Source organism: Bufo gargarizans, chromosome 9 (assembly GCF_014858855.1).
Source record: "Bufo gargarizans isolate SCDJY-AF-19 chromosome 9, ASM1485885v1, whole genome shotgun sequence".
NCBI classification, from domain to species: Eukaryota; Metazoa; Chordata; class Amphibia; order Anura; family Bufonidae; genus Bufo; species Bufo gargarizans.
The window spans coordinates 60,351,792-60,495,970 of NC_058088.1; the positions used below are offsets into that span (position 1 = coordinate 60,351,792).

At 45.2% G+C, this 144,179-nt stretch overlaps 1 protein-coding gene across 1 annotated transcript; it reads right to left on the reverse strand.

Moving 5' to 3' along the window:
• Nucleotides 1-7,165: 7,165 nt before the first annotated feature.
• On the reverse strand, nucleotides 7,166-106,360 carry LOC122946238 (cytochrome P450 2F2-like). Its single transcript, XM_044305701.1, has 10 exons — nucleotides 106,240-106,360; nucleotides 56,111-56,288; nucleotides 36,722-36,884; nucleotides 35,758-35,907; nucleotides 34,823-34,983; nucleotides 31,590-31,766; nucleotides 31,358-31,499; nucleotides 31,084-31,268; nucleotides 30,858-30,999; nucleotides 7,166-8,066 (listed from the first exon to the last, which is right to left on the reverse strand). Exons 2-10 carry the CDS (start codon nucleotides 56,285-56,287, stop codon nucleotides 7,870-7,872), a joined length of 1,494 nt encoding a protein of 497 aa, XP_044161636.1. The 5' UTR covers nucleotide 56,288; nucleotides 106,240-106,360; the 3' UTR covers nucleotides 7,166-7,869.
• Between the last annotated feature and the right edge of the window lie 37,819 nt (nucleotides 106,361-144,179).

A 144,179-nucleotide genomic window follows, 5' to 3' on the forward strand; every position in this document is an offset into this window, starting at 1 on the left:
GAAGCCTCATTCTCTGCTATGACATGCAGACTGATTCTCTGCTGACATGAAGCCATATTGTCTGTTACGGGACCTCTCTCCTCTGCCTGTGTGCTGGGCCTAAATATATGCCAATGGACTGTTGCAGTGGTGGCTGACGTGAAGCCTCATTCTCTGCTATGACATGCAGACTAATTCTCTGCTGACATGAAGCCAGATTGTCTGTTACGGGACCTCTCTCCTCTGCCTGTGTGTGTGCTGGGCCTAAATATATGCCAATGGACTTTTGCAGTGGTGGCTGACGTGAAGCCTCATTCTCTGCTATGACATGCAGACTGATTCTCTGCTGACATGAAGACAGATTCTCTGTTACGGGACCTCTCTCCTCTGCCTGGGTGCTGGGCCTAAATATATGCCAATGGACTGTTGCAGTGGTGGCTGACGTGAAGCCTGATTCTCTGCTATGACATGCAGACTGATTCTCTACTGACATGAAGCCAGATTGTCTGTTACGGGACCTCTCTCCTCTGCCTGTGTGCTGGGCCTAAATATATGCCAATGGACTGTTGCAGTGGTGGCTGACGTGAAGCCTCATTCTCTGCTATGACATGCAGACTAATTCTCTGCTGACATGAAGCCAGATTCTCTGTTACGGGACCTCTCTCCTCTGCCTGGGTTCCGGGTCCTAAATATCTGAGAATGGACTGTTCCAGTGGTGGGTGACGGGAAGCCAGATTCTCTGCTATGGGACCTCTCTCCAATTGATTTTGGTTAATTTTTATTTATTTAATTTTTATTTTAATTCATTTCCCTATCCACATTTGTTTGCAGGGGATTTACCTACATGTTGCTGCCTTTTGCAGCCCTCTAGCCCTTTCCTGGGCTGTTTTACAGCCGTTTTAGTGCCGAAAAGTTTGGGTCCCCATTGACTTCAATGGGGTTCGGGTTCGGGACGAAGTTCGGATCGGTTTCGGATCCCGAACCCGAACATTTCCGGGAAGTTCGGCCGAACTTCTCGAACCCGAACATCCAGGTGTTCGCTCAACTCTAGTCTCCATATTCTGAAAGCCATATTTATTTTTTATTTTTTGGAAGACTGTCTTATTTAGGGGCCAATTTTGGGGGGCATGAGATGATGGTCTGATTGGTACTATTTTAGGGTGCATATGACTTTTTGATCGTTTGGTATTACACTTTTTGTGATGTAAGGTGACTAAAAATTGCTTTTTTTACACCGTTTTTGTTTTATCTTTTTTATGGTGTTCACTTCAAGGGTGAGGTCATGTAATATTTTTATAGAGCCGGTTGTTACGGATGCGACAATTCATAATATGTCAATTTTATTTTCTTGGACGATTGTCTTAGGTAGGGTATCATTTTTGCGGGATGAAATGATGGTTTGATTGGCACTATTTTGGGGTGCATATGACTTTATGATCGCTTGCTATTACACTTTTTGTGATGTAAGGTGACAAAAAATGGCTTTTTTTACACCGTTTTTGTTTTATCTTTTTTATGGTGTTCACTTCAAGGGTTAGGTCATGTAATATTTTTATAGAGCCGGTTGTTACGGATGCGACAATTCATAATATGTCAACTTTTTTTTTCATTTAACACAAAAAAAGCATTTTTGAAACACAAAAAATCATGTTTTAGTGTCTCCATAGTCTGAGTGCCATATTTATTTTTATTTTTTGGGCGATTGTCTTAGGTAGGGGCTCATTTTTTGCGGGATGAGGTGATGGTTAGATTGGTACTATTCGGGGGGGCATATGCTTTTTTAATTGCTTGGTGTTCCACTTTTAGAGGTGCAAAGTGACAAAAAATGTTTTTTAGCACAATTTTTTTTAATTTTGTTGACGTTTTTAAACTGAGGAGTTATGTCATGTGATATTTTTATAGATCTGGTTGAAACGGATGCGGCAATACCTAATATGTCATTTTTTTTTCACATTTAACACAATAAAAGCATTTTTTAAACAAAATAAATCATGTTGTAGTGTCTCCATAGTCTGAGAGCCATAGTTTTTATTTTATCTTTTTTTTATGGTGTTCACCTCAGGGGTTAGGTCATGTAATAATTTTCTTGAGCCGGTTGTTACGGACGCGACGATACATAATATGTCTACTTTTTAATTTTTTTTATTTAACACAAAGCATTTTAAAAAAAAATAAATAAATCATGTTTTAGTGTCTCCATAGTCGGAGTGCCCAATTTTTTATTTTTTTTTGGGTGATTGTCTTAGGTTGTGGCTTATTTTTTTGCGGGATGAGGTGACGGTTAGATTGGTACTATTCTGCGGGGCATACACCTTTTTGAAAATGTTTTTTAGCACAGTTTTTATTTAATTTTTTTGACGGTGTTCATCTGAGGAGTTAGGTCTTGTGAAATTTTTATAGAGACGGTCGATACAGACGCGGTGACAGGTTCCCTTTTTTTTACTTTTTATATGTGTCCCACTGTGGGACTTCACCTTTTCAGGGTTTCATCCTTGTTTCAATTCAGTACAATACATTACACGGTAAGACGCTGACAGTTGCCTAGGAGACCCAGCCCTCAGGTTGGATCTCCTGGGCTTCCGTAACTCGCAGGCTCCGATGCCTGTGGAAGTGCAATGAGCCGGACCGTGGTACAGTTACATGGATGCCAAATTATGCAGTGGGTCAGGATATGGGTATAATAGTCTATAGTTTGTTTGTGACGCCAATTGAAGCATGCACAGGGTACTGTCGCAGGGCCCTTTATGGATGTTGTAATGCACGTACCAGGTTAGGAATGCCAGAGTGGTGTAATGTCTCTGTATGGTAGTGGTAATGGTGTCAAAGGTGTCTCCTACCTGAGTACGGCTGGACTCCTGGATCCTGGCTCACTTACAATAAAATGAGTGTGGTGCTAGTAGGAGTAATAGAGGAATTTTGCAGCAGAAATTGAGATCCAGACCTTGGGTAAAGTTCAAACTTGTCTTTACTAATGGTAACTTTCATCCAAGCAAGATACAGCTTTAGTCTTTGGTCCCAGCAGGTATTGGCAATGGTTGGCAGGAATGTATCTTCTGCTCTATCATGTACCTGGAGCCTTGCAGTAAAGGATGTCTACTTTGTAGCTCTGTAATGTGGCAGGAGTTTGGCTTCTGCACTTTCTATCTTCTGCTGTATGGGGACTGTCTAGCTGAGGAGGAATATGGCTTCTACTCGGTCTCTGGACGGTACTCACAGCTGTTGTCTCAGGGTATGCTTCTTCCTGGAACTGGAGTTTTCTGCTTGCTTGTTCCAGCTGAGGCTGCAAGGCTCAGGCTGGGGATGATGATCAATGTCTCAGCCGAGACAAGATCCTGGCTTAGATCTCTATATCTGGGAGCTCCTAGCATGCACACCCTACCCCTAGAAGGGGGTGGGTTACACTTACCTAACTTCCTTCCCTCCCCGAAAGGCAGGGAAGTTAGGGGGGAGCTAAACTGGAATGAACTATTCCAGTTCAGAAACACTAAACTGACTCTAACTCCTTGCTAACACATTGCTGCCACCTGCTGGTGAACATAGAAATTACAGCAATATACATTTAACAAGGCTTACAATGCACATTTGTGAGGATGTTTTGTGAAATTACATTAGATGACAATGTAAGAGATTGTAGCGGGGTAAAAGAGTTTCGTTACACAACTCTGGGGCGTTACAGAAGGCATCAGGGCTGCCATGGCAACTATCGGCCCCCTGTCAGCGCAGCGCAGGAGGACAATGGAATCAGAGGGAGCCCCCTTCCCTCTGTAAACCCCGCTTGTGTCACGGTCAGTGCTGACTGCGGCATGTGAAAGTGTTAATCCGCCGGCATTACTGCATACAGCAATGCCGGTGGATGAAGCAGGGGCCGGGCTATCAGTACCCACTCGATCACGTACATGCATGTGGGAATGCGGTAAGGCACCACATTTCCCCACGTACATGTACCTGATATTGCAGGAAGGGGCTAAGAGGCATTCCATTTTGATCTGTCATAATAGAAGTCTATGGGCAGCATAACGGATCCGTCTGGTTTCCGTTATGCAGGACAGGACAGGACTTTTTTTTCCATCCTGCATAAAGGAAACCAGACGAATCCGTTATGCTGCCCATATACTTCTATTCTGACAGATCAAAACCGAATGCATCTTAAAGGATTCCGTTTTGATTTGCGTCTTATTGATTTCGTTATTTTCCATTATAACCATGTTATAACAGAAAACAATAACGAAATGCATAACGGTGATGTGTACCCGGCCTAACATAATTATAGTTTTCCATAAACTTTTAAGCAAACTATCATGCATAGTATGTCATTGCTGTAAATGATTATTTTATATAGATAATAATGACAGCCAAAATACACTGCAAAACGGAAATATTGCACCGTATTATAATAGAGATGAAACTATTGGATGGTCTTATAGTAGGAGTAATGAAAAGTTGAGAAAAAAAATGATTTTAAAGGGTTCATTTAACCTTACAAAAAAGTCTATATTATGGAAATACGTTCAGAAAAAATATATATATATATTTTTTAAGAAAATTTTGCTGTCCATACAACCTCTTTAATGAATAATAGAAAGACCTGCTCTATTTTAACACAATATCGTACTTCAGAATGACACTCTTAATCCAGTGACCTTCTCATTATTGAGTTCAATAGTATGTGTATAAATTCTTATGTACCAAGCTCCACCTAGTGGTGGCAGCAGGCAGACAACTTTATTATGTGCTAAAGGGAAGCACAGGCTTTAAAGCTGTATGGGGGGAATTATTAATGTATGCCAGTTATCTGGTGTAAATATGTTAAGAAATGTATTGTTCAGATAAAGGTAAAGTGAAGCAGAGTGCTACTTTTTATTATTAAAGTTTTGTCAATTTAATTTGTAAATTCTTCAGAAATATCACTTGGAGGGGGGCATACTAGGTTTTGCAAGGGTGTACTTTGAGGTCTGCATACATCTCTGTCTTAATCTGTAAAAATAATTAAAAAAAAACTCACATACTATATTTAAAATGTTGCCCAACTCTTCTCTCCATGTTCTTCGCCTATACCATGTCTTTTATCGGCTGCAATCTATGTGATGGAGTGGGCAGGCCAAGCTTCTCTTTAGCAATGGCTGGCACTGTTCAGATCTTCCTTAAAGGGGTTGTCCCACAAATAACATTCTAAAGTTTTCTAACCAGCACCCGGATCTGAATACTTTTGTAATTGCATGTAATTAAAAATTTAGTATAGCTACTGAGTTATTCAATAAAATCTGCCTTTATAGCGCCACCTGTTTGCTATTTTTCTAATTTCTTTGTCCTGCTCACGTAGGTGGACGCACATGCTCAGTTCCATCCATCAACTGCTCCCAGCTGCAGCAGACATAACAAGCCCTTTGAGAAAAGATAAGGCCCCTGAGCTGCCAGCTTGAAATAAATCAAGCAGAACAAGTGGAGTAATGATTGGGGACATCTCTGGATCCATGTGAAGTACAGGGCTGGTTCTAGCTTTCTTAGAATGAGATTGTCATGTACTGTCTGATTTTCATTTTTTCCATAATCCCTTTAATGGGACACTTTTATCAGAAAGTGCCCACCCTCCAGTTTCATTGAAAATGCAACTGCATCAGCGAATATGGAGTAAAATATGTATGGCCATATCTGCTGAACGGACATTCACCAGATGACTGTTTGTTCAACTGCTGTTCAACCATCAACCAACTTCTATCTAATGTGTATGGCCAGCTTTAGAAGTTGCACAATTGCTATAAAAGCAATGATATCCTCTCTAGCTGGTTACAACTTTAATTTATAAAGATTTGTATAGTCATTGCCAAGGAAATCTACTCTCTCTCACCCTTCTAATTGATCAAATATTTTATAATACCTTTTACCTTCCCTTATTTAGCCCCTTATTTAAACCTGTCAATGACAACATGTACAATAACAGCATAAACAGTGGATGTCATCTCTTTGCAGGTGGGGTGAGCAGAGAGAGTCCCATAGCCACCAGGTACCTGCTGTTTTACGTCTGCGATTGGTGATAATGCCGATTGTAGACATTTAACCCCTCAGATGTCCACAGCATCTGAGGCAGCTCTCCCAGCAGGGGCGTAACTAACATAGCGACAGACCATGTGACTGCTATGGGGCCCAGGACAAGACGGGGCACAGTGTTAGTTGGGGTTATCTCCTCTTCTACTGGAGGTGAAAACTCGGTCAGGACTCTACCCTCTAAATGAACAACTTTTAACAAATGAAGCAGTGGAAAAATGGCCCAAGGGTCATTGAAAACAGTTTAGGCAGAAACTCTTCTAACCTGTGTGGGGGCCTGGTTTGATTCTTGCTATGGGGCCCTTACTTCTCTATGTACGCCACTGTTTCCCAGGGAGTGTTACTGTGTGAAATAGTAGGCACCCGGGACTAATGTCTGACATTGGAGATAATGTAAATTGCAGACATTTGACCCATCAGATGCTCACAGCATCTGAGGCAGCTTTCCCAGGGAGTGCTCACTCCTGAGGCCAGAACGGCTTCCCCATGCTGAGATCAGAGAAGCCTTTCATTGCCTGCAATAGCCTGGGTCTCTCTGAAGAAAGTAAACAGCAAACTAAACTATAGAAACCAGTGCCAGGCAGCTGCTGCCAAGGCCAATAAGATAATGGTTTACATCGAAAGAGGAATAGATGCCCGTGATGAGAACACAGTCCTGCTACTTTACAAATCACTAGTCAGACTACACGTGGAATAATGTGTGTAGTTTGGGGCTCAGGTGGACAACGCAGACATAGCAGAGCTGGAGAGGGTTCAGAGGAGGGCAACTAAAGTAATAATTGGAATGGGTGAACTACAGTACCCAGGAAGATTATCAAATTTAGGGTTATTCACTTAATAAGAAAAGATGACTAAGGGAGAAGTTCTAACTATTTATAAATATTAAGGGTCAGTACAGAGATCTATCCCATCATCTATTCATCCCCAGGACTGTGACTGTGACGAGGGGACATCCTCTGCGTCTGGAGGAAAGAAGGTTTGTACACAAACATAGAAGAGGATTCTTTACGGTAAGAGCAGTGAGACTATGGAACTCTCTGCCTGAGGAGGTGGTGATGGTGAGTGCAATAAAGGAATTCAAGAGGGGCCTGGATGTATTTCTGGAGTGTAATAATTTTACAGGCTATAGTTACTAGAGAGGGGTCGTTGATCCAGGGAGTTATTCTGATTGCCTGATTGAATCAGAATTGATTGGCTGAACTGGATGGACAGTAACTGCCCAGGCCACTCTGCCTTCTCCGTGCATAACTCCTCCCTAACCCATCATCTGGCCCGCCCTGTAATCCCTGTAGATGCCGTTCTTGAGCAGTTAACCACCGGGCCTGGGCATGTGCACTGTTCTGACCACTGTGGGAATCAGCCTGGCTCCCAGCAGTGCGCATGTGCCAGCTAACGGCATTCCGCTAGGGATAGCTGGCGCTGGGCCCAGCTGCGAACTGCACACAAGCGGGATCTCTGCCACTCAACAGCATGACGTAGAGATTACAGGGCGGGCCAGACGAGGGGTTAGGGAGAAGTTATGCACGGAGAAGGCAGAGCGGCCTGGGCACTTACTGGCCGAACGCTACCCCTGGGCACTTGCGAGCCCTCATTTGCATATCAATAAAACCACATTTTTGCTGTTTATGAACAATGGAAGAAAATAAAAAAGGTACCATTTACATCAAGTTTATTTGTGCTATAGCACTATGTAAGCAGCGCACAAGATGACATTTTGGTGACAGACTGCTTTTAAGTGAGAATTTGAATATTTTGACTCTTCCCTGTCACCAAGTTGATTCCTGCACTCATGAACGTCTTCCAAATCACATGATCGCACATATCCGTACTAATTATGACATTATTATATTACGCTTGAGAACCTGTACGGGGTATGAATATTATCTCAAAGCTGGGAGGGATATTTCCAAGTCCAATTGCAACTGGAGCAACTGAGATCTCTTCAGGTGGCAAGGGTGACTTGAAGGTGAAGTTCTGCAATAGTGTTGTGATATAAATGAAGAGCTCCATGAGTGCCAAGTTCTTGCCCGGGCAAATTCTCTTACCTAAAAAGACATGTTAGTGAATACATAAAGGAGTATTTTCAATAGGTGATATATATGCTGTATATATTGTGACACCAATGCAGGATTGTGGTGGAAGGGTGAGAGACTTCCTCCTGCTACTTCACATAGGAGAGGAATCTTGGGGAAATATACCTCCCTTTCACCACCAATTCTGCATTGGTGTCACAATATGTATATATGATCTTATACAGTGCATTTGGAAAGTTTTCAGACACTCGCTTTTTTCACATTTTATGTTGGGGTCTTGTGCTAAAATAACAACTAAATCAAGTTTTCCTCCCATCAATCTGAATTCAATACCCCATTATAACAACGTGAAAACAGAGCAGAATGTTTGACATCTCATTTATTGAAAATGAAAAACTTAAATATTGCATTGACACAAGTATTCAGACCCTTTACTCAGGACTTAGTTGAAGCCCTTTTGGCAGCGATTACAGCATCCAGTCTTCTTGGGTATGATGCCACAAGATTTGCACACCTGAATTTGGGGATTTTATGCCATTTTTCTCTGCAGATACTCTTAAGTAGGGATGAGCGAACTCGAACTGTATAGTTCGGGTTCGTACCGAATTTTGGGGTGTCCGTGACACGGACCCGAACCCGGACATTTTCGTAAAAGTCCGGGTTCGGGTTCGGTGTTCGTCGCTTTCTTGGCGCTTTTTGAAAGGCTGCAAAGCAGCCAATCAACAAGCGTCATACTACTTGCCCCAAGAGGCCGTCACAGCCATGCCTACTATTGGCATGGCTGTGATTGGCCAGAGCACCATGTGACCCAGCCTCTATTTAAGCTGGAGTCACATAGCGCCGCCCGTCACTCTGCTCTGATTAGCGTAGGGAGAGGTTGCGGCTGCGACAGTAGGGCGAGATTAGGCAGATTAACTCCTCCAAAGGACTTGATTATTGATCGATCTGCAGCTGTGGATCATTGAGCTGCTGATCCTCAATTGCTCACTGTTTTTAGGCTGCCCAGACCGTTTGTCAGTCACATTTTTCTGGGGTGATCGGCGGCCATTTTGTGTCTTGTGGTGCGCCAGCACAAGCTGCGACCAAGTGCATTTAACCCTCAATGGTGTGGTTGTTTTTTGGCTAAAGCCTACATCAGGGTGAAGCTGTCACACCAAGTGCATTTAACCAGCAATAGTCTGTTTATTTTTTGGCCATATACTACATCAGGGGCAAGCTGCGCCCGTCACCAAGTGCATTTAACCCTCAGTAGTGTGGTTGGTCAAGCTGTGACACCAAGTGCATTTAACCAGCAATAGTCTGTTCATTTTTTGGCCATATACTACATCAGGGGCAAGCTGCGCCCGTCACCAAGTGCATTTAACCCTCAGTAGTGTGGTTGGTCAAGCTGTCACACCAAGTGCATTTAACCAGCAATAGTCTGTTCATTTTTTGGCCATATACTACATCAGGGGCAAGCTGCGTCTGTCACCAAGTGCATTTAACCCTCAATGGTGTGGTTGTTTTTTGGCTAAAGCCTACATCAGGGTGAAGCTGTCACACCAAGTGCATTTAACCAGCAATAGTCTGTTCATTTTTTGGCCATATACTAAATCAGGGGCAAGCTGCGCCCGTCACCAAGTGCATTTAACCAGCAATAGTCTGTTCATTTTTTGGCCATATACTACATCAGGGGCAAGCTGCGCCCGTCACCAAGTGCATTTAACCCTCAGTAGTGTGGTTGGTCAAGCTGTCACACCAAGTGCATTTAACCAGCAATAGTCTGTTCATTTTTTGGCCATATACTACATCAGGGGCAAGCTGCGCCTGTCACCAAGTGCATTTAACCCTCAATGGTGTGGTTGTTTTTTGGCTAAAGCCTACATCAGGGTGAAGCTGTCACACCAAGTGCATTTAACCAGCAATAGTCTGTTCATTTTTTGGCCATATACTACATCAGGGGCAAGCTGCGCCCGTCACCAAGTGCATTTAACCCTCAGTAGTGTGGTTGGTCAAGCTGTCACACCAAGTGCATTTAACCAGCAATAGTCTGTTCATTTTTTGGCCATATACTAAATCAGGGGCAAGCTGCGCCCGTCACCAAGTGCATTTAACCCTCAGTAGTGTGGTTGGTCAAGCTATCACACCAAGTGCATTTAACCAGCAATAGTCTGTTCATTTTTTGGCCATATACTAAATCAGGGGCAAGCTGCGCCCGTCACCAAGTGCATTTAACCAGCAATAGTCTGTTCATTTTTTGGCCATATACTACATCAGGGGCAAGCTGCGCCCGTCACCAAGTGCATTTAACCCTCAGTAGTGTGGTTGGTCAAGCTATCACACCAAGTGCATTTAACCAGCAATAGTCTGTTCATTTTTTGGCCATATACTACATCAGGGGCAAGCTGCGCCCGTCACCAAGTGCATTTAACCAGCAATAGTCTGTTCATTTTTTGGCCATATACTACATCAGGGGCAAGCTGCGCCCGTCACCAAGTGCATTTAACCCTCAGTAGTGTGGTTGGTCAAGCTGTGACACCAAGTGCATTTAACCAGCAATAGTCTGTTCATTTTTTGGCCATATACTACATCAGGGGCAAGCTGCGCCCGTCACCAAGTGCATTTAACCCTCAATAGTGTGGTTATTTTTTGGCCATATCCCAGTCTAATTCTGTCACCAAATCCATACCGGTCACCCAGCGCCTAAATACTAGGCCTCAAATTTATATCCCGCTAAATCTCTCGTTACCGCTGTCCTGTTGTGGCTGGGAAAGTTATTTAGTGTCCGTCAAAGCACATTTTTTGTTCTGGGTTGAAATACAATTCCCAATTTAGCAATTTCATAATTTAGTGGTTTCTGCTATATCAGAGCTATTTGAAATCTATCCCTAAAAGGGTATATAATATTCAAGGTGCACATAGGGTCATTCAGAATAACTTCACACACACGCTACTGTGCATTTCCAAGTCCAATTCTGTTAGTAAATCCATACCGGTCAGCCAGCGCCTAAATACTTGGCCTCAAATTTATATCCCGCTAAATCTCTCGTTACCGCTGTCCTGTTGTGGCTAAGAAAGTTATTTAGTGTCCGTCAAAGCACATTTTTTGTTCTGGGTTGAAATACAATTCCCAATTTAGCAATTTCATAATTTAGTGGTTCCTGTTATATCAGAGCTATTTGAAATCTATCCCTAAAAGGGTATATAATATTCAAGGTGCACATAGGGTCATTCAGAATAACTTCACACACACGCTACTGTGCATTTCCAAGTCTAATTCTGTCACTAAATCCATACCGGTCACCCAGCGCCTAAATACTAGGCCTCAAATTTATATCCCGCTAAATCTCTCGTTACCGCTGTCCTGTTGTGGCTGGGAAAGTTATTTAGTGTCCGTCAAAGCACATTTTTTGTTCTGGGTTGAAATACAATTCCCAATTTAGCAATTTCATAATGTAGTGGTTTCTGCTATATCAGAGCTATTTGAAATCTATCCCTAAAAGGGTATATAATATTCAAGGTGCACATAGGGTCATTCAGAATAACTTCACACACACGCTACTGTGCATTTCCAAGTCCAATTCTGTTAGTAAATCCATACCGGTCACCCAGCGCCTAAATACTAGGCCTCAAATTTATATCCAGCTGAATTTGAATACAATACATTGGGCCAAATAATATTTTTGTTGTTGTGGTGAACCATAACAATGAGGAAAACATCTAGTAAGGGACACGGACGTGGACATGGTCGTGGTGATGTTAGTGGACCCTCTGGTGCTGGGAGAGGACGTGGCCGTTCTGCCACATCCACACGTCCTAGTGTACCAACTACCTCAGGTCCCAGTAGCCGCCAGAATTTACAGCGATATATGGTGGGGCCCAATGCCGTTCTAAGGATGGTAAGGCCTGAGCAGGTACAGGCATTAGTCAATTGGGTGGCCGACAGTGGATCCAGCACGTTCACATTATCTCCCACCCAGTCTTCTGCAGAAAGCGCACAGATGGCGCCTGAAAACCAACCCCATCAGTCTGTCACATCACCCCCATGCATACCAGGGAAACTGTCTCAGCCTCAAGTTATGCAGCAGTCTCTTATGCTGTTTGAAGACTCCGCTGGCAGGGTTTCCCAAGGGCATCCACCTAGCCCTTCCCCAGCGGTGAAAGACATAGAATGCACTGACGCACAACCACTTATGTTTCCTGATGATGAGGACATGGGAATACCACCTCAGCATGTCTCTGATGATGACGAAACACAGGTGCCAACTGCTGCGTCTTTCTGCAGTGTGCAGACTGAACAGGAGGTCAGGGATCAAGACTGGGTGGAAGACGATGCAGGGGACGATGAGGTCCTAGACCCCACATGGAATGAAGGTCGTGCCACTGACTTTCACAGTTCGGAGGAAGAGGCAGTGGTGAGACCGAGCCAACAGCGTAGCAAAAGAGGGAGCAGTGGGCAAAAGCAGAACACCCGCCGCCAAGAGACTCCGCCTGCTACTGACCGCCGCCATCTGGGACCGAGCACCCCAAAGGCAGCTTCAAGGAGTTCCCTGGCATGGCACTTCTTCAAACAATGTGCTGACGACAAGACCCGAGTGGTTTGCACGCTGTGCCATCAGAGCCTGAAGCGAGGCATTAACGTTCTGAACCTGAGCACAACCTGCATGACCAGGCACCTGCATGCAAAGCATGAACTGCAGTGGAGTAAACACCTTAAAACCAAGGAAGTCACTCAGGCTCCCCCTGCTACCTCTTCTGCTGCTGCCGCCTCGGCCTCTTCTGCTGCTGCCGCCTCGGCCTCTTCCTCCGCCTCTGGAGGAACGTTGGCACCTGCCGCCCAGCAAACAGGGGATGTACCACCAACACCACCACCACCACCTCCGTCACCAAGCGTCTCAACCATGTCACACGGCAGCGTTCAGCTCTCCATCTCACAAACATTTGAGAGAAAGCGTAAATTTCCACCTAGCCACCCTCGATCCCTGGCCCTGAATGCCAGCATTTCTAAACTACTGGCCTATGAAATGCTGTCATTTAGGCTGGTGGACACAGACAGCTTCAAACAGCTCATGTCGCTTGCTGTCCCACAGTATGTTGTTCCCAGCCGCCACTACTTCTCCAAGAGAGCCGTGCCTTCCCTGCACAACCAAGTATCCGATAAAATCAAGTGTGCACTGCGCAACGCCATCTGTAGCAAGGTCCACCTAACCACAGATACGTGGACCAGTAAGCACGGCCAGGGACGCTATATCTCCCTAACTGCACACTGGGTAAATGTAGTGGCAGCTGGGCCCCAGGCGGAGAGCTGTTTGGCGCACGTCCTTCCGCCGCCAAGGATCGCAGGGCAACATTCTTTGCCTCCTGTTGCCACCTCCTCCTTCTCGGCTTCCTCCTCCTCTTCTTCCACCTGCTCATCCAGTCAGCCACACACCTTCACCACCAACTTCAGCACAGCCCGGGGTAAACGTCAGCAGGCCATTCTGAAACTCATATGTTTGGGGGACAGGCCCCACACCGCACAGGAGTTGTGGCGGGGTATAGAACAACAGACCGACGAGTGGTTGCTGCCGGTGAGCCTCAAGCCCGGCCTGGTGGTGTGTGATAATGGGCGAAATCTCGTTGCAGCTCTGAGACTAGCCAATTTGACGCACATCCCTTGCTTGGCGCATGTGCTGAATTTGGTGGTGCAGAAGTTCATACACAACTACCCCGACATGTCAGAGCTGCTGCATAAAGTGCGGGCCGTCTGTTCGCGCTTCCGGCGTTCACATCCTGCTGCTGCTCGCCTGTCTGCGCTACAGCGTAACTTCGGCCTTCCCGCTCACCGCCTCATATGCGACGTGCCCACCAGGTGGAACTCCACCTTGCACATGCTGGACAGACTGTGCGAGCAGAAGCAGGCCATAGTGGAGTTTCAGCTGCAGCACGCACGGGTCAGTCGCACTACAGAACAGCACCACTTCACCACCAATGACTGGGCCTCCATGCGAGACCTGTGTGCCCTGTTGCGCTGTTTCGAGTACTCCACCAACATGGCCAGTGGCGATGACGCCGTTATCAGCGTTACAATACCACTTCTATGTCTCCTTGAGAAAACACTTAGGGCGATGATGCAAGAGGAGGTGGCCCAGGAGGAGGAGGAAGAGGGGTCATTTTTAGCACTTTCAGGCCAGTCTCTTCGAAGTGACTCAGAGGGAGGTTTTTGGCAACAGCAGAGGCCAGGTACAAATGTGGCCAGCCAGGGCCCACTACTAGAGGACGAGGAGGACGAGGATGAGGAGGAGGTGGAGGAGGATGAGGATGAAGCATGGTCACAGCGGGGTGGCACCCAACGCAGCTCGGGTCCATCACTGGTGCGTGGCTGGGGGGAAAGGCAGGACGATGACGATACGCCTCCCACAGAGGACAGATTGTCCTTACCCCTGGGCAGCCTGGCACACATGAGCGACTACATGCTGCAGTGCCTGCGCAATGACAGCAGAGTTGCCCACATTTTAACCTGTGCGGACTACTGGGTTGCCACCCTGCTGGATCCACGCTACAAAGACAATGTGCCCACCTTACTTCCTGCACTGGAGCGTGATAGGAAGATGCGCGAGTACAAGCGCACGTTGGTAGACGCGCTACTGAGAGCATTCCCAAATGTCACAGGGGAACAAGTGGAAGCCCAAGGCCAAGGCAGAGGAGGAGCAAGAGGTCGCCAAGGCAGCTGTGTCAATGCCAGCTCCTTTGAGGGCAGGGTTAGCATGGCAGAGATGTGGAAAACTTTTGTCAACACGCCACAGCTAACTGCACCACCACCTGATACGCAACGTATTAGCAGGAGGCAACATTTCACTAACATGGTGGAACAGTACATGTGCACACCCCTCCACGTACTGACTGATGGTTCGGCCCCATTCAACTTCTGGGTCTCTAAATTGTCCACGTGGCCAGAGCTAGCCTTTTATGCCTTGGAGGTGCTGGCCTGCCCGGCGGCCAGCGTTTTGTCTGAACGTGTATTCAGCACGGCAGGGGGCGTCATTACAGACAAACGCAGCCGCCTGTCTACAGCCAATGTGGACAAGCTGACGTTCATAAAAATGAACCAGGCATGGATCCCACAGGATCTGTGCGTCCCTTGTCCAGATTAGACATTAACTACCTCCCCTTAACCATATATTATTGGACTCCAGGGCACTTCCTCATTCAATCCTATTTTTATTTTCATTTTACCATTATATTGCGAGGCTACCCAAAGTTGAATGAACCTCTCCTCTGTCTGGGTGCCGGGGCCTAAATATATGCCAATGGACTGTTCCAATGTTGGGTGACGTGAAGCCTGATTTTATTACATGACACGGAGGCTCCTATTGCTATCTCTTTCTTTACTAAAATCGTATAGCAGCAAAAAATGAACAAATCAATCAAAGTGGAAACCATGGCAACTGACTCCTCCCCACTGTGCCAGTATAACAGTCCTAGTCACTGTCGACTCCTCCTCTTTCTTTGCTGCTCTCCTCACAGATAAGTACAGTGGTCTTATTGTCTGTGGGCTGAGCGTTATTAGTATTAGTATTATTATTATTATTGGTATTATTATTTTTATTATTAGTATTAAGCATATGTCATATATATATTTATGCCTTGTAGTCCTCATTCTGGTGAGGTGTGTTTTCCCTCCCCACCCTTTTTCCTTTTGCCTTATTGCTCTTTCCCTTTTAGGCTTCATTTCCCACCTGTAGCGCTGCTGGGTTCGTCCCCACTCCCTGTGCGGCCATTTCGCCGCTCCATAACTCTCCCGTCACCCACCGCCACCTCTGCACCGCTCCGCTTCTGCTCCGGCTGGGCGGCCGAGATCTCGCGAGATTTCGGCCGCCATTTTACCTCAGACGTCTTTTTCGCGCGCATCCCGCCTCAGACGTCTTTTCGCGCGCATCCCGCTCTCTGCTCTGAATCGAGCGTGATCTCGCGGGATTTCGCGAGATTTGCGCCGATTCTCCTCAGAGGAGCTGCCGGAGCATTACAGTTCACCTCAGCATATCTGCTGCCTCTTAGAGATATTGAAATTAGAGCTTTTTGCTTAAATATTGAGCTATATTTTACTGCTTATAACCCTATTAATATCAGCCTATTATTATTAGCCCTCTGTTAATAAGCCACATTAGGCCCTATTAATATTAGACCGTTTTTGTTAAGCCACATTAGGCTCTATTGATAATACACGGTTTTGGATACAATGTCCAAAGTGAATATGGGTGGGTGTGAATCTAACCCTGAAATGGTAGAGGTGCCCTCGGATGCACAAGAACAAGCTGCCATGTCTGTAGAGGCACAAACTTCAGCTATTCAGCGTTCAGTGACTGCAGCTATCCAGGCTGCCATGGGGTCTATGTCCACGGCCATATCCACTTCAATTTCTGAAGCCCTTATGGCCGGCCCCTCCTCCTCCAAAACTTCTAGGTCCCATCCATCCGAGACCTTACTACCCGCCTCCAGAACCATTAAGACTGGTGGAACTGAAGCCACCCAAGATGGCGTGCCCCGTTCACGCAAAAGAGCCTATGCCCGCCAGGCAGAAAAGGCGAGGCTGTGGAAAAGCGCTAGAGCGCTACAAGATTATGTTTCGGGCTCTGAACCCGACTCAGATGAGGAGGCCCAGTATAATTCTATTGATTTTGAGGACTTGGAGGAGGACGATCTTTTGGATTCGGACCTTCCAGGTCCATCCTCCAGATCTATCACGCCACGGTCTGCTTCCACGGAGATTCCTATAGAATCTTCAGCCATTTTAGATCCTGAGGGTGAACCCCTATTTGATCCCGATACATTGCACCACCCAAGGTCTGCAGAGTGGCTCCCGTCCTCACATGTGGCAAAGTACCTAGAAGCCCGAGTGCGCCAGCCTCTTTCTAAGGAGGCGCGCAATAAAATGAAAGCGGAGTGCCCCAGACCCATAATTCAAAATAAAGTATGCGAGACACCTATCGTTGACCCGAAAATGTGTCAATTCCTCGCAAAATCGGGCTGGAACCCAAAGAAGGGTTTAGAGTCGGCATTAAAGTCCGTTCAGGACAAACTATTAGACCTTTTGGGCCCACTAACAAAAATTTTTGAAATGGCTGAGTCAGCCAAATCCCAGAATTCACTGGTGGATCCGGAGGAACTCCGGGGATGGGTTCAGCGGGCTGTGTGCATAACAGGCAACGTTAATACGTCGCTATCCATTGAGAGAAGGAAGGCGATTCTTTTCAAAATAGAACCAAAACTCTCCAATTTAGCTCTCACAGAGGCTGGTAAAGAGGCCCAGGGATTACTGTTTGGGGACTCCTTTATAAAGGACCTGTCCCGGTTCGTAGGAGCCTTCACTGCCCTTGACAAGGCCCAGACCTCGATGAAACGAGTATTCCAGAGTAGGGTCTCTCACAGGGCCGGCAGCTTCAGGGGCCGCCTGTCCGGCCGTCCTTCCTTCCAGACCCGTGGTTCGGGTCGAGGCTCCTTCCCCTATCGTCACTACACTCAAGAGTTCCGACAGCCACCCGCCTTCTTCCCCACCCGAGGATCAACTTGGCGTTCCCGTGGACCAAGGGGTTCATCTAACCGACGCCCTTTCGGTAAGTCGACTTCCAACATCTTCTTTGACCCCTTGGGTAGGGGGCAGACTCCGTATTTTTTCCCATGTCTGGTCAACCATCACGACCGACCCATGGGTTCTTTCTACTGTACGGGGATTCCACATAGAACTGATTTGCTCGCAGATCCTAATTCCCCCCCCACATCCTATAGTCCTCCCATCCTCAACGCGCAGGCTGTTACATCAGGAACTGACGGCGCTACGTCAGAAGGGTGCCATAGAGCGAGCTCCCGTATCCACGGAGGGAATCCTAAGCAGTATGTTCCTGGTGGCCAAAAAAGGAGGTCAAATGCGCCCAGTGATCAACCTTCGGGCCCTAAACGCTTTCGTGCGATATCGGCACTTCAAGATGGAGGGCATTCACCTTCTCAGGGACTTGCTACTCCATGGCGACTGGATGGTCAAACTAGACCTGAAAGATGCCTACCTGACAGTGCCGGTAGCCGAGTCGTCCAGGGATCTTCTTCGTTTTCTCTGGGGCTCAGAGATATGGAGATTCACATGTCTACCTTTCGGTCTTTCTTCGGCCCCCTGGTGTTTCACCAAACTTCTACGGCCGGTCATCTCCTGTCTCCGCAGTCAAGGGATTCGTCTGATTATTTATCTAGACGATATCCTCATCATGGCCCAGTGCCCTTCCGTCCTGCTTACACATCTGCAATGTTCCATGGACCTATTATCTCGACTGGGTTTTCTTCTCAACCTGGAGAAATCGATTTTGACTCCGGCTCAATCCATAGAGTTTCTAGGCTTCACCATCAATTCGTCCACGGAGACCCTCAGTCTCCCTCCTTCCAAAGTGCGAGCCATCCGCAAGGAGCTCCTTCATACACTCTCTCTTCCACAAGTCTCTCTACGCCATCTGGCCCGTATAATAGGCCTCCTCTCTTCGTCCATCCAAGCAGTGTTCCCAGCTCCTCTACATTACCGGGCCTTGCAGAGGCTCAAGATTGCCCACCTTCAATCGGGAGCATCCTACGCGGATTTGATCACCTTGGACGAAGACACCAGAGACGAGTTGTCTTGGTGGATCCACAACCTGGAAGTGTGGAATGGGAAGGCGATTTTTCGTCCCCGTCCGGACATCACGATAGACTCAGATGCCAGCCTTCTAGGCTGGGGAGCTTACAGCAACGGTGTGTCTACTGGAGGTCGTTGGTCAGTAGAGGAGTCGACCCTTCACATAAACGCCTTAGAACTATTGGCGGGCTCTTTTGCAGTTCGCAGTTTCGCGAGCAACCTGACCAAGGCTTGCATCAGATTACGGATGGACAACATCTCTGCAGTCAGGTATGTCAATGCCATGGGAGGCACACATTCTACAACCCTATCCCACCTAGCGCGGGATTTCTGGACTTTCTGCCTTACCAGGGAGATCACGGTGTCGGCAGAATATATACCGGGCCTACACAATACCCATGCGGACTGGAGCTCTCGTTTTCTGTCGGACTCCAGCGATTGGAGATTAGACACCACAGTCTTCTCATCCATTTCATCCCGTTGGGGTCCGTTCTATCTAGACCTTTTTGCGTCTCGCCTGAACTCCCAACTTCCACGATTTTACAGCTGGCGTCCGGATCCAGACGCAGAGGCGGTAGATGCTTTCCTTCAAGATTGGACAGGTCACATTTCCTACGCCTTCCCTCCGTTCGCTCTGATCCCACGGGTCTTAACCCTAACCCGTCTTCAGGGAGCGGATCTTGTTCTTATAGTCCCGTTTTGGACCACCCAGTCGTGGTTTCCCCAACTTCTGGAGTGCTTAATTCAGTGTCCCCTACTTCTTCCGATCTTCCCGGACCTCTTGTTAGATCCTTCGGGTCTCGGACATCCTCTTATCCTCGAAGGCTCCCTCCAACTTCTGGCGTGCAGAATTTCAGGGAACCCTGGAACATCGCTGGAATTTCGGACTCAGCTAGACGCCTATTGGACGAGGCATGGGCTCCGGGGACCAGACGGTCTTATCGGTCAGCCTGGAGATCGTGGTCTGATTGGTGCCTGGCTAGGCACCTGGATCCCGTTTCAGCCCCTGTAACAGACGTTCTTCAATTTCTTACTTCGCTTTTTGAGGACGGTAAAGCTTACCGTACCATCAACTTATACCGCTCGGCTATTTCCGCTTTTCACCACGGGTTTGGGGGCTGCCCGGCGGGTCAGCATCCCCTGATTTGCCGTCTTCTTAGAGGTGCCCGTCTTTCCCGTCCGCCCAGACCTCGTTTTTCCTCTACGTGGGATGTCTCTTCTGTTCTGTCCCTTTTTTCCTCCTGGCCTTCTAATACGGACCTTACCCTTCGCCAGCTTTCGGCTAAGCTGGTTTCCTTGTTTTGTTTGATCTCCTGCAAGAGGGTATCCGACGTCCGCGCTTTAGATTACGACGCTAGATCCTTCACTCCAAATGGGGTTGTATTCAACATCACACGACGCACCAAGACTAGTATCAGGTCCGTTTCTTATCCATGTTTTCCAGACTCCCCTGCCCTCTGCCCAGTGACCTGCCTTCGGGAATATGAGGTACGTACTCTCCCTTTTCGCTCACCTAATTGTCCTCAGCTTTTTCTATCATACCGTCGCCCTTTTGGACCGGTATCAACAATCACTCTAGCCCGCTGGGTGAAGTGGGTTATGTCCTTGGCAGGTGTGAATACGGAAATTTTCACCGCACATTCCTCTAGAGGGGCTTCAGCAACCTCAATGACTATGGCAGGCGCCCGTTTGGAGGACATTATGAAATTAGCGGATTGGTCACGAGTTTCTACCTTTCGTGAATTCTATTTCCGGCCTCCGGTTCATGTTTTTTCTTCTGTGGTAAGTCAGCTTTGAACTCGCAATAGGAGCCTCCGTGTCATGTAATAAAATTGCATGATTTTCCTATCTTATGACGTAAAGTCATGATTTTATTAAAGACACGGAGGCGAGTATTGCCCGCCCTATTTCCCCCCCTGAGGTTTTGGGATTTGAATAACTGTGGTTTTTTATATTATATCTACATCTGACAGTTACAGTACTATATGTATACTGCAATGCGTAACTGATGATTGTTACCTTCATTTAGAAGTTTTTCTACCTTTTGTCTCTTTTTCTTTTCATAGGATGAATTTACTGCTTTCCAGCTGCTGCTATCGTTTCAGTTCCCAGTTTCTATTCTTCGGTTAAAGAGTTGATTGATCTTCAGTTTCTATGGACTTTAATCATCAGGTTCAGTTTTTCCAGTGGACTATCACCATCAAAGAAAGAGGAGGAGTCGACAGTGACTAGGACTGTTATACTGGCACAGTGGGGAGGAGTCAGTTGCCATGGTTTCCACTTTGATTGATTTGTTCATTTTTTGCTGCTATACGATTTTAGTAAAGAAAGAGATAGCAATACTCGCCTCCGTGTCTTTAATAAAATCATGACTTTACGTCATAAGATAGGAAAATCATGCAATTCTCTGCTATGACATGCAGAATGATTCTCTGCTGACATGAAGCCAGATCCTCTGTTACGGGACCTCTCTCCTCTGCCTGGGTGCTGGGCCTAAATTTATGAAAATGGACTCTTACAGTGGTGGGTGACGTGAAGCCTGATTCTCTGCTATGTTATGAAGACTGATTCTCTGCTGACATGAAGCCAGATTGTCTGTTACGGGACCTCTCTCCTCTGCCTGGGTGCTGGGCCTAAATATATGCCAATGGACTGTTGCAGTGGTGGCCGACGTGAAGCCTCATTCTCTGCTATGACATGCAGACTAATTCTCTGCTGACATGAAGTCAGATCCTCTGTTACGGGACCTCTCTCCTCTGCCTGGGTGCTGGGCCTAAATTTATGACAATGGACTGTTGCAGTGGTGGGTGACGTGAAGCCTGATTCTCTGCTATGACATGCAGACTGATTCTCTACTGACATGAAGCCAGATTGTCTGTTACGGGACCTCTCTCCTCTGCCTGTGTGCTGGGCCTAAATATATGCCAATGGACTGTTGCAGTGGTGGCTGACGTGAAGCCTGATTCTCTGCTATGACATGCAGACTAATTCTCTGCTGACATGAAGCCAGATTGTCTGTTACGGGACCTCTCTCCTCTGCCTGTGTGCTGGGCCTAAATATATGCCAATGGACTGTTGCAGTGGTGGCTGACGTGAAGCCTCATTCTCTGCTATGACATGCAGACTGATTCTCTGCTGACATGAAGCCAGATTGTCTGTTACGGGACCTCTCTCCTCTGCCTGGGTGCTGGGCCTAAATATATGCCAATGGACTGTTGCAGTGGTGGGTGACGTGAAGCCTCATTCTCTGCTATGACATGCAGACTAATTCTCTGCTGACATGAAGCCAGATTGTCTGTTACGGGACCTCTCTCCTCTGCCTGGGTGCTGGGCCTAAACTTATGAAAATGGACTCTTACAGTGGTGGCTGACGTGAAGCCTGATTCTCTGCTATGACATGAAGACTGATTCTCTGCTGACATGAAGCCAGATCCTCTGTTACGGGACCTCTCTCCTCTGCCTGGGTGCTGGGCCTAAACTTATGAAAATGGACTCTTACAGTGGTGGGTGACATGAAGCCTCATTCTCTGCTATGACATGCAGACTAATTCTCTGCTGACATGAAGCCAGATTGTCTGTTACGGGACCTCTCTCCTCTGCCTGGGTGCTGGGCCTAAATTTATGACAATGGACTGTTGCAGTGGTGGGTGACGTGAAGCCTGATTCTCTGCTATGACATGCAGACTGATTCTCTACTGACATGAAGCCAGACTGTCTGTTACGGGACCTCTCTCCTCTGCCTGTGTGCTGGGCCTAAATATATGCCAATGGACTGTTGCAGTGGTGGCTGACGTGAAGCCTCATTCTCTGCTATGATATGCAGACTAATTCTCTGCTGACATGAAGCCAGATTGTCTGTTACGGGACCTCTCTCCTCTGCCTGTGTGCTGGGCCTAAATATATGCCAATGGACTGTTGCAGTGGTGGCTGACGTGAAGCCTCATTCTCTGCTATGACATGCAGACTGATTCTCTGCTGACATGAAGCCAGATTGTCTGTTACGGGACCTCTCTCCTCTGCCTGGGTGCTGGGCCTAAATATATGCCAATGGACTGTTGCAGTGGTGGGTGACGTGAAGCCTCATTCTCTGCTATGACATGCAGACTAATTCTCTGCTGACATGAAGCCAGATTGTCTGTTACGGGACCTCTCTCCTCTGCCTGGGTGCTGGGCCTAAACTTATGAAAATGGACTCTTACAGTGGTGGCTGACGTTAAGCCTGATTCTCTGCTATGACATGAAGACTGATTCTCTGCTGACATGAAGCCAGATCCTCTGTTACGGGACCTCTCTCCTCTGCCTGGGTGCTGGGCCTAAACTTATGAAAATGGACTCTTACAGTGGTGGGTGACGTGAAGCCTCATTCTCTGCTAAGACATGCAGACTAATTCTCTGCTGACATGAAGCCAGATTGTCTGTTACGGGACCTCTCTCCTCTGCCTGGGTGCTGGGCCTAAATTTATGACAATGGACTGTTGCAGTGGTGGGTGACGTGAAGCCTGATTCTCTGCTATGACATGCAGACTGATTCTCTGCTGACATGAAGCCAGATTGTCTGTTACGGGACCTCTCTCCTCTGCCTGTGTGCTGGGCCTAAATATATGCCAATGGACTGTTGCAGTGGTGGCTGACGTGAAGCCTCATTCTCTGCTATGACATGCAGACTAATTCTCTGCTGACATGAAGCCAGATCCTCTGTTACGGGACCTCTCTCCTCTGCCTGGGTGCTGGGCCTAAATTTATGACAATGGACTGTTGCAGTGGTGGGTGACGTGAAGCCTCATTCTCTGCTATGACATGCAGACTAATTCTCTGCTGACATGAAGCCAGATTGTCTGTTACGGGACCTCTCTCCTCTGCCTGGGTGCTGGGCCTAAACTTATGAAAATGGACTCTTACAGTGGTGGCTGACGTGAAGCCTGATTCTCTGCTATGACATGAAGACTGATTCTCTGCTGACATGAAGCCAGATCCTCTGTTACGGGACCTCTCTCCTCTGCCTGGGTGCTGGGCCTAAACTTATGAAAATGGACTCTTACAGTGGTGGGTGACGTGAAGCCTCATTCTCTGCTATGACATGCAGACTAATTCTCTGCTGACATGAAGCCAGATTGTCTGTTACGGGACCTCTCTCCTCTGCCTGGGTGCTGGGCCTAAATTTATGACAATGGACTGTTGCAGTGGTGGGTGACGTGAAGCCTGATTCTCTGCTATGACATGCAGACTGATTCTCTACTGACATGAAGCCAGATTGTCTGTTACGGGACCTCTCTCCTCTGCCTGTGTGCTGGGCCTAAATATATGCCAATGGACTGTTGCAGTGGTGGCTGACGTGAAGCCTGATTCTCTGCTATGACATGCAGACTAATTCTCTGCTGACATGAAGCCAGATTCTCTGTTACGGGACCTCTCTCCTCTGCCTGAGTGCTTGGCCTAAATATATGCCAATGGACTGTTGCAGTGGTGGCTGACGTGAAGCCTCATTCTCTGCTATGACATGCAGACTGATTCTCTGCTGACATGAAGCCAGATTGTCTGTTACGGGACCTCTCTCCTCTGCCTGGGTGCTGGGCCTAAATATATGCCAATGGACTGTTGCAGTGGTGGGTGACGTGAAGCCTCATTCTCTGCTATGACATGCAGACTAATTCTCTGCTGACATGAAGCCAGATTGTCTGTTACGGGACCTCTCTCCTCTGCCTGGGTGCTGGGCCTAAACTTATGAAAATGGACTCTTACAGTGGTGGCTGACGTGAAGCCTGATTCTCTGCTATGACATGAAGACTGATTCTCTGCTGACATGAAGCCAGATCCTCTGTTACGGGACCTCTCTCCTCTGCCTGGGTGCTGGGCCTAAACTTATGAAAATGGACTCTTACAGTGGTGGGTGACATGAAGCCTCATTCTCTGCTATGACATGCAGACTAATTCTCTGCTGACATGAAGCCAGATTGTCTGTTACGGGACCTCTCTCCTCTGCCTGGGTGCTGGGCCTAAATTTATGACAATGGACTGTTGCAGTGGTGGGTGACGTGAAGCCTGATTCTCTGCTATGACATGCAGACTGATTCTCTACTGACATGAAGCCAGATTGTCTGTTACGGGACCTCTCTCCTCTGCCTGTGTGCTGGGCCTAAATATATGCCAATGGACTGTTGCAGTGGTGGCTGACGTGAAGCCTCATTCTCTGCTATGATATGCAGACTAATTCTCTGCTGACATGAAGCCAGATTGTCTGTTACGGGACCTCTCTCCTCTGCCTGTGTGCTGGGCCTAAATATATGCCAATGGACTGTTGCAGTGGTGGGTGACGTGAAGCCTCATTCTCTGCTATGACATGCAGACTAATTCTCTGCTGACATGAAGCCAGATCCTCTGTTACGGGACCTCTCTCCTCTGCCTGGGTGCTGGGCCTAAATTTATGAAAATGGACTCTTACAGTGGTGGGTGACGTGAAGCCTGATTCTCTGCTATGACATGAAGACTGATTCTCTGCTGACATGAAGCCAGATTGTCTGTTACGGGACCTCTCTCCTCTGCCTGGGTGCTGGGCCTAAATATATGCCAATGGACTGTTCCAATGTTGGGTGACGTGAAGCCTGATTCTCTGCTATGACATGCAGACTAATTCTCTGCTGACATGAAGCCAGATTCTCTGTTACGGGACCTCTCTCCTCTGCCTGGGTTCCGGGGCCTAAATATCTGAGAATGGACTGTTCCAGTGGTGGGTGACGGGAAGCCAGATTCTCTGCTATGGGACCTCTCTCCAATCTATTTTGGTTAATTTTTATTTATTTAATTTTTATTTTAATTCATTTCCCTATCCACATTTGTTTGCAGGGGATTTGCCTACATGTTGCTGCCTTTTGCAGCCCTCTAGCCCTTTCCTGGGCTGTTTTACAGCCTTTTTAGTGCCGAAAAGTTCGGGTCCCCATTGACTTCAATGGGGTTCGGGTTCGGGACGAAGTTCGGATCGGGTTCGGATCCCGAACCCGAACATTTTCGGGAAGTTCGGCCGAACTTCTCGAACCCGAACATCCAGGTGTTCGCTCAACTCTACTCTTAAGCTCTGTCAGGCTGGATGTGTACTGCCTGTGTTCAATTGGGATATTCAGGATATTCCGTTGGGTTCAAGTCAAGTCTCTGGCTGGGCCACTCAAGGACATTGACAGGGTATTCCCCAAGTCACCACTATGTTGTGTTGGCTTTGTGCATAGCATCATTGAATTGTTAGAAGGTGAACCTTTGACCCAGTCTGAGGTCCAGAGCACCCTGGATCAGGTTTTCATTATAAATATCTCTGTACTTTCCTCTAATCAGCTTTCCCTCAAACCTGACCAGTCTATCTGTCCCAGTTGCTCAAAAACAACCCACAGCAAGATGGTTCCACTACCATGCTGTGTTGTATGGATGGTTTTAGGCAGGTAATGAGTAGTGCATCTTTTTTTCGAAATATACCATGTAGAATTTAGGCCAGAGCATTTTGTTTTTCACAAAAAAGTCCTTTAGGTGCATTTCTCCAGATGGGCTTTCATGGGCCTTTTACTGAGGAGAGGCTTCTTTATGGCCACTCTCCCATAAAGCCCATGATGGTTGACCTTCTGGAAGTTTTTTCAGGATCTTTGGAGCTCATCCAGAGCGACCATTGGTTTCTTAGTTACCTCTCTTACCAAGACCCATCTCTGCTGATTACTTGGTTTGGTAGGGTTGGCCAGCTTTAGGAAGAGTCATGGTTGTATCAAACTTCTTCAATTTAAAAATTATGGAGGTCACTAGAGATGGCCTTGCGGTTGGCCCGCAGGTTGTTTTGCTGCGAACTTTGCTCGTTCGCGGTTCGCCGAACATGCAAACATTTGGCGATGTCCGCCGGTGCCATATTATTTTGCATTGTGCCGAACTTTGACCCATGACACATCCATCAGGTGGGACAGGACAGCGAGAGAGGTTGCTGTGTGGAGCAGGGACAGACTGTGTGCGGTTCTGCTGAGATACCACAGCTAGATAGAGGGACAAACCCTATTGGAATAACAAATTGCAACTGGTGTGATATACCTGTTGCCCCCCCCCCAAAAAAAAAAAAATGATTGAGGGGTGTAATATACCTATAATATAACTTCTAACATAAAACATATATTATAGTGCATTTGTATTGTGCAGCAGTTGTGTGCGGTTCTGCTGAGATACCGCAGCTGGATAGAGGGACAAACGCTATTGGAATAGCTAATTGCAACTGGTGTGATATACCTGTTGCCCAACAAAAACTGAATAAGGGGTGCGATATACCAGCTTCCACAAAATACTGATTGAGGAGTGTGATACACCAGCTTCCACAAAATATTGATTAAGGACTGCCATACACCGGCTTCAACCAAATATTGATTAAGGGGTTTGCTATACCATCTTCCAGCAAATACTCATTAAGGGGTTCTATATACCTGTTTTCACAAAATACTGATAGAGGGGATCGATATACCAGCTTCCACCTAATATAGATTGAGGCCTGCGATACACCATCTTCCACCAAATATTGATTAAGTGGTTTGATATACCTGCTTCCGGCAAATACTCATTAAGGGGTTCTATATACCTGTTTCCACAAAATACTGATAGAGGGGATTGACATACCAGCTTCCACCAAATATAGCTTGAGGCCTGCGATACACCGGCTTCCACCAACTATTGATTAAGGGGTTTGATATACCAGCTTCCACAAAATACTTATTAAGGGGTTCTATATCTGCACCCTCCTCACTCTCTGCTGTGTGCACACCCAAATACACCACTACCACCACCACCACCATAGCCCCTCCACTCGAGTCAGAGGAATTATTTTCCTATCCATTCCCAGACCTTACCGATGCGCAGCCATTCTTGGCATCGTATCAGGAAGAGGTGGTAGCAATGGCCGCCACCTTGCGGTATGACGACAGTACCCAGATCAGCCCAAGGAGGGTGGTCCCCACTGTTGCTGCCTACTCTGAGATCTCTAATGTCAGTGGTGGTGAAGGTGACGATGATGACGTGTCGATAGATGTCACGTGGGTGCCCACAAGATAGGAAGAGGAGGGGAGTTCAGAGGGAGAGACAGAGCAGCAGACAGGGGGTAGAAGGAGGAGAAGTAGGCAGAACTCATAGTGCACAGCAGGCAAAAAGCTGACTGCAAGTGTATCTGGAGCGAGCCATCCACCATACAAGGTCACATCTGGTGCATGGCTCCGCAGTGTGTTTTTTTTTTACCGTGTCAGCTGCTGACAATAGTGTTGCCATCTGCAGCTTGTGCTGTCAACGCATAAGTCGCAGTAAGCCCAACACTTAACTAGGCACCTGGCCTCCTATCACCAAGCTCAGTGGGAGCAACACTGTCAGAACCCACAAAGCCACACTTCCGGCGCTCCACGTCCTGCCTCTTCTCCTTCTCCTCTCTCCTCCCATTTGTCCTACACTCCACCTTCCACTGTGCCGTCATCGCGTTCATCTGGCAAAAGACAAGCTTCCGTGGCTCAAATGTTCGAGCGTAAAAAGATGATGACCAGGATAACCCTCTTGCACAACGGCTGACCGCTGGCTTGGCGGAACTGCTAGCCCGCCAACTACTGCCATATAAACTGGCGGACTTGGAGGCCTTTAGAAAATTTTTGGCCATTGGCACACCGCAATGGAAGGTACCCGGAAGGAAATATTTCTCCCAGAAGGGCATCCGGAGCTATATGGCAATGTTCAGCGGCAAGTGAGTGTATCTCTGGCACACAGTGTCGGTGCCAAGATAAATCTGACCACAGACACGTGGTCTAGCAAACACGGGCAGGTCAGGTACATAACTTTTACTGTCCACTGATGAACCTTTTTATGCAGTGAATGCCTAATGTTTGGGGCCTGTATTCCAATGGCCTGCAGTAAAATTGTTATCCAATGACCGTCTAATATACCTCCAGCCACATAATCACTTGATCTTTTCTGTACGGTGAATGCATAATTTTTGGGACCTGTAATCTAACTGGCCAACAGTAAAATTGTTATACGGTGACCGCCTAATGTAACTCTAGCCAAATAATCACTTGTTCTTTTCTGTATGGTGATTGCCTAATGTTTGAGGCCTGTATTCCACTGGCTTGCAGTAAAATTTATATGCAATGACCATTTAATATACATCCAGCCACATAATCACTTGATCTTTTTTGTACGGTGAATGCCTAATTTTTGGGGCCTCTGAGAAATTCAAGAGGGTGATTTTGTTAGCCATGTTTTTAATCCAATTTTATATTTTTAGTTCTTTTAAACATATGTATTTTACATGTATTTGTACTGGCCTACAGTAAAATTGTTATCCAAGGGCCAACTAATATATTTCCATCCACATAATCACTTGATCTTTTCTGTATGGTGAATGCATAATGTTTGGGGCCTGTACTCCACTGGCCTGCAGTAAAATTGGTATCCAATGACCGTCTAATCTGCCTAATGTAAATCCAGCCACATAATCACTTGTTCTTTTCTTTACGGTGAATGCCTAATGTTTGGGGCCTGTACTCCACTGGCCTGCAGCAAAATTGTTATCCAATGACCGTCTAATATACCTCCAGCCACATAATCACTTGATCTTTTCTGTACGGTGAATGCCTAATGTTTGGGGCCTGTACTCCAGTGGGCTACAGTAAAATTTTTATCTATTGACTGCATAAGGTACCTCGAGCCACATAATCATAATTTCTTTTATGTCAGGTGAATGCTTCATTTTTAGGGCCCGTACTCCTGTGGCCTAAAATAAAAAAATTCTAGGCTCCAGCAGGGCATTTTTGAGAATTCCCCTTTAAGACGCATAAAATAGCCCCTGATTAAAATAAATATTTTTTGTGAGAATTTTTGTCATTGATCTCCCTCTAGTATGTCACTGTCCATGTTGTGGGACTATTTGTGCACTTCTAGTAAGTATTTGGTGGCTGCAAATATGACCTGAAGGTTTTCCAGGTTCGCCTGCCATTAAAATGAATTGGGCCCGCCGAGAACTTGCGGTTCGCGAACATTTGATCGCGTTCACTCGATTGCATTCGCGAATCGTCCTGGCCGATGTTCGTCCATCACTAGAGGTCATTGTGCTTTTGGGAACTTTCAGTGCAGAATAATTTTTTGGGTACTCTTCTCCAGATCTGTGTCTCCACACAATCCTGTGTCTGAGCTCTATGGGCAGTTCTTTCCTCCTCATGGCTTGATTTTTGCTCTGATATGCATTGTCAGCTGTGAGACCTTATACAGACAGGTCTGTGTCTTTTCAAATTACGTCCAATCATCTGAATTTAGCACAGGTGACTCCTATAAAGGTGTAAAAACATCTTAAAGATGATCAAGAGAAATAGGAGGTCCCCAAGAGCAAAATTTCAACTGTCATAGCAAAGAGTGTGAATACTTATGTCCATGCAAAATTTTAGTTTTTCCTTTTAACAACTTTCAAAAAAAAGGGAACTGTGTGCACATCGATGGAGAGAAACTTGGGGGGGGGGGTCATGAATTAAGCTGAAATATGCCTGTTTCAGGCGTAGAAAAAGGTCTTAATGCAAGACAGCTTGGAAACTGTCTTACATTTAGAACTGGGGGTGGATACACCAAAGTTATGAAGAGGCCGGTTTAGGGGTTTATTAGGACGAGCGTCTAAAACAATGGGTAGAGAGGAATCCACAACTTACTCCCAGTCCCTATCACTCAGCCTGGGTAGATCCTCTATCCGTTTAGCTAGGACTGTATCAAATTGCTTAGTTACACTAAAGTATAATAACTCATAAATGTGTGGCTTCACCAAGTCAGGAGACCAAAGTGTGGTATAAACCAATGACTCCAAGGGGAGAACTAAAAGGTGGATTAAAAAGCATGTTGAAGTAGAAGGTACTGAAAGAATGCAGTATTAAGTAGTCCCTATGAGGACTGCAAAGAAGAAAGGGAAAATCATAGAGAACATTTCCCTTGGTTAATGCGCCATGTATTCTGACACAATAACACTTGTCCAATCTGTGCTGAGAATGTCTGTGTGAGACACTTAATATTGACAAGCAAAATTACAGAGGAAGGCACAACAAAGTACTTCAAAATTTATAATTTACAGGGGAATTCAAGTGTTCACTAAAAAAGTTCAGCAGAGTGGGCAGGTCCTCAATAATCGTATAATCCACCCAATTTTGCATCTGGTTCAATTTCATACTCACCTGCGGAAAATGGCATAAGGGAATCTTTCTTTAGAACTTTACCATTTTCATCCAAAAAGTTTTTGGGGTCAAAATTCTCAGCATTATTGAACTTTGCTTTGTCAAAGTGTACACTCGTCAGCACGGGAGTGAAAACTGTTCCCTATGGGTGAGAATATATTGAAAATAAATTGATCAGTAAACTTTTTGCATTGTCATTTTTCCTTAGCCCAAAGTAAATGTTTACCTTTTTCAATTTATAATTGCGAATCTCAGCATCCACGGTCAATTCATGGGGAAGACTCAAGGGTACTACATCGCCATATCTCTGGACCTCATTTATGAAAGCTTCTGTGTAAGGCATATTAAGTCTGTCCTCAAAATTTGGCAGACGTTGGCCAATTACATTGTCTATCTCCCTGTAAAGCTTCTCTGGGGGAAAAATAAAGAAATAAAAAAACATTTTTTTATATATGTTTTTTTAAGGTTCTCAGATGTTGAACATTAAGCAGTCTACATACCTGCTATTTCAGGGTGTTTCATGAGGTTTAACAATACATATCTCAGAGTAAGGCTGACTGATTCTGTCCCACCAAAGAACAAGACCATAGAGCACATCACCAATGTATTGGGATTGAAGAATGCTTCTTTATTCTTCCCTTCCTGTGTTTAAAGAAAAGATGTGGAGAAAAAGATGCAATGATAGATAGCAGTGCTTGAGAAAATCTATCAGTCATTTGACTTTGTTTGTACCTTCTCCATTTTGATCAAGAAACAGTCTATAAAATCCCTTGGGTTATTACTGTCCAAAGTCTTCATGTTTTCCTCCATCCTCTTGTTGATATAGTCTGTGATGAATTTAAAGTTTTCCATGATTTTATGGTGAGGTCCAGGTAAGTATTTCATGACATTCGGGAATATGTTATAAAGCTAAAATAAGAACAATAACCAAAAAAGTATAAATAAACTATGACGTGTCTCACAATACTATGTACATACATGTGAAGAAGCAGGGGTCATCAATATTAACTGCAGTAGCGGAGAACAGTAGCTCACAATACAGGATTCCTGACATTTCCATAGTGTTAAAGTGGCAATCCCAGGCACAACCCTTGAACAGGTGTGGGTGATGTGTTGGGGAGAAAGCAGCCATCTTTTTGTAGTCCTTGAGAACCCCTTGTAAACTCTGGTAAACTTCACTTCGTTTTGGAGGAGGAGGAATCATACTGTGCCCCCTTTGGCCCACCAGTCTACTTACACCATATGCTTAGGAGAAAAGGCCTTTTAGTTGGTTCCAGGACAGCTAGTCACTCTGTTCACCACTCAGTCCACCTCTTGACAGATCTTTTTTTCTGCCCACACTGATCAGTTAAGAGTCTTATGGGAAGATTTATTAAGACCTGCTTTGTGTACTGACATTCTGCTGGCTTGAGACTTATGTCAGGCAACCCATGCTTCAGAACTGAAATTGACTTTCCCCAGGAGCTGGAGTGGATTTATGTTGCAATGTACACCAGTTTTCTAGAGCAAATGCTCTTAATTATCCCTTCACACAGTGGCGTACACACAATCCATGGGGCCCCGGTGCGAAACTGATCCATGGGGCCCCCTCCCCGTCACCCCCCCTCCACAACCTGCCTCCACCCCCCCCTCCACTACCTCTCCTACCAGTGGCGCAACTATAGTGTTATGGGCCACAGTGCAAACTTTGGATTGCCCCCCCCCCCCCCCCATTTTTACAAAGAAGCGGCAGATTTTGTTACTAAGGGCTCTTTCTGTGCGGCTAATCCGCTGCGTGAATGAGTGCCAAGCCCCATTCTGGACAGCAGAGACACGGAGCAGTAACATGATTGACTCTGATCTTTTTACTAAAAAATTGCGGTGACAACTTTATCTCACTGTGGTTTTGTAGTAAAAAGGTCACAGAGAGGCACGGAGCATTATCAATCATGTTAATGCTCCGTGTCTCTGCTGTCCGGAACGGGGCTTGGCTCTCTTTCACGCAGTGGATTACCCGCACAGGATCCGCTCGTGTTAAAGAGCCCTAAGCCCAATGCATGGCTACACTCACCCAGTCCTAATAAAATCTGGTCCTACCACATCCAGGGTGTCACTGGCCTCGGCGTGATGTCCGCTGGATCCAGAACAAGGTCCCTGTGATGAGAAAAAAAGAATAATCACATAAGGAAGGGCTGACTGCCCCTGTGAAATCACCAGCAGGGGCCGCTGTGCTGGCCTGTAAGACTGAGCCATGCCAATGTATAGCAGGGTAATCTAGGACATTTCCCCTAAGTGCTACCACACAGTACTAATGCCCACATTGTCACAGTAGTTATGCCCAGATATGTGCCCCCTCACAGTAGTTATGCCAAATATGTGTCCTCTTACAGTAGTTATGCCCAGATATGTGCCTCCCTCACAGTAGTAATGCCAGATTATGTGTCCCCTCACAGTAGTAATGCCAAATATGTGCCCCCTCACAGTAGTAATGCCCAGATATGTGCCCCCTCACAGTAGTAATGCCAGATTATGTGTCCCCTTACAGTAATTATGCCCAGATTATGTGTCCCCTCACAGTAGTAATGTCAGATTATGTGCCCCCTTCACAGTAGTAATGGCAAATTATGTGCCCCTCACAGTAGTAATGCCAAATTATGTGCCCCTTCACAGTATGTATGCCCAGTTATGTGCCCCCTCAAAGTAGATATGCCCAGATATGTGCCCCTCAGAGTGGTTATGCCAGATATGTGCCCCTCACATTAGATATGCCCACATATGTGCCCCTCACAGTGGTTATGCCAAATTATGTGCCCCCTCACAGTAGTTATGCCTTCATATGTGCCCCCTCATAGTTATGACTTCATATGTGCCCCCCTCACAGTAGAGATGCCCACTTTTGTGCCCCCTCACTCTAATTGTGCCCATCAAACACCCCCCCCCCCCCCCCTTTGCAGCGTTAGAAAAAAAAACCACGTACTTACCTTCTTCCCTGATGACAGGCTCCCACACTCATCACTCTGCTGGCAGTGCTGAAGGCAGGTTCCCAGGCTTTCAGCTCTCCTCCCACAGCCAGCAGCGCGATGTAGGGCCAGCAGGGGGAGCTCCTGAGCTCTGAAGATCAGTGAAGCAGGTAGCAGAGAGGTTTCCCTGCTTCATGCCTGGCCGGGTGTGTGTGAGTTAGTGTGCGCTCCCTCCCTCTTCTCCCCCCCCCCCCCATATTATACATGTAATGGAGGCATAGAGCGCTCTTATGGGGACCAAATTGCCACTGTACTTCATGCCGGGCCCCATCAGAGTTCTCTATTACATGTGAGTACAGTGAGGCCCCTGCTAGCGGCCTAGGGGGCGTCCCCTGGAAAGCCGGGCCCGGTCGCAACTGCAACCCCTGCGACCCCTGTATGTATGCCAGTGCCTTCACATAATATGTCCTCCTACTGGTCCATTCTTGCACAGAAAAACCATCATCAGTGTTGAGCCGTGCATGGACTATGGCTGATGCCAGGTATCTTCAAACTGGCATCCATGAACCACTGTTTCCCAGTGACCAGTGATGCTGGCAGGGCTTGGAGACAGCAGCAACAATGGGGCAGCGCTGGCGCTTCCCAAGAAAATAGGGAATGATATACTGGGACAAAAAAGTGGGGTACACAATTGGGGACAATGATAAACAGAAAGAGGAGAACATCAAATTGTAAGGTGGTCATAAGTGTTATACCCATTAAGACTTAGTTGTTTGCAGACTTTGAATGTTATGTAAATTTTGACCCAAAATTGTTCCTTTTCCTTTACTGTTTTGTACATGTAAATTCAGTCTTCTATTGCAATGTAGTAATGAAACAAGAAAGTAAAGAACCAAGGAAACTTTGTTATAGAAGCACCATACGGCAAAACCATAGGCCTGGTGCCCAAGTCTATGCTAAGTGCATGAGAACTAAATCTAAAATGTCAAGTATTTGAGATTTCCTGAAATCTAAAATGTTACTTACTAGTCCCGAGCGTGTGCTCATGAGAGCAAAGTTGTCTTGAACACATTTCACCAGATTTTGGAAATGCTCATTTTGATAATCAAACCGGCTACCAAACACCACGGAGCAAATCACATTGGACATAGAACGTAGTATATGATAATTGGGATTTATTGAAGCTCCTAAAATAATTTAAAAAAAAGGCAATCAATAGGTAAAACTCAATATACACAAGAGCAATGTGTTGGCGGGGCTTTCCAAATAGTTGTGTGGAGTAACAAGGCCTTTTCTTGATAATAGCTGATCCTCAAACATAAGATTTATAGTGTGGAGTTTATGGTGGTCAAAAAATCAGTCAATGTTATGCGACGGCATAGTGTATATCAGCTGCTTCTGCTGAATCGGGTGCCTCATATAGCTGTAATACATAGACCTTACATTGCTATTATAGTACATTATGTATAAAACATTTCTTTGCTCACTGTATGTTGGTACTGTTTTACCACTGTGTGGCGGTACTTACTTGTAAGGCACAACAATATATTTTTTGTTGTGTGGTGATAGTGGCTTAGTATAGTATGATTATTGAAGCAGCTGTATGAAAGTGTAATTTGACCACTGTATAGAACAACGATAGTCTGTTTCAGCAGGCAGAGGCTCTTGCAGAAGCACCGGGGTCTTCTCTGCTCGCGCTCAGCCCCTTTCACTTCTATGAGGCTGAGCTACACCTAGGCCACGTGACCAATGAACATGACATCACGTGGCCTAGGAAAATCTGGAGAAGGCCATGATGCTACTGCAAGCAATGCTGCCTTCTCAAACAGCTGATCAGCGGGGGTCCTGAGTATCAGACTCCCACCAATCAGATACTCATGACCAATCTAGAGGATTAAAAGTAAAAATTATAGGAAAAACATTCTAATAATAATCATTAAAAAAAAATGAATAAACTTTACCATTTGTTTTCCTCAGCACATCACACAGAAACCCGGCCTCCTCATGTATCCTCTCCTCGAAGCTGCGTTTTCCAACTCCAAAATTATTCAGTGTTAGCACGGAAAAACGTCTCAGCGCCTTCCATTTTTCCCCACTACTGAATGCAAAATCTGTGCAATGCAATAGAAAAAAATTACACTACCATCAGATTCTTTTCTGTAACAGAAAATTCCTGGATGGTTTTATGGATAATTATTTTAAGTCACTCCATATCTTCTATTTCCTGTCTTGTCTCCTTAACGTCCTCCTTGTTTGGACTTTTAGCAAAGCAAACAGTCTCACTTGACTACTACTTAAGTCACTACTTAAGTAGTGACTCACATATCACACTAATTAGTGAAATGCACTTCTGTGAGCATCTGTATCTAGGCCTATCACTGCCATACTTTTATCCTAATTCTACCTGCTATTACCATGAAGACAACTCTTCAAATATCATCTTCCCCTCTCCGCAGCAGTAAACGGTCAGTGTGTTCCCTATCCATATGAAGGAGCTTTATCTGTCTGTGCTGACTGCTACAGAAGGACATCTTGTAGTTAATTTTTTAATAGCACAGTATTGCCAATAATATTACAGGTTATAGCTACTAGAGATGGGTTGTTGATCTAGGGAGTTTTTCTGATTGTCTGATTGGAGTCAGGAAGGAGTTTTTTCCCCTTAAATGAGGAAAATTGGCTTCTACCTACAGTTTTCTTTTTGCCTTCCTCTGGATCTACTTGCAGAAAAACAGGCTGAACTGGATGGACAACTGTCTTTTTTCAGCCTTATAAACTATGTTACTATATATTGACTAGGACCATCACTATCCCAATTTTCTCCTGGAACCTCGATAAGAAAGGAAGTGGCAAAATAATCATCTACTGAGATGAAAGAAAGCCAATATCTAACACAGCGGGAACAGGCCTACCCGATGCAATACTCACCATCTCCTTTGGTAAAGTCAAAGAACGAAGGAAAATAACCTCGTCCACTGAACTCATCTGGTTTGTCAATAAAAGTCTCTTTGATGGCATCATAACTACATAGCACAATAACCGGCTGGCTCCCTTCATACACAGTAAAGAAGTCACCATATGTTTTCGACAACTAGGAGAAAGAAGAATTAATATTTTAAATGACATATTATTGTCTGATTGTCCAATGACATGTTCTATGATGTGTACTATAACAGCCCTTGGTATACAAGTAGTTCTGTAGCCATGCACATATAACTGTAAGCCGTGTACCGGAGTGGGCTCCCCAGGATACAGCAAAGTCACAAACGAAGAAAGCAACCCCAACACTCGCTTTTGCCAAAACATTATTTTACTTAAACGTGGCAATGAGCACGACCACAAATGCTGGGAACACACAATACATTTACATACACCTAGGCCGAATGCTGAGACCCTTGTGCTGTACAGTGCAGCGCCCTCCGATGGATGCCTCCAAAAAAAAAAAGTCGGCACCAAAAAAAAAAAAGGTCACACACTCGTTGGACTGCCTTTAGCTTTGATTGCGACACGCATTCGCTGTGGCATTGTTTCGATAAGCTTCTGCAATGTCACAAGATTTATTTCCATCCAGTGTTGCATTATTTTTTCACCAAGATCTTGTATTGATGATGGTAGAGTCTGACCGCTGCACAAAGCCTTCTCCAGCACATCCCAAAGATTCTCAATGGGGTTAAGGTCTGGACTCTGTGGTGGCCAATCCATGTGTGAAAATGATGTCTCCTGCTCCCTGAACCACTCTTTCACTATTTGAGCCCGATGAATACTGGCATTGTCATCTTGGAATATGCCGTGCCATCAGGGAAGAAAAAATCCATTGATGGAATAACCTGGTCATTCAGTATGTTCAGGTAGTCGCTGACCTCATTCTTGGAGCACATACTGTTGCTGAACCTAGACCTGACCAACTGCAGCAACCCTAGATCATAGCACTGCCCCCACAGGCTTGTACAGTAGGCACTAGGCATGATGGGTGCATCACTTCATCTGCCTCTCTTCTTACCCTGATGTGCCTATCACTCTGGAATAGGTTAAATCTTGACTCAGCAGACCATATGATCTTCTTCAATTGCTCCAGAGTCCAATCTTTATGCTCCCTAGCAAATTGAAGCCTTTTTTTTTCTGGTTTGCCTCACTGATTAGTGGTTTTCTTACGGCTACACAGCTGTTCAGTCCCAACCCCTTGAGTTCCCTTCGCATTGTGCATGTGGAAATGCTCTTACTTTCACTATTAAACATAGCCCTGAGTTCTACTGTTGTTTATCTTTACTTTGATTTCACCAAACATTTAAGTGATCGCCGATCACGATCATTCAGGATTTTTTTCCCGACACATTTTTTCCTCGAATGCGATGGGTCCCCACTATCCTTCCAGTTTTTAATAATGCGTTGGACAGTTCTTAACCCAATTTTAGTAGTTTCTGCAATCTCTTTAGATGTTTTCTCTGCTTGATGCATGCAAATGATTTGACCCTTCTCAAACAGACTAACACCTTTTCCACGACCACGAGATGTGTCTTTCGACATGGTTGTTTAAGAAATGAGAAGCAACTCATTGCACCAGTTGTGGTTAAATAACTTGTTGCCAGCTGAAAGATAACATCCCATGCAGTACTTATCCAATAGAAGGCTAATAACTATTTGCTTAGTTAAATCCAGTTGGCGATTTTTTTTTTGGACAGTGTACTTTCTAACATAGAAAGTATATTATAGTGCGTTTGTACTGTGTGCGGTTCTGCTGTGATACCGCAGCTATATAGAGGCTCAAACGGTATCGGAACAACAAATTGCAAAGGGTGTGATATACCAGTTGCCCCCCCCCCAAAAAAATGATTGAGGCAAGGGTGTGATATACCTATAATATACTTCCTATACAGTGTATTTAAACTGTGCAGCAGTTGTGAGCGGTTCTGCTGCGATACCGCAGCTAGATAGAGGGACAAACGCTATTGAAACAACTAATTGCAACGGGTGTGATATACCAGTTGCCCCCCCCCAAAAAAAAAATTTGAGGCAGGGGTGTGATATACCTATAATATACTTTCTATATAGTGCATTTGAACTGTGCAGCAGTTGTGTGCGGTTCTGCTGCGATACTGCAGCTATATAGAGGGACAAACGCTATTGGAACTAATTGCATCAATTGATCTACCAGTTGCCCTCCAAAAAAACTGATCGAGGAATGTTTTATACCTGCTTCCACAAAAGACTGATTTAGGGGTTAGATATACCTGCTTCCACCAAATATTGATTGAGGACTGCAATATACCTGCTTCCACAAATACTGCTCTTCTCTAAGGACTTCCGCAGGGGGGGTAAAGTTCGGGCAGGTGCACCAGGCTGGAGCCTAAGTGGTAAGTTGGAGAAGGCGTGTGCGATTTCTTCAAAGGACTCACCAGATTTGGTTGATTGGCTTACTCACCCTTCCGCTTCTGCACCCTCCTCATCCTCTGTATCTGCACCCTCCTCACTCTTAGCTGTGTGCACCCCCAAATCCACCACCACCACCATAGCCCCTCCACACAAGTCAGAGGAATTATTTTCCCATCCATTTCCATGTGGATTTGGTGTTACCGCCACGGATTGCATGCAGGCCTGCTTCTTCTTCTCCTCCTACTACTCCATCTTCCTTCTCGGCTGACTCCACCTTTTCCACTGCTACCACCTCTTCTGCTGCGCCCCCCAAGCTCCCCAGAACCTATCCGACATGGCAGGGGAGACGTTGCCATGCTGTGCTGCGGCTGTTGTGCCTGGAAGCCAAAAACCACACCAGTCCTGCACTGCTTTCAGCTCTGAAGTCACAGGCCGATCAGTAGCTAAGAACGCTCAATTTGACAGTTGGTAAAGTGGTGTGCGACAACGGTGGCAATCTGCTGAGCGAACTGAAACAGGGCAAAATTACACACGTGCAGTGCATAGCACACGTCCTGAACTTAGTCATGCAGCGATTCGTTGCCAAATACCCCGGGGTTCAGGATGTCTTGCGGCAGTCCAGGAAAATCTCTGCCCATTTTCACAGATCTTACACGGCCATGGCTCGCCTTGCTGACGTTCAGTGTCGACATCACTTGCCCGTCAGACATCTGGTTTGTGACAGCCCGACGCGCTGGAACTCCACCTTGTATATACTTGAAAGGATGCTCCAGCAGCAACGTGCCGTTAATGACTACCTGTACGAACTCTGCAGCAGAACAGGTTCTGGGGAGCTTGGTTTCTTTTCACCGCGCCAGTGGCTGCTCATGCACGACGCATGCAGACTTCTGCGGCCGTTTGATAAGATCACCAAACTCGCTGTCGCAGCTAGGGCGCCATCAGTGACATCGTATCTTATGCCTTCTTTCTGGAGCGTGCATTGCGTCGTGTCATTCATCAAGCCGTCGAGGAACAGAAGCAGGAAGATGAGGAAGTCGCAATGCTGAATGAATTCCCAGGGGGGCTACTCCATCTGTGACAAGTCAACAGGAGTCTGAAGAGGAGTCAGAGGAGGATGGTGGCTGGGGGAGGAGGAGGAGGAGCAAGAAGAGCAGGCTTTAAACTTTTCGGGGATCCCTGGTGTTGTCCATGGCTGGGGGGAGGAGACTGAGAACGACATTCTCCTGGGCGATGAGCAGGATCCCGGGCGCTCCACCACTTCCAATTTAGTGCAAATGGGGGCCTTCATGCTCCAATGTCTGCAGAGGGACTCCCGTATAAAAAGCATAAAGGGCAAGGACCAGTACTGGGTGGCAACGCACTTAGATCCCCAATACAAACACAAAATGGCGGACATGTTACCAGCATCACAGAGGGCTGGCAAAATGCAGCATTTCCAAGCCTTGCTGCGAGAGATGCTGCATTCTGCTGTGGCGGGCGCTGGCAGAGGAATTTCCACACACAGCAAAACAGGTGCAGGTGCCAATCCTGTTATTTACATGGGACTGTATGTTGAAGGTGGCTGGTGGGGGGGAATGATGTTATTTACATGGGACTGAATGTTAAGGGGGTGATGTTAACATGAGATTGCATGTCGGAGGTGGCTGGGGAGGAGCTGATGTTATTTACATTGGACTTTATGGCGGAGAGAGGGAAATAGTGTTATTTACATGGGACTGTATGTTGGAGGGGTCTGGAGAGATGGTGTGATGTTATTTACATGGGACTCTATGGCGGAGAAAGGGAAATAGTGTTATTTACATGGGACTGTATGTTGGAGTGGCTGAAGGGAGGGGAGTGATGTTATTTTTTATTTTTTATTTTTTTATTTCAATTTTATGAAAACATATACACAAATCACAACAATACTACAATATACAAGCCATATTACAACTTAATAAATATTATAATAACTTTTTTAATTTTTATTTTCCTATTTTTTTTAACCCAAATACCCACCCGCCACCCCTTACAAAAAAAAAAAACCATCCAGGTCTAATATAACAATTTTTTCCATATTTCGTCAACTTTTTCAGATTTTTTTGTACAACTCTCAGTCACCCGTTCAACTTTAATCAGACTGAGACCTGCTTCTCGCCACTGTCCCACTGTGGGGGGATCTTCCTTTACCCTTTATCCATTTCCTAAGTATAAGGAGTCTAGCTTGAAATAGTACTTTACCCAAAACCAATCGTACTTCTTTATTTAACTTCAGATGTTCAGTTGCCCCCAGTATACAAACTACTGGATCTTCAAAAACTTGAACATCCAAAAATACTAGAACAATCTCTGCTATCTCTTTCCAATATCTAAAAAGTCTGGGGCATCTCCAGAAACAATGTATAAGATCTGCATTTTCTCCCCTACATTTTGGGCACTTATCTGAAGTTCTCACATCCATATTCTTTAATATCCAAGAGATCGGTGTAATCTATGTACTATAAAGAACTGTGATATCTTATGTGAACCCCTATCTGACACCATAGCATAACTTCTAAGAGCATCTTTCCATTTCTCTTCGTAAAAGACTGAAGTTCTTTTTCCTATTTTCCTCTAGCAAGAATTGTAATCCGTTTTTTTTCCCTCCATCAAGATCCCATATCTTTTTGCAGTTATTCCTCTTTTTTCTCCTCCATTGGTGAATTTATATATTCTATCTGATTGTTCCTTTCTATATTTATCTACATGCACCGCTGTCGTCAAAGCATTCCTAAGCTGGAAATATTTATAGATATCCTTTTGGGGGATCCCAAACTCCCTAGCCAGTGTATTGAAGTCCTTCAGTTTATCTTCCTCAAATACTTGACCTAAATATTTCATCCCCTTTTTTTCCCAGTCGATGTAAGTCCTAATCGTTTGCAATTCCTTTAAATAAAATTTTTCCAAATAGGTGTATACTGCAAAAAAACTTTAATCTCTAATATTTTTTGGACTTCCACCCATATGTACTCCAGTGAATTCAGTGTTTTATTTCCTATAATATTTTTCCCTAGTATACCTGATTCCAATACCTCTAAGTGATTCCATTCCCCTCTCCAACCTGGTTTATTTAATTCCTGTCTTCCCACTAAACCGTTCAGACTACCTTTTATCTGACTATATTGTCTTATTAAATAATATAAAAAACTGTTAGGAACAGCTAATCCACCCTCTCTTACAGGGAACTGAAGCACTTCTTTTCTTTATCCTAGGGATAGCACCTTTCCAAATAAAATCCCATCATTATACTATCTAATAACCTAAAAATCTTCTTCGGCACCCTCAATGGGGCATTTTGTAGGACATAGAGTATTTTTGGAACAAAGATAATTTTTATTAGGTTTACCTGACCCTGAATTGACAACAGGTAATCTTTTCCAAATATGTATTATAGTTCTAAATTCGTTTATTACGGGGAAGTACATTTAACTTTTCATATTCTTCTATATTTCCGGAGATTTGTATACCTAAATATTTAAAACTCTCGTGTTTCTCAAGCACATGCACCCTTGTGTCCCTCTGTGATTGCCCATCTCCTAATAACATCATATGGGATTTCACCAGTTAATATTTAAACCAGAAAAAAAAAACGTATCTATTATATCTATTACTCTATTAAACGGATCCCCGATATTGTGCATAAATAAAAAAATATAATCAGCATACATTAAAATTTTTTTGTCTCCTTCCACATATTGAAAACCTTTGAACTCCCTATAATTTCTTATTATACTTGCCAGTTGCTCAATCGCTATAGCAAATAGTAATGGGGAGAGAGGGCATCCCTGTCTAGTGCCCCGATACAGGGCAAGAGGCAGGGACAAGCTCCCATCCACCATCACTCTAGCCCTCGGGTTGGAATATATAAGCTGGATCCATTTTATAAATCCCTCCCCATGCCAACCCTTTTCAAAACTGCCCATAAATAGTCCCACGCTATACAATCAAATGCCTTTTGGGCATCCAGTGAAAGTATGGCTTTCTCACCAATTTCTGTTCTTTTAGCCTCAATATTAAGGTGCAACCTTCTTATATTTGAATATATTGTTCTACCGGGTATAAAACCTGTCTGATCTTCATGGATTATACCTTTGATCAGCTTAGAGAGCCTACCTGCCAAGACTTTTGCCAAAATATTGGTCTATATGACCCGGGGTCTAATTGTTCTTTACCCTTTTTTGGAATTAATGTAATAATTGCCTCTTTGATGGAATCTGGTAAGTCCCCTATTTTTTGAGCCTCACCCAATGTTATTTTTAATTCTGGTATTAACACCTGGGCAAAAGTCTTATATATTTCAAAGGGGAGGCCATCACACCCTGGTGTTTTTGCAGGATTCACCTTACCCAAAACATCGTTAATTTCTAAAATCGATATTTATTTTTCCAAATATTCCTTTTGGGCCTGAGATATCTCTCTCAAGGCAATCTGGTCTAAATATAAGTCCTAATCTATTTTTGAATATTGTACCCTAGACTTTATACAGTTCCTGGAAATAGTCCACAAAAACTTTTTTAACTCCTTCAGGTGAACTAATTATTTCGTCCATATTATCTCTAATCGCCCCTATGCAGGATTTCCTCTTTGATTTTTTACAATACTTGCTAAAATTTTACCAACCTTTTTTTCCCTCTGAGGCTAACCGAAGCCCTTGGAAGAGCAATTCTTTCCTACTTCTATCTAACTGATATATTTTTTTAACTTTTCCTGTTCCTTCTCCCATTCCTTCCTATTGTATTCAGTGGGGTTCGTTATACATGCTATTCTTGCTTCTTCTAGTTTTTTTTTCCAATGCATTGCCTCTTTCCTTAGTACTTTTCTTCCAGTAATTCACCTCTTTAAACAACAATCCTCTCAAGTATGCCTTGGCGGTATCCCAAACTATCAATCTGCTAGCGGAATTATTATTCTCCTGGAAAAAAAAATGTATTCCTCCATTATACTCTCTTTATCTGAAATCAATGATAACCAATGAGCGTTAAACTTAAACATTTGCAAGTTATTCTTTCTATTCAAATCCAGTTCCATTACCACAGCACTATGATCGGATAAAGCCATAGGCAAATACTTTATCTTAATCCTGTTTTGGGACATTAGATTTTTATTTCCCAAGATCATATCTATGGTTTGGTGTGTTTTAGAATAACCGAATACATGGTTTCTTCCGGGTTCTGATAGCGCCAAACATCAATCCAGTTAAATTCCAAGGCCAGTTTAAACAAATCTACATTTTGTATTCTTCTCCCTCTGCTAGACATTCTATCCCTGAGTGGGTCCATTACAGCATTATAGTCTCCTATCGCAATCATTATACATTCTTATCTATACAGCATGAATCTGTGCAATTCATACAAGACATCTGGCTTATTTGGTGGTGGAATATATATATTTGCGATTACTATTTTAACCCCTTCTATATTGCTTTGTAAGAAGAGGAACCTACCACAGTCGTCGGCCTCGTATGCAACACACTCAAATTTAATCTTATCATGTATCAGAATTGAGACCCCTCTTGAATAAGTAGTGTATACCGAATGGTACCCTTCCACTATCCATCTCTTCTCCAACCACCTTAAAGATTCTTTATCTAGGTGTGTCTCTTGGAGGCAAACGATGGCTGGCAAGAACCTCTTCATCCACTCAAGGATAGCATATCCCTTTACTCTTTCTCGTAAACCTCTCACTTTCAATGAAAGAATCCTAACCATCTAGCAGAGAGGGAAGGGAAAAAATAAATAAATAAACGCGTCCCCTCTCCCTCTTCTCCAAAATACCTCCCCCTCCCACCCTGAATAGCCCCCCTCCCTGCTTGTCAGCAGTCGGGGCGGTTCCATTACTTAGCATAATGGCTCCTTATCCCCCCTCACACCTCCCCCTCAAAGGCCCATCCCATCAATCCTTCCTTTGTATTCCACCCTTAATTTTGCCAGAAAAAGTAGACTATATTTCAAACCTGCCTCCCTTAGTCTCTTTTTAACAGGTATGAACTTTTTTCTACGTGCATTGGTGTCAGCTGAGTAGTCTGGGAAGAGTCTTATCTTTTCACCATGTATCTGGTATTTTTCGGAGGTTCTAGCATCAGACAGAATTGTATCTCGATCCTTAGCAAGTAAGCATTTAAGCAACATATGTCTGGGATAGTCCCCTGGAACCCTCTTTTTTGTGGGGACCCTATGTGCTCTTTCGATAGCGAACAAAGGGGAAAGAGTACCCTCCCTACAGTTCTCCTTTATCCATCTCTCCATAAATTCGATACAGTTGCCCCCTTCTGCCCGTTCTGGGATCCCTACACATCTTATATTTGTTCTTCTCGATCTATCTTCTTGATTTATTAATTTTTGTTCCATCTTGCCATTCATCTGTTTTAAAGATACAACCTCCTTCTCTAGATTCTGAACAGAGAGCTCCAGAGCGGGAATCCTTTTTTCCATCTCATGTAATCGCTGCCTTATTTTCTCCATCTCATCCCGTATTACACTAACATCAGTTTGCACTGCCCCGATCTGTATCACTATATTCCCCATTACATTTTCCATCCTCGAGACATTTTTACATCTATCTCTGTGAGTACCACAGAGGGTCCCCGCTCTCCCACTCCACCCGTAGATCCATTCTCCTGCGTCATAACATGGGACTCTGCATCTATAATTTTTTCTTTCTGTAGGAAACTAGGACCTGGGGAGTTTGGGACCGGAAATTTATTTAAACCCTGTTGTTTGGACCCCGTCTCTAACCCTGTTACTGATCTCCTACCACTACCACCAGTAGGGCCACGCTGTTCCTCCTTTTTCTTAGGGGGCATTTTTAAACTAACTCTTGTCTCTTTTTCCCTTTTCCAGTTCTCCTTCCTCCCCTTCCCTCTTCCTCGCTACCTCCTCCGCTACCTTTTTCCCTTTTTTTCTTTTTCTCCCTCCTCTCCTCCTCTCTCTTCACCCAGCACTGTCACAACCCTTCCCAACCGTTCTTTTACAGATACAGGTGTAGAGTTGTCTTAATCAGAAACATTAAATCTGTTAACATATGATAACACTAAAGTTTGCAATATAATAACATATTGTAACAAGCAATCCAATTAGACATAGCCGTACATTACAGCTTAGACCAGAAGGAAAAAGATTATTTGAGAGAAAGGGTATTAATAATAGGAGGGAAAGAGAGAGACAAAAAAAAAAAAAAAAAGTCCAGCAGCCAAATTGTGAACGTTTTCCTAGTGTCCAGAAGTATCGCATACATTGACTGCGAAGGAGCAATGTCCAGCAATCCAAGCACATTTGGTCAAAAAGGGAGAGAAGGAAAAGTTGCAAATTTAACAGAGCAAGTACCAGCCTTGTACCTTTAGTGAGAGGGTTAAGCTAAGTTTGAACGAGTTAGTCCCTGGTTAGTCCGGGAGAGTTTGGAGGTGTTAGAGGGGGTTAGTCCTATGAAAAGTCCCTGGTTAGTCCTATAGAAAGATATTCTTCAGAGGATTAGAATCAAAGGTCAAGATCGAAATTACGATAGGGGTATAAATGTAAATACAACGATCGCTGTACTCTGTAGTCCACAAGCGTCTAGGCATCTTCACCCCTTTTTTTATTTTTCCTTCTTTCTTTCCCTCTTATCTCACTTGTTACTTTCTTCCTTCCACAAAGGACGCTCAAAAGGACACTCAATCCTCACATACAAGTACTGCAAAGTTTTAAATAACAACCTCCAATTTCCACTGTCCACACTCCAGCTTCCAACCCCTCTCTTTTTCTCCTTTTTTTTTTTCTTCCCTTTCTTCCTTCTCCCTCTCCTCCACTTCTTCTTTCACCCCCTTTAACAATATCACTAGATTTATTATAGGATGGAGGGCATCCAAACGGTCATCAGAACGGTGGGCTCCACTCTAGATGGCCGCTCATCACCAACAGCATTAAACCGACATTTCAGACCCTCACAATTCAGACCCTCCAGGGACCATCCAGGGAGGGGGGGACAAACAACCTCCTCTGATCCTCTGCTCCTCCACTCCGCTGGAATGTTCCCAGGGCATTGGACAGACCGAATGGCATCTGGTTGAACACATGGAGTCCCATAGGTAGGATGAAGGCGTCTTTGCTTTGTCCTTCTTGGCCACCGGTACCTGCGAATACCCACTGGCCAGGTCAAGAATCGAAAATAACTTTGCATGACTCAGGGGGGACAATGACTCCTCAATCCGCAGAAGGGGGTAGGCATCCCGGACAGTCTGGGCATTCAGCTTCCGATAATCCATGCGGAACCGGAGACTCACATCTTTATTCCGCACCAAGACCACTGGAGCAGCCTTAGGACTTTGAATCTCCTGGATCACCTAGTTTTCCAACATGCTGGCCACCATGTGCTTCACCTCCTGGTACATTTTGGGCGGGATTTGCCGGTAACGTTCCCTGATCAGAGCAGCATTGCCAGTAGGGATTTCATGCTCGGTGGCGAAAGCACACCCCAAGACCTCATCATGTCTCGAGAACACCTCCTGAAATTCCCAAAGAGCGTCTTCCAACAACTTCTGTTGTCCTGGAGTTAGGGTCTTGCAGTCCACCCCCATCCGGGCCATGATCACTCACTTGTTCCACTCAGTTGTCGGGGGTCTCGGTCTCCCTTTGATGGACCTCTACAGCATAGGTCCAGGTTGATCTCCTATCTGGCTGTAGCATGAAGCCCCTTCGTCGAGGGATGTCCCCTTCGGACATATAAACTTTAGCCAGCAAGGTATTCCCAGGAACGGTTAACTCGCAGTCTTCAACATTGAGGCAGCGTACAGGCACACGTCCATCCTTCACAATAGCGAGGGCCCGGGCTACCAGTGGGCAAGTCTGCGTTTTCTCCTGGTAAGCGGGCTTGATCAGAACCTCAAGTCAATTCAGTTGTTCTCCGGCCCCCACCGGCAGCATCAATATTTATTTTTGTCAAGGCGGGATCTTCACTGGGGTCCTCTGCGGCACCTTTACGTGCCCAATGGGCCACCCAGACATGTTGCTCTTTTGCAGACTACAGCTCCTCACCATCTGCTGTAGAACCTTCTGGGTTGGCCGGTGTGTGGTGGCCCGTTGCCAATACTTCGGCCCTTCTTTGGCATAGAGTTGATGGTCTAGTTCTCTCAGCACATTCATACGTATCGTCACATCCATTCCTCTTCAAATGGTCCACCAGCACGACCACCTTCTTGCCGACGTCTTCCTCAAACAGTCAGACCCATATCCAGACTATCCCTCAGACGTCCATCTCTCTGTTATTGGCAGACGTCAGGCCTAATGACGCTCCCATCTTCCAGCTCCATCATATGGCCAAAGTGTCTTTCGAAGAACTCCAGAGGCATAATGGTGCACTCTGACCCTGCATTAACTAGGCAGCGTACCCTCCGGCCTTCCAACTTGGCTTCCATAATGGGGCTGCTGGCATACAGATCGTGTTCCTCACAAATAGGACTTAGCTTTGGTGTACCGCCGTAGGACGCCCAGCGACTGTGACGGTCAGAAGTTTAACGTCGGCCCAGACTTCATCTGATCTGGGCACTCTCTGGCCATATGGCTGTACTGTCGACGAGCCCAGCAGAGGGAGTTTCTTTTGACGAGTCCCTGGACCTCAGTTATCCTGGGTGGAGTGGTGCGGGGTGCTGGGGTCATTTCCAGAGACCGGGGGGATCCTGTCTTCATCTGGGACACTTCCAGCCGAAGTTCTCTCAATTCTGTCTGCAGGGCATGGACCACATCCTTTAAGGACTCTGAGTCTTCAGACCCCAACCGGTCCCCTGTAGCATGGGTGCTACTCATTACTCTCGCCACCACAGGCGAGGTAGATGATGTAGAATGTCGGCCGTCGTCTGGGTCATCTCTTGCAATCTGTCCTGTAAGAATTTGTTGGAGATCCCGACTATGAACTGGTCTCATAGTAGCCGGTCCACTTCCCGGAAGGCTCCCATGGCCTCTGGGTCTCGCCGCTGTATTTCATTTAACATCTCCTGTAGGGCGTTGGAGTATTGCATTAGGGTCTTGCTCTATTGCTGTGGTCGGTTGAAGAAGTGGCTCCACAACTGCACTACTTTGCCAAAACAGTATTTTTCTTAACCGTGGATTGAGACTGAAACCCTTGTGCTGCACCACGCAGCGCCCTCCGATGGATGCTGGAGGATAGTGCAGTAATTTACCTACTGGCGGACACAATAAAACAGGCCTTACCTGTTATTACCCTCAAAATCAAGAACAAATGTTTGGGTGTGTGATACGGGCTAGCTTGCGGTGCAGCACAACAGCTTACAGACTTACAATGCTCTACAGTATTCCCCCTCCCATAACTGGTCTTGTAGCACGTGCCTGCGTATTCCTTCTGAGCCAAAACGCCAGCCTGGCTTGAGTTTGTGGGGAAGTTTATCAGCTCTCCAGTGTGAAATGTCACTGTAAATTGTGGAGTCCTTGCAATGAACAGCCAGTAACATTTGCATCCTGACACAAACAGAAATCCTATCTAACAAACTACAGGATTGGTCTCGGTCTCTAGGGTTCTAGGCGCCAACACTGTGATGAGGTGCGTGCACGATCAGTCTTACCGACACGTTCTACTCTGCATCCGCTGGTGACTGTGAACTGAACAAATGCCTCTCCAACAAGCATGCAGTACTGCAGTGTATGTTGCTTTGCTCCTCAGCTATCGTCAGTGTTCATGGAAGCAATCCTCATTCCTCTGGACAGGATCTGGGTCTTGGACACACTCAGCTTCACTTAACTGCAGCTCTGGTCACTGAGGGATGCTCCCACACCTGGATGTCGACTGATCCTCTTCTCACACAGTTCCTCAGTCTCAGCTTCCTCTAAGATGGCTGCCCCCTTTCTCCTACAGCAGGGATGGCCAACCTGTGGCTCTTGAGCCACATGTGGCTCTTTGCTTCTTCAAGTGAGGCTCTAGCTGTAAATCCAGGAAGCAGTCAGACGGCTCACTCTCCACCCCATGCTCAGATCTCTTTTCCTAATCGGGCACTGTTACTCCTTTGCAGCTCCAGCTCACACTTCACTACGTCCTGATGCACACAGTGTGCGAACGTAGTACGGAGACTCGCACTATGACCTGACGTTGTGCTCATCAGTTCACAGTGGAGAGCGTGTCAGGCCTGCAGAGTAGCAGGTGCCCGAGCAGGAGACCAGTGCCTGATCAGGAGAGGGAAGAGATTTTTTTTTTTATTATAGAACTGAGCATGGGGGGTCTGATCTGAGCATGAGGGGGTCCTGATCTGAGCATGGGGGTCTGATCTTAGCATGAGTGGGAAGATCTGAGCATGAGGGTGCAGATTTGAGCATGGGGGGCAGATCTGAGCAAGGGGGTCTTGTTTGAGCATGGGTTGGTCAGGTCTGAGCATGGGGGTCATATCTGAGAAGGCGGGAGATCTGAGCATGGGGGGAGGGAGATCTGAGCACTGAGGGTCTGATACTGGGAGTCTGATTTGTGTTATCTGATCTGAGCATTGGGGTCTTATTTTGGGGGTCTGATTTAGAGGTCTGATGATGTTTGGGGATCTTATTGTAGGTCAGATGAGGATTGGGGATCTGATTTAGGAGTCTGATCTAAAGTCTGATGAAAAATATTTTTTTTCTTTTTTTCTCTGCTAATGAAAAATAAGAAAAATATATTTTTATCAGACCTCAGATCAGATGAAAAATCATTTTTTTTTCTCTTATTTTTCTGTTAAAACCTAGGTGCATCTTGTAGGGCGAAAAAAACGGTGACTCGTGTGTAAATGTATAGCTTGTGGCTCCTGGTAGTCCTAAGTTTATTTTTTTGGCTCTTTGTGTATATAAGGTTGGCCACCCCTGTCCTACAGGCTTTGTAACTCCACCTCTCATGAATATGGAAATTTAGCTGTGTTTAGGAAAACACAGCATCTTGTGGCCAAACAGCAGAATGTCAATCCAGATCATTTAACTTGATTTACACTAACAGTGTTCAGACAATGGTTGATAATAAAATGGCTGCACAACATTTCACATACAAACAATAGAGCTGAGAAATGGGAATTATTCTAAATTTAAGTGGTATTATACCTACTATAAATGGAAATATCGAAGGTCTTTGTGCACATTTTTGATCAAAAGATGTGTCGGGCCCATCTACCAGGCGTCAAGGTGGCTTCCTCAGAATCTTCGCCAATTAAAGTTGGAAAGTTTGGGCAACCTTGTTAATCGTCATGATTTTCTTGTATAAATCGTTGGTTGTTATGATAAAAAAATGTAATTTAAATATATCATATAGGAGACACACACAGTGATATTTGAGAAGTGAAATGAAGTTTATTGGATTTACAGAACGTGTGCTATAATTGTTTAAACAAAATTAGGCAGGTGCATAAATTTGGGCACTGTTGTCATTTTATTGATTCCAAAACCTTTAGAACTAATTATTGGAACTCAAATTGGCTTGGTAAGCTCAGTGACCCCTGACCTACATACACAGGTGAATCCAATTATGAGAAAGAGTATTTAAGGGGGTCAATTGTAAGTTTTCCTCCTCTTTTAATTTTCTCTGAGGAGTAGCAACATGGGGGTCTCAAAACAACTCTCAAATGACCTGAAGACAAAGATTGTTCACCATCATGGTTTAGGGGAAGGATACAGAAAGCTGTCTCAGAGATTTCAGCCGTCTGTTTCCACAGTTAGGAACATATTGAGGAAATGGAAGACCACAGGCTCAGTTCAAGTTAAGGCTCGAAGTGGCAGATCAAGAAAAATCTCGGATAGACAGAAGCGACTAATGGTGAGAACAGTCAGAGTCAACCCACAGACCAGCACCAAAGACCTATAACATCATCTTGCTGCAGATGGAGTCACTGTGCATCGTTCAACCATTCGGCGCACTTTACACAAGGAGATGCTGTATGCGAGAGTGATGCAGAGGAAGCCTTTTCTCCACCCACAGCACAAAAAGTGCCGCTTGAGGTGGGCTAAAGCACATTTGGACAAGCCAGATTCATTTTGGAATAAGGTGCTGTGGACTGATGAAACTAAAATTGAGTTATTTGGCCATAACAAGGGGCGTTATGCAAGGAGGAAAAAGAACACAGCATTCCAAGAAAAACACCTGCTACCTATAGTAAAATATGGTGGTGGTTCCATCATGCTGTGGGGCTGTGTGGCCAGTGCAGGGACTGGGAATCTTGTCAAAGTTGAGGGACGCGCGGATTCCACTCAGTATCAGCAGATTCTGGAGACCAATGTCCAGGAATCAGTGACAAAGCTGAAGCTGCGCCGGGGCTGGATCTTTCAACAAGACAACGACCCTAAACACTGCTCAAAATCCACTAAGGCATTTATGCAGAGGAACAAGTACAACGTTCTGGAATGGCCATCTCAGTCCCCAGACCTGAATATAATTGAAAATCTGTGGTGTGACTTAAAGAGAGCTGTCCATGCTCGGAAGCCATCAAACCTGAATGAACTAAAGATGTTTTGTAAAGGGAAATGGTCCAAAATACCTTCAACCAGAATCCAGACTCTCATTGGAACCTACGGGAAGCGTTTAGAGGCTGTAATTTCTGCAAAAGGAGGATCTACTAAATATTGATTTCATTTCTTTTTTGTGGTGCCCAAATTTATGCACCTGCCTAATTTTGTTTAAACAATTATAGCACACTTTCTGTAAATCCAATAAACTTCATTTTACTTCTCAAATATCACTGTGTGTGTCTCCTATATGATATATTTAACTGACATTTTTTATCGTAACAACCAACGATTTATACAGGAAAATCATGACGATTAACAAGGTTGCCCAAACTTTCGCATCCCACTGTAGCTGTTTGAGAATGCACAGGCGTTCCTGTGAGCGCTGCAGCCCTCTCCCTGTTCACTAAACCGAGTCCGTACATTGTATAGTGGCTGTGCTTGGCATCCTGCTCAGCCCTGGTTACTTCTATGGGGCTGAGTGGCACTTTGGCCATGAATGTGAACTCATACGGCCTAGAAAAAGCTGAGAGAAGGCCGCAGCACTACTGTGAGCGCCCCTGTGTTCTAAAACAGCGGACCCCCACCAATCACATACTTGAGACCTATCCAGAGGATAGGTCATCAGTATATAAGCCTCAGAAAACCCCTTTAATACAAGTCACTTAATAATGTATTGTTATTATCCATATTGTCTCCTTTGCTAACTAGATTAATTTTTCCATCACATTATACACTTCTCACTTTAAGCGGTTACAGCCACCTCTGCAGCGCAGAAGCACCAGAGAGGCCGGTGCCTTTTCCTATAGTGTGCAAGCACGCGACCACCACTGTTTGATTGCAGGGTGGATTAAACCATGGACACAAGTGTAACACCCCAGACTGATGTTACCACTTCTGCACACTGGTACTATCTCTATTGCTCTAACCTGTATGTCACCTATGCATTCTATTTCAGATTCACCATAATGTGCATACCCAATGATGTTTGCAACTGTTTATTTCATGTAATGTGCCTGGTTCACCAGCAGGTGGTAGCAAACATGGCAGAGCTACAGTTAGGGTGAATGGAGATTTCCATTCCATTCTAACCCCCCCCCCCCCCCTCTGTGGAGAATTGGGCGAGTCCTACTTCCAGCAGGAAGGGTAGGGACCAGTTTCAGTTAGTCTAGCTTACCCCCTGCTAGGGACAGGTGTGGAGGGCACGTTTCTTCTGGACGTGCCAAACCAAGACAACGCTTAGCACTTCAGGAGCCAGGAGGAAAGTTCCCTGGCCCAATTTAGAGACAGACCAAAGAAAGAAAGTGCAACATCCAGAAGAAAGCAGTCATACAGTCAGCCTGTCAGTACAACAGAGCCAGAAAGCAACACATGTAGCAGAGATGCGTTTGCCTGCCAGTTTTAATGCTAAAGCCTGCTGGGTCCAAGACAAAGTTTGAAGATTTTTTTTTTCTTTTTTACCAAATCTTTATTTTGATATTTTCAAAAAATTGAAAAGTGTACAAGGGCAACCAGCCCACAGGTCATAGGAGCATAAACATATATACTAAAGCACGTGGTGGACACCTGACCATATTGGGAGGGTGTACAGGGACTGTGGGTCCCCCTTCCCCTTTTTCCTCGGTCCCCTATCCTTGTTATAGGGCCCCATTCGTTTGGGTTGAGGTTCTGGTGCGTTGGGGGTTAATGGTTGCATCCTGCCGGCAGGAAGGGGCGTGCTGCTGAGTACCCCTTTATAAGGCTCTGCGTCCCCTCCCTCTTCCTCTTTGCAGAAGCGCTGTGTCCCTCCCTCCCTCCCTATTGTTTGGATACGAGGTTTATGTTGGTGGGTTTTTGGTCATGTAGGTCTTGTTAATTGGGGCATCCTATTAAGTCACAGCTGGCGGCTGGTAAAGAGAAGTTGGTTACTGAGCAGGTGAACTGGCGTAATCCGCCCGCTGGGAGCCCAGCGGCTGGCGAATCGCATGGGCTCAGCTATGGTTATGCCGTTTAAAGAATTAGCTGTGGCCGACTACCACCCAACAAAATTGTTAAATAAAAGTTATAAACGTGACAAGGTTGTCTGTGTCATTTGTGGAGGGAGGGCATGTTGGGGCCAAGGGTTAGATGGTTCCCTCACCCCTTCTCCTTTCCTGAAAGTGACTACCAACAGTCTAGTAAGCAAGCAATGTAACAATATTTAGATATCGAATGTCGTAATGTGGAAGTGATCATAGAAGCCGAGATTATTAAAATAAGGGTGAGGTGAGCATATTGTTAGATCATAGTGATAGGAATTGCTGTTAAGATACGGCGTTAGAGTGGTGATCTCTGCACCACTTAAACCAAGGTGACCAAAGGGCCAAGTATTTGTCATGGGGAAGGCTCTCCCAACTGGACAACTCCTCTAATCTGCTAATGTCTTGAGTTTTTTTGGATCCACTCCAACAATGTGGGAGTGATGAAAATGTATTCAAGTAAAGCTGCTATTCAGCTTTATACAAGGTCTGGACTCAATCTTTCTTTCAAATTCCTCCATTACTTCCCCCTGTTTATTGCTTCAGAGCCAAAACCTGGGGTCCAGCCATATCCAGGTAGGAGCAACGTGACACACAATAAAGTAAATTATAGGCCACACTATACCACTCGGCATTCCTATACCTGGGTCGCATTATATAGAGGGCCCAAGAGGGGGGCGCCCTGTAACGAGGGGCAGGCGGCGAGTCCTTCTTTCGCAGCACCACCGGCAACCTACGCAAGAAGAGGGGCAAGGATGTAGCCTGTTTCCTCGTCTCCATGGCAGCAGGCAAGCAGCAGGGGAGCCGAGCACCAATAATGATGATTGGTGCTCGTCTGAGTTGGTCTGCTGTGAGTCACGTGACGCTGGCCACGTCATGTCACTCACCAGCCAGGCCTATTTAAACAGGCAGTAAGGTCTTTATACGCCCCTGTATTCCTGGCATTGTGCTCCTGAATCCTGACCTAGGCTCTGCTCGTTTGACCTCGCTTCTGCTCATCCCCTGTTGCTTGTCGTGATCTCCTGGTACTGACTTCCGGCTTGTGTTTGGACTCACTCTTGTTGCTCCCTTGTACTAATTTGACTTCCTGGTATTTGACTTCGGCTAGTTTGACTTGCTTTGTGTTCTGTTTGTCCTGTTTTTTGTTTCCCCTGCACTTACGTAAGTTAGGGACTGCCGTCCAGTTGCGCCCCGTTACCTAGGACGGATCATGCAAATAAGTAGGGGCAGACGCGTGGGTGGCAGTCAGGGGTGCACGCTTCCCTACCCCCGTCCGTGACACGCCCGTTGCACAAGCAGCATATAATGTGATGGAAAAATGAATCAAGGTGGCAGTATGGACACTCACTATACATTAGTAAGTGCCTGGTATTAGCTTTTTCTACATAATAGTAGTGAGACAACCCCTTTAATGACCTCGGCCCCACTTCGGCTTTCAATATTACACAAGTGCTGCCTTTATTTCTAGTTATCCACACACATGCTATATATGCTATACTCACATTCCTGAGGGACTTCACAATATTGGTTAAACTAATCTTATGAAGAGTACCGATGATGGGAAGAGGCATTGGTCCAGGAGGCAGGTTTGACCTCTCCAATAATATCTTTATATACTTAGCCAACACGCTGGCTATGATAAATGTCAGGAGGACTGTAGTGACCCAGTATAAATCCATCCTGTGAACAGAAATTCATATGCAGAATTAGTAAAGAGGTTCCCCATTATCTCCACAACACCCAGGTACATTAATATTATATAGAAGGGTCACCTTAATAGAAGGATGGCAGCAGTTTCAACTGGCTCCAATGGCAGCTACAGGGAATTGTATTTCCCTGTAGCTGCCTTCAGGGGTCTACATAGAGATAAGGGTCTTCCTTCTTGTCCTGGTTAAAGCTAAAAACATCCCTAAGCACCTGAGAAAGGAGGACCCCCATCTTTCTTTCTATAATGATTGGGTTAACTTCCTACACATCTGTTTGCAGGACCTGTAAATTGGGGTAGGTTGTCATGTAAGGGGTATACGTTAAATTATGGTAATTTATCCCCTGCAAGATAATAGGTCTTTTGCAAACTAATGTAATTACTGTTACTCTGCTGCCATCTAGTGGTGAAATTTTACAATTGCTTTTACATATTGAAATGCTTAGCCAGGGTGATAAATCTCCTTAAAAAAGACCTTCCTATATGGAGATTTACTGGCAATGCTCCATTGTAAACTAATAGGAATAGAAGTATATTCCAAGAAAGAGAACCATCTCACCAGAGCTAACCACTTGAAAGTCTTGGGATTTGGCAAGGGAATATAGTCAAGCCAGATATCCATCCATCCATCCACAGACAGCTGTTTCGAAGTGCTTTCCCCCATCAGTATAAAGTAGGATTCTTGCTGGCTCAGTGCGATGCCTTGGAAGTGGCTTTGGTAGGGTGCTGACTATCCTTAAAGAGGCCAGTCCTGTATAGAGACTTACTAGAAGTACTCCATGACATGGAGACTTATTGGCCATGGTCCAAGGTTAACTTTCTTGGGAGATACCTCTTTGCACATACTAAAAGAAGAAGAATCCTGGATGATGTCACTTCCTGGAAGTGGGCAGTCTGTAAAAGTGTGGCAGGGAGAAAAGTGGGCCGAGAAAATAAGGGTGTGATTCAAATAACAATGACTGAGTTTTGTTTCAGGCTCGGAGAAGAGGAGCATTGTTCAATGGAGTGTAGATTGCCAAAACAATAGAGATAGAAAATGGTTTGGAGCAAGTTGCACACTTAAAAAGCATTGCTGCAGTAGAGACACCCTTTGCCAAGAGAACACCAGCGAGACAACCTAAAATTAAGTACCGTGTTACTGTGCATAAGGGACTATATATTGTGCACTAGCGGATAATGAGGAGTGCTCTTATTGTGGATGAGATACGTTACCAAAATCTATAGGATACTGACATTGTTAAGCTACCAGTCTGCATGTGTTCCTCTTCTTACTACTCGTGTAAAGAGACTATACTAAGACGTCTGTACTGCAACTACTTGCTGAAAAGTCTTCAGTTCTACTATACTCGGTTTGGCCTCTCCTTCTCTTAACCCGGTGTGGACAGTACGAGGACTAAAACTACACCCTTAACATTCAGAACCCACCAACCTGGTCTGGGCATCCTCTATCCATAGGCCTCACAGTAGCTACATGGTCTACCACTTTGGTAGGTATGCCCACGGCTGCCATGCTCTTTGTTGTAAAGAGATGGTCACCATAAATATCCAAATATCTACAGTTGATAGATAGCGGATAGTACCTCCAGATTACCTGTTATGGATCCACTAGGCCACAGCTGCTTTTGAGACCAGGGTTTCTACTGAATCATCTCATATTCTGCATCATACGCTTCCTTTTTATCCAGGAATTATGTTGTTTTTTTTTACTTTGATTTACATTTTAAATGTGACTACATACTAAGTGTATCGCAGAACATATGTGATTTGCAGTCGTAAGTGAAGTCCAACCACTGGAATGTTTCTATTGTAACTTGTGGATTTTATGCAATGCTGCAGTTGATACCGCTTGTGGGATGACTGAAATAGAGGATCTTCCAGGTGGTGAATATTCATGAGCATGTCCTCTATGACATAGTAGTCATTTAACCAGGAGATCACTATTAATATCTTCTTTTTGGCTTGTAAATATACAAAGCCCAGTTGGCCTCATGTTCTACACCAGGGGTGCACATTTTCACAAGTTTCATTTTCCATGTTGGATCCGTGCACCTCAGCATAAAGAGGACCTCATGGCTCGTGAGCTGGTTTTTAGCCATTGTACCACTAATTTATCCAAAAAGTAAGCGATATTTAATACTTGAGTCACTCTTGTTAACCATTACCAGTACTAGGTTATAACCTCTGTTTATGTCCTCACATTTCACTACTGAGGGTCTAGTGCAGCCTCCGGAGGGGACATGGATTACAGGCTTGCAAGTCTTTGGGTAATAGGATACTGGTGTCACAAGGTTTAAGACAAGAAGATAATAAAATAGAGACAGATTGAGGTAGGACAGTAAAGGAGAGGAAAAGAGAGAGAACAAGTTTGCCGGTGAGGGAGAGGATTAGCAATTTTTGGCACAGAAACTATATTAAAGAGTTATTTGTTCCAGCTGCCAAAAGTTGCCAAAGGCGACTTAGTTGAGTTCCTAAGATAAAATAACACGCGCGCAAATATCACTGGTTACATAAGGCACAGCATCTGTTATAATATGCAAGATACCAGTTGAAAGAAAGCAATTATTTCATAAACTGCTTTTAACAATTTCATAAATGTGAGCCTTTGTAGAGTTCAGTGTAAACGGTAATATTGTATTCAAGGGACCCCACATCTCTGGCTTGGGGGGCAGCACCAGAAATTTTATCGTCTTTGATGTCTCAGAATACAATACAGGCCCTATAGTGCGGTTAGACATGTGTACATTTTTAATTACTTTTAACAAGCGGCATGATTTCCCACATTCCACGCCACTAAATTGTAGATCAGGATATTCTCTATTAAAAAGTAAAGGCAGAGAAACATTCACCTAGAAAGTATTAAAAGTAACTGGAGATAGGGCGACGGAAGGTACTGATAATACAACCGGTACTGATAATACAACCATCTGCATCCGTTATGAACGGATCTTTAACATAGCCAAGACGGATCCATCATGAACTCCATTGAAAGTCAATGGGGGTTGGATCCATTTTCTATTGTGTCAGAGAAAATGGACCCGTCCCTAATGACTTGAATTGTGGGTCATGACGGATCCGTCTTTTTTTAATAGTCTTTATTGATTGTTTTTAAAGAGAAAACAACATGTAAAATAGTGCACAGCACACACAACACATGTAGCACATAGACATTGCGGCAGCTAGCTTGATACGTTATAGAGACTTCATAAAGTACCAACAGTATATCTCTGTGTAAGCCTATAAAATTGCTGCTGCAGCTATATTAACTGGAGAATATCTTTAAATACCATTCACTCACTAATACACACCATCACAGCGCTGCAGAACCCCCCATCCTGATTTAAAGCATCTCCGACCCGTCAGACAGCCACGGGCCCCAGATCTTCTCAAATCTCTCTGGGTTTCCCCTTGCGACATAAGTCAGTTTGTATATTGGCAAAACCTCATCAATAAGCTGCACCCATGTGATGGCAAGTGGGGATAAGAGGAACACCAAGTAAACAAACAGCAACAAGTAAACAGACTAGGCCCCAAAGCTAGGGAGGAGGGAAAGATAACCGCCTAACAATCCCTGAGCCTCTCCCTGACTGATTACAGTATGAGCAAGTCCTGATGTTGAACAAACTCATACGCTGGACCCTTTGCCCTGCTGACACTGAAGTAAACCCTAACTTAGGGAGCAGAGAATGAGACAGCCAGTACCTTCCACTGTGAAGGGACCAGCTTCTCCCTGAGACCTAGAAGCAACACACGCACAAAAGAGAATACAGGAGGACTTAGCTTAAGACGAGCGAGAAGTAGAGGATCGACAAACAACCAGTATAGAACTCCAGAAGGAAAATATCAACCGCAAAGTCAGCAGTAAGAGGCGGACTTAAATAAAGCCTCTTAAACAGCTAACAAGCAAAACGTGTAGAGAGGTGGGATCCTGCCCACAACAACAAACAGAAGGGAAACACAGAAAGACCTGTCAGATAGACTCACATGCTGCAAGTCCATCCGATCTTCTTAGATCTCTCACAGGGCAGACAGTGACAGTACCCCCCTACCTTCTACGGGTGACCTCCAGACACCCAGGACCGACCTTATCTGAGTGCGCCCTGTGAAAAGCCTTCAGAAGGCGACTAGCACTGACATCAGTCGCTGGAACCCACATTCTTTCTTCTGAAACGTAACCATTCCAATGTACGAGGTACTGAAGGGAACCACGAAGAATACACAAGTTAATTATTTTGGAGATCTGAAACTCCAGATTACCATCTACCAAGACAGGATGAGGTGGCAAGGGAGATAGATCAGCAGGTTTCCCACATAGTTTTTCAACAAAGACCTGTGAAACACATTATGGATCTTTTAATACGTTGAAGGTAATGGATACAAGGCGGCACTGCCTTCACTGATATAGCCTTCAATAATAGGAAACCGATAATGTGGTTAGGTGTGCTCCGCTACGTGGTGCTCAGCGACACAGAGGTTAGATCAATAGTTCATGATGTGGAGAGAAACAATAAAGAAGATCGCGGCACTCACCGGAGTAGAAATGATGTTGCTGCTTTATTGAAAAACTTCCTTAGAAGATAGTGCATAGAGGATCCTGGGGCGGACACACTGTAGCAAGTGGCGACGGCCGTTTCACGCGCGGGATCGCGCTTCCTCTGGCCGCTGTGCACGTCATTGCGCAGGCCTGCGCTTTATAGGGGCGGACTCAGAGCAGCCGGCACCATCAGCTACAGCTGGGCGACGGTAGGTCTGTGACGCGAGTTAAAAAAACATGACCAGCGTGGACAAGTACAGATACAGATACTGGGAGACACACCAGGGGGTATAATAAAGTACAAATTGTGCAGCAATGCCCATGAAGTTAGGCGCATGGCTACAAGCTCATGCACATATGACGAGGGAGGTTGGATATAGCGATACAGATTCAAGTGCAATTATGCATGCTATAATCTATATATAAGCCACATTCGAGCTAATGTTCATGCAGAGTGCAAGTATAGGAGGCCACCTACGGCTGCTCACCCCCCTAAACTGAACGCATCCGATTTACAAAAACACTGACATGTCATTCTTGTCATTCATCCCTGCCGCTCCCATCGCTCCAGTTTGCATAATCCACCTTGCCTCCCTCTGCAGGAGCAGGCGATGCCGATCACCCCCCCTGGGGATGGGTCGGACATGCTCTACCCCCGCAACGGAGAGACAGCGCGGATAGGCATTGTGGGCGGTGCGGATGTGGTCAATGAGACGTGGGCTACCTCTGCCCGACCGTATAGAACCGACATGTTCACGGATGCGTTCAAATAGGGCGCAAATCGTTTTACCTATGTAAAAATGTTTACAGGGGCAAAAGACACATTATGGATCATTCAAGCCTGCGGAAGTTCAAGACGAAACGCAACGGATTAATAATGGTAGAGATCTTGTAAGGACCCAAAAAATTTAGGACCCAACTTCCAAGAGGGTACCTTCAACTTAATGTTCTTAGTGGACAACCACACCAAATCACCCACACACAGGTCCGGACCAGTCATACGTCTCTTGTCAGCCACACGTTTATATCTTTCGCCTATTTTTTTTTCAAATCAATTTGAGTCTTCCGCCAGATAGATGACAATGAGGAAGAGAATCTTTCCTCTTCAGATATACCAGAGGACAGTCCCAGAAAAGGTACCAAACTGAGGGTGAAACCCATATGCACCAAAGAATGGTGACTTATCAGTGGACTCCTGTCTATGGTTATTTAAGGCAAACTCAGCCAAAGACAAAAATGAAGACCACTCTTCCTGATTCTCGGAGACAAAACACCTCAAATAAGTTTCCAGATTCTGGTTGGGCACTCAGTTTGTCCATTCGACTGAGGGTGGAAAGCTGAAGAGTAGGACAACTGAACTCCCAGACGAGTACAGAATGCCCTCCAGAACCTGAAAACAAATTGCGTCCCCCTATCAGACACCACATCAGAGGGAATGCTGTGCAATTTTACGATGTTATCAATAAACACTTGAGCGAGAGTTTTGGCATTGGGCAAACCTCATAATGGTATAAAGTGCGCCATCCTACTGAAGCGGTGTACCACCACCAAAATCACTGTCTTCCCAGAGGAGCTAGGCAAATCAGTGATGAAGTCCATGGACAAATGCGTCCAGGGACGGGATGGGATGGACAAAGGAAGAAGATATCCTGAAGGCCGAGTATAAGTCACCTTGGCACGGGCACCAGTCTTACAGGCTGCCACATAACCCTCCACACCTTTACGTAAAACTGGCCACCAGAATCTCCGGGAAATAAGATACACAGTGGATCTGCTACCAGGGTGTCCCGCAAGTACAATATCATGATGTTCCTTAAACACCTTGTGCCGAAGCCCCGAAGGAACAAACAATCTTCCTGGAGGACAGGAATCAGGTGCCTCACCTTGAGCTTCCAACACCTCTACTTCAAGTTCAGGATAAAGGACGGAAACCACCACCCCATCAGCCAAAATTGGAGCAGGATCCTCCGAATCTCCCCCCCCCCAGGGTAGCTACGCGACAAAGCATCCGCCTTGACGTTTTTGACCCCAGGTCGATAAAACAAAATTTTATCTGGTAAAAAACAATGACCATCTGGCCTGCCTTGGATTCAGACGCTTCGCCAATTGCAGGTAAGCCAGATTCTTATGATCAGTAATTACAATAATGGGATGAATCGCTCCTTTTAACCAATGACGCCATTCAAAGGCCAATTTAATGGCCAGCAACTCTCTATTACCAACATCATAATTTTTTTGGGCAAAAGAAAGTTTTTTAGAAAAAAAAGCACAAGGGCGCCATTTGCCAGGAGAAGGACCCTGCGGTCAAAACTGCTTTGACTCCCACTTATGACGCGTCAACCTCCACAATGAAAGGATGAGACACATCAGGTTGCACCAGAATGGGAGCAGAAGCTAAACATTTGTTTATAGCATAAAAAGCATGTAATGCCTCTTCAGACCAGACTGAGAAATCCACACATTTCTTGGTCATATCGGTCAAAGGTTTGACAACAGTAGAATAATTCAGAATACATTTTCTTTAGTAATTAGTAAACCCCAAAAACCGCATCAGCGCTTTCTGATTCTCAGGTCAATCCCAGTCTAATACTGCACGGACCTTTTCAGGATCCATACGAAAACCTGAGGAAGAAAGCAGGTAACTCAGGAATTGCAGCTCCTGAACAGCACATTTTTCTAACTTAGCATATAACTTATTCTCCCAGAAGATCAGTAATACTTGTCTTAAATGATCCTGATGAGTTTCCATATCGGGCGAGTAAATTAGTATGTCATCGAGGTAAATAACAACAAACCTTCCCACCAAATGATGAAAAATGTCATTGATAAAATGCTGAAAGACCGCCGGGGCATTAGTCAACCCAAAGGGCATGACCAAGTTCTCAAAGTGAAGTGGCCCTCAGGGGTATTAAAGGTCATCTTCCAGTCGTCCCCTTCCCTGATTTTTATCAGATTATAAGCCCCTCTTAAATCCAACTTGGAAAACACCTTGGCTCCGACAATCTGATCGAATAAATCTGGGATCAACGGAAGGGGATAAGGATCACAGACAGTGATATGATTTAGCTCCTGGAAGTCTAAACACGGTCTAGGGGTCCAATCTTTTTTTTAACAAAAAAGAAGTGTCACGGAAGGTGTACAGGAAACTAGAAGACACAAAAATGAAGATCCGACTGACTGGATTCAAAACTAAGGAACAAAAGGGAGAGCCCTGCATCAGACCTAGCTCTCTCCCTAACTGCTCAGCCTATGCGAAAATCCCAATGGTAGATGATCGCATATCCTCGTACCTCGACTGTATAACACCTGAACACCCTATAATAGTGAGGGGACACGACCACCGGCTCCCTACACTTGATACGGAGGGAGTCAGAGTCACCTGGGATCCAGCAAACAGGAAAACACAAATGAACGAACAAAACTTATCTGTAGAAGACTCAGAAGTAGGATCAGCATGCACACACTCCAGGAAGAAATATAAACCGCTAAGTGATGCAGTATGGGGAGGGATTTAAAGGGATGCAATCAGTGCAACTACATGACAGCTGAGAGAGGCTAACGAGATGAGAAATTGAAAGCAAAACAAAAGGAACCTAAAGGAGGAGGTTCTGAAGAATGTCTGTCAGAGCTTCTCAGATGTCTGGTGGTGACAGTACCCCTCCTTCTACAAGTGGACTCCGGACACTCAGAGCCCACCTTCTCAGGATGAGACCTATGGAAAGCCCTGATGAGACGAGAGGCCTTAATGTCCGTCACTGGGACTCACATCCTCTCCTCAGGACCATAACCCTTCCAATAAACGAGGTACTGGAGAGAACCGCGGACAAAACGAGAATCCACAATCCTAGAGACCTGAAATTCAAGATTACCATCAACCACAATCGGAGGAGGAGGCAAAGACGAGGGTACAATGGATTGGACATAAGGTTTTAATAAGGACTTATGAAAAACATTATGGATCTTCCAAGTCTGAGGAAGATCAAGACGGTAGGCAACAGGATTGATGACGGACAAGATTTTGTAAGGCCCAATAAACTTAGGACCCAACTTCCAGGAGGGAACCTTCAATTTGATATTCTTAGTAAACAACCACACCAGATTACCAACATTCAGGTCCGGACCAGGCACACGTCTCTTATCCGCCACACGCTTATACAGTATCTCTCACTCATGCTCTTTAGATTATCCTGAATCTTTTGCCAAATAGATGACAAAGACGAGGAGAATCTGTCCTCATCAGGTAAACCAGAAGACCCCTCTCCAGAGAATGTCCCAAACTGCGGATGAAACCCATATGCACCAAAAAATGGTGACTTATCAGAGGACTCCTGACGACGGTTATTTAAAGCAAACTCAGCAAGGGTAAAAAAAGAACACCAATCCTCCTGATTCTCCGCCACAAAACAGCACAGATATGTCTCCAGATTCTGATTGACGCGCTCTGTCTGACCATTCGACTGCGGGTGGAAAGCAGAAGAGAATGACAACCGAACCCCCAAGCGAGAACAGAAAGCCTTCCAGAATCTGGAAACAAACTGCGTGCCCCTATCAGAGACTATGTCTGAAGGAATACCATGCAATTTGACAATGTGATCAATAAATGCCTGCGCCAGCGTCTTAGCAAACCAGGAAAAGGAATGAAATGCACCATTTTGCTAAAACGGTCCACCACCACCAGAATCACAGTCTTCCCCGAGGAACGAGGCAGGTCCGTAATGAAGTCAATGGACAGATGTGTCCAAGGACGGGAAGGAATGGGAAACGGAAGGAGAGGACCTGATGGCCGTGAATGAGGGACTTTGACACGAGCGCAGGTCTCGCAGGCTGCCACAAAACCCTCAACCGACTTACGAAGCGCCGGCCACCAGAATCTCCGAGCGATGAGATCCACTGTGGCTCTTGCCCCCGGGTGCCCAGCAACCTGAACCTCTGCCTCCAATTCAGGATATAGAGCAGAGACCACCACACCTTCAGCCAAAATGGGACCCGGGTCTTCAAAATTCCCACCTTAACCCCAGGGCAGAACGTGACAACAAAATTAAATCTTGAAAAGAACATAGACCATCTGGCCTGTCTCGGGTTCAGACGCTTGGCTGACTCCAAGTAGGCCAGATTCTTATGGTCAGTAAACACGGTAATAGGCTCTCTCTAGCCAATGGCGCCATTCCTCAAAAGCCAACTTGATGGCCAACAACTCCCTATCTCCCACATCGTAATTTCTCTCTGCTGAGGACAGTTTCTTCGAGAAAAAGGCACACGGTCGCCATTTGGCAGGAGAGGGACCCTGAGACAAGACCGCACCCACACCCACCTCAGAAGCATCAACCTAAACTATGAAGGGTAGAGAAATATCAGGTTGTACCAAGATGGAAGCGGAAGCAAAACTCTCCTTGATATTAGAAAAGGCCTTACGCGCCTCTACCGACCAGGAGGAAAAATCTACCCCCTTTCTTGTCATATCAGTGAGTGGTTTAACAACAGAGGAATAATTAAAAATAAACTTCCTGTAATAATTGGCAAAACCCCAAAAAATCATCAGCGCCTTCTGATTCTCAGGAAGCTCCCACTCAAGCACAACGCGGACCTTCTCGGGGTCCATGCGAAAACCAGAAGCGGAGAGAAGAAACCCCAGAAATTGAATTTCTGGAACCGCAAACACTTTTTTCCAGTTTAGCGTACAATTTATTCTCCCGCAGGATGAGCAAGACCTGACGTAAGTGTTCCTTATGAGTTTTGAAATCAGGAGAAAAAATCTAAATGTCATCTAGATACACTAATACAAATCTCCCCATTAAATGATAAAAAATGCTGTTCACAAAATGCTGAAAGACGGCTGGAGCATTCATTAAACCAAAAGGCATAACCAAATTCTCAAAATGGCCCTCAGGGGTATTGAAGGCCGTCTTCCATTCGTCTCCCTCTCTGACCCTGACCAGGTTGTATGCCCCTTATAGATCCAACTTGGAAAAAACTTTAGCCCCAACAATCTGGTTAAACAGGTCCGGGATCAGAGGAAGCGGATAAGGGTCGCGAATTGTGATACTGTTCAGCTCCCTGAAATCCAGACATGGTCTTAAAGAACCATCTTTTTTCTTAACAAAGAAAAAACCAGCGGCAACAGGTGACTTCGAGGGTCATATGTGTCCCTTTCTCAGACTCTCAGAGATATAAGCACGCATAGCGACCCTTTCTGGTTGGGAGAGATTGTATAAACGAGACTTAGGCAGCTTGGCGCCTGGGGTGAGATTAATAGGGCAATCGTACTCCCTGTGCGGGGGCAAGTCCTGAACACCACTCTCAGAGAACACATCCGAAAATTCAGAGAGAAAAGATGGTACAGTCTTAGTAGAAACCTCAGAAACAGATGTCGTGAGGCAATTCTCTCTGCAAAAGTCACTCCAACCATTTATTTGCCTCGCTTGCCAATCAATGGTGGGGTTATGTTTAGTGAGCCAGGGTAACCCCAACACTAGAGGAGTAGGCAACCCGCTTAGGACGAAACATGACACATCCTCAACATGAGCATCACTCACAATCAAACGGATATTGTGAACTATGCCCTTTAACGATTTCTGAGAAAGTGGAACGGAATCAATAGCAAAAACAGGTATATCCTTTTCCAAAGTGCATACCTGGAAACCATGAGTTATAGCAAATTGACTATCAATGAGATTGACAGCTGCTCCACTATCTACAAAAATCTCACAAAAAATGTTCTTGCTCTCTAGCGCCACCCTGGCAGGTAGGACAAAACGGGAACTACAAGCAAACGGAAAACCTTCAATTTCCGCATCAACCTTGCCAATAGTAACAGATGGAACGTTTTTAGAGGATTTTTTTCTTTATTACTCTGAAAAAACTGCCTGAATCTCCTAGAGGGACAAACATTTGCCAAATGATTTATACCTCTATAACAGAAACAAACCTTCCTATGAGAGCTGAATCCTCTATTGTCAGAGGCAAGCAAACCCAGCTGCATGGGCCCCTGCTCAGGAGGGATTGAGAGCGACTGAGACCCCTGTGCACTGAATGAGACCACCGCACTGTCCTTGGACTGAGTATGACAGGACGTCTCTCTAAGACGCCTGTCAATACGAACGGCCCGAGACATGGCAGAGTCCAAGGAGGTAGGTCTCTCATGAAAGGCAAATGCATCTTTCAATCCCTCTGAAAGACCATGGCAAAATTGACTTCGGAGTGCAGCATCATTCCAACCAGTATCAGCTGCCCATCTCCGAAATTCTGAGCAGTATATCTCTGCGGATTGTTTACCTGACATAAAAGACGTTGTCTAGACTCAGCCAGAGCAATACGATCCGGATCATCATATATCTGACCCAGGGCTAAAAAGAATTCATCCACTGAACGGAGGGGCCGTGCCCCCACCGGCAGCGAAAAGACCCAGGACTGAGCGTTATCCCTGAGCAGCGAGATGATGATCCCCACCCTCCGTTCCTCATCACCAGAGGAATGGGGAAGTAAGCGAAAATGGAGTTTGCAAGCCTCTCTAAAACGAACAAAATTCTCACTACCCCCGGAGAACGTATCCGGGAGCGAGATCTTAGGCTCAGAACAAACTCCATGAACGCAAGCTGAACCGGTCACTTGAAACTGAGAAAGAGTCTTACGGAGATCTGCTACCTCCAATGAAAGACCCTGCATGCGTTCAGTCAAAAGTGAAACCGGATCCATGCTTGAGATGGTTTTGGCGGTTTATAATATCACGGAAGGTGTACAGGAAACTAGAAGACACAAAAATGAAGATCCGACTGACTGGATCCAAAACTAAGGAACAAAAGGGAGAGCCCTGCATCAGACCTGGCTCTCTCCCTAACTGCTCAGCCTATGCGAAAATCCCAATGGTAGATGATCGCATATCCTCATACCTCGACTGTATAACATCTGAACACCCTATAATAGTGAGAGGACACGACCACCGGCTCCCTACACTTGATACGGAGGGAGTCAGGGTCACCTGGTATCCAGCAAACAGGAAAACACAAATGAACGAACAAAACTTATCTGTAGAAGACTCAGAAGTAGGATCAGCATGCACACACTCCAGGAAGAAATATAAACCGCAAAGTGATGCAGTATGGGGAGGGATTTAAAGGGATGCAATCAGTGCAACTACATGACAGCTGAGAGAGGCTAATGAGATGAGAAATTGAAAGCAAAACAAAAGGAACCTCAAGGAGGAGGTTCTGAAGGACGTCTGTCAGAGCTTCTCAGATGTCTGGTGGTGACAAGAAGCCAGCAGCCACCAGTGACTTAGATGGTCTAATATGTCCGTTTGCCAAACTCTCGGTAACATACTCTTGCATAGCTACTCTTTCGGGTTGGGAAAGATTATACAACTGAGACTTTGGCAAATTAGCTCCGGGAATAAGGTTGACCGGACAATCATACTCTAGGTGAGGGGGTTACTCCTGATCTCCACCCTCAGAGAATATGTCAGAAAAATCACAAAGAAACGGGGGTAACACCTTAGTGGATACCACAGAAAGTGATGTGCTGAGACAGTTGTCTCTACATAAATCACTCCAATTACTGATCTGTCTTGCTTGCCAATCTATGGTAGGATTATGTCTGGTCAATGATGGCAACCATGGTAAACCTAGCACTTTAGTGCAAAACAAGAAATGGACTCAACATGAGAATCACCCACCCTCAAATGAATATCATGCACCATATGAGTCAGACTCTTTTGCAAGAGAGGGGCGGAATCAATAGCAAACACAGATATCCCCTTGTTTAATGCGCTTGTTTTAAAGCCATGACTCTGAACAAAATGATAGTCCACAAGGTTAACCCCTGCCCCACTGTCAACAAATACTTCCAACTCAATATTTTGAGTCTAGCGCCACCATGACATGCAGAAGAAATCAGGTACTACCAGTTAAAGGCAAAAATACCTTCTCCGACTCCCCACCCACACTGCAAAGAGTAAGAGAACTAGACCCATTAGTAACAACCAATTTTTTTTTCCTTTTTCACCTTGAGGTTTAATATAAGGACATACATTAATAAAATGTCCCTCTTTACCAGAGAAGAAACAAAGTCTTCTCTGAACCCTGAAGTTCCTATTAACAGGGCATGAAGAGACCTGTCCCAATTGCATAGGCTCTTTACCAGACACAAGCTCAAGTGTCTCTGTATCCCTCGGGACAGAAGAGGCAGTTTCCCCATATGGTAGTGCATCCCGAGTGAGGGGAACTTTGAACCTCTCTCTCAGGCGTCTATCAATCCGTACGGCCAGGGACATAGCCGCTTCCAGAGAATCAGGGTTTTCATGGAATGCCAGGGTGTCTTTTAGTCTCTCAGACAGCCCTTGACAAAATTGACTACGGAATGCTGGGTCATTCCACTCCGAATCAGTCGCCCCTCTCCTAAATTCAGAGCAATATGACTCTGCAGAACGTTCTTCCTGACTCAAACTACACAGCTTAGATTCAGCCAGAGAAACCCAGTCTGGATCATGATAAATAATTGGGAACCGATCGGTAGAGAAAAGGCCCAGGACTGAGCATCACCTTCCAGCAGAGAAATAATAATCCCTACTCTTTGATTTTCGTCCCAAGAGGAGAGCAGATGCAGTCGAAAATACAGTTTACAAGATTCTCTGAACCGAACAAAATTATCACTCCCCCCAAAAAACCTATCTGGGAGGGCGACCTTAGGTTCAAGGCTGCCCTGGTTCCCACTGACGGAACCAGACACCTGAGAATTCTGAAACTGTGCAACTTAATTTACGGAGGTCAGCTACCTCCAAAGATAATCCCTGCATGCGATCCACCAGTGCATTAACAGTATCCATATCTGCACAAAGCATAAAAAAATAATGATGGTAGTGGCGGTTGATAGTGTCACGGCAAGTGGGGATAATAGGAACACCAAGTAAACAAACAGCAACAGGCAAACAGACTAAGCCCCAAAGCTAGGGAGGAGGGAATGGTAACCTCCTAACAATCCCTGAGCCTCTCCCTGACTGCTGACAATATGAGCAAGTCCTAATGGTGAACGAATTAATATGCTGGAACCTAAGCCCTGCTGACACTGAAGCAAACCCTAACTTAGGGAGCGGGAAATGAGACAGCCGGTACCTTCCACTGTGAAGGGACCAGCGTCTCCCTGAGACCGAGAAGCAACACACGCACAAAGGAGAATACAGGAGGACTTAGCTTAAGACGAGCGGGAAAGTAGAGGATCGACAAACAACCAGTATAGAACTCCAGAAGGAATATATCAACCGCAAAGTCAGCATTAAGAGGCGGACTTAAATAGAGCCTCTTAAACAGCTAACGAGCAGAACCTGTAGAGAGGTGGGATTCTGCCCAGAACAACAAAGAAGGGAAACGCAGAAAGACCTGTCAGATAGACTCACGTGCTGCAATTCTATCCGATCTTCTCAGATCTCTCACAGGGCAGGCATTGACAACCCATTGCTGAGGCAACCTTTGGGGGCTTCCAATTCAGCAGGATAACCTTTCTAGCATAAAACATTAGGAGACGATATAATATCGTAGAATACTTAGCTTGCATAAGGTCATTGACCAATCCTAGCAAACTATTTTCCGGGGCGCACATCACCAGCAAACCCCACTTCAAGCTCAAGAATTCATGAACCACTGACCAATATCTCGCTATTACCGGACAGTCCCAGAACATATGAAACAGAGTGCCCCTCTCTCTATTACACCTGGTACATTGTGAACTAGTAAGTTTGCGCATGCGTTCTAGTCTGACCGGAGTTAAGTAAACCCTGTGTAACCATTTAACCTGTATCAGCTGATCTCTAGCACATATGACTTACGTTTCTCTAGTTATACATCAGCTCCTTCTCATGCCTGTCCTCTAGGCTCGGGATATCTACCTTCCATTTTGCTAGGGCACTGGACAATGGGGAAGTCTGTCGGTTCAGTAGTATTAAATAAAAATAAGAAACTGGTTTGTATAGGGTCATTTGTCTTCTCCATATTCTATCGTGATATTGCCTCTTCCGAATTGTTCAGTGCAAGCATGCCTAAGTTGGAGATATCTATATAGACTAGTCCAGGGTAGGAGAAATTCGTTCTTTAGATCTACATACTGTAGTTTTTGAGGAGTCCCCCCGTGTACAGTTGGGTCAAGTATTTGATCCTATTCTGTGGCCAGAACTCATAATCTTGCATTTTCTGCAACTCTGGTAGTTTGGAATTCCTCCATAAAAAGCCCCCCCGTCCCGTCCCCCCATACCCAATCGCACTGATTCCACACTTTAATGACTGCTTTCATATTAAAAGTGAGACATCGGACTGAGTTACTGCCCGCTCTATAGGGAAAATTTGTCAAAGCTTCATAGGACCCCAGGAGTGCCACTTCCAACACCATCGCTGGATTATTGGCATCTGCTCTTACCCACCAGCCAGAATATGATAATTGAACTGCACAATAATATTTATACATATCTGGTAAGGCCAGACCCCCTTGGTACATGGTGCTCTGAGAGTGTCTTTAGCTAGTCGCGGTCTCATATTGGCCCAAAGGAAGGGGGTTACCATTTTGTCAATCGCTACAAAGTGGGATTTCTGAGGGGCTGTCGGTGTTGCCCTATACAGATAAAGCAGCTTGGGTAGTGTGGCGAAACCAACCTCGCCACTGGGTTTTGGAGAGGCCTGTTTAAACGCCTCTTGCCTCAGGATTATGGCCCATACTAACTTTTAAACCCCTGAACCTATTCCAGGGAATTTTGGATAGGTTTGTCCCCAAGTTATACTGTTTAGATTGATGTAAGTTATATTTATGGACAATGTAACCTCACAAAGTTGTAACAATTTATAATAAGTGTAACTTGTCAGCTTGGGAGGAATATGCTGGGTGTGTTTCTATTATCCCATTGTGCCATTGTCCCATTGTGTGTTTAAATGGTGATGTCTGTCCTGTTGTCTCCACATGTGTATTGGCGATCTCCCTTTGTCCTGAGAGATAATTGGATTGCCCTCGGTTGTCTCCGGGACAGAGAGGAGGAAACCATGATGCATTGTGGGGATGTGTTGTATCTGTTCTGTGTCGCAGTCTCCCTTCTGGTCCTCTAGGGGGCGTGAACGATTGGTTGCTGTACTTGCATTGTGTGTGTTGTAAGATATTGATTGGTTGGATTTCAAAACCCTGTGGGCAGTACTATGTTTGTTTTTTATGAATAAAAGAGGCGGTACCTGAAGTACAGTCAGACCACTGCTTGACCCTTAACACGGAGCCTTGTCTCGTTATTGGGGGATTACCTGTATGCTGTTAGAGACTTATTGCCAGGAGTGTAAGCTGATTGTATGCTTTTCCTGTTTGTCTGCTAGCAGCTATTCGCGAGGTTCCAGTTTGGAGTGCTATTTTGTATCCAGTTCGGGAGTTTGGTGTTCTGCAGTAGCTGTGCCTGTCTCTCAGAAAGGGGCATATCGCCTAAACGGATTTTAACCCCTTGTCTGCTGAAACGGTCCGTTACAGGTAGAATTATCATTTTGAAAATATTTATATGTCCCACAAGGGACAGAGGAAGGGTCTCCCATGCCTTCAATTTCCGGGCAATGTATTCCATTGTTGGTAATATATTAGGAGGGAAAAATTGGTGACTGTCCTTGGACAATAATCCTTAAATATTTAAATTGGTCCACCACCAATAGTTTCGATTAAGGTGTGACAGCCCGTTTATCCTCCCTATCCACCAGATAAAGTGCAAATTTGGCCCAGTTGACCTTCAGACCAGAGAACTTAACATACTCATTAACCACCTCCAAGAGCGTCTCTAGCGACCTCCTGGTCTCCCCCAGATAGACTAACATGTCATCTGCATATAGGGACAACTTCTCGGTGATCCCTGCAATATTCCATCCCTCTATATTATTACAGTTGTTTAACAAGCTGGATAGGGGCTCCATCACCAATGCAAAAAGCAGCAGAGATAGGGAGCTTATGGTTGCCGATACATAAGACGCAGCCTATTTAGAAACTTCTCCGGAAGACCAAATCTGTTTAAGGCTTCCCGCAGGAAGACCCATTCGACCGAGTCAAAGACCTTGTCCTTATCTAGGGAGGCAATAGCTCTGTTTCCTACATTGTCATGTGTAATCTGTAAATTAGTGTAGAGGCGCTGTCACGGTGGGGAGTGGGGAAAACCCCCCACCGTACAATGTAAAGGGATAAAGGGGAAGCAGCTAGGCCAGGACGCCGGAATCAGGAAGCAGGTCACCTCCTATTGCATCCCTAATCCTCACCCTAACTCCTCACCGTATGAGCGGACCTGGATGGTAGAACGGCTCATACCAGGATACCTATGGCCCTGAGTTGCCCTGATAATCCCTAACATAGGAGCAGGGGAGAGACGACCTGTTCTTCCCAGACATGGATGATGATCAATTCCTGTTTAACTCTTTGCAGGATGGTTGTAGGATAGTTTCCAGACATCCTGGCAGCCTGGTCAATAAATTGTCTCCCTCCTTATTGGCTTCATCCACTGCCAAATCTAAATCAAAGTGCGGGGGTCACCCCTGCAAATGCTGTAACTGTGTACAACCCACTACAGTGTTTGAGAATTCTACACATATGGAACAGTTTTCTATTAAGAGCCATATTAACTGCAACAGTGTAGGCGTAATTTACCTTATTAAGTGCACTAGTTGCGATGTTTTGTATGTGGGGAGTAGTTGCAGACAGTTTAAGGCTAGGCTGCAGGAGCATCTAAACTATATCACTAACCCCATGGCAACGGGTATCTCAAGTGCTGCCAGCCACTTCATCAAAGAACATAATAGAAATGTGGCCAGTTTGAGAGCTCATGCCATTGAAAGGGTTACTCCCTCTCCCAGAGGTGGTGATATCAGGAAAAAGATTCTATTGCGCAAAGCCTTTTGGATGTTTAGGCTAGATACTCGGCACCCAAAGGGCCTCAATATGCGCAGGGAACGTATGTATTGTTATTAGTAGTAGACAGAAAAGTGTCATTGTAATATATTTGAGTTATATTATGTATTACAATCTTTATTCTAGTTACTAATGGTCTAGGAAATGCTATGGTAATCAAATATATCTGATTGACAAGATAATCTTTCCATCCCAAGCCACCACACAAACAGAGGGATAAATTAACCAGCATAACATTGTGGACTTGTTGTGGTTCCGGTTCACATTGATCTATCATGCGTTTATTTAATTTTTTTGTTTACTTGTTTCTTCCCTGCAGAAATGGTGTTGTTTTTACTTACTTCTCTGTTTATTAAGTGCCCTGATTATGTTCTGGACATTACAGAGATCAATGGAGGAGTATTTTAATTGTGTTATGTGTTTTATATGCTGAAATTAACAGTATCTATGACATATGGTGGTGGGTGCGGTGTGTGTGGAAGACTCGCCCCCCGGGAGGAGCTCTTCCCATCCAACTCTATGATTGGGGTGTGGAGTATTTTTATACCCCGAGGTGCGAGCACTCTACCAGGCTATGATTAACAACTAAATAGTTTGAAACATGTCAGCTAACTACGGTGGTGGGTGAGGTGTTTACTGGATGTATTTCTTTTTATGAATCTGAATAAAGGCAAAGCAACTTTCTGAAGCTCTCGATGCTGTGAAGTTTTTTTTTGTTTTTTTTTGTTTGAAGGCTGGTCCGGTCTTGTTCCGTGCATCCTGGTTTAAGGTGAGCTGGAAATCGCAACTTTCTTACTTTACATGGATGAGCAGAAGTCTCAAATGGCCTAGCAGCAGGGAAAAGGGAAGTCCATACACAGCTAGAGGATCGGCAGGTAAGAACAACAAGACTACTAACTTACCTGCCGAAGCCTCCACAACTGGAACCCGTGCATAAGTACAGGAGCCCGAACACACAGCAGGTCACAGTACAAACTACCACACAGGAATCCAGCATACCAACTCTGCCAGAGCCCCCCATGCTCACACAGTGCATGGCAGCCCCAAGCAGTGCTGCATACAGGCTTATGGTTCACCCCTCCTGGAAACCAGCCCCCTCATGGAGGTATCAACATACCAGGTGACGTATAGCATACATGCAGGGACTAAGACCAACAACAGCCCAGACATGTAACAACCAACAAAACGCTACACACACTCAGAACATAAACCCTCACTACACATACAACAAGTGAGGGTAAAGGTACAAGGAGGGTACAAAAGGAAGGACAATTTATGTTCCATAAGGTGCCCCTCAAGGACTGGGCTGGAACACCTAGGCATGGAGCAAAGCTCCAACACCAAGCAAGGCTGTAGTACAATTACACCCAGCCAGCAAGCCATAGGTTTATATCAAGCTTGCGGGCACACCCAGGAAACACTTTAATCCCCACTAGCCAGAAGATTTACCCATTGCACACCAAACAGCAGGGAGGCATACCTTAAAGGGGAAGTGCATGTGCAAACCACAAACTACATGTTTCCCTTCCACCTGTTACTAGGCAGCTGGAGACAGTTCGTCTGAGTCCCTGAGGAACCGGATGTCTCCTATTCCTGACCCCTATGCCAGGGACCGTCAGGGTCAGCAGGATCCAGGTTCCAGGGCATGAGCCCTCCCACCTTCAGGGTTTGCTCATGCCGTCAGGAGAACAGGGTCAGGATTAGGGCGGCTGTAGGTTGTGGCCTGCTCCCTTCATGGTTGCCTGGCCTAGTAACAGTTCCCATTATATGGTGGGGTGTTTCCCCCACTCCCCACCGTGACAGGCGCCTAAGATTCATATCTGTCGATTTCCCTGGCATAAACCCAGATTGATCTGGTCCCACTATGGACAAAATAACCCCCGCCAGCCGCATAGCCAAGACTTTTGCCAAAATCTTAGCGAAATCTTAGCGAAATAGGCCGATATGAACTACACCGGTCAGGAGGCTTCCCCGCTTTAAGGATCACCACTATAGTAGCTTCATAGAAGGAGGGTGGTAGTTCAGATGTCTCCAGAGCATATTCAAACAACAAGCTTAATCGGGGACCAAATTCCTCACCATACAATTTATACCACTCCACAGGAAAGCCATCCAGACCAAGAGTCTTGTGGGAGGCCATTGAGCCTATCGCCGCCTGGATTTCGGTTACAGAGATTGGAGCATCTAGTAGTTCTCTGTCCCCCCTAGATAGTCTTGTGAACTCGATTCGATCCAAGTAAGCCCTCAGTTCATCCACCTCAGGAAGGCAGCCTGGCATGTAAAGTCTACTATAGTATGAAACAAATTGGGCACATATATATTCCTGTTCGGACACTACCTCTCCCGAATCAGACCTAATCTCAGCTCTCACAGTTTAAGGGGCTTCGGCTCTAGCCAAATATGCCAGTGATTTCCCACTTTTATCTCCCTCTGAGAAAATAGTCTTCTGCCTCGCAAGAAGCCCTTTCTTAGTGTACTCAGTAAGGTGTAGCTTATAATCTCTCTGAATAGATACCCATTTCTCCTGCAACTCCTCACTAGGATCATTAATATATGCTTCCTCCGCTTCCACAAGACTAGATTCCAACCGACCTCTCGTGGTCCGCAACTCCGCCCTGTGAGTGGCAATGGCTGCAATGGTCACGCCTCTCATCACCGCCTTGCACGCTTCCCATTCCATTAAAGGATTTGAGGACCCCTTATAAGCTTTCCAGAATTCCTCCAATACCTTCCTACAGGTAGCTTCCACTGGGATCACCTTCAGCCACATGGCGTTAAGTCTTCATACCTTGGCTGGGCCCTCCAAAGGTTGAGCCAGTATCACCTGCAGTGGGGCATGATCTGATGTACCCCTTGGTAAATATCCAAAACAGTTTTTTTCCTCCCAACATGTGCTGCTGGGCTGATTTACAGCCACGTAAGGTCAAATACCAGACTGGATTTTAAGTGCCGGTCCGGGTTTTGGCAGAACCTTGCTGTTCTTAAATAGGCAGCTGGGCTCAGAAGCCAGGTCTCTGTGTTGGGATCTGGGAGCCTTGTGTCTGGATAAAGGTTTGCTACCTGTTTGCCATGAAAACAGGTTGGTGCTGCTATCAGCAAGGACTCTTTGAGGCAGAATTGCTGCATCGTGTGAATTACCACCAACAACACAAGGTGACTTTTTGTTTGATTATGACTGCTTGTTTTGGCACTTGCATAAAGTATGAATAAAACACTGAACTGTTTGATCCAAAGAACTTGTTGTTGCTTCTATACTGCGTCCCCTAATCCTGTCTACCTGAGCTAAACCCCACAGCACATAATAACACAAAATGCTATCAATCTCTTATGGCTGTAGGTAGGGACAGACAAGGACAGTGAGTTCTAAGGGTAGAACCCAGCCCACTTTTCCTTCCTATTTGCAGTACAAGCCCTAGATAGACTGCAACTGGTCAACGGTCCCTGTGCTATTTAAGTGCAGAGACGGACAAACAACAAAGACAGACGAACACAATACCAGAGTCGGACATAAATGGGTCAGAACCAGACAAGCTATGCAGTACCAAACGAGGGACAGAAAGTGGTCAGAATACAAGTTGAGATCAGACGGACAACGCAGCAGCAAAGGGGAGACACCGAGTGGTCAGAAGGAAAGCCAGGGTCTGAGGAACAATAAATCCAATAGGCACAGGAACAAGGAACAATCTGCTCAGCTTTTCCTGCTCTATAACATACTGCTTTCAGATTGCATTGCATTTTGTGGTGACAGGTCCTCTTTAAGTGGATCCACTTGTAGATGGCCAGCTAAGACCTGTCCCAGGTTGCTAATATAGCTTATATGTTTATACAGCTAAACCTGTCAATAACCTTAATACAGTTACTATGCTTGTGTGTTACAGACAAAAGTAGAATTATTTACAGTGACTTCATGTTTGGATGTCATAAAACTGTTATATATTGTGTTCACAGAGTTAGGAAGGATAGTATGCCTTTAAGATTCATTATATAATGTAAGGTAAGCTTAATGACACAGCAGAAACAACATAAAGTATAGAGTTAAACTGTTGTTGTTGGGCAGGAGTCTTGACCAATCACAGCCAGCCTCACACACAGCAAGAGTTTTGACCAATTACAGCAAGCCTCACACACAGCTTGCGTGGGAAATTCCGTTCGCAGGAGCTGCTAGAATCATTACACCAGAGGAGAGAAGCTGAACAGACTTTCACTCCACTAAGAGCTGTGTTGTATGGAAGCAGAGAGGCCAAAATAGGTATTTAAAACAGTTGTATAATGTTCCTACTGTTAATATAGTGATTAGAACTGTGTACTGAACCAGTTATATGTGTGTTTACTTACAGTTCCACCAATTGCAAACTACAAATACCATACAAACAATTGCAACCATTCAAATTCCATATTGCGATCCAAATTGCATACAACCATACCAGATCATACTCAACCAATCTGCAAATAGTTACTGCCAACTGCATATTGCGACCAAATTCAGCAAGTGAACTATTAGTTAGACCTAAGATATACCTCTCAGAGAGATCATAAAGTGCTTAAATAACTTAAAGTGAGAGTACAGATACTCAAGAGAGAAATATATCCACCATTTTATGTTGAATGACAAGATTGAACAGTTGAACCACCATCTTATGCATACCGCCATTTTATAAATCTTTATGCAACAAGTGTTTTGTACATGGACTATCTGCTGCAGAGGCGGCAGTGCTATATATAAAGAAAAGTTTAACTTAATAAAGAAGTAATTTCAAGCATTTGGTGTGCTGTTTAAACCTACTGTTTCCTTGGAACGGCGCTAGAGGAATTACAGAGTAATAGACAGTCTGGTTAGGCTAAAAGTCAGAGATATCAAAATTCTTCTAATGCCACAGCGCAAAAGGCACTTCATAGCGCTGCGCCTGCCATACCACTGAACTTTAAGAGTGCACAGTAGATATGATAACCCTGAGGCGTTAGGCTGCCAGACTAGTTATGCAACCTATTTTGGATGCCTGGTAAAATGTATTAAAGTTGGAGAGGATTTATAATCCCAAAGAACTCATAATTTAAAAGGATAAAAAAAAAGAGATAGAGATGGAATTAATTATGTTCCAGAGAAAATTCTCTGTTGGCCCTGGCTGTGGAATTTCTTCAAGCAACACTGTGAGCCAAGTACCAAGAAGCTGGGAGTATCTCTTTCTTTTATGTCACATGAGAAGCAAATATTTGCTCTTGGCAAATTTGAAAGCTGAATGCACTGGGTAGATTTACTAATCTCATAGTTTACATAATCTAGGATAGGTTGTCTAGACGTAAAGATGTTACAATGGCTACATTTGGATTATAAATTTGGTGCATAGACACTTTCAGCTATCTTTATACCAACTATTGGTTGTTTTGGTTTCAGACGGCATTTTAGGGATGTTAGGCCACACCGCTTTTTAGCCGGACCACACTCTTTCAGTTAAAGGGGTTGTCTCACTTCAGCAAATTGCATTTATCATGTAGAGAAAGTTAATACAAGACACTTACTAATGTATTGTTATTCTCCATATTGCCTTCTTTGTTGGTTTGATTCATTTTTCCATCACATTATACATTACTCGTTGTCCATGGCAACTATCGGCCCCCTGTCAATGCAGTTCGGGGGGGCCAATGGAATCAGAGGTCAGTGCTGACTGCAGCATGTGAAAGGGTTAATCTGCCGGCATCACCGCAAACAGCAATGCCGGTGGATGCAGCATGGGCCCGGCTATCAGTACCTGCCAGATCATGTACATGTACGTGAGAATGCGGTAAGGCACCACATTCCCCCACGTACATGTACGTGATATTGCGGGAAGGGGTTAAGAGGCATTCTGTTTTGATCTGTCATAATAGAAGTATATTGACAGCATAACGGATCCGTCTGGTTTCCGTTATGCAGGACAGGACAGGACTTTTTTTTCCATCCTGCATAACGGAAACCAGACGAATCCGTTATGCTGCCCATATACTTCTATTCTCAGAACAGAATGCATCTTAAAGGATTCCGTTTTGATTTGAGTCTTATGGATTTAGTTATTTTCCGCTATAACCATGTTATAACAGAAAACAAAAATGAAAGGCATAACGGTGATGGGATCACGGCCTAACATAATTATAATTTTACGTAAACTTTAAAGTAAACTATCATGCATAGTATGTTATTGCTGTAAATTATCATTTTATATAAATAATAATAACAGCCAAAATACACAGCAAAACGGAAATATTGCACCGTATTATAGTAGAGATGAAACTATTGCATGGTCTCATAGTGGGACTAATAAAAAAATTTTTTAAAGGGTTCATTTAAAAAAATGCATTTTCCCTTACAAGATTCTATATTCTGGAAATATGTTCAGAAAAAAAAAAAAACATAAAAAATATATATTTTTTAATTTTGCTGTCCATATAACCTTTTTAATAAATATTAGAAACACCTGCTCTCTTTTAACACAATATCATACTTCAGAATGACACTCTTATTCCAGTGACCTACTGACCATAGAGGCAGACAATACGGCTTCTTAGGAGTCCGGGGAGATAGAGGGCCCTGCGTTGAACTCCATCTTCTGTTCCCACCATAAATACATACCAGTTTCTGACAGCCACCACTGAGCTCAATAGTATGTGTATAAATTCTTATGTGCCAAGCTCCACCTAGTGGTGGCAGCAGGCAGATAACTTTATTATGTGCTAAAGGGAAGCACAGGCTTTAAAGCTGTATGGGGGGAATTATTAATGTATGCCAGTTATCTGGTGTAAATATGTTAAGAAATGAATTGTTCAGAAAAAAGATAAAGTAAATTCTTCAGAAATATCACTTGGAGGGGCACTATGAGGTCTGCATACATCTCTGTCTTAATCTGTAAAAATAATTTAAAAAAAACGTATATACTATATTTTAAATTTTCCTCAACTCTTCTCTACTAGACATTTTCAGTTCGCGAATGGCGAATGCGAATTTCTACAAATGTTCGCGAATGTGCGAACCGGGTGAACCGCCATTGACTTCTATAGGCAGGCAAATTTTAAAACCCACAGGGACTCTTTCTGGCCACAATAGTGATGGAAAAGTTGTTTCAAGGGGACTAACACCTGGACTGTGGCATGCCGGAGGGGGATCCATGGCAAAACTCCCATGGAAAATTACATAGTTGAAGCAGAGTTGGATTTTAATCCATAAAGGGCATAAATCACCAATCCAATTTTTTTGTTTGAATAACGTGGTTTAAAACATCCAGTGTGTGTATACGATCAGGTATGATGTTGTATCGATCAGGTAGTGTAAGGGTTACGCCCGCTTCCCAGACATTGACAGACCAAACTCCCCTTTTAATGCACCGCAAACAACCGCAAACAGTCGATTTGCCCAACCGCAAACTTCCCATTTGCACAAGGTTGGATACCAAGCTAGCCATGTCCCGTTAATGTCATTGAAGGTTTCTTCCTCCACCCAGCCACGTACAACACCAAGGGTCCCGGAAAGGTGAATTTAATTTAATTTTCGAAACGGGGAGATGGTTAAAAAAACGCTGGCTCCCTCCCCTTTGTTTGAATCCACGGTCACTGCGTCTGTGCCGTGCAATTTTACTGTCCCACCCGATATGAGTGGTATTTCCTTTAGTTCTCTCTTCTCATCAGTTTAATCCCTGTTACGTCCCCAATCTGGGGTCCATTTATTAAATAGATTTTTCGAACGGGGAGATGGTTAAAAAAACGCTAGCTCCCTCCCCTTTGTTTGAATCCACGCCACGGTCACTGCGTCTGCGCAGTGCAATTTACTGTCACACCCGATATGAGTGATATTTTTTGTAGTAGTATTCTCATCAGTTTAATCCCTGTTACGTCCCATATCAGGGTGGGATTGTCTTTTGTGAAAAAAAATTTAGGCCGGGTACCTTCGACTGCCTTCACAGTGACAGACCAAACTCTGATACACCAAACTGAATTGATTTTAGGAACCGGGAGATGGAAAAAGCAGCTTGGTCGGTCCTCTTACTCCCAAGTTGGGGCACTGCGCGTGCACGGAGCAATGTGCTGTGACACCCTATATGAGTGGTGTCTTAACTAGTACTATTCCTATCAGTTTAATCCCTGTTACGTCCCCTATCCGGGGACGTGTGTCGAATTGATTAACCATTGTCGAATTAACAAACCATTACGACATCCTGGAATAATTTAGTTCTGAGCTCTGTACTTGCTTTGTATTGAAATTGATGGGGATTTTTTAAATTGTCTGCATTATTTCTAATAAACTATTAAGAGACTTTATTATGATTTTTTTTATTTTATGTATTAAAAACCCACCCATACAACTTTTTTTTCTATGAAAAAACATCCAGCCTGTGGCGAAACCAACCTCGCCACGGTGTTTTGGAGGGGGCTGTTTGCCAGCCTCCTGCCCTGGGATTATGGTCCCTTAAGTTATTGGGTCTTAAGGCACTTGGGACTGAGCCCTCTGTCCCTGGATTGCATCATTTGCCTTACTTGCTTGGATGGAGCACATGGTGAGAACAATAGATAGTGGCCATTTTAACTCACAGACACTGTTCTGACTTTTCAACACGGTGCTATCTTGCCTGTATTTGGTGCACAGAGACATCATTCAGTAGTTTGAAACTACCAAACAGGGGACACATTTATTAGTGACTATTTTCTGTATAACTTGTATATTTTCAGTGTAACTGGCATAAAACTGTATCTTCCAAACTACTGAACGGATGTGGGTGAATTTTGGATACGTGGTTCACCCAGGTCCCCCGGTTCCGAGGATATATTGGTTATGGGGTTATTGCATGTTTTGGGGTTCCTGTGATATGTTTTATAAAACTGTATTTCTCTGCCTTTGATAATTATATTCGTCATTGTGTTCAATGGTCATCATCGGCAGAGGGGAGGATTTTGTGTGGGTGTGTTTCTATTGTCCCATTGTGTGTTTAAATGGTGATGTCTGTCCTGTTGTCTCCACATGTGTATTGGCGATCTCCCCTTTGTCCTGAGAGATAATTGGATTATTCCTCGGTTGTCTCCCAGGCAGAGAGGAGGAAACCATGATGCATTGTGGGGATATGTTGTATCTGTCCTGTGTCGCAGTCTCCCTTCTGGTCCTCTAGGGGGCGGGAACGATTGGTTGCTGTATTTACATTGTGTGTGTTGTGAATTACTGATTGGTTGGATTTCAAAACCCTGTGGGCAGTACTATGTTTGGTTTTTATCAATAAAAGAGGCTGTACTTGAAGTACAGTAAGAGCACTGCTTGACCCTCAACACGGAGCCTTGTCTCGTTATTGGGGGGATTCCCTGTATGCTGTTGGAGACTGATTGCCAGGAGTGTAAGCCAATTGTATGCTTTTCCTGTTCGTCTGCCGGCAGCTATTCGCGAGGTTCCAGTTTGAAGTGCTATTTTGTATCCAGTTCGGGAGGTTGGTGTTCTGCAGTAGCTGTGCCTGTCTCTCAGAAAGGGGCATATCGCCTAAACGGATCTTAACTAGAGTTGAGCGAACACCTGGATGTTCGGGTTCGAGAAGTTCGGCCGAACTTCCCGGAAATGTTCGGGTTCGGGATCCGAACCCGATCCGAACTTCGTCCCGAACTCCATTGAAGTCAATGGGGACCCGAACTTTTCGGCACTAAAACGGCTGTAAAACAGCCCAGGAAAGGGCTAGAGGGCTGCAAAAGGCAGCAACATGTAGGTAAATCCCCTGCAAACAAATGTGGATAGGGAAATGAATTAAAATAAAAATTAAATAAATAAAAATTAACCAAAATCAATTGGAGAGAGGTCCCATAGCAGAGAATCTGGCTTCCCGTCACCCACCACTGGAACAGTCCATTCTCAGATATTTAGGCCCCGGAACCCAGGCAGAGGAGAGAGGTCCCGTAACAGAGAATCTGGCTTCATGTCAGCAGAGAATTAGTCTGCATGTCATAGCAGAGAATGAGGCTTCACGTCAGCCACCACTGCAACAGTCCATTGGCATATATTTAGGCCCAGCACCCAGGCAGAGGAGAGAGGTCCCGTAACAGACAATCTGGCTTCATGTCAGCAGAGAATCAGTCTTCATATCATAGCAGAGAATCAGGCTTCACGTCACCCACCACTGTAAGAGTCCATTTTCATAAATTTAGGCCCAGCACCCAGGCAGAGGAGAGAGGTCCCGTAACAGACAATCTGGCTTCATGTCAGCAGAGAATTAGTTTGCATGTCATAGCAGAGAATCAGGCTTCACGTCAGCCACCACTGCAACAGTCCATTGGCATATATTTAGGCCCAGCACACAGGCAGAGGAGAGAGGTCCCGTAACAGACAATCTGGCTTCATGTCAGCAGAGAATTAGTCTTCATATCATAGCAGAGAATGAGGCTTCACGTCAGCCACCACTGCAACAGTCCATTGGCATATATTTAGGCCCAGCACACAGGCAGAGGAGAGAGGTCCCGTAACAGACAATCTGGCTTCATGTCAGCAGAGAATCAGTCTGCATGTCATAGCAGAGAATCAGGCTTCACGTCAGCCACCACTGCAACAGTCCATTGGCATATATTTAGGCCCAGCACACAGGCAGAGGAGAGAGGTCCCGTAACAGACAATCTGGCTTCATGTCAGCAGAGAATTAGTTTGCATGTCATAGCAGAGAATGAGGCTTCACGTCAGCCACCACTGCAACAGTCCATTGGCATATATTTAGGCCCAGCACACAGGCAGAGGAGAGAGGTCCCGTAACAGAGAATCTGTCTTCATGTCAGCAGAGAATTAGTCTGCATGTCATAGCAGAGAATGAGGCTTCACGTCAGCCACCACTGCAACAGTCCATTGGCATATATTTAGGCCCAGCACACACACAGGCAGAGGAGAGAGGTCCCGTAACAGACAATCTGGCTTCATGTCAGCAGAGAATTAGTCTGCATGTCATAGCAGAGAATGAGGCTTCACGTCAGCCACCACTGCAACAGTCCATTGGCATATATTTAGGCCCAGCACCCAGGCAGAGGAGAGAGGTCCCGTAACAGACAATCTGGCTTCATGTCAGCAGAGAATCAGTCTTCATATCATAGCAGAGAATCAGGCTTCACGTCACCCACCACTGTAAGAGTCCATTTTCATAAATTTAGGCCCAGCACCCAGGCAGAGGAGAGAGGTCCCGTAACAGACAATCTGGCTTCATGTCAGCAGAGAATCAGTCTGCATGTCATAGCAGAGAATCAGGCTTCACGTCACCCAACATTGGAACAGTCCATTGGCATATATTTAGGCCCCGGCACCCAGACAGAGGAGAGGTTCATTCAACTTTTGGTAGCCTCGCAATATAATGGTAAAATGAAAATAAAAATAGGATTGAATGAGGAAGTGCCCTGGAGTCCAATAATATATGGTTAAGGGGAGGTAGTTAATGTCTAATCTGGACAAGGGATGGACAGATCCTGTGGGATCCATGCCTGGTTCATTTTTATGAACATCAGCTTGACCACATTGGCTGTAGACAGGCGGCTGCGTTTGTCTGTAATGACGCCCCCTGCCGTGCTGAATACACGTTCAGACAAAACGCTGGCCGCCGGGCAGGCCAGCACCTCCAAGGCATAAAAGGCTAGCTCTGGCCACGTGGACAATTTAGAGACCCAGAAGTTGAATGGGGCAGAACCATCAGTCAGTACGTGGAGGGGTGTGCACATGTACTGTTCCACCATGTTAGTGAAATGTTGCCTCCTGCTAACACGTTGCGTATCAGGTGGTGGTGCAGTTAGCTGTGGCGTGTTGACAAAATTTTTCCACATCTCTGCCATGCTAACCCTGCCATCAAAGGAGCTGGCATTGACACAGCTGCCTTGGCGACCTCTTGCTCCTCCTCTGCCTTGGCCTTGGGCTTCCACTTGTTCCCCTGTGACATTTGGGAATGCTCTCAGTAGCGCGTCTACCAACGTGCGCTTGTACTCGCGCATCTTCCTATCACGCTCCAGTGCAGGAAGTAAGGTGGGCACATTGTCTTTGTAGCGTGGATCCAGCAGGGTGGCAACCCAGTAGTCCGCACAGGTTAAAATGTGGGCAACTCTGCTGTCGTTGCGCAGGCACTGCAGCATGTAGTCGCTCATGTGTGCCAGGCTGCCCAGGGGTAAGGACAAGCTGTCCTCTGTGGGAGGCGTATCGTCATCGTCCTGCCTTTCCCCCCAGCCACGCACCAGTGATGGACCCGAGCTGCGTTGGGTGCCACCCCGCTGTGACCATGCTTCATCCTCCTCCTCCTCCTCCTCCTCCTCCTCCTCCTCCTCCTCCTCCTCCTCCTCTTGCATCATCGCCCTAAGTGTTTTCTCAAGGAGACATAGAAGTGGTATTGTAACGCTGATAACGGCGTCATCGCCACTGGCCATGTTGGTGGAGTACTCGAAACAGCGCAACAGGGCACACAGGTCTCGCATGGAGGCCCAGTCATTGGTGGTGAAGTGGTGCTGTTCTGTAGTGCGACTGACCCGTGCGTGCTGCAGCTGAAACTCCACTATGGCCTGCTGCTGCTCGCACAGTCTGTCCAGCATGTGCAAGGTGGAGTTCCACCTGGTGGGCACGTCGCATATGAGGCGGTGAGCGGGAAGGCCGAAGTTACGCTGTAGCGCAGACAGGCGAGCAGCAGCAGGATGTGAACGCCGGAAGCGCGAACAGACGGCCCGCACTTTATGCAGCAGCTCTGACATGTCGGGGTAGTTGTGAATGAACTTCTGCACCACCAAATTCAGCACATGCGCCAAGCAAGGGATGTGCGTCAAATTGGCTAGTCCCAGAGCTGCAACGAGATTTCGCCCATTATCACACACCACCAGGCCGGGCTTGAGGCTCACCGGCAGCAACCACTCGTTGGTCTGTTGTTCTATACCCCGCCACAACTCCTGTGCGGTGTGGGGCCTGTCCCCCAAACATATGAGTTTCAGAATGGCCTGCTGACGTTTACCCCGGGCTGTGCTGAAGTTGGTGGTGAAGGTGTGTGGCTGACTGGATGAGAAGGTGGAAGAAGAGGAGGAGGAAGCCGAGAAGGAGGAGGTGGCAACAGGAGGCAAAGAATGTTGCCCTGCGATCCTTGGCGGCGGAAGGACGTGCGCCAAACAGCTCTCCGCCTGGGGCCCAGCTGCCACTACATTTACCCAGTGTGCAGTTAGGGAGATATAGCGTCCCTGGCCGTGCTTACTGGTCCACGTATCTGTGGTTAGGTGGACCTTGCTACAGATGGCGTTGCGCAGTGCACACTTGATTTTATCGGATACTTGGTTGTGCAGGGAAGGCACGGCTCTCTTGGAGAAGTAGTGGCGGCTGGGAACAACATACTGTGGGACAGCAAGCGACATGAGCTGTTTGAAGCTGTCTGTGTCCACCAGCCTAAATGACAGCATTTCATAGGCCAGTAGTTTAGAAATGCTGGCATTCAGGGCCAGGGATCGAGGGTGGCTAGGTGGGAATTTACGCTTTCTCTCAAATGTTTGTGAGATGGAGAGCTGAACGCTGGCGTGTGACATGGTTGAGACGCTTGGTGACGGAGGTGGTGGTGGTGGTGTTGGTGGTACATCCCCTGTTTGCTGGGCGGCAGGTGCCAACGTTCCTCCAGAGGCGGAGGAAGAGGCCGAGGCGGCAGCAGCAGAAGAGGCCGAGGCGGCAGCAGCAGAAGAGGTAGCAGGGGGAGCCTGAGTGACTTCCTTGGTTTTAAGGTGTTTACTCCACTGCAGTTCATGCTTTGCATGCAGGTGCCTGGTCATGCAGGTTGTGCTCAGGTTCAGAACGTTAATGCCTCGCTTCAGGCTCTGATGGCACAGCGTGCAAACCACTCGGGTCTTGTCATCAGCACATTGTTTGAAGAAGTGCCATGCCAGGGAACTCCTTGAAGCTGCCTTTGGGGTGCTCGGTCCCAGATGGCGGCGGTCAGTAGCAGGCGGAGTCTCTTGGAGGCGGGTGTTCTGCTTTTGCCCACTGCTCCCTCTTTTGCTACGCTGTTGGCTCGGTCTCACCACTGCCTCTTCCTCCGAACTGTGAAAGTCAGTGGCACGACCTTCATTCCATGTGGGGTCTAGGACCTCATCGTCCCCTGCATCGTCTTCCACCCAGTCTTGATCCCTGACCTCCTGTTCGGTCTGCACACTGCAGAAAGACGCAGCAGTTGGCACCTGTGTTTCGTCATCATCAGAGACATGCTGAGGTGGTATTCCCATGTCCTCATCATCAGGAAACATAAGTGGTTGTGCGTCAGTGCATTCTATGTCTTTCACCGCTGGGGAAGGGCTAGGTGGATGCCCTTGGGAAACCCTGCCAGCGGAGTCTTCAAACAGCATAAGAGACTGCTGCATAACTTGAGGCTGAGACAGTTTCCCTGGTATGCATGGGGGTGATGTGACAGACTGATGGGGTTGGTTTTCAGGCGCCATCTGTGCGCTTTCTGCAGAAGACTGGGTGGGAGATAATGTGAACGTGCTGGATCCACTGTCGGCCACCCAATTGACTAATGCCTGTACCTGCTCAGGCCTTACCATCCTTAGAACGGCATTGGGCCCCACCATATATCGCTGTAAATTCTGGCGGCTACTGGGACCTGAGGTAGTTGGTACACTAGGACGTGTGGATGTGGCAGAACGGCCACGTCCTCTCCCAGCACCAGAGGGTCCACTAACACCACCACGACCATGTCCGCGTCCCTTACTAGATGTTTTCCTCATTGTTATCGTTCACCACAACAACAAAAATATTATTTGGCCCAATGTATTGTATTCAAATTCAGCTGGATATAAATTTGAGGCCTAGTATTTAGGCGCTGGGTGACAGGTATGGGTTTAGTGACAGAATTAGACTTGGAAATGCACAGTAGCGGGTGTGTGAAGTTATTCTGAATGACCCTATGTGCACCTTGAATATTATATACCCTTTTAGGGATAGATTTCAAATAGCTCTGATATAGCAGAAACCACTAAATTATGAAATTGCTAAATTGGGAATTGTATTTCAACCCAGAACAAAAAATGTGCTTTGACGGACACTAAAAAACTTTCCCAGCCACAACAGGACAGCGGTAACGAGAGATTTAGCGGGATATAAATTTGAGGCCTAGTATTTAGGCGCTGGGTGACAGGTATGGGTTTAGTGACAGAATTAGACTTGGAAATGCACAGTAGCGGGTGTGTGTAAAGTTATTCTGAATGACCCAATGTGCACCTTGAATATTATATACCCTTTTAGGGATAGATTTCAAATAGCTCTGATATAGCAGAAACCACTAAATTATGAAATTGCTAAATTGGGAATTGTATTTCAACCCAGAACAAAAAATGTGCTTTGACGGACACTAAATAACTTGCCCAGCAACAACAGTACAGCGGTAACGACAGATTTAGCGGGATATAAATTTGAGGCCTAGTATTTAGGCGCTGGGTGACAGGTATGGGTTTAGTGACAGAATTAGACTTGGAAATACACAGTAGCGTGTGTGTGAAGTTATTCTGAATGACCCAATGTGCACCTTGAATATTATATACCCTTTTAGGGATAGATTTCAATACAGTTCGAGTTCGCTAATCCCTAATCTTAACCCCTTGTCTGCTGAAACGGTCCGTTACACAGCCGTTCCGATCGCTTTTGGTCTGATCATAATGAAGCAACGGCCTTATCATCTAAGGTGTGGCAACATTGCCAACACACTCATAGAGGTGATGATCACGAAAGGGGAATTGACACTTGTATGTGCCTTTTTTAGTTTTGTTTTTGCAGCCACACTGCAGCACCAGAGGCCAGAAAAATTAGGCATGTACACATGCCTGAAAAACAATGTTATTGTTGCAGCCGCTGTTGTAGCAGCGGCCGGAAAAATTTATGTTTTCAAGGCAGAAAGGTGACTAAAACATTGCGGCTTAAACCCTAGTTGGTGGCGGAGAATTCACGAAAGTCATCCGGTATGCAGACATTAAATACAGCAGCGTGGGGACCATTTTGAGGCCAAGGCATGTCATCAGGCCATTTGTTAGTTAAACGTATCCCCTACTGTCAGTCCCTTCGGGATCCATGCCTCATTCATCTTAAAGGGGTTCTGCACTTTCATTTAACTGATGATCTATCCTCTGGATAGATCATCAGCTTCTGATCGGCGGGGGTCCGACACCCGGGACCCCCGCCGATCAGCTGTTTGAGAAGGCAGCGGCGCTCCAGCAGCGCCGCGGCCTTCTCACTGTTTACCGCCGGGCCGCCCGCCCACTGACGTCACGACTTGTATCAACTAGAGTGGGCGCGGCTAAGCTCTGTTCACTTGAATGGAGCTTAGCCACGCCCACTCTAGTTGATACAAGTCGTGACGTCAGTGGGCGGCGGCCCGGCGGTAAACAGTGAGAAGGCCGCGGCGCTGCTGGAGCGCCGCTGCCTTCTTAAACAGCTGATCGGCGGGGGTCCCGGGTGTCGGACCCTGGCCGATCAGAAGCTGATGATCTATCCAGAGGATAGATCATCAGTTAAATGAAAGTGCAGAACCCCTTTAATGAAGGGGAGGTAATCAACACTTTTTTGACCGAGGCGACTTCTTTTGTCAGTGACAATGCCTCCTGCTGCACTGAAGGTCCTTTCTGACAGGACACTTGAAGCGGGGCAGGCCAGAAGTTCTATCGCAAACTGGGATAGTTCAGGCCACAGGTCAAGCCTGCACACCCAGTAGTCAAGGGGTTCATCGCTCCTCAGAGTGTCGATATCTGCAGTTAAGGCGAGGTAGTCTGCCACCTGTCGGTCGAGTCGTTCTCTAAGGCTGGATCCCGAAGGGCTGTGGCGATGTGTAGGACTGAAAAAGCTCTGCATGTCCTCCATCAACAACACATCTGTAAAGCGTCCTGTCCTTGCCGCCGTGGTCGTATTAGGAGGAGTATTACTTTCACCTCTTCCTCAGTTAGATTCCCGTTGTGCTGTGACATCCCCCTTATAAGCTGTGTAAAGCATATTTTTTAGTTTGGTTTTGAATTGCTGCATCCTTTCTGACTTCCGGTAATTTGGTAACATTTCCGCCACTTTCTGCTTGTACCGGGGGTCTAGTAGCATGGCCACCCAGTACAGGTCGTTCTCCTTCATCCTTTTTATACGAGGGTCCCTCAACAGACATGACAGCATGAAAGACCCCATTTGCACAAGGTTGGATGCCGAGCTACTCATTTCCCGTTCCTCCTCCTCACTGATGTCATTGACGGTCTGTTCTTCACCCCAGCCACGTACAACACCACGGGTCCCAGATAGGTGACAACAACGAGCACCCTGGGATGCCTGCTGTGGTTGGTCTTCCTCCTCCTCCAAGCCACATTCCTCCTCTGACTCCTCTTCCTCATACTCCTCTTGCAGTGTTGCCGCAGGTCCGGCAAGCGATGATGACAAGGCTGTTTCTGGTGGTGATGGTGACCACAACTCTTCCTCTTCCTCTTCCTCTTGACGCTCATCTACAGCCTGATCCAGGAATCTTCGCAGGGCACGCTCCAGGAAGAAAACAAGATGGGATGAGGTCGCTGATGGTGCCTTCGGTGCGACTGACTAGGTTTACCTCCTCAAAAGGAGCCTACAGCCATTGCGCATGAGCGTCCAGTAACGTGGCAAAAAAATTCCCAGCTCCGCAGAGGCTGTCCTAGCACCCCAGTCATACAAATACTCGTTGACGGATTTTTCTTGTTGAAGCAGGCGGTCGAACATTAGGAGTGTTGAATTCCAACGTGTCGGGCTGTCGCAAATTAAGCGCCTCACTGGCATTTTGTTTCGGCGCTGAATGTCTAAAAAAGTGCGCCATGGCCGTGTAGGAACGCCTGAAATGGCCACACACCTTCCTGGCCTGCTTGAGGACGTCCTGTAAGCCTGGGTACTTAGACACAAAGCGTTGCATGATGAGATTCAACACATGTGCCAAGCACGGCACATGTGACAACTGGCCCAAATTCAATGCCGCCGACAAATTGCTTCCATTGTCACACACCACTTTGCTGATCTCCAGTTGGTGCGGGGTCAGCCACTGATCCACCTGTGCGTTCAGGGCGGACAGGAGTGCTGGTGTGGTGTGGCTCTCTGTTTTCAGGCAAGTCAACCCCAAGACAGCGTGACACTGTCGTATCCGGGATGTTGAATAGCCCCTGGGGAGCTGGGGGGGATTCAGTTGATGTGCAGCCAGACGCCGCAGCAGAAGAGGACTCAGCCGAGGAGGTTATGGAAGAGGATGGAGTAGGAGGAGTAGAGGAGGTGGCAGTAGGCCTGCCTGCAAGTCGTGGCGGTGTCACCAACTCCGCTGCAGAGCCACGCATTCCATGCTTGGCAGCCGTCAGCAGGTTGACCCAATGCGCAGTGTAGGTGATATACCTGCCCTGACCGTGCTTTGCAGACCAGGTATCAGTGGTCAGATGGACCCTTGCCCCAACACTGTATGCCAGAGATGCCATGACTTCCTTTTCAATCACTGAGTAGAGGTTTGGGATTGCCTTATTAGAAACATTTTTTCGTCCAGGTACCTTACACTGTGGTGTCCCTATAGCGACACATTTTTTGAAGGCCTCAGACTCCACCAGCTGGTATGGTAAAAGCTGGCAGACTAAGAGTTCCGTCAAGCCAGCTGTCAGACGCCAGGCAAGGGGGGTGACTCTGTGACATTTGTTTCTTATGCTCAAACATTTCCTTTACAGACACCTGACTGTGGGCAGATGAGATGGAACTGCTGAAGGTGAGAGGCGGAGTGGCGGGTGGTTGAGAGGGGGCAAGGAGGACAGCAGTGGTTGACGTGACTGAAGATGCTGGACCAGGAGGAGGATGGTGGCTTTGAGCTTGTGTGCTGCTTCTACTCGTCATCATGTGTTGATCCCATAGGCGTTTGTGATGTGCGATCATGTGCCTTCGCAAAGCAGTTGTACCTAGGTGGGTGTTGGATTTCCCACGACTCAGTTTCTTTTGGCACAGGTTGCAAATGGCATCGCTGTTGTCAGAGGCAGACACACAAAAAAAATGCCACACTGCTGAGCTTTGCAATGACGGCATTCTGGTGGTGGCAACAGCATGCGTTGATTGGCGTGCTGTCTGGCTGACCCCGGGTGCCGATACATGCTGTCTGACTGTGCCACTTGCCCCTTGCGACGACCTCCCCCTGTTTCCAACTTGTCTCCTCCTCTCTGTCTCCCCTTCTGAACTTTCCCCCTCTTCTTCTTCTCTTCGAGCAGGCACCCACGTGGCATCCACAGACACATCATCATCATCAACCACTTCACTTGTATCTGACACCTCAGCAAAGGAAGCAGCAGCGGGTACAGCATCATCATCATCATCACACTGTACATCCATGTGTGTAATGCTGCCTGACAGAGACATTTCCCTGTTATCTACATCCCCTGGCAATAATGGTTGCGCATCACTAATGTCATCCAACTGATGTGTAAATAACTCCTCTGAGGGATCAAGTGAAGTGGCTGTGGTGGCTGTGGTGGCTGTGGTGGTGGTGGCGGCGGGGGGGAGAGTGGTAACTTGAGAGCAGGTGACCAAAGCTGAGCTGGAGGAGGATGGTGTGTCAAGGTTTTTAGCGGAAGCTGTTGAAGATTGGGTGTCCTGTGTAAGCCAGTTAACTATTTTCTCCGAATTTTTTGGGTTCAGGGTACGTGGCCTCTGAACACTGGGCATTATTCCAGGGCCAGTGAAAATCACAGCACCACGAACACGACGGCCCCTGCGGCATAGCCTGCTTCTGCCTGTCATTTTTTATTAGATAAGTGTTACTATGCGTGCAAGGTACTGTGCCACCCTATATAAGTGGTGGGCAGTGGGCACAGTGCAGTCTGTGTGGGCCTGACACACACGGCTTGAAAATGTGATTAGATCACAGAAAAATTTTAAATTGAATTTTTTTTCCTGCAAGGTATTTGAGTGAATGACACCCTGCAACGGTATGAGTGCAGGCCTAGCCACTAGCCAGTGGGCACAATACAGTATGTGTGAGCCTGACGCACACGGGCTTGCAAATGTGATTAGATCACAGAAAAGTTTTCAATATTTCTTTTTTTTCCTGCAAGGTATTTGAGTGAATGACACCCTGTAACGGTATGAGTGCAGGCCTAGCCACTAGCCAGTGGGCAAAATGCAGTATGTGTTGGCCTGACACGCACAGGCTTGCAAATGTGATTAGATCACAGAATTTTTTTAAATATAAATTTTTTTTTCTGCAAGGCATTTGAGTGAATGACACCCTGTAACGGTATGAGTGCAAGCCTAGCCACTAGCAGTATACAGTATGTGTGGGCCTGACGCACACGGGCTTGCAAATGTGATTATGTCACAGTAAAATATTAAATAGAATTTTTTTTATCTGCAAGGTATTTTCTGTCACACCCTGTATGAATGGTGTGCACACAGTGCTGTCTATGACTGAGCCTGCAGCCTCTCACACACGGGCAGCCAGGCAATTGAAATAAATATATATGAAAGAAAAAAAAGCACACTGATGTACCAGCCCTGAAAAGGGCTTTTTGGGGTGCTGTCAGGACGCTGTCCTTACAGCAGATGAGTCTGTGGACACAGAACAATGCCCTAGCTAACGCTTTCCCTTTTGAATCAGCAGCAGCTACACTCTCCCTCCTCTCACTGTGAATGCAGATTCCGAATGAATCTAAAATGGATGCTGTCCAGGATGTGGGAGGGTCTGGGAGGGAGGGTCTGCTGCTGATTGGCTGGAATGTGTCTGCTGACTGTGAGGTACAAGGTCAAAGTTTACTCAATGATGATGTATAGGGGGCGGACCGAACATCTCATATGTTCGCCCACAGCGGCGAACGCAAACAAGCTATGTTCGCCGGGAACTATTCGCCGGCGAATAGTTCGGGACATCACTATTCTCTTCATGTTCTTCGCCTACACAATGTATTTTATCGGCTGTAATCTGTGTAATGGAGTGGGCAAGCCAGGCTTCTCTTTAGCAATAGCTGGCACTGTTAAGATCTTTCTTAAACCTTTCATGACCAAGGGTCATTAATGCCCCAGTGTCCAGGTCAAAATTTACAAATCTGACATGCTTCAGTCACTTTATGTTGTAATTGCTTTGGAACACTTTTATTTATCCAAGCCATTCTGAGATTGTTTTCTCGTGACACATTGTACTTCATGAATTTGAGTCAATATATTTCACCTTTATTTATGAAAAAAAATCCAAAATTTACCAAACATTTTGAAAAATTCACAATTTTCAAAATTTCAATGTCTCTGCTTCTGAAACAGAAAGTCATACCTAATAAAATATTTATTACTTAGCATGTCTACTTTATGTTGGCATCATTTTGGAAATGTCATTTTATTTTTTTAGGACATTAGAAGGCTTAGAAGTTTAGAAGGAATTTTTAAGATAATTTCCAAAACTCACTTTTCAAGGACCAGTTCAGGTCTAAATTCACTTTGTGGGGCTTACAAAGTGGAAACCCCCCATAAATGAGCCCAATGTAGAAACTACTCCCCTCAAGTTACTCAAAACTGATTTTACAAACTTTGTTAACCCTTTAGGTGTTCCACAAGAATTAAAGGAAAATGGAGATGAAATTTCTAAATTTTACTTTTTGGGCAGATTTTCCATTTTATTACATTTTTTTCTTTAACACATTGAGGGTTAACAGCCAAACAAAACTCAATATTTATTACCCTGATACTGCGGTTTACAGAAACACCCCACATGTGGTCGTAAACTGATGTAAGGGCGCACGGCAGGGTGCAGAAGGAAAGGAACGCCGTATGGTTTCTGGAAGGCAGATTTAGCTGGACTGGTTTTAGATGCCATGTCCCATTTAAAGCCCCCCTGATGCACCCATACAGTAGAAACTCCCAAAAAGTGACCCTATTTTGGAAACTAGGGGATAAGGTGCCAGTTTAAGTGGTACTATTTTGGGGTACATATGATTTTTAATTGCTCTATATTAATTTTTTTGTGAGGCAAGGTAACTGAAAAATGGCTGTTTTGGCACTTTTTTTTTTACAAGATTCATCTGACAGGGTAGATCATGTGCTATTTTTATAGAGCAGATTGTTATGGACGCAATGATATCAAATATGTCTACTTTCTTTGTTTGTTTGTTTCAGTTTTAGATAATAAAGCATTTTTTTAAAAGAAATTATGTTTTTGTGTGTCCATTTTCTGAATGTCATTAGTTTTTATTTTTCTGCCGATCTTCTTGTGCAGGGGCTTGTTTTTTGCAGAAAGAGTTGAGGGTTTTTTTGGTGCCATTTTTGGGTACATAGGATTTTTTGATCATTCATTATTACACTTTAATTGGTCAAGGTGACCAAAAAACTGTCTGTTTTGGAACAGTTTTTATTTATTTATTTTTACAGCGTTTATCTGAGGGGTTAAGTCATGTAACAGTTTTATAGAGCAGATCGTTACAGACGTGGCAATACCCAATATGTATACTTTTTCTTATTTATTTAGGTTTTACACAATAATAGCATTTCTGAAACCAAAAAAATTATGTTTTAGTGTCTCCATAGTCTGAGAGCCATAGCTTTTTTATTTTTGCAAAGCGTCCGGTTGCCATGGCAACCATCGGGCGCTGCCATCGCAGTGCGGTAGCCCCGATGGTGGAGAGAGGGAGCCCCCTCCCTCTATTAACCCAATGGATGCCGCAGCAGCGGCATCTATGGGGTTACAGCAGAGTGTCAGCATAGAGCTGACACTCTCTGCTGATGGCGGCAGCACAGGAATGGAGCCGCCGCCATCACACACAGCAGGGGGACCACATCGGAGGCAGGGGGCAGCGCTGGAAAGGGGGGGTACAGCCAACATTGAGGGAGGCTGAGGCAGCACGAAATGGGGGCAGGAGGAATGTATGGGGCGGGGAGGGGGCGGACCGCATCAGGGCAGGCGCTGCATGAATATGGAAATGAGCTTCAGGGGCAGGCGGACACAAGGGGGAGCTTGGAGGGGCACAGATCGGGGGGCACGAGGAACACTACCTGATTTCAGGCTCTGATCTGCAGAGCGCAGCTCAGAGCCTGAAACCGGCATTTTTTCACTGCGGCGATCCGATTGTTTAGTCTGCATAGACTAACCAATCGGATCAATTGCCGGCAAGGGGCCACTCTGATTGGTCCCTTGTCGGCATTACTGAACTGTATGCTGTCCGTGACAGCATCAGGGCAGGGGAAGAAGCTTTAATCCAAGCGCTTTGCAGGGCTTGGATTAAAGAACTGGCTTGACGTTTATACACGTGGTAGCTGCACGGGGCATGTGCAAATATTACGTATATAAACGGATTGCAGTCGGGAAGGGGTTAAAAGGGTTGTCCCACAAATAATATTCTAAAGTTTTCTAACCAGCACCCGGATCTGAATACTTTTGTAATTGCATGTAATTAAAAATTTAGTATAGCTACTGAGTTATTCAATAAAATCTGCCTGTATAGCGCCACCTGTTTTCTCTTTTTCTAATTTCTTTGTCCTGCTCACGTAGGTGGACGCACATGCTCAGTTCCATCCATCAACTGCTCCCAGCTGCAGCAGACATAACAAGCCCTTTGAGAAAAGATACGGCTCCTGAGCTGCCAGCTTGAAATAAATCATGCAGAACACGTGGAGCGATGATTGGGGACATCTCTGGATCCATGCGAAGTACAGGGCTGGTTCTAGCTTTCTTAGGCTACTTTCACACTAGCGTTCGGCTGTCCGCTCGTGAGCTCCGTTTGAAGGGGCTCACGAGCGGACCCGAACGCCTCCGTCCAGCCCTGATGCAGTCTGAATGGACGCGGATCCGCTCAGACTGCATCAGTCTGGCGGCGTTCAGCCTCCGCTCCGCTCGCCTCCGCACGGACAGGCGGACAGCTGAACGCTTGCAGCGTTCGGGTGTCCGCCTGGCCGTGCGGAGGTGTGCGGAGGTGTGCGGATCCGTCCAGACTTACAATGTAAGTCAATGGGGACGGATCCGTTTGAAGATGCCACAATATGGCTCAATCTTCAAGCGGATCCGTCCCCCATTGACTTTACATTGAAAGTCTGGACGGATCCGTCCGAGGCTATTTTCACACTTAGCTTTTATATGCCAAAATAATGCAGACGGATCCGTTCTGAACGGAGCCTCCGTCTGCATTATTATGATCGGATCCGTTCAGAACGGATCCGATCGAACGCTAGTGTGAAAGTAGCCTTAGAATGAGATTGTCATGTACTGTCTGATTTTCATTTTTTCCATAATCCCTTTAATGGGACACTTTTATCAGAAAGTGCCCACCCTCCAGTTTCATTAAAAATGTATGACTAGTTTAAACAACTGCATCAGCCAATATGGAGTAAAATATGTATGGCCATGTCTGCTGAACGGACATTCACCAGATGATTGTTTGTTCAACTGCTGTTCAACCGTCAACCAACTTCTATCTAATGTGTATGGCCAGCTTTAGAAGTTGCAAAATTGCTATAAAAGCAATGATATCCTCTCTAGTTGGTTACACTTTTAATTTATAAAGATTTGTATAGTGATTAAAATCTACTCTCACCTTTTTAATTATTTAAACCTGTCAATGACAACATGTACAATAACAGCATGAACAGTGGATGTCATCTCTTTACAGGTGGGGTGAGCAGAGAGAGTCCCATAGCCACCAGGTACCTGCTGTTTCACACAGCAGACACCTGGTGGCTAACATCTGCGATTGGTGATAATGCCGATTGTAGACATTTAACCCCTCAGATGTCCACAGCATCTTAGGCAGCTCTCCCAGCAGGGGCATAACTACCATAGTGGCAGACCATGGGGCCCAGGGCAAGAGGGGGCACAGTGCTAGTTAGGATTTTCTCCTCTTCTACTGGAGGTGAAAACTCGGTCAGGACTCTACCCTCTAAATGAACAACTTTTAACAAATGAAGCAGTGGAAAAATGGCCCAAGGGTCATAAAAAAAAGGTTTAGGCAGAAAACCTTCTGTCCTGTGTGGGGGCCTGGTTTGATTGTTGCTATGGGGCCCTTACTTCTCTATGTACACCACTGTTTCCCAGGGAGTGGTAACAGTGTTAGGCCTCATGCACACGACAGTTTTTTTTCACGGTCCGAAAAAACGGGGTCCGTGGGTCCGTGATCCGTGACCGTTTTTTCGTCCGTGGGTCTTCCTTGATTTTTGGAGGATCCACGGACATGAAAAAAAAGTCGTTTTGGCGTCCGCCTGGCTGTGCGGAGCCAAACGGATCCGTCCTGAATTACAATGCAAGTCAATAGGGACGGATCCGTTTGAAGTTGACACAATATGGTGCCATTTCAAACGGATCCGTCCCCATTGACTTTCAATGTAAAGTCTGGAGTTGTTTTATACCATCGGATTGGAGTTTTCTCCATTCCGATGGTATATTTTAACTTGAAGCGTCCCCATCACCATGGGAACGCCTCTATGTTAGAATATACTGTCGGATATGAGCTACATCGTGAAAATCAGATCCGACAGTATATTCTAACACAGAGGCGTTCCCATGGTGATGGGGACGCTTCAGGTTAGAATATACTGAAAAACTGTGTACATGACTGCCCCCTGTTTTTAACTCATTGGTGGCCAGTGCGGCCGCCCCCCCTCCCTCCCCTGTAGTTAACTCATTGGTGGCCAGTGCGGCCGCCCCCCCCCCCCTCCCTCCCCTGTAGTAAACTCGTTGGTGTCCAGTGGGCCCCCCCTCCCTCCCCTGTAGTTAACTCGTTGGTGGCCAGTGGGCCCCCCCTCCGTCCGCTATAGATAACTCATTGGTGTCCAGTGGGCCCCCCCTCCGTCCGCTATAGATAACTCATTGGTGTCCAGTGGGCCCCCCCTCCCTCCGCTGTAGATAACTCGTTGGTGGCCAGTGGGCCCTCTCCCCTCCCTCCCCCTCCTAATTAAAATCGCCCCCCTATCATTGGTGGCAGTGGTGAGTACCGATCGGAGTCCCAGTGTAATCGCTGGGGCTCCGATCGGTAACCATGGCAACCGGGACGCTACTGCAGTCCCGGTTGCCATGGTAGCTTAGCAATTTGTAGAAGCTTCATACTTACCTGAAGAGCTGCGATGTCTGTGACCGGCCGGGAGCTCCTCCTACTGGTGAGTGAAAGGTCTGTGCGGCGCATTGCTTATAGCACAGACCTGTCACTTACCAGTAGGAGGAGCTCCCGGCCGGTCACAGACATCGCTGCTCTTCAGGTAAGTATAAAGCTTCTACAAATTGCTAAGCTACCATGGCAACCGGGACTGCAGTAGCGTCCCGGTTGCCATGGTTACCGATCGGAGCCCCAGCGATTACACTGGGACTCCGATCGGTACTCACCACTGCCACAAATGATAGGGGGGCGATTTTAATTCGGAGGGGGTGGGAGGGGAGAGGGCCCACTGGCCACCAATGAGTTATCTATAGCGGACGGAGGGGGGGCACACTGGACACCAATTAGTTAACTACAGGGGAGGGAGGGGGGGCTGGCTACCAAGAAGTTAACTACAGGGGAGGGGGGGGGGCGGCCGCACTGGCCACAAATGAGTTAAAAACAGGGGGGGGGGGGTCTGCCCCTTGCTGCCTGGCAGCACCTGCCAGGCAGCAGGGGGCAGTCATGTACACAGTTTTTCAGTATATTCTAACCTGAAGCGTCCCCATCACCATGGGAACGCCTCTATGTTAGAATATACTGTCGGAAATGAGTTTTCACGAAGTGAAAACTCACCTCTGAAAAAGCTTTTATGCAGACGGATCTTCGGATCCGTCTGTATGAAAGCAACCTACGGCCACGGATCACGGACACGGATGCCAATCTTGTGTGCATCCGTGTTCTTTCACGGACCCATTGACTTGAATGGGTCCGTGAACCGTTGTCCGTCAAAAAAATAGGACAGGTCATATTTTTTTGACGGACAGGATACACGGATCACGGCCTCGGCTGCAAAACGGTGCATTTTCCGATTTTTCCACGGACCCATTGAAAGTCAATGGGTCCGCGAAAAAAAACGGAAAACGGCACAACGGCCACGGATGCACACAACGGTCGTGTGCATGAGGCCTTACTGTGTGAAATAGTAGGCACCCGGGACTAATGTCTGACATTGGAGATAATGCTAATTGCAGACATTTGACCCATCAGATGCTCACAGCATCTGAGGCAGCTTTCCCAGGGAGTGCTCACTCCTGAGGTCAGAACGGCTTCCCCATGCTGAGATCAGAGAAGCCTTTCATTGCCTGCAATAGCCTGGGTCTCTGAAGAAAGCTAGCCTATTACAGCTGGTTTTCTTATGGAGGCCTGCAGGTGGCAGGGTCCCATAAGAACAGAGTGAATCTGCAATACATTGCAGGATAGATTGGAGGCTTGGGCAGAGAAGTGGCAGATGGAAGGTTCTGCACATAGGAAGGAAAAATACATGTCACCAGTTCTTACTGAATGGTAAAACACTGGGTAAGGCCTCGTTCACACGAGCGTGACGGATTGGCTCTGGATACGTTCAGGGTGCGTTCATGGAAACTCACAACATTTTTTTTGTGTTCAGTTTTTTCCGCACGGGTGCAATGCGTTTTGATGCGTTTTTCACGCACGTGATAAAAAACTAAAGGTTTAAAAACATCTCTTAGCAACCATCACTGAAAAACCCATTGCATCCGCACTTGCTTGCGGATGAAATGCGTTTTCACTGAAACCCCATTCACTTCTATAGGGCCATGGCAGCGCCAAAAAAATTTGAATATAGAATGCATGCGTTTTTCACGCAACGCAGAACTGATTTACACAGTCCTATTGATTTCAGTGCGGGTGCTATGCGTTCACGTCACACATTGCACCCGCATGGAAAACTCGCTCGTGTGAAAGGGGTTACACACTGACATGGACAAGGACTTAGGAATTTTAGTGAACAGCAAACTAAACTAGAAACCAGTGCCAGTTATTCACTCTATAGATGTTATAACTATGTATAACTATTTCAGGGGTCAGTACAGAGATCTCTCCCATCATCTATTTATCCCCAGGATTGTGACTGTGACGAGGGGACATCCTCTGCGTCTGGAGGAAAGAAGGTTTGTACACAAACATAGAAGAGGATTCTTTACGGTAAGAGCAGTGAGACTATGGAACTCTCTGCCTGAGGAGGTGGTGATGGTGAGTTCACTAAAGGAATTCAAGAGGGGCCTGGATGTATTTCTGGAGTGTAATAATATTACAGGCTATAGCTACTAGAGAGGGGTCGTTGATCCAGGGAGTTATTTTGATTGCCTGATTGGATCAGAATTGATTGGCTGTACTGGATGGACAGATGTCTTTTTTCAACTTTATAAACTATGTGACTATGATAATTCATCGCAATGTAAGGCAGAAGCAACCTAAAGATCACATATTCAAGTCTCCTAGGGGGGCTTAAAAAAGGTAAAACAAAATAATAATTTTAATTAAAAATTCAAAGTAAGTAATAAAAAAAATCTAAATGGCTGATTTGCTGATTTTTAGTCTCTTCACCGCCCCAAAAATTTAAAAAGTGATCAAAAAGTCATATACACTCCAAAATGGTATCAATAAAAACTACAGATCGTCCTGCAAACACTGAGCCCCAGCTTTGTAGATAGAAATGTAGAAGTAATAGGGGTGAAAATATGGCAATGCAAAGAAAAAAATATTATTTTCCAAAGTTTCTATTTATTTTTTTGTATTAAATACAAGAAAAACTATATAGATGGTATCACTGCAATCATGCTGATTTGGAGAATGATGTGAACAGTTCAGTTTCACTGCATAGGGAATGCTATAAAAACAAAACCATAAAACGATGGAGCAACTTTTTCCAATTTCACTCCATTTGGATTTTTTTTCCAGCTTCCCACTACATCACATGCAATTGTAAATGATGACATTAGAAAGTGCAACTTGTTCCGCAAAAAGCAAGCCCTCCAACATTGAACAGAAAAATTGAGAAAAAAAATTAAAATTGCCCGGTCCTCTATGGGTTAAGTTAATTACATAACATTTTAGGCTACTTTCACACTAGCGTTTTTGCTGGATCCGTCATGGTTCAGCTTCCCTTATGATAATACAACCGGTTGCATCTGTTATGAACGGATCTGGTTGTATTATCTGTAAAATAGCAATGTCCAAGAAAACGGATCCGGCATCAATCACTTACATTGGGGGACATTTAGCAGTAATAATAATAATAATATTATTAATAATAACTAGTATTTATATAGCGACTTTCTCCCAGGGGACTCAAATCGCTTTTCAGGGCACGCTCTCAGAATTAACCAAATCGGCAGCCGAATAGTAATAGATGTTATTATCCGCCTATTTCTCTCGATTTGCTGCATTTTAACGTCAGTAGCACTAAGATGCGTTTTTTTTTTTTAAGCAGAAATTAAAGCAGAAATGCGCCATTTCAGCCAACCTTGCCAGACCACAACTGCAACTTTTGAAACATATTTGCGACTTTTGAAGCATGTTTGTGGCATTTCCAGTGGTAAATTGCGACTTTTGTCCCAGACTGTTATTGTTTTGTTTTTGTTAAATGTCGATTTACTGAAAAACCCTCTCAATTAGCTCATTTATATTAGAGAAAAATGTCATTTATTATTATTGCTTTAATACTTAGGCTACTTTCACACTAGCGTTTTTTGCGGATCCGTCATGGATCTGCAAAAACGCTTTTTGTAACAATAATACAACCGCATGCATCCGTCATGAACGGATCCATTTGTATTATGTCTTCTATGACGGATCCGTCATGAACTCCATTGAAAGTCAAAGGGGGACAGATACGTTTTCTATTGTGCCAGATTGCGTCAGAGAAAACGGATCCGTCCCCATTGACTTATATTGTGTGTTAGAACGGATCCGTCTCGCTCCGCATCCCAGGACAGACAGAAAACCGCTGCAGACAGCGTTTTAGTGTCCTCCTCTAGAGAGGAATGGTGACTGATCGGAGACAAACTGGTGCATTCTGAGCAGATCCTTTTCCATTGAGAATGTATATGATCCGTTTTGGACCGCTTCTGAGAGCCCTGAACGGATCTTACAAACGGAAAGCCAAAACGCTAGTGTGAAAGGAGCCTTAGCTATCATTTGTTCCCATGACAAGTTTTTTCATAAATGTGTCTTTTTACACAAAACACCACCACATAATCTGGTTTAATTGTCTGCAACAATTTGAGCCATTTCTGCCGATAAGAGGATGATAAATGAGGGATAGTATGCGCCAATTTGATAGCCCCGCCCACTTTGAAATGTACAACTAATTTCTGGCGTAATGCATTTTTTATGGTGAAAATTTTGGAGAAAACAGTTGATATATTCGGCACAAATCAAAACTCCATTCTTTTTGGTGCATTTTACTCCATAATTCCGGTGGAACATGATTAGTAAATGGCCCCTGATGTGTTTCATGTCGCATCCGTCTTGCTCGGCATCCGCATTCTGTGATGGGAATGTCAAACGGAACAGGATGCATTCTGGTGCACTCCGTTCCATTCAGTTCAGTTTTTTCCCCGTTGACAATGAATAGGGACAAAATTGAAGCTTTTTCCTCCGGTATTGAGATCCTATGACGGCTATCAATAGTGGAAAGAAAAAACCGCAGATGTGAAAGTAGCCTTACTTGCTTTTTCCCCTCCATTTCCTAAGATTGTTCACATAATCATGTGGAGTAAAGTCTTAATCTGGGAGTCAACAAAGTTTAGCTCAGAAAGAACTTCCCCACTTTAAATAGAACGGCAGGTTTGCAGCCACCCCCACCCAAATGGGGAACATGAGGCACCAGTTCCCATCACTGTTGGGGTCCCAGCAACCCTGGGAATCAGACACATCACATATTCTAGTGTGGAGCTTTATTTGACCTTAACATTCACTGCTAACTTTCATCATTAATCCTTCATCATCCTACACTACCAGAGATACTAGATATTACCCAGTAAACCACTCTATGCCACCAAGAATACCCCAACAATAAAGTAAAACTTTAAAGGCTATGGACACCTTTGAATGCATCTTTTTATTACTGCATTGCACTTTTTGGGGGGCTAAAAATGTATTTATTAGATCTTCATTAATCATTTTCTATTGTTTGCCCTCATCCTCATTCTCTAGAAGTTACCTTCTCATCCTGAGATCTCCTGAAAGCTCAAACGCGTACTTAAGCTGAAGAATTTTCATATTGACTACGGGAGACCCCTTAGGATTGGATTCCTAAAACCACCCAGTATTTTTTTTTGCATTGCACTGTTTTATTTGGTACTTCTTTTAACAGCAGCATTACTGGGCACTTTAATGAGTATTATTTGGATATTGCATAATGGTGGCACTATATGGTAGTATCGTGTAGGCTGTATACTGCTGTTTTGTCTTGGCACTATATAGCGATGGGTTGAAATTGTGAGAAAAATTGTCTAAAAATAGGAAAGCTTTCCTTTTCCCATTTTCCTTCTTGAATATACCTAACAACTATGACAGAGCAGAGCAATAAAAATATAACATTTCTTCTATAATATCATTACAAAGTATATCTATTCAACATAACATTAACCATTGACAGCATCCAGAGAGAAGTGCAGGTCACTTACTTGCAGTGGGAGTCTCGATCCCCTTCTTTTCCAAACACTCTTTGAGCACACACTGGTAATCTTCAGCTCTTGGAGTCACATTTATGTGCTGAGGGAGAGCCAAAAACTCTTGGACCAGATACAAATTCCTACAAGATAAGAAAAACCAAGCCAGGTATAGCACAACTGACTTGTCCGGACCTATCACTTAGCGCATCACATGATGTTTTTTGTAAGCAATAATTAAGACAATGATTTCTGTTACTGCAAATATTTACATAATGCACGCCAGCCTGTTCTCATATAAAATTTAAATCAAGTCAATTGGGATTAAGTTTGGCAACTCTTTAGAGTTTTTGTTTTTCACTGGTTTCTCAATCTCAAAAACAGACATTCACCTCCATAAATTGCCAGGTAACGTAAGCTATGTTTTTGCAGAGCGGGAGACAATCTAATTACTTCAAAGAATGCTATATATACTTAAAGAGGAAAACCATAGAAATAAGATAATAATGCACTTAGTAAAGTAGATGCAAGCACTATATATGGACAAAGTCCTCACTCTGATATGATAATATCTGAGACACTTAGTCAATATATTTTGATCAAAACACATCTAAGCCCGCCTACCGAACGCCAAGGTGGTCTCAGGTCAGGCGGGTCCTACGGTCAACCTACCTAAGCCGTTGGGCTTCTATGTTCAGGAGCGCAGACGCCGCACATATGGTGTGCTGATCCTAGTCACCTCCATGTGCATCAAGCAACCGATGGGAGGGGGAGCAAGAACACCCATATGTACCACCTAATCAAGGCGCTCTATTGGATAGGAAGGGCAAAAGTGCAGAGGAATGCTACTCCCAAGATATAATAGGTGCGCATTCACACTTGAAGGTGCCACTCCCTCAAGCAAATACTACATAGACAAAAAAAATTCCACAGAAAAAAACTAAGATAAAAACATCCTGCACGATATGATATACAAATGTGCGGATGTCCCTGGCCATATTATTGAAGAAAACCACGGAAATAAGATAATAATGCACTTAGTAAAGTGCATTATTATCTTATTTCTGTGGTTTTCTTCAATAATATGGCCAGGGACATCCGCACATTTGTATATCATATCGTGCAGGATGTTTTTATCTTAGTTTTTTCTGTGGATTTTTTTGTATATACATAAAGAGGTATCTCCCAGGGAAGAGAACATCTCATTAAGGTGACTTTGTGGAAGTGGCTCTATGGGTCAAAATCCGACTTTTTAACAACCCTTGGAACATAGGGACTAGGGAAAATAGCCAATACAAATATCCATCCATATATGGTTGTTTTGGAGTGCTTGCCCCTCATTGGTACTGAGTAGGATTGGGGCTAGCTGAGTGTGAAACTTTTTAAAAAGTGTCAAAAGCTTGTTAAATAGTCAGACTTTACCTCATAGGGAGCCACTTCCAGAAAGTTGCACAAGCGAGATGTTTCTTTTTCCCTGGGAGGGATCTCTTTGTATATGTTTTGCCCATGGAGCACTGCTAAAACATATCTATGCACAGTTGGTCTATTTAAGGTGGACCCTACCTAAGCTGTGTTCAAGGTATCACACTCAGACAGCCAGAATCCTACTCTGTCTACAGATGGATTTTGGGCTTGGATATTCTCCCTTGTCATGTTCCAAAGCTTGTTAAAAGTCAGACTTTGACTCATAGGAACCACTTCCAGAAGATGGTTTTCATTCCCTGGGATATACAGTACAGACCAAAAGTTTGGACACACCTTCTCATTCAAAGAGTTTTCTTTATTTTCATGACTATGAAAATTGTAGATTCACACTGAAGGCATCAAAACTATGAATTAACACATGTGGAATTATATACATAACAAAAAAAGTGTGAAACAACTGAAAATATGTCATATTCTAGGTTCTTCAAAGTAGCCACCTTTTGCTTTGATTGATGCTTTGCACACTCTTGGCATTCTCTTGATAAGCTTCAAGAGGTAGTCACCTGAAATGGTCTTCCAACAGTCTTGAAGGAGTTCCCAGAGATGCTTAGCACTTGTTGGCTCTTTTGCCTTCACTCTGTGGTCCAGCTCACCCCAAACCATCTCGATTGGGTTCAGGTCTGGTGACTGTGGAGGCCAGGTCATCTGGCGCAGCACCCCATCACTCTCCTTCATGGTCAAATAGCCCTTACACAGCCTGGAGGTGTGTTTGGGGTCATTGTCCTGTTGAAAAATAAATGATAGTCCAACTAAACGCAAACCGGATGGAATAGCATGCCGCTGCAAGATGCTGTGGTAGCCATGCTGGTTCAGTATGCCTTCAATTTTGAACAAATCCCCAACAGTGTCACCAGCAAAGCACCCCCACACCATCACACCTCCTCCTCCATGCTTCACGGTGGGAACCAGGCATGTAGAGCCCATCCGTTCACCTTTTCTGCGTCGCACAAAGACACGGTGGTTGGAATTAAAGATCTCAAATTTAGACTCATCAGACCAAAGCACAGATTTCCACTGGTCTAATGTCCATTCCTTGTGTTATTTAGCCCAAACAAGTCTCTTCTGCTTGTTGCCTGTCCTTAGCAGTGGTTTCCTAGCAGATATTCTACCATGAAGGCCTGATTCACACAGTCTCCTCTTAACAGTTGTTCTAGAGATGTGTCTGCTGCTAGAACTCTGTGTGGCATTGACCTGGTCTCTAATCTGAGCTGCTGTTAACCTGCAATTTCTGAGGCTGGTGACTTGGATTAACTTATCCTCCGCAGCAGAGGTGACTCTTGGTCTTCCTTTCCTGGGGCGGTCCGCATGTGAGCCAGTTTCTTTGTAGCGCTTGATGGTTTTTGTGACTGCACTTGGGGACACTTTCAAAGTTTTCCCAATTTTTCGGACTGACTGACCTTAATTTCTTAAAGTAATGATGGCCACTCGTTTTTCTTTACTTAGCTGCTTTTTTCTTGCCATAATACAACTTCTAACAGTCTATTCAGTAGGACTATCAGCTGTGTATCCACCTGACTTCTCCACAACGCAACTGATGGTCCCAACCCCATTTATAAGGCAAGAAATCCCACTTATTAAACCTGACAGGGCACACCTGTGAAGTGAAAACCATTTCAGGTGACTACCTCTTGAAGCTCATCAAGAGAATGCCAAGAGTGTGCAAAGCAGTAATCAAAGAAAAAGGTGGCTACTTTGAAGAATCTAGAATATGACATATTTTCAGTTGTTTCACACTTTTTTGTTATTTATATAACTCCACATGTGTTAATTCATAGCTTTGATGCCTTCTGTGTGATTCTACAATTTTTATAGTCATGAAAATAAAGAAAACTCTTTGAATGAGAAGGTGTGTCCAAACTTTTGGTCTGTACTGTACCTCTTTGCATATTTGTTTTCCCATGGAGCACTGCTAAAAAGTCTCCATACACAGTTGATCTCTTTAAGGAGAGCCAGTACCCTGCCTAAGCAATATATATACTCCAAGTGTTGTCTGGATCGCTCATCTGCAAGTTATTCTGATCCAAGGTGCTAAAAGGATGTGCTATACTGCTATATAGTGGCAAGAAAGTATGGCAAAGCCAAAGTTAGTGGGTGGATATCACAATATGGTTGCAGAAGTTAGATATTGCCAATTTAAAGGTATTCATCCTCTGTAGGATAGGTTATACATCTATTATTGTTGGGGACCACGCTTCTGGGATCCCTACCAATCACTAAAACTGGGAACCCAAGTCCTCTCTTCATTCCTCCTTATATTTACAGTGTTAAGTTTAAATCTTTCTGTAGTTATACATGCACAATACCGCTCTTTTCATTTCAATCTTTTTTATTCGTTTTTTACACTACCGCTCTTTTCAATGTCTATGGGGCCAGTACTTGGGTGCCTAACTAACAGACTCATGGCGGCACAGGTTCCAGAAGCTCCCTTGAATAATTGAAACTAAATATTAACAAATTAATGATTTATGGATTAATGTAGGCCTCGATGTTAGCTATTTACTAGATTAACCAATTTACCATTCACATATAAAATACAGTAGCATAAATAGCTTCTTGTCCACTCAAAAACATTTGAGCGACTTACCCGATAATGAACATCGCGACGGAATAAAAGTTGGGCAGGGGGGAGGGAACAGTTATTTTCCTGTGCCGTGAATGCGCACTTAACGTTTGTCTTCTTCTTTTATAGGTCACCCCGCCTTATCCGTTAGGCTCCCATCCAATTATGGTGATCTTTGCAGTTGGTCAGAGCAGGTAAGATAACTTTATTAACATAAATTAACATAAATAAATACAATGAACGGAACCATGCCGCCATGTGTTCCCTTCATTGTATTCCACAATGAGTTAGGGCCCATACAGACTGACCTACAAGGGAACAGGGGAGTCTCCCAGTGACATGGATCGCACATGACACACAGTACAATACACAAAAAACATTGCTGACAGTGTATTCATCCATATAATAAACTGAATACTGTCACGGTGCAGTTCACTGTGACAGTTGTGGCCATGTAGGCTGGCTGCAGGCCCTCTCACGTACTGGCTGCAGGCTGACTCCTGTGTATACCAGTTGCTTGGGACTGCGTGCTGGCTGCGGTGTTCAGTGTGTGAACTTTTGCCTGTGTTTGTATCTCCCCACGTCTATATCTCTGTGGCTCCTGTGTCTGTTGCCGTGCAGGCTGGCTGCATGCGCTTTGTGCACTGGCTGTGGGTGTTCCCATGCAAGCTGGATCTTCAATGCGTGCTGGATGCGGCCTTGTGTGTGAACTGGGTTTGAGTATGGACGTATTCGCGTTTGTATCACACTGTGTGGTTCAGTCACTCCTTGTTGTTGTGTAGACTGGCTGCCTGTAACCTCGTACTGGCTACAGGTTATACTGTGTATACTGGTTGTCGTTTGGGGCGTGCTGGCTGCAGCTTTCCGTGACTGGTGTGAACTGACAATTGTGATTTTATGTCAAGACAGGAGACTCCATTATGCTAAGATCTTTATTTTTACTCCCAGCAGCAAAATAGTTAATATAAACAGAGAACAAAAAAATATGTAAATCAGCATTCAGGAGTAGCCAATGAGCAGGCAGCATAGGTTATATAAGGTTTACTCCAACATAGCAGCGTCCTTCTTTCTTGCTGCTGACTCCCAGAAAGATACGTATTGGAGACTTTTTCCTCTTATAATTATTATATATTTATGTATATATATGGTTTTGACTAGTTTGTGCATTATATTATTATTATGCCTGTTTGCTTGGCATTTGCCCACTTCATAATCCTGTGAAGCGCTAATTGATTTGGTGATTGTGTTTCCTATATTTCTCACATTATTGTATGTATTTGGTACCACATTCTGTTCTCCCCTATTAATGGCTTTTTCACTGCTTTTCCTATCTGTTGCCTTACCTGTCTTATCGCCGTCACTGCTCACTTTTGGTTTACCTCACCGCTTCATCTGCAGTGCGCACGTGCGGCTGGTCCTCATTGAAGGTTTTCTTCTAACCCGTTGGGTTTCCTGTCAGCTTCAGCGCTACCAGCTGCTTCCAACTCGGCTCTTTCTCTATACTTGACTGCCACCTTGTGGTGATTCTTCATAATATCCTTTACATGTATTTTCTATCACTGTGAGCAAATTCATGACCTCTCGGTAATATATATATTTGACAAACTATTTTTTCATTATATTCCTTAAAGGGGTTGTCCAGGTTCAGAGCTGAACCTGGACATCCCTCCATTTTCACCCCGGCAGCCCCCCTGACATGAGCATCGGAGCAGTTCATGCTCCGATGCTCTCCTTTGCCCTGCGCTAAATCGCGCAGGGCAAAGGCATTTTTCTGAGTTCCGGTGACATACCGGGCTCTCTATGGGGCTGACAGGCAGCCCGGTGACGTCACCGGCACTGATGGGCGGGATTTGGCTCTGCCCTAGCCAGTAAAACGGCTAGGGCAGAGCTAAAGCCCGCCCCTCAGAGCCGGTGACGTCACCGAACACACTGCTGGGCGGAAGTTACCGCCCGGCAGTGTGTTATTGAAAACACAAGAGCCTGTGCCCTGCGCGATTTAGCGCAGGGCACTGGAGCGCATCGGAGCATGAGATGCTCCGATGCTCGGCTCAGGGGGGCTGCCGGGGTGAAAATAAGGGTATGTCCGGGTTCAGCTCTGAACCCGGACAACCCCTTTAAGTGTGCATATATTTATTTTTATTTTTTTCATCCACCATGTCCGCGGAAAACCTCAATAAAATACCTGAAACTCCAGGTTCATACCGCCATGTCGTCATTACAAAATATCATCACACAATCTGTTGCTATGGCCATTACCAATACGCAAACTGCGCAAAATTCCAAAGACCCTACTACCCCGTCTGACCAATTTTGGTCTACGGAGGAATCCACTTCTCATTTAGCGGAAGGTTTAAATAAGGGAAAAACTGCCTTAAAAAGGTGTTTTTTTACCAATCCCACTCCAAAAAAGGTGCAAAAATTACAAGATAAATGGGATCAGGACAAATCTAAAGCTTTTTCAAAAAGCACACTTACCACTGCTAAAGCAGTTAATGTTGAACCCTCCGTCCCTGAGGTTGTCGGCACGAAGCAGGCATCTAAGGCTTTAAGAGTTAAGCCGGACTCATACAGCTCTTCCCCTTCTAAATCCTCCTGTGATGAGGATAATACTTCTGAAGTGAATATATAGGGGCACACTCAAGTGGGGGTACTAAATCCACCAAGTGGATGTAATTTATTAAAACAAACACAATAAAAAACTATAAAATGACAATATTTATGCCCTAGGCGCCCTGCCAAACAAGACCACTATACACTCACCTAAAGAATTATTAGGAACACCATACTAATATGGTGTTGGACCCCCTTTTGCCTTCAGAACTGCCTTAATTCTAAGTGGCATTGATTCAACAAGGTGCTGATAGCATTCTTTAGAAACGTTGGCCCATATTGATAGGATAGCATCTTGCAGTTGATGGAGATTTGAGGGATGCACATCCAGGGCACGAAGCTCCCGTTCCATCACATCCCAAAGATGCTCTATTGGGTTGAGATCTGGTGACTGTGGGGCCATTTTAGTACAATGAACTCATTGTCATGTTCAAGATACCATTTTTCCAGTCTTTAACAGTCCAATTTTGGTGAGCTCGTGCAAATTGTAGCCTCTTTTTCCTATTTGTAGTGGAGATGAGTGGTACCCGGTGGGGTCTTCTGCTGTTGTATCCCATCCGCCTCAAGGTTGTGCGTGTTGTGGCTTCACAAATGCTTTGCTGCATACCTCGGTTGTAACGAGTGGTTATTTCAGTCAACGTTGCTCTTCTATCAGCATGAATCAGTCGGCCCATTCTCCTCTGACCTCTTGCATCAACAAGGCATTTTCGCCCACAGGACTGCCGCATACTGGATGGTTTTCCCTTTTCACACCATTCTTTGTAAACCCTAGAAATGGTTGTGCGTGGAAATCCCAGTAACTGAGCAGATTGTGAAATACTCAGACCGGCCAGTCTGGCACCAACAACCATGCCACGCTCAAAATTGCTTAAATCACCTTTCTTTCCCATTCTGACATTCAGTTTGGAGTTCAGGAGATTGTCTTGACCAGGACCACAACCCTACATGCATTGAAGCAACTGCCATGTGATTGGTTGACTAGATAATCGCATTAATGAGAAATAGAACAGGTGTTCCTAATAATTCTTTAGGTGAGTGTATATAGTATACTAGCTGTATATCACTGTAAAGCAAATGTTCCGTCCTATTATCCAGTATCAGGCTGCTCCTCAGATCGTCCTGTATAAACAAAAATCAGCCCAATAATAGATTCAGCCTGTCAATGCACTGTATGTAGGTAGCTATTTGCGCTGTAGAGGACCGTATCATCAATAGCTGCCCTGCTGCTTAAATGCAAACTCCAGGTATAGTCCGGTGTGTACTTCTATTATAATATTAAGCAGTCACTTATAAAATCTTCAGAATAGCCACAGCAGCGGTGCCTGGTAAATACACAACTGTCGAGCAAACTCCTAACAGGAGCTGGAGCTTATCCTCCTTCACTGCGTTGTTGCAGCGCTGATTTCAGGCAGCCGCACACCAGCGGCGTCCCACGTGGTGTGCTGAACCAGTACGCGGCGTTCCACATGACCTGGTTGTTCTGGAGACCAAATGAAGCTGCAGTGACGTCACTGGTAAGGGACGGCTTTCCTTGGATCCGAATGTCCCCAATTCTTTCTTTTATGCGATAATATTGTCTCTGCTAGATAAATGAGACGTACGCTCACTCCTTACGCCAGACGCGTTTCGAAGTACTGTACCTCTTCCTCAGTCCTAGTGGCCACTGAGTTCAGCACACCACGTGGGACGCCGCTGGTGTGCGGCTGCCTGAAATCAGCGCTGCAACAACGCAGTGAAGGAGGATAAGCTCCAGCTCCTGTTAGGAGTTTGCTCGACAGTTGTGTATTTACCAGGCACCGCTGCTGTGGCTATTCTGAAGATTTTATAAGTGACTGCTTAATATTATAATAGAAGTACACACCGGACTATACCTGGAGTTTGCATTTAAGCAGCAGGGCAGCTATTGATGATACGGTCCTCTACAGCGCAAATAACGACCTGCATACAGTGCATTGACAGGCTGAATCTATTATTGGGCTGATTTTTGTTTATACAGGACGATCTGAGAAGCAGCCTGATACTGGATAATAGGACGGAACATTTGCTTTACAGTGATATACAGCTAGTATACTATATATAGTGGTCTTGTTTGGCAGGGCGCCTAGGGCATATATATTGTCATTCTATAGTTTTTTATTGTGTTTGTATTAATAAATTACATCCACTTGGTGGATTTAGTACCCCCATTTGAGTGTGCCCCTATATATTCACTTCAGTTAACGTTTCTTTTGGGCCTGAGGGTGGGCCTTTTTAGGTGAGCACCTTATCCATCTAAGGTGAGAGGTTGAGCCGCTGGTGTTTTTTCTAATCCAGGATAATACTTCTGACAGTGAGAATATGTCTTTATATGAGGACATTTCCGATGAGGGAGACAAAAAGCTGGAAGAAACTTTTCTTCACCTATCATTTTAGATGGGTCAGGTGTCCCTTTTTTTTTACCCTGGGACGATTAAACATCCTAGGTCAGGAGAATGGGTGCCATTACCGCTGGTATCCAAATTTGTTTCTTCATGGCTCAAAAAGCCATTAGAAATATCAGCAAGGAACAAATTGTGATCAGAATACCCTAGACGCATTCTCCCTCATAAAATTTCGGACACTCCGGACATTGATCCGACTCTTGTAAAATTTTTGTCAAAATCGGGGAAAAATACCAAAAAAAGGAGTAGCTTTAGATCGATCCAAGACTGATTATTAGACGCTGTCGGTCCTTTAAAAATCTTAGATTTAGCCGAACAGGCTTCCACCTCGGGCAATCCAGTGGACTTATCAGTCCTGAAAAGTTGGTCTTAAAGGGCAATATGTTTATTGGGTAACACCAATGCAACTATATGCACAGAAAGAGAGAGATCTATCCTCATGAGACTAGACCCACAACTAGCATACCTTGCCACTGTACATAATAGCCCAGATAATAACCCATCTTCTGATGGTTTACTCTTCGGAGACTCTTTTGTAAAAACAAATAAATATGTAGGGCTATTTTCATCCCTGGATAAAAGCCCAAACTTCTTTAAGGCAAGTTTTTCAAGGCCGTATATTTGGAAGGGCTGGGAAACGAAAGAGCCGGTTTCCCAGCCGAGGGTCCCATGAGAGACAATATTTTAGAGGCCCCTTCCCTCCTCAACAGGAATACTCTACCTTCCCAACCACCTCCTACACCACCACCACTTTCTTTCCCACAAGAGGAAGACCGTGGCGTGCCAGAGGCAATAGAGGATTCGCAAGGTCAAGATCCTCTGCAGGTAAGGAATCTTCTTCTACATTCTTCCCACATTTTATCCACATCTGGGCTATGATTTCAACAGACGCATGGATATTAAACACTGTGGGAGGTTACCAAATAGATTTTTGCTACGATTCAATTCAATTCAAACACAAATACCCCTCGCATAATATTTTCACAGACAGACCAGGTTCTGATACAATCGGAAATCAAGGAACTATGTTCCAAGGGCGCTGTAATAGAAATACCCGTACAATCTCCAGGTTTTTTGAGCAACCTCTTCTTAGTGAAAAAGAGGGATGGCTGTCACAGACTGGTAATCAACCTAAAAACCCTCAACAATTATGTCAGTTACAGACATTTCAAAATGGAGGGCATCCATTTACTAAGAGATCTACTTTTACAAAAAGATTGGCTAGCAAAAATTGATTTGAAAGACGCCTATCTCACAGTGCCTATGCACCCAATATCTCAACCTTACCTCCAATTTCTATGGAAGGGTAACAAATATCAATTCACCAGCCTACTATTCGGCCTATCTTCCGCTCCATGGTGAAATACAAAATTATTAAAACCAGTGGTAGCAACCCTTCGAACACGAGGTGTACGTCTCATCATTTATTTAGACGACATCCTCATTATGGTTCAATCTCTTTCATTAATTAATATTCATATCCACTGGACGTTAACTCTTTTGACCAACATGGGGTTTTTAATCAACCACAAAAATCTAGTGGATACTCAATCTGCTACTCTGAGTCTTCCATCTAGGAAATTGAAGTCTATCAGAAAAGAAATTCGATCTGTCCTCAACAAGCATTTTGTGTCTCTGCGGACCATCGCAAGGATTGTAGGCCTACTCTTGGGCTCAATCCAAGCGATTTTTCCTGCTCCCTTACACTACAGAGCTCTTTAACACTTAAAAGCTCAGCATTTAAGGGAGGGGTTAGGCTATTCGGACGAAGTAACACTAACCGGATACCAGGGAGGAACTGCTTTGGTGGCTACAACATATCCAGAACTGGATTGGGAAAACTATATTCAATTCCTTCCCAAATATAATTATTGAGTCAGATGCCAGTCGAGTGGGTTGGGGTGCTCTGTGTGGCTCCTTACCACAGGAGGGAAATGGTCCGAAGAAGAATCTTCCCTTCATATCAATTGCTTAGAACTCTTGGCAGGCTCTTTTGCCCTCAAAAGCTCACGAAACACAAGTCCCACTGTTGTCTCCTCTTCGGATGGACAATATAGCGGCGGTACAATACATCACCGCTTGGGAGGAACCAGATCAGAGACTGCTAGCGAACATTGCCAAGATTTTGGCATTTCTGCCTAGACAACATATTACTCTGAAAGGCAGAATACATTCCGGGTTTATCCAATACCGATTGCAGATTGGAACTCCCGATTTCTCTCAGATTCCAGCGACTGGAACTAGACCCCAATATCTTCCATCAGATAGATTCGCTTTGGGGTCCAATGTATATAGACCTTTTTGCCTCTCGACTCAATCGTCAGACTTCCTCCATTTTTTCAGTGGCGTCCCGATCCAGAATCTCTAGGTACGACGCTCTATCTCAGTCGTGGCCCGCGGAAAATTTGGTACGCTTTCCCTCCTTTCAATCTCATCCCGAGAACTCTTCTCCTAACCATGTCACAACAATCAACTCTGGTATTAATAACCCCACACTGGACAACTCAAACCTGGTTTCCCCAGATACTGACAATGACGATAGATTATCCACGGATCCTTCCGATTTATCCGTCGATCCTTTTAAATCCGGCAGGACAACAACATCCTTTGAACCTTTCGAACCTTCTATCCTTAATAGCCTGGTTCATAGCCGGCGGTCAGGAGTAGATTTCTAAATTTCACAATCAGCTAGCAACATCCTCTCTGACGTCTGGGCTCCAGGCACCCGATCTTCTTAAAGATCAGCCTGGAAAATTTGGTCTGATTGGAGCAGTCAACGGTCTTTGGATCCCATATATGCACCTTTAAATCAGATTATAAACTTCCTGTCTGATTCTTTCGACGCAGGGAAAGCATATAGAACGATTAATGTCTACCGATCAGCCATATCCTTTTTTAATTTTCCTATCCAAACTTTACCAATAGGCAAACACCCTTTAATTTGCAAACTTATGAAGGTCATTAAGTTTCGAAGACCTCCTACTCCCAAATATAATTCTACTTGGGACGTCAATTTGGTATTGAACTTGTTTTTAAATTGGGAGGATAATGATCTCCTTCCGTTGAAATTGTTGTCCTTTAAATTAACCATGTTACTATGCCTAATATCTTTTAAACGTGTGTCAGATGTCCGATCTTTAGACATCTCTCGTAGACAATTCTTACCACAAGGAGTTACATTTTCTATTGTTCGTCATACAAAACCTATTATCTCTTTGGTCTTCTACCCTGCCTTCTCTTTACAGGAAAAAATTTGTGTAGTTAGGTGTCTACAATCCTATGAACGTAGAACTCTACCTCTCAGAAATCCATCGGTATCCCAACTCCTTATTTCATATTGTAAACCCCATTTACCAGTGTCACCAGCAACTCTAGCTAGATGGGTCTCTCAAACTATGTCCTTAGCTGGGGTGGATACTTCTCTTTTTGGAGCACACTCCACTAGAGGAGCTATGTCTACTAAAGTTAGACAAGCCGGAGGATCGCTATCTGGCATTTTAAAAACAGCCAACTGGACCTCCGAATCAACTTATAAAACTTTGTATTTTCGACCGGAATCACACGTTTCCGTGGTATTGTTCAATAACAAGTAACTAGGTCTTATTAATTTGTTTATAGTTATATCTTGAAACATAAGCTTTAAACTTGCATAATGGAGTCTCCTGTCTTGACATAAAATTGAAGATCTTCCTAGTTTTAATGAAGGAAAATATAGATTTTATGAAAGACAGGAGACAAACATTATCCCACCGTATTGACCCGACCCTTGTTGTTGATCTTTTCTTTATTCCTTTTAGTTTAAAACACCTACTATATTCAAGATCGTTTGGTTCTCAACGGGTCATCAAATCCAAATTTAGTCTCCGACGACTGTGTTTACAATGGATGTTTATCTTCCTAATTTTCCTGCTACCCTTCACCATATCATCAAGAAAGAAGGATGTTGCTATGTTGAAGTAAACCTTATATAACCTATGCTGCCTGCTCATTGGCTACTCCTGAATGCTGATTTACATATTTTTTTTGTTCTGTTTATATTAAACTATTTTGCTGCTGGGAGTAAAAAAAGAAAGATCTTAGCATAATGTTCGTCTACTGTCTTTCATAAAATCTATATTTTCCTTCATTAAAACTAGGGAAATCTTCAATTGTGTTCTGTGCTTCTGGTGCTCCTGGTTCTGGTGGTTTTAAACTTGCCTGGTCTGTCCTTGGGTGTGGCTTTCAGGTGCCCTCACTATCACAGCTATATCTATATGTGAGCTTGGGTCTTGGAGTCAGTCTGCTTCTGCCTTGCGGGGTGTAGGCCCTTGCTGCTGACCCAGGGGGTTTTGCCATCTGCCCTTCTGTGTGGTGTTGCGTGGTAAAGCATTGACGTTGTTGTATCCTTGTACATGCTTTGTCTGATCTTCTATACCTGTTCTGTGTCTTTTTCCTCTCTGTTCCGTGTTTAGCCTGACAGTGCTCTAACTGCATCTGATAGCTTGGCATTGCTAAACTGCTTCTGATCCAGTCTGTTATATGTCCAGCCTGGCAGTGACTACTGGCTCTGATCCTGTCTGTTCTATGTCCAGCCTGGCAGTGCCTTACTGCTTCTGATCCTGTCTGGTCCATCTATAGCTTGGCACTGCTAAACTGCGTCTGATCCAGTCTGTTCCATGTCTTGCCTGCAGTGCTTTAATGCTTCTGTTACTGTCCTGTGTATGTCCTGCCTTCGTGAGAGGGCTCCTGGGTTCTCCAGAGGGAGGATCTCTAGTCTGTGTGCAGCTCTGCCTGTGACCGCCATGCTTTCATTCCGCTTGGGGTCCAGGCATCTGCTTGTGTGTACACAGCGTAAATACTAATCCCGTAGGACAGAGGGATAAAACTTAACATTTATTATTAGTACAATCTAAAAATGAATAGACACCAGAGGAGGAGCCTCTACACCAAACAAAAATAACAAGACAGCCCGGCGGGCAAAAATGTACATGTATAAACAGTGTGACCAGAATGATTTAAATAACAGGAACGTTCTCACCCGATTGTAGATCAGGATGTCTCATGAAAAGGACTGGAGGTGGAAACGGTCCTTTGATACTTGTTGTTCACACTGGAAGGATAGGTGAATATGCCCCTTCAAATTAGGTGGGTGATGGGGTGGTTGACCCTAAACAGCCCTGAATGGGGGGGCAGGGGCTAGTATGCCCTACCTATCTATACGGGGAACTTGCCCCGCAAGGAGCGTCCCCGTCCGGATACCTGACCCTGTGGGGACAGATTCCCTAGTAGTCCCTAAAAAAATGCTCCCTACGTGTCACGTTTCAGTTCGTCACAGAAAATCATCAGGGGAGATCAATGGTGGACACAGGACTATGGATGGGGCCTGTGCGACCAAGGAGAAAGGATGGTACAAAAAAAGGGGGGGTTGATATAGGTCAAAAGCCTAAGGATGTGTGTGGCCAGTCAGGCTAAGACACACAAGGCATGACCGCATCAAAAATTATATCATTAAATATAGATGCACCAGTGGGTGCCAGCTATGATACAACAATGAGGCCACAGGATAGTTAATCCGAGGGCAGGCTGTCGGCAAACCAAGATCATAACATACATACAGCTCCAGAACCAAGATCATAACATAAATACAGCTCCAGAACACAACTTATAACATAAATACAGCGTTAGTACACAGTTAATACCATAAATACATCACAACAACCAAGCTTATAACAAAAAATTCTGTATCAAAGCAAGCCCATACCATAAATTTAGAACCATTCTCATACCATAAATGCAACACCAGATCTAAGCTCATAAAATACAGTACCAAGCTCAGAACAAATACGTCACCATAACAAAGCTTAAAACATAAATACAGCACCAGAACCAAGCTCATACCAACAAGGTCATAGTTGGTATTTAACAAACTATTTTTCTTAGCTTGGTCTGCAGTCCAGTCTTTATTTCGGCGCACCTCTGTAATGTGCCATGTATGTCACTTTCATGAAAGAGGAAGACCTTGCCATGGCCACATGACTCAACATAGAGCTGCACTTACAATGGGCTCCTTTGCTTGCAGAACTAACAGGTAAGTTAAGAACCAGGCAGCAGAATGCTCCTGAAGAAAAATCTCTGCATGGTTTTTCTCATACTATGGAATTTAAATAATGTCCTTTTCAAACTTCTTTCATCCATTTGCCCTCAATTAGAAGCTAACACTCCCATCATTCCCTGACGGCAGTAAACCTTCAGGACCTGCAAAGATTTTTAGCTTTCCATACAGATTTCCTTTAACAATGAACCATCTTAAGAGTGAGGTCATACGTTCATGGACCTGGAGGTCACTGCTATAGATGAGAATTGTCGTACTGTCCCCATAACTACCGGAAAGTCTGACAGCTGTTGTCTACTTTATTGTGTGAATTAAATCCAAGACTTCCTTTTTGTGATTATGTTAACTTTTGTTTGGCACATCAAGGGTTAATTTATTTTGGTTTAGGGTTGCTAAGTAGGGTCAGGCCAACTTCCTGGGTTATATCTGTAACACCTCAGAGTTGTGTTACTACACGCCTCTACCCCGCTACTCAGTGGCGTATCTATCACGAGGCAAACAAGGCATTTGCCTAGGGTGGCACTTGCCAATGGGGCGGCAAAATGCCTTGTTTGCCCCTTGTCCCATCAGTCTCATCTGCCTCCGGTATACTCAGAAGATCCGATGGTATATTCTAACCCCCAGGCGTTCCCATGGTGACAGGGACGCTTGCCTGGGGGTTAGAATATATAGGGCCACGCCGCTCACAGGAAAACATTTAAAAACGAATCAGTAACCTAAACTTTATTCATTAGTGATATCTTTACTGTATACCTTACTCTGTCTTTCAGCTCCGGTAACAGCAGGCAGTGCGGGCGGGCGGCACTCACTCACTGACGTCACGCGCCTGCGCCGCCTAGTGGGAGGAGCAGGCGCGTGACGTCAGTGAGTGAGCGCCGCCCGCCCGCACTGCCTGCTGTTACCGGAGCTGAAAGACAGAGTAAGGTATACAGTAAAGACATCACTAATGAATAAAGTTTAGGTTACTGATTCGTTTTTAAATGTTTTCCTGTGAGCGTCAGGGGGAGGAGGAATCTGTGGATGGCACCATTTAGGGGAGGGGGGGGAATCTGTGGATGGCACAGTTTAGGGGAGGGGGGGAATCTGTGGATGGCACCGTTTAGGGGAGGGGGGGGAAGGAATCTGTGGATGGCACCGTTTAGGGGAGGGGGGGAGGACTCTGTGGATGGCACCGTTTAGGGGAGGGGGGGGGGATCTGTGGATGGTACCGTTTAGGGGAGGGGGGGAATCTGTGGATGGCACCGTTTAGGGGAGGGGGGGAATCTGTGGATTGCACCGTTTAGGGGAGGGGGGAATCTGTGGATGGCACCGTTTAGGGGAGGGGGGGGAATCTGTGGGTGGCACCGTTTAGGGGAGGGGGGGAATCTGTGGATGGCACCGTTTAGGGGAGGGGGGGAATCTGTGGATGGCACCGTTTAGGGGAGGGGGGAATCTATGGATGGCACCGTTTAGGGGAGGGGGGAATCTGTGGATGGCACCGTTTAGGGGAGGGGGGGAATCTGTGGATGGCACGTTTAGGGGAGGGGGGGTCTGTGGATGGCACCGTTTAGCGGAGGGGGGGGCTGTGTAGGGCACCGTTTAGGGGAGGGGGAATCTGTGGATGGCACCGTTTAGGGGAGGGGGGAATCTGTGGATGGCACCGTTTAGGGGGAGGGGGGGAATCTGTGGATGGCACCGTTTAGGGGAGGAGGGGAGTCTGTGGATGGCACCGTTTAGGGGAGGGGGGGGGAATCTGTGGATGGCACCGTTTAGGTGAGGGGGGAATCTGTGGATGGCACCGTTTAGGGAGGGGGGGGAATCTGTGGATGGCACCGTTTGGGGGGGGGTCTGTGGATGGCACCGTTTAGGGGAGGGGGGGTCTGTGGATGGCACCGTTTAGGGGAGGGGGGGAATCTGTGGATGGCACCGTTTAGGGGAGGGGGGAATCTGTGGATGGCACCGTTTAGGGGGGGGGGAGTCTGTGGATGGCACCGTTTAGGGGAGGGGGGATCTGTGGATGGCACCGTTTAGGGGAGGAGGGGGGGGGATCTGTGGATGGCACCGTTCAGGGGAGGGGGGGGATCTGTGGATGGCACCATTTAGGGGAGGGGGATCTGTGGATGGCACTATTTAGGGGAGGGGGATCTGTGGATGGCACTATTTAGGGGAGGGGGATCTGTGGATGGCACTGATTAGGGGAGGGGGATCTGTGGATGGCACTATTTAGGGGAGGGGGATCTGTGGATGGTACTATTTAGGGAAGGGGGATCTGTGGATGGCACTGATTAGGGGAGGGGGATCCGTGGATGGCACTGTTTAGGGGAGGCGGATCCGTGGATGGCACTGTTTAGGGGAGGGGGATCCGTGGATGGCACTGTTTAGGGGAGGGGGATCCGTGGATGGCACCGTTTAGGGGAGGGGGATCTGTGGATGGCACCGTTTAGGGGAGGGGGATCCGTGGATGGCACCGTTTAGGGGAGGGGGATCCGTGGATGGCACCATTTAGGGGCGGGGGATCCGTGGATGGCACTATTTAGGGGAGGGGGATCTGTGGATGGCACTATTTAGGGGAGGGGGATCTGTGGATGGCACTCTTTAGGGGGGATCTGTGGATGGCACATAGGAAGGGGTGGGGTTTAGAGAGAAAGGGGTTTGGCCTTGACAGGAAGGGGTGAGTCAAATTTATATTAGGGGGGTGCCCGAGTTTAGTCTCGCCTAGGGCAGCACAAAACCAAGATACACCACTGCCGCTACTATCTTCTAAGAGCTTTCACACTGTCATCTGATGTGATTTTGCTTATGTTCTCCACAAATGTGCATTTAAAACCATGTTAAATGCCATTGTTCAAGTAATTTTCCTGGTATACCAGCAGGTGGCAGCATCATTGGTAGAGATAGTTTTAATGTTATGGCAGTTCAGAGTGGAACAATCCTGTTCTATTCTGCCCCCCTTCTAAGGAGAGGGACTATTCCATCTTCCTGCAGCAAGGGAGGGAAAAAAAAGTTAGGACCAGATTTTAGTTACCCCCTGCATAGGGGAGACAGCAAGGACCAAGTCTCGGTCTCGGTCTGAGACTTAGTCATATTCCCAGTCTGAGCTCCTTCAGCCTCACCTGGAAGAAGAAGCAGAGAACCACAGACAACCTCTAGAGTTCCAGGAAGAAAGCATCCCCTGAGAAAGCTAGTCTGTCCCCACAAAGCAGAAGTTATAGAAAAGCGCAGAAGATTAGTTCCTGCCACAATTACAGAGCTACCAAGCAGACAAATTATCCTGCAAGCTCACATTTAAAGTGCAGAACATTTATTCCTACCAATGATTGCCAAAACCTGCTGGGACCAAGAGACCAACGCTGTATATTGCTTGAATACAAGTTATCTTCAGTAAAGGAACGTTTGAACTTCATCTAAATGTCTGGACATCATTTCTGCTGCAAAATTCCTCTATTACTCCTACTTTCACTACACTCAAATTTATTGCAAGTGAGCCAGGAGTCCACCCGTACTCAGGTAGGAGACACGTAGACGCAATTACCACCACCCTATAGAAACATTATAGGCCATTACACCACTCTGGCATTCTTAATCTGGGACGTGCGTTATAACACCTTGGAAGGACCCTGGGGTAATACCCTGCGCATGCTGCAATTGGCGTCACAAACAAATACAGACTATTATCCATCCGTATCCTAGCCCTCTGCATAAGTGGCATCAGCGTACTTGTTCCTGGTCACTGCACATCTCCTCTCTGGTTGTTGGTGAACAAGCAGTAACTTTTTTATAGCTACGTCTATGGAGCTGAGTGAGGGCTCATTTTCTGCGGGGCAATCTGTTGTTTTTTTTAAACCATTTTCTGGTGTGTATGAGTTTTCGGTAACTTTTTATTCGCTTTTTTGGGGGGAGCTGAAGCGACCAAAAAACAGTAAATAGGCCATTTAGATATTTTTTCCATTACATTATTTGCCGTACGGGATAAATATTTTTATAGTATCGGCATTATCAGATGCGACAATGTCTATGGCGTTTTGTTTTTTATTGTTTACTTTTATTTTAGGAATAGGGGGTAATTAGAATTTTTTTATTTTTTAAAACATTTTAAAAAAATTTTTAGGCTTCCAAGGGGAACTCAACATGCTATCATTAGAATGCCACTTCTGTTCGGTAATGGATTTTTATCCAATACAGAATACAAAACTTAGTACAGGCCTGCATTAGAATGTATCAGTAATATGCCTAGAAGCTTTGTGCAGGCTCTGACCTATTACTAATAAGCAACACCTTCCCCTATCTCAGCCAGGGGAAGGCTTTCCTGCCTGGCAAGTGTGTGTATACGGGCCTTTTAAGTTTCAGATGTCGTCTGCAATTGGTGTTATCGCCAATTGCAGACATTAGCAAATACTTGAGGAGTCAAAAGTTCGGGTTTGGGTACCAAACATGTCGATTTTTCTCATGCGCGTGCAAAATGCATTACACTTTGCACTTACGCATTGCACTCGCGCGGAAAAATCGTGCATGTTCTTGCAACGCACCCGCACCTTTTCCCACAACGCCTTTGTGAAAGAGGCCTAAATAGAGCAGAGATGCAGTTGCTGAAAAAGGGACCTTCATTCATCCGTGCATGTACAATATAGCCAGGACCTAATTCACCTATGGCTCTATCACCTATCTCTGCACCTGCCACCTCTGCACCCTCTATAGCTACACCCCTGGACACTGCACAGTACCACTTCCCTTGTCCTGTATGATGGTGAAATTCTCACAAATTCTCCATCTGTGATTATTTTGGGGTCTTGTTTTGTGAACTGTATATAATCTGGATTTTAGTTTGGAGTTTGTATTTAAAGGAACACTTCAGTCAGAAAGAGGTATTTTTTAAACTCAATATTCATTATAAAAAAAATTATTACATTTTTTTTTTTCATTTTTGTTTTTTCTCCCTGCCTTCCCAGAGCCATAACTTTTTTTAGGCGACTATAGAAAGCAACCATTAGATTGCAAATTGTATTCTATGATTCCAGTGCAGTGCTACCACCTGCAGGCCTGTACTGGAATATGGATATTGGCAATGTAGTGGCTCACCCTTCTTGATTTCTGGAGTTAGGTGCACGGTCTATGGCTCACCCACTACCATTTGGACTATTGGAAATAATATGTAATAAAAATGACAGACACTCAACCATCTGGAGTTGCATGCAAAATCAAATACAATATATCAATCCTTTAATGGTACCAATTATCTAATAACCATATAAAATAAGAAATGTAAAAATAATTATAAAAATACAAAAAATATATAAGGTTTTCGTAATGACAAAGAATTCCCTTATTGATCTCAGTTCATATAATAAATAGTCATTAATAGAGATGGCCTTGGGGTTCGTCCAGCGGTCGTTTCGCGGCGAACTTTGCGTGTTCGCGATTCGCCGAACATGCGAACATATGGAGAAATTTGCGCCTGCCATATTCTTTTACATTGTGAAGAACTTTGACCCATGACACATCCATCAGGTGGTACAGGACAGCCAATTGAGACATTTCAGCACACGGACATACCCCCTACCTTATAAATAAACCTGATCTGGCCGCCATTTTAGATTCAGTGTTTTGCCAGTGTAGGGAGAGGTTGCTGTGTGGAGCAGGGACAGGCTGTTAGGGACACCAAACGCTAGCTAATAGGGCCACAAAAGTCCTTTCAAGGACTGGTATAGGTGTGCTATCGATAGGTGTGATACACAGAGGGGTGAGATATACTTATAATATACTTTTATAATGAGTCAAAAACACATAGATCTATATAGTGATCACCTGGAAGTCAGGAGCCTAGGGGCTAGGGGCTTACTAGGACCATTTTTATATAGGGTAAGGTTCCGGACGGGGTCGCTCTTATCAGGGCGGGTGGTCTGTGGTTAGGCTATCAGGGCCAGAATAGCACCCCCCTGTAGGGCAATATCAGGGACAGTTCTTTGCCCACCCTGTCCTTCAATACCACATCATCATCTAGCCCAGGGATAGATGTTTTTTGCTTTCCCTCCTGGATTCATCGATGTGCACTGGGACCCCCCAGATTGTGGTAGGACATATGGTTTCTGATTTGGTGCCGCCGAGCACCTGATTTAGTGCCGCCGAGCACTTGTTATTGCCTACCACATCTATGCTTCTTGCTTAACTTTAATTTATTTTCATTTTGAGGGATATCTTTTCCATTCACACGTCCGCAAAATGGGTCCGTATGAGTTCCGCAATTTTGCGGAACGGGTGCAGACCCATTCATTTTCAATGGGGCCGGAATGTGCTGTCCGCATTTGCGGATCCACATCTGCATTTGCGGACCCACATCCGCATTTGGGGATCCGCACTTCCGCATCTATGCAAAAAAATAGAACATGTCTTATTCTTGTCCGCAATTGGAGACAAGATTAGGCATTTTCCATTATAGTGCGGTCCACAAATTGCGGAATGCACATTGCTGGTGTCCGTGTTTTGCAGATCCGCAAAACACTTACGGACGTGTGAATGGACCCTCATAGTAAAATTATTAAAGGTTACTTTTTATCTTCATGTATATTCTAATGGATTGCCTACCCTGTGCAATGTTATAATATACTTTCTATGTTAGAAAGTATATTATAGTGCGTTTGTATTGTGCGGCAGTTGTGTGCGGTTCTGCTGCGATACTGCAGGTATATAGAGGGACAAACGGTATTGAAATAAATAAGTTCTACTGGTGTGATATACCAGTCGTCCCCCAAAAAACTAATTGACGCGGGGTGTTACATACCAATATACAGGTCCTTCTCAAAAAATTAGCATATTGTGATAAAGTTCATTATTTTCTGTAATGTACTGATAAACATTAGACTTTCATATATTTTAGATTCATTACACACAACTGAAGTAGTTCAAGCCTTTTATTGTTTTAATATTGATGATTTTGGCATACAGCTCATGAAAACCCCAAATTCCTATCTCGAAAAATTAGCATATCATGAAAAGGTTCTCTAAACGAGCTATTAACCTAATCATCTGAATCAACTAATTAACTCTAAACACCTGCAAAAGATTCCTGAGGCTTTTAAAAACTCCCAGCCTGGTTCATTACTCAAAACCGCAATCATGGGTAAGACTGCCGACCTGACTGCTGTCCAGAAGGCCATCATTGACAGCCTCAAGCAAGAGGGTAAGACACAGAAAGAAATTTCTGAACGAATAGGCTGTTCCCAGAGTGCTGTATCAAGGCACCTCAGTGGGAAGTCTGTGGGAAGGAAAAAGTGTGGCAGAAAACGCTGCACAACGAGAAGAGGTGACCGGACCCTGAGGAAGATTGTGGAGAAGGACTGATTCCAGACCTTGGGGGACCTGCGGAAGCAGTGGACTGAGTCTGGAGTAGAAATCTCCAGAGCCACCGTGTACAGGCGTGTGCAGGAAATGGGCTACAGGTGCCGCATTCCCCAGGTCAAGCCACTTTTGAACCAGAAACAGCGGCAGAAGCGCCTGACCTGGGCTACAGAGAAGCAGCACTGGACTGTTGCATGTCATTCGGAAATCAAGGTGCCAGAGTCTGGAGGAAGACTGGGGAGAGGGAAATGCCAAAATGCCTGAAGTCCAGTGTCAAGTACCCACAGTCAGTGATGGTCTGGGGTGCCATGTCAGCTGCTGGTGTTGGTCCACTGTGTTTTATCAAGGGCAGGGTCAATGCAGCTAGCTATCAGGAGATTTTGGAGCACTTCATGCTTCCATCTGCTGAAAAGCTTTATGGAGATGAAGATTTCATTTTTCAGCACGACCTGGCACCGGCTCACAGTGCCAAAACCACTGGTAAATGGTTTACTGACCATGGTATTACTGAGCTCAATTGGCCTGCCAACTCTCCTGACCTGAACCCCATAGAGAATCTGTGGGATATTGGGAAGAGAAAGTTGAGAGACGCAAGACCCAACACTCTGGATGAGCTTAAGGCCGCTATCGAAGCATCCTGGGCCTCCATAACACCTCAGCAGTGCCACAGGCTGATTGCCTCCATGCCACGCCGCATTGAAGCAGTCATTTCTGCAAAAGGATTCCCGACCAAGTATTGAGTGCATAACTGAACATAATTATTTGAAGGTTGACTTTTTTTGTATTAAAAACACTTTTCTTTTATTGGTCGGATGAAATATGCTAATTTTTTGAGATAGGAAATTTGGGTTTTCATGAGCTGTATGCCAAAATCATCAATATTAAAACAATAAAAAGCTTGAACTACTTCAGTTGGTGTGTAATGAATCTAAAATATATGAAAGTCTAATGTTTATCAGTACATTACAGAAAATAATGAACTTTATCACAATATGCTAATTTTTTTAGAAGGACCTGTACTTTCTTTATAGTGCATTTCGGTACTGTATAGTGTATTTGGAGCAGGGCACGGGCTGTTTTGTTTTCAATAACACACTGCCGGGCGGTAACTTCCGCCCGGCAGTGTGTTCGGTGACGTCACCGGCTCTGAGGGGCGGGCTTTAGCTCTGCCCTAGCTGTTTTACTGGCTAGGGCAGAGCTAAATCCCGCCCATCGGTGCCGGTGATGTCACCGGGGTTCCTGTCAGCCCTATGGAGAGCCCCGGTACGTCACCGGAACTCCTAAAAATGCCTTTGCCCTGGGAAATTTAGTGCAGGGCAAAGGAGAGCATCGGAGCATGAACTGCTCCGATGCTCAAGTCAGGGGGGCTGCCGGGGTGAAAATGGAGGGATGTCCGGGTTCAGTTCTGAACCCGGACAACCCCTTTAAGATTTAAACCTTCTTATGTGAACAGTTTATTTTATAATCTATATATGAACTATCAATCAACTATCAATGATCTATATACAATTCAACCATTTATTTAATGATTTATATGTATATTTAAATTAATAATCATCATCTAATTATATTTATATGGATTATAACCTTTATTAAGGAGGACTTATTTAAAGGGTTTGTCTGGGTTCAGAACTAAACCCGAACATACCCAGAGTTTCACCCAGGCAACTCCCCTGATAAGAGCATTGGAGCAATTCATGCTCCGATGCTCTCCTTTGCCTTGAGCTGAATCACGCAGGGCAAAGGCATTTTCAGGAGTTCATTGACTGCTAGACATGCCTCTACGATGCACCCAAAGACAGTTTAAGTAGGATGGTTGGTTCTACAAATTGCCCATCATCTAGGCCAGTGATGACTAACCTCCAGAACTCCAGCTGTGGTGAAACTACAACTCCCAGCATGCTCCATTCATTTTTATGGAGTTCTGAGAACAGCCAAGCAAGTCTGCATCTTGGGAGTTGTAGTTTTACCACAGCTGGCGTTCCGGAGGTTAGCCATAATAGATCTAGGCTATTCTGACCTAGCTGTTAGGAGGTGTTGGGAGCAGTGGATACATGAGGCCATGCACACACATTGAACAGGCTCCAGACAACCTTGAGAGACCACCAGTAGAGAAGATAATTTGATCTGCCGACAAGCAGGAGCAGCTCCCACAGTTTTGTTGTCCACCATTCAGACACAGGTGGCACCTTCACTACACACCTCTGTCTCTACCTGGAAAATTTCCAGATGCTTAACAGAAGGAAATTTGGTGTCATGGTACCCATTATGTGTCCTGCCATTGACAGCCAACCACTCTACTGAACTGAGGCATTTGGTTCTGCAGAGGCAGTATTTTGTGCTTCAATGTGGTATTTGCATTTGCTGGGGCAGGTATTTTGTGCTGCACTACAGTATTGCTGGCCCTGCCTTCTTCTTTCCTTACTATTTATGCTCGCCCTATCAGGAGCAGACTGGACCGATAGATGTTAAGGTCCGCCGGTTTCTGAGGCACCTGAACTCAATTGATATAATTGAGCATGGGGCAGCGCTGAAGGCACATGGGAACCACTGGTTGCCTACCCCGCCGTTCCTGGTGCATCGATGTGACATAGATGGCACGATGATGTCATTGCACCGCCTACAACGTTCCACAGGAGTAGACCTGCCAGAAAGGGCCGGGTCTGCATTGCTGCATCATGGGACAGTTGAGTAAAGACTGCCCTCCCCTATTCTCTCCATATGCCCTAACCTTAATACAGGCCCCTAACCCTAATACTGACCTCTAATGTTGGCACCTAAAACTAACACTTATGGCAGGGCTTCCAACTAGCATTTTTCAGCGGGATAATACTTTCCCACACAAAGGGAGGGTTTACCAGGAATTGCAACAATTCCTTTACCTGCCTTGTCCCCAGATTGTGAGTATTTATGGGATCGGTTTGGATGCCAGCTTGGGCAACTTATGAGTTTGCAGGATCTAGAGGTCCAACTGCAACATCTCTGGGCAAATGTGCCACAGCATACCATACTAAACCTATATGCCTTCATGCCCAACTGTATATCATCTTGTATCCAGGCTAGAGACAGTATCTCATCTTGTATCCAGGCTCGAACCTGTACCTCATCTTGTACCCAGACTAGAGGCCGTATATCATCTTGTATCCAGGCTAGAGGCCATATCTCATCTTGTATCCAGGCTAGAGGCAATATCTCATCTTGTATCCAGGCTAGAGGCAGCCCAACAGGGTCCAAGAGCCTACTTTAAATTGTACAGTTTTTCCCAATAAACGTATTCTTTTGCTCTGATATTGTAATCACTTATATACTGTATATCATCATTATATTCACACATAGAAAGTTTCATTCGATTCCAACTACTCGTATTTGGTATGGTATTTTTATTTGTCAAAAATTTCTATTTAGAAAACCATTGATTTTTTTGTACAAAAAAAAAACAACAGATATTCACATATAGGCTATTAATAAGTGATCTAAAAAAAGATTGATGGTAGTGTCCATTTAATATGAAGTCTCATTTATCGCAAAGTGCCAACATGGCAATTTACCTGAATACTGAGATTAAAGTTTAGAAAAAACAACTCATACATTAACATTGGCCGGAACGGGACTTAAAAGCCACCCTGGCACACAAACCTCACCAGTCCACAAACATAACATGGCTACACAGCAATTTGGGCCACGACAATGACCTGTGTATTATAGAAACATAGAAACATAGAATGTGTCGGCAGATAAGAACCATTTGGCCCATCTAGTCTGCCCAATATACCAAATACTATGGATAGCCCCTGGCCCTATCTTATATGAAGGATGGCCTTATGCCTATCCCATGCATGCTTAAACTCCTCCACTGTATTTGCAGCTACCACTTCTGCAGGAAGGCTATTCCATGCATCCACTACTCTCTCAGTAAAGTAATACTTCCTGATATTACTTTTAAACCTTTGCCCCTCTAATTTAAAACTATGTCCTCTTGTAGCAGTTTTTCTTCTTTTAAATATTCTTTCCTCTTTTACCTTGTTGATTCCCTTTATGTATTTAAAAGTTTCTATCATATCCCCTCTGTCTCGTCTTTCTTCCAAGCTATACATGTTAAGTTCCTTTAATCTTTCCTGGTAAGTTTTATCCTGCAATCCATGTACCAGTTTAGTAGCTCTTCTCTGAACTCTCTCCAAAGTATCAATATCCTTCTGGAGATATGGTCTCCAGTACTGAGCACAATACTCCAAATGAGGTCTCACTAGTGCTCTGTAGAGCGGCATGAGCACCTCCCTCTTTCTACTGGTAATTCCTCTTGCTATACACCCAAGCATTCTGCTAGCATTTCCTGCTGCTCTGTGACATTGTCTGCCTACCTTTAAGTCTTCTGAAATAATGATCCCTAAATCCCTTTCCTCAGATACTGAGGTTAGGACTGTATCACTGATTTTATATTCTGCTCTTGGGTTTTACGTCCCAGGTGCATTATCTTGCACTTATCAACATTAAATTTTAGTTGCCAGATTTTTGACCATTCCTCTAGTTTTCCTAAGTCCTTTTCCATTTGGTGTATTCCTCCAGGAACATCAACCCTGTTACAAATCTTTGTATCATCAGCAAAAAGACACACCTTACCATTGAGGCCTTCTGCAATTTCGCTGATAAAGATATTAAACAATATGGGTCCCAGAACAGATCCCTGAGGTACCCCACTGGTAACAAGACCTTGGTCTGAATATACTCCATTGACTACAACCCTCTGTTGTCTGTCCCTCAGCCACTGCCTAATCCATTCAACAATATGGGAGTCCAAGCCCAATGACTGCACTTTATTGATAAGCCTTCTATGTGGGACAGTATCAAAAGCCTTACTAAAGTCTAGATAAGCGATGTCTACTGCACCTCCTCCATCTATTATTTTAGTCACCCAATCAAAAAAATCAATAAGATTAGTTTGACATGATCTCCCTGAAGTAAACCCATGCTGTTTTTCATCTTTCAATCCATGGGATTTTAGATGGTCCACAATCCTCTCCTTAAGTATGGTTTCCATTAATTTCCCCACTATTGATGTCAGGCTTACTGGCCTATAGTTGCCCGATTCCTCCTTACTACCTTTCTTGTGAATGGGCACAACATTTGCTAATTTCCAATCTTCTGGGACGACTCCTGTTGCCAGTGATTGGTTAAATAAATCTGTTAATGGTTTTGCTAGTTCACCGCTGAGCTCTTTTAATAGCTTTGGGTGTATCCCATCAGGCCCCTGTGACTTATTTGTATTAATTTTAGACAGCTGACTTAGAACCTCTTCCTCTGTAAAGACACATGCGTCAAAAGATTCATTAGTCTTCTTTCCTAACTGAGGTCCTTCTCCTTCATTTTCCTTTGTAAAAACTGAACAGAAGTATTCATTGAGGCAGTCAGCTAGTTCTTTATCTTCTTCCATATACCTTCCTTCTTTAGTTTTTAATTTGGTAATTCCTTGTTTTAGTTTCCTTTTTTCATTTATGTATCTGAAGAATGCCTTATCGCCTTTTTTCCCCCGACTGAGCTAATTTCTCTTCTGCCTGTGCTTTAGAAGCTCCTATAACTTGTTTGGCCTCTCTCTGCCTAATCTTATAAATTTGTCTGTCATCCTCATTTTGTTTTTTTTTATAATTACTAAATGCTATCTTTTTGTTTTTAATGATTTTGGCCACTTCTGCTGAGTACCACAGTGGTCTCTTCCTTTTTTTGCTTTTACTGACAAGCCTAATGCAATTTTCTGTTGCCTTCAATAGTGCCACTTTTAAGTAGTCCCATTTCTCCTGGACTCCAATGAAACTGTTCCAGTCTGATAGGGACTTGTGTACCACTAATCTAATTTTAGAAAAGTCAGTTTTTCTAAAATCTAAAACTTTTGTTTTTGTGCGGTGTGACTTAGTCACTGTACTTATAGTAAACCACACTGCCTGGTGATCACTAGATCCCAAGCTTTCCCCTACAGTAATATCAGATACCAAATTCCCATTTGTGAATACTAAATCTAAAATGGCCTCCTTCCGGGTTGGCTCCTCCACTACTTGCTGTAGAGATAATCCCAGTAGGGAATTTAGAATATCTGTACTCCTGGCAGAACTAGCTATTTTGGTTTTCCAGTTTACATCTGGAAGATTGAAGTCTCCCATAATAATAACTTCCCCCTTCAAAGTCATTTTAGCTATTTCCTCAACTAGTAGATCATCTAATTCTTTGACTTGGCTAGGTGGTCTATATATCACAGGTAGTGAATAGGATGCACAGAGGTGTTGATCCTCCAAAAAAGGGTGCTCACAGTCCCACAGTGTCACCCCACTGTAAAATGGAACAGAACAAATATTTGAATAAAAGGACTGGGCACACCTAGGATATGGGATCAGTCACTTTAATTAATATAATAAATGCGATAATAATGTAATATGCAATAAAATTATAAAATAGCAACGCAATAAAACCTTTAGTACCACCTTAAATAAATAACTAAGTATTAGACAAAGGCATCATAACATCAATGATCGCAACTGCGCAAAGTAAATTAAAAAATATGATGGCTATCATGTGAGATAATAGCAGCAACTAAAAGGAAGGTATCCAAGTAGCAACAAAGTTCATAAAATAGACTCAAAGTACATAAAATAGACGGACAAAGTTCATTAGATGCAATAATAGCAGCGCTGGTGTGTCCACCTGTAGAAAATAGTAGAGTGCTTTATCTGGTGCACAGTCCAAAATTAACCCCCAAATGTTCTGTAAAAGAGGGGTAATTTCTAGTGCGCTTCTGTAACAATAGGAACTTCCCCGCCAAACTAATATTGGGGCCCTTTAGTCAGACTTTCTATAGATATAGGCAGCCGATACACATTGTAGTAGACAGTAGGCAGTCTGTTAGCAGTCTGTGATCGTACTGCAAGGCGGCAAATACAGACGGTATTTCTGGCCTAGTGGCGTCCCGCTTACGGTCAGTATTAGAGCTGAACTACTATTGTCGGCTTTTAAATAGTCTTACCGGTATCGCAGGTCTCCGATCTTGTATAGTGATGGTTTCTTCTGTCCAGGAGAAGCTTGCTCAGGTTCCCTCTTACAGTCTGGAGGGTGACGTGTCCAACAGCAATCAGTGTTTGCTCCACGTGGGATAACTTGTTTGAGCGTGGACACCGTCTTAATCTCATCTCTCGAGCTGTAGCTTCTCACTTGGTTTCAACAGCTGCTTACTATCAATCCTCACCTTCTCCTTTTTGTCTTTGGTTGCAGTCTTACATACTTTAGGCATGGGAGATAATTGTTTCTCACCCACTCTGCTTGAGCCATCCTCCATGTTGCTCTTGCACTCTGAAAGTGCTGCAAATGAATTATGGAGAGCCACAGACTGTGGGACATGCCTTCTATCCACAACTCTCAGTCTACCAGAACCTACAGTAACCCATCTTCCATTAGGGGGGCCTCTGTGGCAGTGGCATTGCAATGTTCTCAGCCTGAGTTTGTTTAGTGGTTAATTTAAAAATCTCATATTTCAAAAAGGTAATTTCCTGCTGCATTATGGAGATCTGTCTACAGATCAGACAGTATCCAAACCTCTGAAGAGTGGAACCTGAAATAAAAGCATAACAATTCCTGCACAGAACCAGGTCTGCCATTGTAAAGAGGGGAAAGATTTTAAACAAACAAATCTTACTTGTTTAGATTGAATCCACCTCCAGATTACCTCCTGAGTATCTCCTGAATATCTCCAATGCACTTAGACAAGCAGCACTTGAATTAGCAGCAAGCTATGATTAGCAAGCTAATACTGTGTGGATATATTTACACACACTCCCACAAAGGCTCCTCCCCCAACAGCAAATTAACACCTTACTTGCCTATGCTCATTTGCAATCAGACAATAGAGATACTGTGTCTAGCAAATTCCTTACCTCTTTTGAAACACAGTGTCTGAGTATTCACCAGAAACACCACTGACGTTCTGCTCTTTTGAAACACAGTGTCTGAGTATTCACCAGAAACACCACTGACGTTCTGCTCTTTTGAAACACAGTGTCTGAGTATTCACCAGAAACACCACTGACGTTCTGCTCTTTTGAAACACAGTGTCTGAGTATTCACCAGAAACACCACTGATGTTCTGCTCTTTTGAAACACAGTGTCTGAGTATTCACCAGAAACACCACTGACGTTCTGCTCTTTTGAAACACAGTGTCTGAGTATTCACCAGAAACACCACTGACGTTCTGCTCTTTTGAAACACAGTGTCTGAGTATTCACCAGAAACACCACTGACGTTCTGCTACAGTGGAAAAACTCTGAGTTAGACTATTAGTCTCCTGAATATCTCCAATGCACTTAGACAAGCAGCACTTGAATTAGCAGCAAGCTATGATTAGCAAGCTAATACTGTGTGGATATATATACACACACTCCCACAAAGGCTCCTCCCCCAACAGCAATTTAACACCTTACTTGCCTATGCTCATTTGCAATCAGACAATAGAGATACTGTGTCTAGCAAATTCCTTACCTCTTTTGAAACACAGTGTCTGAGTATTCACCAGAAACACCACTGACGTTCTGACGTTCTGCCCTGGTTATGGTTTCCAATGTTGCCAATGGCCCACACAGAGTTGGGGAAGGGCGGGCGCGCCGCTAGCCAGTACACATCACTGTGTCTCACATTTAAAGAGCGAACTGGCCGGCCCCCAGATTGCCAGTCCGGGTCTGCCTGCCTGTAATCCTCCCCTGCACACATGCCCACAGAGAGGGTTCTGAGGGCCCCCTCTGGCACACGTGCCATATGCTCGCCACCACTGGCATAGGGTATTGTCTGGGGTTGCCCTGGGGTATATATTTATTTTTGGTCTACTCTAAGGTCTCTTTATGTTCTGGGATTTGTCTTTAATCTAATGACTGTACTTATTTTGGCTCTAGCCAGGGTCTGTTTTTATTATGTGGGTTAAGCTCGAACATACATTGGGGTTTGGAGAGAGGCATATTTTTATTTCATTTTTTTTGGGGGGGAGGAGGCAAGTGATACAGAGTCATATCAATAACTTCTGATTAGATTGGTGGTGTTTCTGAGCATCTTCTATCACACATTCTATGCCTCGTGATCCCCTGATATAACTGCTAAAAAATATTGAATTATGTGTATATGTGTATGTGCTGTACATGTGTGTATAAAAGTGTGTATATGCAGTACGTGTGTGTGCATATGTTGTATATGTGTGTATATGCTGTATCTGTTTGTGTATATTCTGTGTATGTGTGTATACATACTGTATATGTGTGTTTATGCTGTATCTGTGTGTATATGCTGTATATGTGTGTGTATGCATATATATTTATATATATATGCTGTATTTGTGTGCATATGCCGTAATGCTGAACAGTATGTGTGTATATGTTGTATCTGTGTGTGTACATACTGTATATATGTGTATATGCTGTATCTTTGTGTATCTGCTGTATGTGTGTGTATATGTTGTATCTGTGTGTCTATATAATGCATATGTGTGTATATTCTGTATATGTGTTTGTATATGCTGTATCTGTTTGTATATGTTGTATGTTTGTGCTCATTACAAGTGTAAGCCTGCCCCTGATTGTCCCTACAAGTGTTAGCGCCCATACTAGTACCTGACCAGGTATCTGGTTTACTTCCATAGCCCTTCACTGAGGACACGTGCCAAAAATAAACAACAAAGTCCAAATGTGCTGTCACAGATCCAGCTGGGTCAATCAATATCAGGTGATCAAAGACAAGTATCACTGCAGATCAAAAAAATACCCTATTAAAATCAAATATCCTACAACCTGACCTGCAAATAGAAACGGCAGTGATACATCAATCAATACATTATACACTTGATTTACACAGATAAGCTGTATAGCCATTCAACGTATGGTTATTTTCCAGGAATGGGGGGAGGGTTCCATACGAGAAGAGGTCACAGCGGTACCTGACTGTCTTGCACACTGCATTAATATATCATATTGTTTTGGGATTTTTTTTAATCGCCTGATGAACCCTAGAAATACCTAGGGGTAAATATGTCAGAATACATAAAATATCAGGGTTTTTATGCTTGCAGAAATGAAGAGGGGGCACTCTTTTCAGGGCAAGTAATCCACAGTCACGAAGGGTAGGTGTAGGGTGAGTGTTCGGATAGCTGGTATAATATAGACCTAGATTTATCACTAGAGTTGAGCGAACACCTGGATGTTCGGGTTCGAGAAGTTCGGCCGAACTTCCCGAAAATGTTCGGGTTTGGGATCCGAACCCGATCCGAACTTCGTCCCGAACCCGAACCCCATTGAAGTCAATGGGGACCCGAACTTTTCGGCACTAAAAAGGCTGTAAAACAGCCCAGGAAAGGGCTAGAGGGCTGCAAAAGGCAGCAACATGTAGGTAAATCCCCTGCAAACAAATGTGGATAGGGAAATGAATAAAAATAAAAATTAAATAAATAAAAATGAACCAAAATCTATTGGAGAGAGGTCCCATAGCAGAGAATCTGGCTTCCCGTCACCCACCACTGGAACAGTCCATTCTCAGATATTTAGGCCCCGGAACCCAGGCAGAGGAGAGAGGTCCCGTAACAGAGAATCTGTCTTCATGTCAGCAGAGAATTAGTCTGCATGTCATAGCAGAGAATGAGGCTTCACGTCAGCCACCACTGCAACAGTCCATTGGCATATATTTAGGCCCAGCACCCAGGCAGAGGAGAGAGGTCCCGTAACAGACAATCTGGCTTCATGTCAGCAGAGAATCAGTCTGCATGTCATAGCAGAGAATCAGGCTTCACGTCACCCACCACTGCAACAGTCCATTGTCATAAATTTAGGCCCAGCACTAGTGTTGAGCGGCATGTCCCATATTCGAATTCGCGAAATTTTGTGAATATTCGAAAGAATATTTGTAAAATATTCGCGATTATTCAAATTCGTTATTATTTCGCATATGCGATAATTCGAATTTTCGCATCGCATAATACATATGCTATGCAAAATTCACATGTGCGCTAATGAAATCGCCTTACGAAGATTCGCAACTCAATTCAATCACTAATGTATGAATGCAATGCCCTTTGCCTCTGTTCTGGGACAAGTGTAGATATTCGCATGTGCGCTAATAAAATCGCCTTACGAAGATTCGCACCTCAATCACTTTCTAGGGAATGTGAGACTTTTGGGAATCAATCGAGATACAGTGGGGGGTGATGACAGTAGTTGACAGAGTACAGATCAATGTAATCTGTAAGGTGGAAAGTAAAATAAAAAATACGAATATTCGTAAATCGAATTTTACGAAGTTCTACGTATTCGCGAATATGGTGCTATACTATATGAATGCACAGGCCTTTGCCTCTCTGTTCTGGGGACAAGTGTAGATATTCGCATGTGCGCTAATAAAATCGCCTTACGAAGATTCGCAACTCAATTCACTAATGTATGAATGCAAAGCCCTTTGCCTCTGTTCTGGGACGTGCCGATATTCGCATGTGCGCTAATAAAATCGCCTTACGAAGATTCGCGCCTCAATCACTTTCTAGGCAATGTGAGTAAGATCTGAGCTGTTGGACCTTTGGGAAACAATCAATTATATGTGTACTGTAATTTTGTGGGGGGGGGGGAAAACAAAAAACGAATATTCGTTTTTACGAATATATAGCACTATATTCGAAATATTCGCGAAATCGCGAAGTTGCGATATTCGCGAAAAAAATTTGCTTTTCGAATATTCGCGCTCAACACTACCCAGCACCCAGGCAGAGGAGAGAGGTCCCGTAACAGACAATCTGGCTTCATGTCAGCAGAGAATCAGTCTGCATGTCATAGCAGAGAATCAGGCTTCACGTCAGCCACCACTGCAACAGTCCATTGGCATATATTTAGGCCCAGCACACACACAGGCAGAGGAGAGAGGTCCCGTAACAGAGGATCTGGCTTCATGTCAGCAGAGAATCAGTCTGCATGTCATAGCAGAGAATCAGGCTTCACGTCACCCAACATTGGAACAGTCCATTGGCATATATTTAGGCCCCGGCACCCAGACAGAGGAGAGGTTCATTCAACTTTGGGTAGCCTCGCAATATAATGGTAAAATGAAAATAAAAATAGGATTGAATGAGGAAGTGCCCTGGAGTCCAATAATATATGGTTAAGGGGAGGTAGTTAATGTCTAATCTGGACAAGGGACGGACAGATCCTGTGGGATCCATGCCTGGTTCATTTTTATGAACGTCAGCTTGTCCACATTGGCTGTAGACAGGCGGCTGCGTTTGTCTGTAATGACGCCCCCTGCCGTGCTGAATACACGTTCAGACAAAACGCTGGCCGCCGGGCAGGCCAGCACCTCCAAGGCATAAAAGGCTAGCTCTGGCCACGTGGACAATTTAGAGACCCAGAAGTTGAATGGGGCCGAACCATCAGTCAGTACGTGGAGGGGTGTGCACAAGTACTGTTCCACCATGTTAGTGAAATGTTGCCTCCTGCTAACACGTTGCGTATCAGGTGGTGGTGCAGTTAGCTGTGGCGTGTTGACAAAAGTTTTCCACATCTCTGCCATGCTAACCCTGCCCTCAGAGGAGCTGGCCGTGACACAGCTGCCTTGGCGACCTCTTGCTCCTCCTCTGCCTTGGCCTTGGGCTTCCACTTGTTCCCCTGTGACATTTGGGAATGCTCTCAGTAGCGCGTCTACCAACGTGCGCTTGTACTCGCGCATCTTCCTATCACGCTCCAGTGCAGGAAGTAAGGTGGGCACATTGTCTTTGTAGCGTGGATCCAGCAGGGTGGCAACCCAGTAGTCCGCACAGGTTAAAATGTGGGCAACTCTGCTGTCGTTGCGCAGGCACTGCAGCATGTAGTCGCTCATGTGTGCCAGGCTGCCCAGGGGTAAGGACAAGCTGTCCTCTGTGGGAGGCGTATCGTCATCGTCCTGCCTTTCCCCCCAGCCACGCACCAGTGATGGACCCGAGCTGCGTTGGGTGCCACCCCGCTGTGACCATGCTTCATCCTCATCCTCCTCCACCTCCTCCTCGTCCTCCTCGTCCTCCAGTAGTGGGCCCTGGCTGGCCACATTTGTACCTGGCCTCTGCTGTTGCCAAAAACCTCCCTCTGAGTCACTTCGAAGAGACTGGCCTGAAAGTGCTAAAAATGACCCCTCTTCCTCCTCCTCCTCCTCCTCCTCCTGGGCCACCTCCTCTTCCATCATCGCCCTAAGTGTTTTCTCAAGGAGACATAGAAGTGGTATTGTAACGCTGATAACGGTGTCATCGCCACTGGCCATGTTGGTGGAGTACTCGAAACAGCGCAACAGGGCACACAGGTCTCGCATGGAGGCCCAGTCATTGGTGGTGAAGTGGTGCTGTTCTGTAGTGCGACTGACCCGTGCGTGCTGCAGCTGAAACTCCACTATGGCCTGCTGTTGCTCGCACAGTCTGTCCAGCATGTGCAAGGTGGAGTTCCACCTGGTGGGCACGTCGCATATGAGGCGGTGAGCGGGAAGGCCGAAGTTACGCTGTAGCGCAGACAGGCGAGCAGCAGCAGGATGTGAACGCCGGAAGCGCGAACAGACGGCCCGCACTTTATGCAGCAGCTCTGACATGTCGGGGTAGTTGTGAATGAACTTCTGCACCACCAAATTCAGCACATGCGCCAAGCAAGGGATGTGCGTCAAATTGGCTAGTCCCAGAGCTGCAACGAGATTTCGCCCATTATCACACACCACCAGGCCGGGCTTGAGGCTCACCGGCAGCAACCACTCGTCGGTCTGTTGTTCTATACCCCGCCACAACTCCTGTGCGGTGTGGGGCCTGTCCCCCAAACATATGAGTTTCAGAATGGCCTGCTGACGTTTACCCCGGGCTGTGCTGAAGTTGGTGGTGAAGGTGTGTGGCTGACTGGATGAGCAGGTGGAAGAAGAGGAGGAGGAAGCCGAGAAGGAGGAGGTGGCAACAGGAGGCAAAGAATGTTGCCCTGCGATCCTTGGCGGCGGAAGGACGTGCGCCAAACAGCTCTCCGCCTGGGGCCCAGCTGCCACTACATTTACCCAGTGTGCAGTTAGGGAGATATAGCGTCCCTGGCCGTGCTTACTGGTCCACGTATCTGTGGTTAGGTGGACCTTGCTACAGATGGCGTTGCGCAGTGCACACTTGATTTTATCGGATACTTGGTTGTGCAGGGAAGGCACGGCTCTCTTGGAGAAGTAGTGCCGGCTGGGAACAACATACTGTGGGACAGCAAGCGACATGAGCTGTTTGAAGCTGTCTGTGTCCACCAGCCTAAATGACAGCATTTCATAGGCCAGTAGTTTAGAAATGCTGGCATTCAGGGCCAGGGATCGAGGGTGGCTAGGTGGGAATTTACGCTTTCTATCAAATGTTTGTAAGATGGAGAGCTGAACGCTGGCGTGTGACATGGTTGAGACGCTTGGTGACGGAGGTGGTGGTGGTGGTGTTGGTGGTACATCCCCTGTTTGCTGGGCGGCAGGTGCCAACGTTCCTCCAGAGGCGGAGGAAGAGGCCGAGGCGGCAGCAGCAGAATAGGCCGAGGCGGCAGCAGCAGAAGAGGTAGCAGGGGGAGCCTGAGTGACTTCCTTGGTTTTAAGGTGTTTACTCCACTGCAGTTCATGCTTTGCATGCAGGTGCCTGGTCATGCAGGTTGTGCTCAGGTTCAGAACGTTAATGCCTCGCTTCAGGCTCTGATGGCACAGCGTGCAAACCACTCGGGTCTTGTCGTCAGCACATTGTTTGAAGAAGTGCCATGCCAGGGAACTCCTTGAAGCTGCCTTTGGGGTGCTCGGTCCCAGATGGCGGCGGTCAGTAGCAGGCGGAGTCTCTTGGCAGCGGGTGTTCTGCTTTTGCCCACTGCTCCCTCTTTTGCTACGCTGTTGGCTCGGTCTCACCACTGCCTCTTCCTCCGAACTGTGAAAGTCAGTGGCACGACCTTCATTCCATGTGGGGTCTAGGACCTCATCGTCCCCTGCATCGTCTTCCACCCAGTCTTGATCCCTGACCTCCTGTTCAGTCTGCACACTGCAGAAAGACGCAGCAGTTGGCACCTGTGTTTCGTCATCATCAGAGACATGCTGAGGTGGTATTCCCATGTCCTCATCATCAGGAAACATAAGTGGTTGTGCGTCAGTGCATTCTATGTCTTTCACCGCTGGGGAAGGGCTAGGTGGATGCCCTTGGGAAACCCTGCCAGCGGAGTCTTCAAACAGCATAAGAGACTGCTGCATAACTTGAGGCTGAGACAGTTTCCCTGGTATGCATGGGGGTGATGTGACAGACTGATGGGGTTGGTTTTCAGGCGCCATCTGTGCGCTTTCTGCAGAAGACTGGGTGGGAGATAATGTGAACGTGCTGGATCCACTGTCGGCCACCCAATTGACTAATGCCTGTACCTGCTCAGGCCTTACCATCCTTAGAACGGCATTGGGCCCCACCATATATCGCTGTAAATTCTGGCGGCTACTGGGACCTGA

What these genes read in the sequence shown, in the direction of transcription:
- LOC122946238 (XM_044305701.1), bottom strand. Translation starts at nt 56,287, where the DNA reads ATGGATTTATACTGGGTCACTACAGTCCTCCTGACATTTATCATAGCC. An exon ending in TTGTGAAGTCCCTCAGGAAT is followed by an intron (nt 36,885 to 56,110) that starts GTGAGTATAGCA and finishes TCTTTCTCCTAG; the next exon opens with TTGTCGAAAACATATGGTGA. An exon ending in TGTGCTGAGGAAAACAAATG is followed by an intron (nt 34,984 to 35,757) that starts GTAAAGTTTATT and finishes AAATTATTTTAG; the next exon opens with GAGCTTCAATAAATCCCAAT.